The sequence below is a fragment of the Indicator indicator genome, chromosome 13, assembly GCF_027791375.1.
Source record: "Indicator indicator isolate 239-I01 chromosome 13, UM_Iind_1.1, whole genome shotgun sequence".
NCBI classification, from domain to species: Eukaryota; Metazoa; Chordata; class Aves; order Piciformes; family Indicatoridae; genus Indicator; species Indicator indicator.
In genome coordinates, this window is record NC_072022.1 from 28,928,672 (window position 1) to 29,065,338 (window position 136,667).

Sequence of the window (136,667 nt, forward strand, 5' to 3'; positions counted from 1 at the left end):
CTTCAGGCTGAAATACAATTGCACCCCCCTGGGGCTGTTGCAGCTGGGATGCTTCCTGAGCTGGAAACACAGAAGTGATTTGCCAGTGAGAAACTCAGACCTCAGGTGCACTCTGGGTGCCCAAGCTAACTCCACCACCCTGAGGGAGCAGAGTGGACAACCAGAAAGCCACAGGGACTGGGCATTGGGTGCCTGGCAGCTGAACTAACCAAGGAACCACCAAGGACATCCCAAAGGAGCCTCTGGGGAAGCTCTCCTCACCAGCACAGCTTAATAAGCACACAGCTGGGTCCTGCCAAGATGCCCAGATCCCAGTTTCCTTTGGCATGAGGGGCACTGGGGTGAAAACCTACCTGGTCCCTGCTGGGAGCTCAGGAGCCCTGCAAAGAGCCCAGCCAAAGGCAGTAGGCTGCAGAGGGCTGAGAGAGGACCTGAGCCTCTCTCTGCCCTATCACCTGTGTGGGTGTCTGATTCCACTCACCCCCTGGCATCCAGGGAAGCCAGCTGGAGGAGCAGGAAGCTGAGGAGCTCGGGCTAGCACTAATTTGCTTTGATAATCACAGTGGGCATGGCCTGGCAAAGAGAGGAACCACAGAGACCAGCTGGGTCCTGCTGGTCACAACCAGGCTGGGGGCAGAGTGGCTGGGAGCTGCCCAGCACAGAAAGCCCTGGGGGTGCTGGGTGTCAGCAGCTGAACATGGGCCGGGGGTGCCCAGGTGGGTAAGAAAGGCAGCAGCAGCCTGACCTGGAGCAGCAATGGTGTGGGCAGCAGGAGCAGGGCAGGGATTGTGCCCCTGGGCTCAGCACTGTGGAGGCCAAACCTTGAGTGCTGGGGGCAGCTTTGGGCTCCTCCCTACAAGAACTTTGTAGTGCTGGAGAGTGTCCAGGGAAGGGCAACAAAGCTGGAGAGGGGCAGCTGAGGGAGCTGGGGGTGTGCAGCCTGGAGAAGAGAAGGCTGAGGGAGACCTCATTGCTCTCTAGATGACGGAGAATGGCCTCAAGCTGCAGCAGGGGAGGCTTAAGTTGGACATTAGGAAAAGTTTATTTGCTGCCAGAGTGGTCAGGGACTGGCGGACTCACCTTGGACATGCTCAAAAAGCCTGTGGGCCATGGTGGGGTTGGATTGCAGGTTGGACTGGATGACCTTAGGGAGCTTTTCCTACCTGAATTATTCTGTGCTCTGCCACAGAGCCCTGGCACAGCTGTGCTGGAGCCCTCTCCTCTTGCCTTAAGTGTTCCCCTCTAAAAGGGACAGTGGCCCTGCCTGGCTTCCAGGGACCCCAGGAGGAAGGGGAGAACACCCTGGAGCCAGGGAGCTGGCAGGCACTGCTCACTGGAGCCAGGCAGAGCCAGGGCAGCAGCAGGATTCTCACCCAAGCACCACATCAAATATGAAAGAGAAGCTCCCCACGGACGGTAGTGCAGAGCCCCAGGATTGATTCCCCCCTCCGGGGGCAGGCTGATGTGACAACATTAATTAAACGTGTTCCTGACCCTGCTGAGCTGCTTTAAATATTTGCCATCCTCCACAAGCACTGTTTGGTTAACGAAACGAAGTTAATGAGCTTGTAGAGCCTGCTCTAATCCTTCAGATGCCAGCCTGCTGCTCGGAATCGTCCTGCCCTGCCCTGCCCTCCCCTGCCCTTTCTCTGCTCTCCCAGCTGGATTGGCAGCACTCAGCTCCAGCAGCAGCAGCTGAGCAGGGCAGACATCACCTGAGGGGACACCAGGCAGCAGAAGGGGAAGGAGGGAAGGCCAAGGCCAAGGGGACTCAGCTCCTTAACTTCCCCAGGGGGCTGACCCTGCAGAGCTCAGGATGGGCACTGGCACACAGCTGTGTGCAGAGAGAGAGCAGCCAGGGCAGTCTGGCCTGGCAGGACCTGGACCCATGGCTACATCCACTCTGATGTGTGTGTGAGAGCCTGGCAGGAGCTGCTTGGCTTTCAGACCCCCAGACCTGTCCCTGCCAGCATCCCCTGGAACAGGCTGGCACAGAAGGGCCTCACTCAAGAGCAGTGGAGGCCACAGTGTTGTCCTCCCTGTGAGGACACTCAAAGCACTGTGAGCTCTAAATCTCTTTCCTCAAGCCCCTGAGCAAGGCAAGCACACGTGGCCCACCCCCCTAATTCCCACCACCCTCAGGCAGCCAACCTTCCCCACAGCTTCCTCCTGCCTGAGCAGAGCTCACAGCTTGGTGTCCACCGGTGGCAGAGCACCAGGGGAGCAGTGGGAGTCTCTCTGCCCCGAGGCTGCACCACCCTGCCAAGGGAGCAGCGTTCCCAGCTCTGTTGAGCTGCTGCCCAAAGCCAGGCTCAGTTCTGCTGCTGTCCTGGGGAGCTTCATCACAGAATTAGCTCAGATCAAAGAGCCTCTAAAGCAACACAAAATCCTCTGATGGGGGGGGGAGGGGAGGAGGAGGGTGCTGGGGTGGGCAATGCCACGACGAACACTGCAGTAAATCTCTTTGCAAGGCAGCAGGGAGGTGATTGCTGCATGCAGAGCAGCCCCCAGCCCAGGGCCTCTGAGCTATGGTGACTCTGGGGAGCAGCAGAGGAATCCCGGGTGGGAAATGCCTGCAAATGGGATTCTCTAAAGGCTGTGCTCAGCAACAGCTCACATCTCAAAGCTTCACCCAAGCTCTCTGGCCCTGCCTGGGCCTTCTAAAATGTGCCTTTGTAGCCCACAAGTGCCAGGATGGGGAACTGGGGCTGCTGGGGTGATGAGCACAGGCAGGGGCAGGGGGGTGGTGAGGGAGAGGCATTCACACAGCGAGGCACTGACAACATTAAAGGCAAGAGCAAAAGGGACTCTCCAGATCCCCACAAAGCCTCAGAGAAAGCAAGGCCACAGCCCCAGCAGAGCGCATGAGAGAAACCAGCCCAGCACCTTCCCACTCCCAGCTGGCAGGAGGGAAGCTGGAAAGCCCCCAGCAGCTCTGCTCCCACACCCAGCCAAGGCACAGCCTCCTGCTTGCTCAGGACGACCTCAGAGGGCTCCTGAGCCATGGCCCCTCTGTGCCTCAGGACCATCACAGGTTAGCTGAGAAAGGGCAGCATCAGCTCTGCCCCCAGCTCTGACAGCTGAAGCTACAGCAGCCACAGTGCCTGGGGAGCAGCAAGCAAAGTGTGGCCAGCAGGGCTGGGGAGGGTCTCCTGCCCCTCTGCTCTGCCCTGCTGAGACCACAGCTGAGAGACACAGACCTGCTGGAGAGAGTCCAGGGGAGGCTGTGAGGATGATGAAAGGACTGGAACAGCTCTGCTGTGAGGAGAGGCTGAGAGCCCTGGGGGTGTTCAGCCTGCAGAGGAGAAGGCTGAGAGGGATCTGATCAATGTCTATCAATAGCTGAGGGGTGGGGGTCAGGAGGAAGGGGCCAGGCTCTGTTTGGTGGTGCCCAGAGATAGGCCAAGGGGCAGTGGACACAAACTGGAACACAAGAAATTTCCTCTAATGTCCAACCTAAACCTCCCCTGCTTGCAACTTGAGGGCATTTCCTCTCATCACTTGATGGAAGGGAGAAGAGACCAACCTCCTCTCCTGGTCCCAGTCTCCTCTGAGGGAGTTGTAGAGAGTGAGAAGATCTCCCCTGAAGCCTCCTTTTCTCCAGCCAGCTCCCTCAGCCTCTCCTCACAAGGAAAGGGTTCCCTGAGGTGAAGCCATCCTCCATGAGCCTGCCCCAGCCCCTCACACCTCTCCCTAGCCTGTGGTGCCAAGGGCACAGAGCAACCCTGACCCAGCCACATCTTCATTCCAGCTCAATCCCAGCTCCAGCAGGCACAAGCAAGGCTGCTGCCATGCTGTGCTGGATTTGCTCTGGGTGAAGGATCTTGTGCAAGTCAAATCAAAGCTCACAAAAAGCAGCTTGGTCACACTGGTCACAAATCCATCAGACACCCACAGCAGAGCTCCCAAAGCCTGGCACAGGCTGCCCAGGGGGGTGGCTGAGTCCCCACCCCTGGGGGTGCTTCAAAGAGGCAGAGCTGTGGTGCTGAGGGCCACAGCTGAGCACCAGCACCATTAGAGAGTGGCTAGACTGGATGCTCTTGAAGGGCTTCTCCAACCCAGCCCATCCTAGTGGTACTCAGAACAACTTCACCCTGAGCTAGGTGCCAGCTGGTGTGGAAGCAAAGACCTCAGCACAGGCTCTGCAAGCCTGCTGCAGACTGCCCTGGGAACACCCAGTCCTGGGAACACCCAGTCCTGCTCCACCACCCCTGAGCAGAATCCCAGAGAGCACTGGGGTGGAAGGGACCCACCAAGGGCATCTTGCCCAGTCCCCTGCACTGAACAGGGACATCTCCAGCTCGAGCAGAGTACTCAGGGCCACATCAAGTTTAACCTTGAATGTCTCCAGGGATGGAGCCTCCACCAGATCTCTGGGCAGCCTGTTGAGAGAATGACTCTGACCTGAGGTGCCACCAGACACTCACTACAGCATCCAGTTGCCCAGAGTGGCTGTGGCTGCCTCCTCCCTGGAGGTGTTCCAGGCCAGGCTGGATGAGGCCCTGAGCAAGCTGGGCTGGTGGGAGGTGCCCCTGCCTGTGGATGGGGTGGGAACTGGATGAGTTTTCAGGTCCCTCCCAGCCCATTCTGCACTTCTATGACCTGTGGTTCAGCTGCTCCCAACAGCTGGCATTTACCTGGGCAGGGAGATGCTTCCCACCCCTTGAACCTTCCAGAGAGCAAATAAAGCCCCAGGCCCTGAGGATGTCTCTTGGCAGATGGCTTTGCCCTCACACCTTATCCTTGGGGGTTTTTTGTCCTCTAGGTATGTGCACCTCAAGGAGGAGCTGCAGGAAGGGGCTGGCAGCCCCTGCAGGAGGAGTCTTGGTGGCAGCTGCCAAGGGAGCCAGGAGGCTGCTGTGGCACAGCTCCTTACAGATGCCACTGCATCTCCAAAGTGTATTTCTGCCTTATCTGGGGCTGTTCAGCCCCGTGTTCAATAAATCATCATTCATTATCTGATCAGGGGCTGGCACAGAATTCCTAAGCCATGCTCACAGGCTGGGACACACTGGGAATACAAATGGGAACACAAAGAGAGCAGCTGGCTCGGGAGGGGCTGCCCTGCTGCCCGGGGGCTCTGCTGGCTTCGGCAGCCAGGGGACCAAAGCCTGGGTCAGCAGCACACAACAGCCTCGTGTCCTGCCGAGCAGCCTCTGGAGGTAATGACAGGTCTGAGATCCCTCCCCATGGCACCACCGAGCCAGCCAAGCCTCCTCCCTCCTGCACTGCATTCGTCTCTGCCCTGCCCACACCCAAGCACAAACAGTCTCTGCCCTCAGTGCCCACAGGGCCCCCACAAACTCCTCACTTTGGAAGGTTTAAAGGAGCTGAGGCCTGAACCCTGCAGCTTGAACAGACAGCTTGAGCTGTGCTGGCTGCAGCCCAGGCAGGGAATGGGCTGGCTTGGAAGGGACCTTTAAGAGTATCCATCCCTGCCATGGCCTCATCCAGCCTGGCCTTGAACACCTCCAGGAGGGAGGCAGCCGCAGCCTCCCTGAGCAACCTGTTCCAGTGTCTCTCCACCCTCCAGAATTTCTTCCTCCTCTCCAATCTTAATTTCCCCTCTCCCAGCTCAAAGCCATTGCCTCTTGTCCTTGTAAAACCAGAGTGGTAATGCAAATCCAAAGTCCTCTCTGACCTTGTCCTCTCCTTTTGCCTGTTTCAGCATGAAGTGGGAGAGATGAGAAGTACCTAGAGATGAAAAGAGGCTGCAGTGAGGTGGGGGTTGGGCTCTGCTCCCTAGTCTCAGGTGATGGAATGAGAGGCAATGACTTGAATTTTGTCCTCTTCTCCAACCTAAGCCTCCCCTTAGGCTTAGGTTGGAGAGGAGGAAAAACATTTTTGCTGCAAGAGTGGTCAGGGATTGGCACAGGCTGCCCAGGGAGGTGGTGGAGTCCCCATCCCTGGAGGGGTTCCAGAGACCTGTGGCCATGGCACGTGGGGCCATGGTGGGGTTGGGTTGGTGTTGGACTGGATGCTCTTGGGGATCTCCTCCAGCCTTCATGGCTCTGTGACACCTCAGGGTGCATTCCAATCCTTCCTCTTTCCCCTTTGATGCTGCCTCCAACACCAGGAGCCAAAACTGGCTCCATGCAGGCCTGGCAGAGTTTTACCCTGCCTTTCACTACAGCCATGCTCCCTCCTGATTCCAGGAATAGCTGCACCAGACAGGGATTTCCACAGGGAACAAGGGGAGGAAGGTAGAAGGAGGAGGATGGGGAGTGAAGCTCAAGTCGAGTGAAAAGTGGCTGCAGCACATCCCCAAAGCAGGCTAGAGGGAGGTGTGACATCCAAGGGCTCGGGGAGGGGAGGCAGAGCAGTAATTAAATTCTCAACTCTCCTTAGGCAATTTCTGCAGTCGGTGCCCCCGAGCTGCAGCAGGGGGGAGCAGAGGGGAGATGCCTGCCTCGGCCCCGCCGCCGCCAGGGAAATGAGCTGGTCACGCTTTATTGGCTTAGTTCCGCTTCTCCCTCTCTCTAATTCATTTGTCTGAACGGCCGAGAAGTTCCTCCTCTTTCTCTTCCGCTTTTTTAATTAGAAATTTGCAATGTTGGAAGACGAAAAACTTCGGCAAGGGGCAGGGAGAGGGGAGGGAACTACAACAATACAACCCAAACCTGCTCCCCTCCCGAACTCTCCGCAGCACAAGAGGCTGCGAAGAGCTCTCATTAGAGCTGCGAAGAGCCCTCGGATGCCTTTGCAAAAGAAAAACAACCACCACAATACCAATTCACTTTGTTCCAGCTTAAAAACAAAGCAACAACAACAAAAAGGCAGAGGAGCATTTGCATCCCTGCCGGGGCTTGCTGGATGGGGCTAGGGAGGCTGCGGGCTGGGTTTTAATTTTCTTTTCAGGCTACCAAAGTAGTTGAAGGAGCACTGCCTACACTGTCTCCAGAGGCAGCCTCACTGACCCTCCTCCCTCCGATAACTTTCCAAACAGAAAGGGAATCACAGGCTGGAGAAGCCCTTTCAGACCTCCCACTCCAACCATCCTCTGACTCTGCCAAGGCTGGGGCTAAGCCCTGGCCCTCAGCACCACAGCTCTGCCTCTGGGGAACACCTCCAGGGATGGTGAGTCAGCCACCCCCCCGGGCAGCCTGTGCCAGAGCTTCACAACCCTTTCTGGGAAGAAATTTTTCTTCATGTCCAACCTAAACCCCCCCTGAGGAGTCCAAAATGTGCACCTCAGCAGCATCCAGGGAAGTTAGCTGTGTGATGATTCCCAGCCTCCTGCTGGGTGGTTTCCTAGGAATGCCACCAAAAAGGGACCTTTTGGTTAAGCTTTCTGACCTGGGGACAGGAGGGAAGCTGAGTGCAGCCCACATCGTGGCCAGGGCTTCCTACATGGAAACTCTCAGGAAGCAGCCCTCCCGAGAAGGCCACCAAGATGATGATCAGATGCTGGAGAACCTCCCCCAGGGGGCCAGGCTGAGGGAGCCTTGTCCTGTCCCTGGGCAGTCTGCTCCAGGTTCTGCATCTGCTGCAGACTGTAGCCTTTGTCCTGTCCCTGGGCAGCCTGCTCCAGGCTCTGCATCTGCTACAGCCTGTAGACCTTGTCCTGTCCCTGGGCAGCCTGCTCCAGGCTCTGCATCTGCTACAGCCTCTGCCCCTTGTCCTGTCCCTGGGCAGCCTGCTCCAGGCTCTGCATCTGCTGCAGCCTCTGCCCCTTGTCCTGTCCCTGGGCAGCCTGCTCCAGGCTCTGCATCTGCTGCAGCCTCTGCCCCTTGTCCTGTCCCTGGGCAGCCTGCTCCAGGCTCTGCATCTGCTGCAGCCTCTGCCCCTTGTCCTGTCCCTGGGCAGCCTGCTCCAGGCTCTGCATCTGCTGCAGCCTCTGCCCCTTGTCCTGTCCCTGGGCAGCCTGCTCCAGGCTCTGCATCTGCTGCAGCCTCTGCCCCTTGTCCTGTCCCTGGGCAGCCTGCTGCAGCCTCTGCATCTGCTGCAGCCTCTGCCCCTTGTCCTGTCCCTGGGCAGCCTGCTGCAGCCTCTGCATCTGCTGCAGCCTCTGCATCTGCTGCAGCCTCTGCATCTGCTGCAGCCTCTGCATCTGCTGCAGCCTCTGCATCTGCTGCAGCCTGTAGCCCTTGTCCTGTCCCTGGGCACCACTGAGGAGAGCCCAGCCTCATCCTCTTGACCTCCAACCTTTAGCTATTGGTCAGCTTTGTTCAGATGCCCTCCCAGGCTGCTCTCCTCCAGGCTGAAGAGCCCCAGGGCTCAGCACCACAGCAGCACCACTCAGCCTGGAACTTGCCAGAGCCTGAGAGCCTGCCCTGCAGAAAGCAAACCTCCAAAGAGCCACAAGCCCCTGGAAGTGCAAAATGCAAAGAGAGCTGGGGCTGCCCTCCAGCCTGTGTGAGGCCTGCAGTGGTGGCCCAGGAAGAGAGTCCTGGCCCTGCCAGCCCCTCCACAGCAGCAAAGGCTGCAGCTCAGTGAGCAGGAGGAGCCTCAGCCTCTGCAGCAAGTCAGCCTCCCCAGGACACTTAGCTAATGCTGGGCACCACTCCTCTGTGCCAGGAGATTAACACCAGCAGATTGCTTTGTGGACTGACTGCTTACTGAGCTCCCCAGGCAGATGTTCCTCTGCCTGCTCTGGAGGAGGAGGGCTCAGGATGTGGCCCTGCCCTTAGCAGGCAGCCCAAGCTGCACTGTGAGGCCTCTGCTGCTTTCCCCATCTGAGAACCTGGCAAGTCACAGCCTGTCCCAGGGAGTCTGTCTGATCATCTGCTCCCTTTGGGACCAGGAGAGGCTCAGGGCTTTGTGTCTCAGGAGGTTCAGCTGAGGTTCAACAAGACCCAGTGCAAGGTCCTGCAGCTGGGTCAGGGCAAGCCTTAATACCTCAGGGTGCTGGTAGCACCTCAGGGGCTCAGAAGAGCTGAGGACAGAGCTGGTAGCACCTCAGGGGCTCAGAAGAGCTGAGGACAGAGCTGGTAGCACCTCAGGGGCTCAGAAGAGCTGAGGACAGAGCTGGTAGCACCTCAGGGGCTCAGAAGTGCTGAGGACAGAGCTGGTAGCACCTCAGAGGGCCCAGAGCTGGAGGGGCTGTGGGCAGGGGGAGCCCTTCTGAGCATCCTGCTGCTGTGTTTGCACAGGTGGTCCCTACCTGCTGCTGTAGCACTGCTGCAGGGCAAGGCCAGAGGGTCTTGCAGGAGGTATTCATTCCTCTCTCAGGCTCCAAGCAGAGGTTTCAAACACTCAAGTGCACACTTGAGACAGCACCTGGGGACGCCTCATCTGCTGGGAGGGGGGAGGAAAGTCAAATTCTGCCAAGATCCAGCTGCTGCTGCTGCTCATGAGGAGCAATGCAATCAGGTCAGTCTGTGAGGGCTGCTAGGAGAGGAGGAGGAGGAGAGAGCCATGGCTGGGGCAGAGCCAAGGGCATTAAGGTGATGCTCTGCCAGGCTGGGAGCAGGCTCTGACCCCCCAACCTTTACAAGGCAACAGTGACCTGCAGACAGAGCTCCCACCCCAGCAGTCCCCACATGCCAGTCCTGGATTTCCAACAAGGAAATCTCAAGCCCTAGGCACTGAGTCCCTCACAGAAGGATCAGGAAGGTTCAGGAGTCACACAGTGGGAATGCAGATCAGTGTCCTGCATCCCATCCCTCCCTCCATCCCAGCATGGATCTCCCAGGACACAGAAACCACCCACTAGGAGCACAGGGCAGCCCCCAGGTCTCTCCAGGGAGGGGACCTGAAGGTTGCTCTGATGCTAGAGAGCAGTCTGCAGCTCTTGAGGAGCTGGTGTGGGAACACCTCAGGGTGTGGAGACTTCTGTTGCAGAGGCACTGGGCAAGGATGGGCCATGGCTGACCTGAACACCCAGCTCTGTGCTTACCCCTGCTGCTCTCAGAGCATTGTAGGGAGCAAGATAGGGTCAGGCACAGCTACACACACCCCTGAGGAGCCACTGGGAGTCACACAAGGCTGTGCTAGACTAAAACTGAACCATTGTGGCTCTGAGTCCCACCAAAACCAAAGGTCTCAAGCATCAGACATGTCCTAGGCAGCCAAGACCTTGTCTGACATGAGCCCTGTCCAGCACTAGGACTTCAAGCATGGTGCAAGCACGCAGGAGGAGCCATCCTTTTGTGGAACAAGGCTCTGGCTCACAGGACAGAAGAGAAAAAGGCAAAGACTGGATCACAGAACTGTCAGGGCTGGAAGGGACCTCAGGGCTCAGCCAGTCCCAACCCCCCTGCCACGGGCAGGGACACCTCACACTACAGCAGGTTGCTCACAGACACCTCCAGCCTGGCTTTAAAATCCTCCAGGGATGAGGCTTCCACCACCTCCCTGGGCAACCTGTGCCAATCTCTCACCACCCTAATATCCAACCTGAGTCTCCCCATTTCTAGTTTTGCTCCATCCCTCCCAGTCCTATCACTCCCTGACACCCTCAAAAGTCCCTCCCCAGCTTTCTTGTAGCCCCCTTCAGACACTGGCAGGCCACAAGAAGGTCTCTTGGGAGCCTTCTCCTCTCCAGCCTGCACAACCCCAACTCTCTGTCTCCAGAGCAGAGCAGCTCCAGCCCTCTGCTCATCCTCATGGCCCTTCTCTGGACACCTTCCAGCCCCTCCAGAGCCTTCCTGTAGCAGAGGCTCCAGAGCTGGACACAGCGCTCCAGGTGTGGTCTCAGCAGAGTGGAGCAGAGGGGCAGAATCCCCTCCCTGCCCTGCTGGCCACACTTCTCCTGCTGCAGCCCAGGCTCTGCTTGGCTCTCTGGGCTCAAGTGCTCACTGCTGGCTCCTGTTGAGCTTCTCATCCCCCAGCACCCCCAAGGCCTTTTCCTCAGGGCTGCTCTCCAGCCAGTCCCTGCCCAGCCAGGCCAGGCTGGAGGTGGCTGTGAGCAACCTGCTGTGGTGTGAGGTGTCCCTGCCCATGGCAGGGGGTTGGGACTGGGTGATCCTTGAGGTCCCTTCCTGCCCTGCCAGTTCTGTGAGTCTGTGTTGGTGCCTGGGATGAGCCCAGCCCAGCTGCAGGACCCTGCTCTGGGTCTTGCTGGCTGAGCTGCCAGGGGAGCCTGAAGAGCTGCACCCCCAGAGCCCACAGCAGGTCAGACAGTGCTGCTCAGGCACTTAACATCTGCCTGGCTGCAGTGGGACCAGCAGGGGCTGGGCAGAACTGGGGGCCACTGCCTGTTGTGAGGAGCAAAGCCTCGATTCAGAGGTGCCCTTGGGGCCCTGCTCTCTGTGATTAATGAGGCAGGGTGCAAACACTTAGTTAAACCTGATCAGATCAATAGGACTGCAGGAATCACTTCCAGAGAGCTGCAGCCCATCCAGGTATGGGAGGAGCCATCAGCAAGACTGCAAAATCAGCTACCCAGAAATGTGTTTGAAGCAAGCAAGCACTTCTTGTACTCCATTAGACAAAGGGAAATGGACTTTTTAGTTCTCTCTTAGAGCTGAACCTCCTGGGGGAGGCCTCAGGGAGCAGCACACTGCCAAACAAACATTTTGAGACCATGCTGCTGCCTCTCTTACCCCCAAGGCTACAAGAATCCAGGGATTCACAGAATGGCTTGGAAGGGACCTCAAGGCTCAGCCAGCTCCATCCCCCTGCCATGGGCAGGGACACCTCACACTACAGCAGATTGCTCAGAGCCACCTCCAGCCTGGCTACAAAAACCTCCAGGGATGAGGCTTCCACCACCTCCCTGGGCAACCTGTGCCAGGCTCTGGCCACCCTCATGGGGAAGAATTTCTTCCTCACATCCAATCTGAATCTCTCCATTTCTAGTTTTGCTCCATTCCCCCCAGTCCTATCACTCCCTGACACCCTCAAAAGTCCCTCCCCACCTTTCTTGGAGCCCCCTTCAGATCTTGGCAGGCCACAAGAAGGTCTCCTGGGAGCCGCCTTCTCTCCAGACAGAGAAGAGACTCCCCCTCAGGCCTCTCCACCCTGGAGGTTGCTCTTGCTCCAGGGCTGACTGTTGGTAGGACACAAGCAGGAGTCAACAGAGACAGGGGCAGGCAGGCTGCTCCCACCCTGCTTGGGTGCTGACCATCAGCATTCCCATGGCTGAGCTCGTGCTGGGTCTCAGGAGCTCCTGTGGCACTAAATCAAGGCAGGGGAATTTACATCACATTAATGAAACTAATTTTGTGACTGGAATCATCAGCTGTGAATTATCATGTCTCTATTCATTAAATAAATTATCTGTGGCTTCCAAGACATTAACAACACATCATCAATTACAGCCCTGCAGAAGGAAGCTCTTTGGGCTGGTTCTGTGCTTCTCTCTTTCCTTGGCTTTTTAGATTCTCTTTCTTTTTTTTTTCACCTGGGCTTAAAAGCAGAGAGAAAATAAAGCAAGAGGAAGAAAGAAACACAAGAGAGGAGGGAAGCAAAGAGGCAAACACCTCCCTGGGAGGCCAGGCTGAGGGAGCAGAGGAGCCTGAGGGTTGCCCTCCTGGCTGGGGATAAAGATGTGCAGGGCTGGAGCCAGGCTCTGCTCAGGGATGCCCAAGGACAGCACAAGGGGCACTGCGGGCAAGCTGGAGCAGAGGAGGTGCCAGGGGAACAGAAGGGAAAACTTTGTCCCTGTGAGGCTGCTGGAAGCCTGGAGCAGGCTGCCCAGAGAGGTTGTGGAGTCTCCTCTGGAGCCTTTCCAACCCCACCTGGCTGTGTTCTGTGTGCTCTGCCCTGGGTGCCCTGCTCTGGCAGGGGGTTGGGCTGGATGATCTCTGGAGGTCCCTTCCAACCCCTAACATTCTGTGATGGGAAGAGTGTGAAATGGAGAGGGAAACAGCAGAGGAGAGAAAGTAGGCTATGAAAAATCACAGAGTGGGTTGGGTTGGAAGGGACCCTGGAGCTCATCCAGCTCCAACCCCCTGCCATGGGCTGGGACACCTCCCACCAGCCCAGGCTGCTCAAGGCCATGAAATGGAGCCATGGGAAACATCCAGCTCAGAAGGGAAGGAAATGAGGAAAGAGAAAGGAAGCTCCTGAGCTCAGCACCACGGAGCTGCAGCTGCAGTGGCTCTCTCTGGCCAGCTCACATCTGCCTTCATCACCTCTCATGGGCACTGCCTTGTGAGCCTCTCCAGCCAGCTGTGGCTTACCCTTGCTTGGCAGCCTTGGCCAGCACAGGGTTTGGCTGTGTCAGCACCTGAAGGGCAGTGCAGGGTGACAGCAGCTGCCCAGCTGCAGCCTCCCAGCTCACACAGGGCTGGGTCTGCAGCAGGCTGGAGGGGGGCCAGCTCCAGGGGCTCTTGGAGAAGGAACACAATGCAGCTGCTTCCTGTTTGGAACTGGAGAGGCTCTGATCTCAGCCCCTGAGAGTCACTAGTCAGGACCAGAGGAAGACTTCTCCTCTACTCCTTCATAATCAGAACCTGAGCCAGGGTGCAGGCAGGCTCAGAGAGTTTGCTCTGCCACCATAAAAGCCACTGCTGAGCAGAGACCAGCAACACACAGCAAGAGCAAACGAGGAGGCAGAGCAGAGCAGCTCTCAGGAAGTACAACATCAGTTCAAGCAAACACAGAACCACAGCAACATTTGGTTGGAAAAGAGCTCTGAGCTCATCCAGTCCCACAGCAACCCAGCACCACCATGGCCACCAAACCCTGGCACCAAGTGCCATGGCCACACAGTTCTGGAACCCCTCCAGGGGTGGGGACTCCACCACCTCCCTGGGCAGCCTCTGCCAGTCCCTGACCACTCTTGCAGCAAAGAAATTTTCCTTCTCTCCAACCTAACCCTCCCCTAGCACAGTTTCAGGACATTTCCTCTCCTTCTGTCACCTGAGACTAGGGAGCAGAGCCCAAGCCCTGCTCTCCAGACCCTTCCCCAGCTTTGTTGCCCTCCTCTGGACCTGCTCCAGCTCCTCAATGTCCCTCTGGCAGTGAGGGCCCCAGAACTGAACCCAGAACTCCAGGTGTGGCCTCATCCAGTGCTGAGCCCAGAGGGCCAATCCCTGCCCTGGCCCTGCTGGCCACAGCATTGCTGCTCCAGCTGCATGGGAAGGGCAGCTCCATACAGCTGGGCTGTGGTCCCTGGGGCAAGAAGACCTCCTGGCTGTGAACAGCAGAGCTGATGCACAACATCTGTACAACCTCCCTGGCACCAGCCAGCTGCCTGCTGGCTCAGGCACAGTTTTGCAGAGCCCTGGAAGTGCTGGGTTCTGTGTCCTCAGCTTGAACCACTTCCCCACAGCTCAGGTTTACCAATGTGAAGCTGGAAGAGTTTCCCCACAGCTAACTCCACCCTCAGCCCAGCAGCTGCCAAGAGGCATCAGGGCCAGTGCCAGGCTCACTGCCTCCAAGCCCTAGCTGGGAATCCTCAACACTAAATCAAACCTTCTGGTGTTCAGCAAGTTCCTGAGCACAGCATCCAGGAAACAGGAGGCAGAGGAAAGGACAACAGAAACCTTCCCTGGCAGGAAAGGGGAGAGAACAGAGCTTCCTCTCCTCTGGGATGAGTTTAGCTGGTGAGTGACTCCCACCTGCTCCCACTGCACCCCCACCACGGCTGCTGGGCAGAGCTGCAGCTCCCCTGCAGCACCCCAGACCTTTTCTCCTGTCTCCAGCCAGCCCCCTGCAGCAGGGCTTGGCCATGCAGCACCACACAGACCCTTCCCAGCCTTTCTTTGCTCCAGCCAGGGCTGCCGTGGGTGAGAAGGTCACAGCCTGCAGGCTTTTCACACCTCTTGCACAACTCCCTCCTGCTTTCAGCTTAGCTGCTCCTTAGAGAAGTGACCCCAAACATCATCCAGGTCTCAGGATAACCCAACCCTGCCTTTTCCATCCTGGTCACCCCTACTCCAGCAGAATACCCCCACTCCAGCTGCTCTTCCCAAGCTCCCACGCCCTGCTTGCCCACCCTGCCCTGGCTGGTGACTCTGCTCTCAGCCAAACTCCTGAGGGAGGTCAACCTTTCACCCACTCAAATAGCTCAGGTCATGGAAAAGCCTTTCCCAAAACAACCTCCATCTGATTTTGGACAGTCACAGCAGCCAGGCTGGATCTTGCCACCCCCACACTGCCAGCATCACCTCTCTCTTTCCCTTGGGTGGGCATGTCTCTTGGTTCTGGTTTCCACCTGCAGCCAGAGGTGCCTGCAGGTGCTGCTTCCCCCAGCCCACCTGGAAACCCAGCTCAGGGAACACCAAAGAAGGGAATTGCCACCAGTCCTGAGGTACCAAGGGAGTGCAGCCCAGTGGCAAGCAGGTCACCCTGCTCCTTCACAGCTTTTTGCACCATGTGTTGTGCATCAAAGGTGTGACAAGAGCTGGCCCATGGGGACCTTCAGAGGAGGCAGCTGCTGCTCACCCACAGCCTCTCTGCCAGCCCCAGCTCCCTTCCCTCCAGCTCCCTTTCCCCCAGCCCCTTTCCCTCCAGAACCAGCTCTCTTCCCAGCCCCTTCCCTTCAGCCCCAGCTCCCTTCCCAGCCCCTTTCCCTCCAGCCCCTTTCCCTCCAGCCCCAGCTCTCTTCCCAGCCCCTTTCCCTCCAGCCCCAGCTCTCTTCCCAGCCCCTTTCCCTCCAGCCCCAGCTCTCTTCCCAGCCCCTTTCCCTCCAGCCCCAGCTCTCTTCCCAGCCCCTTTCCCTCCAGCCCCAGCTCTCTTCCCAGCCCCTTTCCCTCCAGCCCCAGCTCTCTTCCCAGCCCCTTTCCCTCCAGCCCCAGCTCTCTTCCCAGCCCCTTTCCCTCCAGCCCCAGCTCTCTTCCCAGCCCCTTTCCCTCCAGCCCCAGCTCTCTTCCCAGCCCCTTTCCCTCCAGCCCCAGCTCTCTTCCCAGCCCCTTTCCCTCCAGCCCCAGCTCTCTTCCCAGCCCCTTTCCCTCCAGCCCCAGCTCCCTTTGGGACTGGATGATCACAGAATGGCTCAGGGTAGAGAGGACCTCAGTGATCATCCAACTCCAACCCCTGCCCTGGGCAGGGACACCTCCCACCAGCCCAGGTTGTCCAAGGCCTCATCCTGCCTGGCTTTGAACACCTCCAGGCAGGAGGCAGCCACAATCTCCCTGGGCAACCAGTCCAGGCTCCTCCCACCCTCACTGTCAGGAATTTCCTCCTCCTCTCCAGTCTCAGTCTCCCCTCTCCCAGCTCAACGCTTTCAGCTCCCTTCCAACCCAACCCATTCTGTGAATCTCTGAGCCTTTTCAGCAGGACTTGGTGCAGCATGGCCACAGGAGCCATCCACTGCCACAGGGCACAGCAGTGCACAAGGCACTTGAAAGCCCAGCCACAAGTGTTGGCTGGAACAGACTCCAGGCCAAACCCCTTAGTGAGGGTCTCACCACTGAGGTCAGCTCCAGCTGTTAAGGCCAGAGGATGCTGGTGCTGCTCTCTGGCCTCTTTAACCCACAGCTGGCCACACAGCCTGTGTGCAAAGCAATGGCTCCTGTTGGAGCAGCTCTGACCCATGGGTACCCAAGCAGCACCTGAGGAATTCCCAGCAAGGGAGAGCTGATTGCATCTGCTGGGATTCTGTTCCAGCAGCCAGAGCCTTTTTTTTCACCAAGAGGAAACACATCAAGGAAGGAGAGAAGTTGTTTGGCTCCCACACAGGTCTCTTCTCTTCAACTCCAACAGGTGGATCCCATCCTGGCACTAGCTGGGAAGGAGCCCTCAGGTGTCACTTTCTTCTCTCACAGCCAGGAAAGCACTGAGCACTCTGTAAAGCAGCACCCCAGGAATGCTCTCAGGTTTCACAGGAGTGCAGAGTTTCCTTCCCCAAGCTCTACCTTGAGCAGTGACAAGAACTGAAACGGCAGCAGAAGTGCCAGGGCTGGGACCCAGCTCTGTGACTGCCCCAAGCTCGGCTCCTACATGGCCGGTGCAGAGCTGCTAGCTCCCAGCCCCCTGAGGAGATCTTCTTCTTCCCTAACAAATATCCTCCCCCCTGCCCCTTCCTTCCCATTTCCTCCACCCCACCACCACAGAGCCCGGACCAGGGGAGCAGGCAGGCAGCAGCAGGCCCATGGCCATCGTGCCCAGTCTGAGGCAGTGCCAGGCTGGAGTGGAAGGCTCCTCCCGACAGCCTCCTTCTGCCAGCCTCCAACAGCCCCAAACCCATTTGACTCCTCAAACACAGAGAGCAAAACCTCTTTACAAAACCCCTGCTAACATTCCACAAATCCTGGCTGCCCTTGCGATGCAGACAGTGCCCAGCGCCCTCTTGCCAGCTTCTCGATTTCACCTTCAGCATCCCAACCAGCGGCGCCCTGCGGCAGGGAGAGGCTCAAAGCTTTCCTTCGGCGCTGATTAACTTAACAAGCGATCCCCTCCCCTCTCTTGTTTCCTCTCCTGCTCCTTTTCAACCTGGTCAGTAGTTGGAGGCATCTGAGGTGGCCACGAAGAGCCAAGGAGGCAGTAAAGACCCCGCGCCGCTGCCGCAATTAGCCGTGCGGGGCGGGGCTCCGCTAATGAGATGCTGTACCGGAGGGATCCTGCGCTCGGATCAGAAGAACCCAATCAAAGCCTCGGCAAATTTCTGATTAAACCAGACAAAGGGAGGGAGGAAAAGCAGCGACTCAGATGCTGAATAGAAGATAAAAATCCTCTTCCACTTTTGCAGCTCAGAAAATAGGGAATCTAGGAGGCATGAGCAAGCAGCTGGCAGGGAAGGCAGGAGCACGTTTGGGAGCCGAGGGTTCAGCTCATTTTCCCCTCCTGCAATCACATTAGGATTTAAAGGCCACCTCGCCCCCAGTGGCAAGGGGGTGAGAAGAATTCGATTCTGCATACTAAAGAGGATGGCAGGAGGAGAGAGCCAGGAGGCAGGAGCAGCACAGACACAGCCCTTTGGCCCTGGGACAGGTCTGTTGCTGGTTCCAACTCTTCCAGGCACAGGGAGAGAGGGGGGAAGGAAGCTGATAATGGCAGGGTGGCTTCTGCTGTCTGAGTTTGTCCCTGGGCAGACCTTCACCACTGGGGACCCAAGCCAGAACAAATCTTGATTCCACCAGCACCAACCTCAGGAGACCCAGGACCACCTTGAGACTCCCCTGGAAACCAAAGGGCAGCCCTGCCCTGTTCCACAAGCTGTCACCAGCCCCTGCTCAGCAAACACAGTCCTGCCCCTGCTGCCTCACACCTCCCTCCTTCCTTGGCAGCATTAACCTCACAGCACTCAGGGACAGCAGCCAGGTCATTCCTTGAGGGAACAGGAAAGGATTATCCCAAAGGCTGGAGAGACCAGAAGGAAAGCAGCACACAGGACTGCCCAGGCATGCCCTGCCTGCCCCTCTGTTCCTGGGTGCATCCCTTCTGTCAAGACAGTGCCCAGTTCCAAGGAAGGCTTTGTGTGAGGCCATGGTGGTATGGGATGACAAGAAGGGAGACACAAATGGAAGGGGGAGCTCACTCCAAGAAGGACATTCAGGGCTGGATAGGTCCAGAGAAGGGAAAAGCTGGGGAACGGTATGGAGAACAGGGCTGGGAAGGAGCAGCTGAGGGACCTGAGGGCGTTCAGCCTGGAGGAGACTGAGGGGAGACCTTATTGCTCTCTACAACTCCCTGAGAGGAGACTGCAAGCAGGTAGGGGTTGGTCTCTTCTCTCAAGGAACAAATAATAGGAAGAGAGAAAAGGGCCTCAAGCTGCCCCAGGGGAGGTTTAGGTTGGACATGAGAAGAAACTTCTTCCCTGAAAGGGTTCTCAAAGCCTGGCACAGGTTGCCCAGGGGGGTGACTGAATCCCCATCCCTGGAGGGGTTTCAAAGAGGCAGAGCTGTGGTGCTGAGTGACACAGAGAATTCATTTTGCTTGACTCCACTGTTCCCTCCTCTCCTGTGATGAATTTGTCTTATCAGTGGCATGGCCCAAGGGAGGGAACCTCTCCCTGCCCAAGCACAGCCTGGGTTCATAGATTGAGTTGAAAGGGATCTCAAAGCTCATCCAGCTCCAAGCCCCTGCCATGGGCAGGGACACCTCTACCAGCTCAGCTTGCTCAAGGACTCATCCAGCCTTGAACACCTCCAGGGAGGAGGCAGCCACAGCCTCCCTGGGCAACCTGTGCCAGTGCCTCTCCAACCTGTCCAGCTGTGCAAGGATCAGTGCCACCACCCTGCTGAGCCTTCCTCCAAGGGATGCTGTGAGAAGCCATCAAGAGAGCAATGCCAGCAGCCATGCTTGGGAGCCAGCACCTCCCCCTGCCAGGCTCCCCACAGCTGTCTGCCCCAGCTCAATAAAATGTCATAAAAGCAGAGAAATTCCACACTGAACACAAATAGATCAATAACAGCAGAGCTCCTCTTAATAGCTGCCTCAGGCTTTCCATCCTGCACCCTCCAACATGTCCAGCAGCGAGTAATTAACGACCACACCAAGTAATTACTTTCTTGATTTTGCACAAAACTGGAATTCACCACAAGAACTTTGAGCTCTGCCAGTGCCACCTCACAGATTAATTCACTAAGTGCTGATATCACAAGTCCTGGCTGCCTGTTGGAGCCAACTGCTGCTGACCTGCCTGTCCTTGTGCCTGCTGCAACCCTCCCCAGCTGCTGCTGACTGCAAAAAAGGGAAGGAGAGAAGCACAGGGGAGGGGGACCTGGGGGTGCTTGTGGCCAGCAGGATGGCCATGAGCCAGCAATGTGCCCTGGTGGCCAAGAAGGCCAAGGGCTTCCTGGGGTACATCAGAAGGGCTGTGGTCAGGAGGTCAGAGAGGTTCTCCTGCCCCTCTGCTCTGCCCTGTTGAGGACACAGTTGGGATCTTGTGTCCAGTTCTGGGCCCCTCAGCTCAAGAAGGACCTGAGGGAACTATTTAAGAGAGTCCAGCCCAGAGGCACAGAGCTGCTGCAGGCAGTGAACATCTCCTGGGAGGCCAGGCTGAGGGAGCTGGGGCTTGGAGCTGGGAGCAGAGGAGCCTGAAGGCTGCCCTCCTGGCTGGGGATAAAGATGTGCAGGGCTGGAGCCAGGCTCTGCTCAGGGATGCCCAAGGACAGCACAAGGGGCACCGGGGGCAAACTGGAGCAGAGGAGGTGCCAGGGGAACAGAAGGGAAAACTTTGTCCCTGTGAGGGTGCTGGAGGCCTGGAGCAGGCTGCCCAGAGAGGTTGTGGAGTCTCCTCTGGAGCCTTTCCAACCTCACCTGGATGTGTTCCTGGGTGATGATGCTCTGGCAGGGGGCTTGGGCTGGAAACGTGTGGCCACAGCACTTTGGGATGTGGTTTAGTGGCCACTGTGGCCTTAGAAGGTTGGACTCATTGATCTTAGAAGGCTTTTCCAACCAACACAACTCTGATTCTGGATTCCATCCCCTGCAGCACGAGGTGCTACTAAAAGCAGCCTTGCAGCCCTGCTTGTCCCTACAAGCAGCAGGAGGAGGGATCCAAGTCAACAAGCAAATTATTGGAGTAATCCTTCCTCCCCACCAGGAATGAATTATTGTTTCCCTGCTCCCAGGAGCATGCCAGTAGCTTGGGAGTTTAGCATTTAATCTGACACGGGCCTCCAGCCTGCGTTTTTAATCCCTCTAAGCACAGCGACAGCTCCCCACAATCCCCTCAGGCAGAGGCAGCGCCGCGCCCGCCGCCGTCCCCGCATTACCATGGTTTTAATTGGCCGGGAATATCCTCTGCTTTTGTCAAAACAAATTCTGCTAAAGCGCTGCTGCGGCCAGGAACCAGGAGAGGGAAGCCAAGAAAATCCCCCTGCAAGGGAAGATCTCTGCTGGGGGAGGCCTGGCAGGGAGGGGCAGGAGCAGCAGCTGCTCCCCGGCTCTGCGCAGCTCTGGCTGGGCAAGCAGGTCCTAGCTGCAGCTCGGGAGGCTTCCATGCAGGGCAGGTGATGGAAAGGCAGCAGTGCAGATGGAGCTACTGACTTGGTCAGAGGCAGCTTGAGAGAGAAGCAGAAGTGACTGTGATAAGAAAGCTGTTAAAAGAAAAGACCTCGGCAGGAGCCCAGTGAGAGGTTCAGAGGCCAGCAGCTGAGCGAGATGGAGCTCGGAGCACGAGGAGCAGACAGGCAGTGCCACGGGAAAATGCATCTGCAGAGCATGGGAAGCAGGAGGCACTGGAAGGGCACTGTCAGGAGCAGTGTGGTGAGAAGAGGAGGAAGAGGAGAAGCAAAAGGAAATAGCAAACATTATGCTCCTGCAGGCAAGTACCTGAAGAGCCAGAAGCCTTCCCCTCACTGCCTTCTTCCTTCTCTCCCCCTTTGCACAGGAAGAGAGCCTAAACTTCATGGGAACGGTTCCAGTTCTCCATTGCTTCTTGCTTTAAAGAAAATGCTTCCCTCTTTGAGAACAGCCAACCTCTTTCCACCCAAGCAAAACCTTGTGCAAAAGGATGTGATGGAAAACAAAGCTGGAGCTGCTGGAGGGGCTGCCCAGCACCATCTTCCCTACATCCTGCTTCTCTCAGGCTGACTTCTCAGCATGTCCAGCAGAAAGTGCAAATCCAGCCCTGAGCAATCTCTTTTCAGCCACTTTCACAGCTGAAGGTTAAGAAGGAAAAAAATAATAGCAAAATCTGCTTCCTCTTGCAGGGAGGGAAGCTGGGGCTGGAGGAGAAGGGCTTTAAATACTCTGCAAGCTGTAAGCACAAAGCAAACCCCACAGCAGCAAGACAAGGAGCACATGGAAGCCTCTGCCATGCCTGAACACCCCACAGAGTGCTTGCCCTTGGGATGAGGGCAAGGAAAAGAGGCACTCCCCAAGCTGCCAGGAGCCTGTTCCAAGGAAGCGCCACACAGGAGAGGTCAGAGCTCCCCACATGCACCCCAGGAGCTCAGAATCACAGAACTGCAGGGGCTGGAAGGGACCTCCAGAGATCATCCAGTCCAAGCCCTTGCCAGAGCAGGGCACCCAGGGCAGGGCACACAGAACATAGCCAGGTGGGGCTGGAAAGGCTCCAGAGAAGGAATCTTGGTTTGGTTTCCATCTTCAAAGCATCAACTACAAAAATCTCTTTTTCCTCCAAAAAAGGCGCAGGGACAAGGTGGGGGGGGAGGAGGTTACAGCCCCTAATTTGTTGCCTGCTCTGCCAGAGACTCCCTGGTGAAGCAGAGGCTGTTAGATCAGGTTGCAGCCACTGCTGTGGTGAGTCTCAGGCAGGCAAAGCAACCCTGACTGCAGTCACACAGGTGACTGGGGGAGGGGGCAAGACCCAAAGCACACAGAGCCTGACAGCACAAGGAAGGATCAGCAGCAGGCAGAGGCTTCCAGAAGTTTCAGCATAGCAGCTGAACCCCCAGGGAGGGTTGTGGTGCTGAAGTGGCCTTTTCTCTTCTGCCCTTGCTTTGTTTGGTCTAAAATGATCTGTACCTAAGGCAGCAGTGCAGAGGGTGAGTGGAGCAGCACAGCTCTGCAGAGCAGTGAAGGGCTCCATCTGCCCAGGGAGGTGCCAAGCAAGCTGCCTGCTCAACCAGCTCAATTCCTCTGCCCTTTTAGGTCAGGGGCAAGCCCCCAGGCTCATTTGTGGCATCCTCCAGCAAGGGCTGCACTCAATAACCTGGGCCTGGAGAGCACTCAACAGCCCTGCCCTGGAAGCAGGCAGCCTCATGCCAGCAGTCTGGGAAAGAGCTCTGGCTACGACCTGCAGCCCAGCAGAGTCCCCACGCCACAAGGCACAGCCTAGCAGCTGAGGGGCACCAAAGTGTGCTCCAGAGGGCTGCAAGGTGTGAAGGTAATTTTCCTAATGGCTCCAGCAGTTAAAGGCTGAGCAGTGCTGCTTCCAGCACAGCCAGACCAGGGACTGAAGTGGGTCAAGGCAGCTGGCCCAGAACTGAAGTCAAAGGAGATAGGTCCAGCCCAGAGCCAGAGCTCCATCCTTCTACCTCTGCTCTTGGCTTCAGCCATAAGCCACCAGCAGGCCAAGGGGCAAGAAGCACACCAGAGACAAATTCTGCCCCTGCAGATCAGCTGCTGCCTCCTCCCATGCTGAGCCAAGACTGTTTTGCATCAGGGCAAATTGTACAGCCAGAGATGTGAGCTGGGTAGACCTCACCTGCAGGGCTGCCTCCAGCTCTGCAGCCTCAACACAAGAGGGACATGGAGCTGATGGAGAGGGCCCAGGGGAGAGCCATGAAGATAATCAGGGGGCTGGAGAACCTCCCCTGTGAGGACAGCCTGGGAGAGCTGGGGCTGTTCAGCCTGGAGAAGAGAAGGCTCCAGGGAGACCTCAGAGCAGCCTTCCAGTACCTGAAGGGGCTCCAGGAGAGCTGGGGAGGGACTTTGGTGACAAGACAAGGGACAATGGTTTGAAACTGGAGCAGGACAGAGCTAGGTAGGACACGAGGAAGAAGTGCTTTGCCCTGAGGGTGGTGGGACACGGAACAGGCTGCCCACATCCAGGGAGGTGGTGGAGGCCCCAGCCCTGGAGACATTCAGGGTCAGGTCTAAAGGGGCTCTGAGCAGCCTGATCTAGTTGGGGATGTCCCTGCTCACTGCAGGAGGGCTGGACTGGATGATCTCTGGAGGTCCCTTCCAACCCAGTGCATTCTGTGAGTCTATGGCTCCCTGGAGCAAGGATATGACTTCAACAGCAGCTGCAGCACAAAGTGGAGAGCATTTGTCCTGCAGCAAAAAATAAAACCCCTAAGTCTCCGTCACCAGAACTGCAGACTTCTCTTTGGAGAGTCTCTCTGTCCTGGAAATCCATGTGCTGGAGGCTGACAGCTTCCCACCCCACACCTGCCCAAACACACATCTGCTCCCCATCAGAGCAGTGCACAGCTCCAGCAGGTGGATTTGGTTTGGATCTCAGTGACTGCCTGGGGAGAATTTCCCCCTCAGAAGCCCCCTAAGCCTGTGGAGCTGATAAAGCTGGGCTAGGTGCACTTCTTGGAGTGCTCCCTGTGTGGAACATGAGCTCAGGGCTTCCTGGACAAGACCCAGGGCTCAGCTGCTGATGCTGAGAGTTCAGTTCTTGGAGATTCAATTCCCTGGTTGAAGCTGAACACAGAATAAATGCAGCCAAACCCTCCAGCCCAAATCTGCAGAGTAGGGGAAACAAATCCTTCCCCACCCCTAACTGGGCCCTATCCTGGTGCTGCACAAGTGGTGAGCACAGCTCTGCTTTGACCACCAGCACCAAGGACCCAGTCTGCCTGCTCACCACCAGCCTCATCCTCTGCCACAGCCAGAGCCTTGCTGCTTTCAAACACTTCCCACTCTGATGGAATCCTTCTCTGGATCCCATCTCTAGCTGCCAAAGCTGGTGGAAGCCACTCCCTGGCACCACTGCCCAGCAGGAGCTTGCATCAAGCCATCACTTTCAGCACACCAAGGAAAGCTCTGTGGTGGGCACAGCCCAAGTGCTCTGCCCCTCAGGAGGGCAGGGAGCTGTCCTTTCCCAGGCTTTTCTTCCAGCTACCCTATGATAGGACCCAGGGGTTCTGCACCATGAGGGTGGGGAGACACTGGCACAGGCTGCCCAGGGAGGTGGTGGAGGTTCCACCCCTGCAGACATCCAAGCTCAGCCTGGATGTGTCCCTGGGCAGCCTGCTCTGGCTGGAGGGGCCTGCAGGGGCTGGACAAGATGCCCTCAGAGTGCCTCTCAACCCAGTGATGTGGGGAGGTTTGAACTGGACATGGGGAAGCATTTCTTCACCAAGAAAGTGGCCAAGCTCTGCACAGGCTCCCTGGAGAGGTGGGCAATGCCCCTGCTCCAGAGAAATGGGCATTGCCAGGGAGGCCAAGGGAGGGCTAGTGAGCTGCTAGGGAAGGGCCTGGAGCATCTCTTAGGGGGACAGGCTGAGAGCCCTGGGGCTGTCTAGACTGGAGAAGAGCAGCCCCAGAGGGGACCTGAGCAGTGCTGATCAATAGCTAAGGGGTGGAGGTCAAGAAAACAAGGCTGGGCTCTGCAGTGGTGCCCAGGGATAGGGCAAAGGGGCAACAGGCACAGCTCTGCCTCAGCTCCAAACCATTCCCCCTTGGCCTGTCTCAGACAGCCTCATACAAAGTCTCTCTGCAGCCTTCCTGCAGGATCCCTTCAGGTCCTGGCAGGCAGCTCTGAGGTCTCCCTGGAGCCTTCTCCTCTTCAGGCTGCAGACCCCCAGCACCCTCAGCCTGGCCTCACAGCAGAGGTCCAAGAGCAAAGGAAGCTCTCTGCCAGCCCAGCACACATTGGCTTAGCTCCACTGCAGAGACCCAGGTGCCAGAGGGAGAACCCTGGTGCCCAGATGGAGTTTGGGATCCCAGCTGAGATGGCAGGAGAGGAAAGGTGACAAATGCTACACAGCAAAGCTCTTCCCCTACCTGCTCACTGCATCCCCCAGGGCTCAGCTCTGCCCTCTCTTGCTGCTGCAGGTTCTTCTTCCTCATCTGTTTTCTGCCTTCTGCTGCTCAGGGAGTTGGCTCCAAACCACAGGCACCTCCTGCCTTGATTTCATCTTCCCAGGCCCTTGGAGCCTCCCCTGGCACCAGCACTCTTGCCTCCTTTGCTTTCCTGACCCTACCTTTGAGCCATCTTCCTGGGAATCAAATTCTTTCCTTTTCTTCTTCCTTCTCTCACCACTACTCCAGAGCACTTCAGAGACTATGCCCAACCCTTCTGCTCAGCAATCACAGCACCCTCAGGTGCCAGCAGCTCCCCTGAGGAGACCCTTGCAGCTCTCCAGGCCTGGCACCCTGTGAAGCCAGGGCAGTCATCAGGTCCATGTCTCCCCTGCCCAGAGCAGCAAGCCAAAGGCTTCCTGTATATAGCTGATGGGGATGGGCAGCACCTGCCCCCAGCCCAGTCCCCACACCTCAATCACTGCAGCTGGAGCACCCTGGGCCATTGCCTCCTCATTGCAGGAGCTGCCAGGGGGCCCAAGGGATGGAGTCTGTGGGCAGCAGGACCTCTGTGTCCTGCTCTGTGCTCAAGCCCCAGAGGACCTGACCCACTCCTCCTCCATAAAGCCAACATTGCCTCCCCAGCTACAGCCACTTCCTACCTTCAGCTCAAGGTTCAGTGCCCAGCTGGTGATCAGGTGGCAGCTGCCACCACCATGTTCACAGCACCATGGAGTGCTGGGGGTTGGGAAGGACCCCCAGAGGTCACCCAGCCTGCTGCCCCCCTTGCTAAGGCAGGTTTGTGCAGAGCAGATGGCACAGGGATGTCTCCAGGCAGGTTTGGAAAGGCTCCAGAGGAGACTCCACAACCTCTCTGGCCAGCCTGCTCCAGGCCCCCAGCACCCTCACACCAAACAACTTTCTCCTTAAGTTCAAGTGAAACCTCCTGGGCTCCAGTTTGTGCCCCTTGTCCCTTGTCCTGGCACTGGGCACCACTGGCAAGAGCCCAGCCCCAGCCTCTTGCCCTCCACCCTTTAGCTATTGCTCAGCCTTGAGAAGATCCCTGCTCAGCCTGCTCAGGCTTCCCTCAGCATCACCCTCAGGGCCCTCCTCTGGGCTCTCTCCAGCCCTTCCCTCTCTTTCTTGACCTGGGGAGCCCAGAACTGGGCACAGTAGTCACAGAAGCACAGAATGCCAGGGCCTGGAAGGGACCTTGAGAGCTGATCCAGTCCAACTCTATGCCAGAGCAGGAGCACCCAGAGCAGGTCACCCAGGGACACATCCAGATGGGTCCTGAATATCTCCAGAGAGGGAGACTCCACACCTCCTGGGCAGCCTGTTCCAGGGCTCTGTCACCCTCACAGTGAATTAATTCCTCCTCCTGCTTGCATGGAACTGCCTCAGCTCCCAGCCAGTGCTCCTCGTGCTGGCATTGGGCATCACTCAGCAGATCCTGTCTCCAGCCTTTGGGCACTCCCCCTGCATATCTTTATCAACAGAAATGAGGTCCAGGTGTGGCTTCACCAGGACAGAGCAGAGGGGCAGGAGAGCCTCCCTCAACCTGCTGGCCACACTCTTCTTCATGCAGCCCGGGAGCCTCTTGGGCCTGAGGGCACATTGCTGGCTCCTGGCTCCTTGGTGTCCCCCAGCACTCCCAGCTCCTTCCCTGCCCAGCTGCTCTCCAGCAGGTCACTCCTCACCCATCCTGGTGCAGGAGGTTGCTCCTCCCTGGGGGCAGGACCCTGCACTTTCCCTGGCTGGGCTTCATGAGGTTCAGCTTTGCCCAGCTCTGCACTGCTAGGTTCAATCCACAGCCCCAGCAGCAAGGTGGCAGCTGCCAGCCCCTTGCTGCTGCCAGCCAAAGGGAACAGAGGTAGGGAGTGGGTGGCAGGGATGCAGGGCTGGGATCCACAGCTCTGCAGACTGAGACAGATTTCCCCTTCCTCCCCAGAGTGCTGAGTGCTCAATCCTGCCCTGTCTGCCAGGTCCATCAGGCAGCTGGAGATCTGTCCCCTATAAATTTTCTGCACACTGCCTCCAACAGTTGTAGCCTCTCTAAAATAATGATTGGAGGGAAGGATGGGGGAGAACAAACAGCTCAGTTGAGCAGTTTATCTGAGGAATTTAGCCTCTCCTCCTGCTGCTGCAGGATCAGGTGAACAAATCCAATTTCCTCGACTGCATTTCTTGTGTGAGGTTATTTGACAAACACTTCCCCAAACAATTGCCTCCACATTCACTCAGCAAATATTTAAAATATGAGCTGGGCTCTTTAGTGAGTCCCCTGGCACTGCACCAGACCCCCCTGGAGCAGAGCAAGTTTGCTTTTTCCACCCCCCTCAGTAGCAGTGATTGCTGCCTTGCAGACTGGATTGGTTTTGCTTTGCCAGCTCTCAATCCTTGGCTGATAGCCTTGGGGCTGCTGGTAAGGTAAGGAGCAGCTCAGTTGTCTGCTGGTGAGATCAGGCTGTGCTGGGCAGCAAGAAGCCACTGGGGCAGGAACATCTCACCCCAGAGACCTCCAGCAACTAAAGTTGCCTGGGAGAAGTCAGCTCCCAGAGATCCCTGAGGTTGTTTCCATAGGATCATGGATTCATGGAATGGGTTAGGTTGGAAGGGACATCAAAGCTCATCCAGCTCCAACCCCCTGCCATGGGCAGGGACATCTCCCACCAGCCCAGCTTGCCCAGGGCCTCATCCAGCCTGGCCCTGAACACCTCCAGGCAGGAGGCAGCCACAGCCTCCCTGGGCAGCCTGTGCCAGTCTCTCCCCAGCCTCACTGGAAAGAATTTCTTCCTCCTCTCCACTTTCAGTCTCCCCTCTCCCAGCTCAAAGCCATTGTCCCTCATCCTGGCACTCCCAGTCCTTGTCCCAAGTCCCTCCTCAGCTCTCCTGGAGCCCCTTCAGCTACTGGAAGCTGCTCTGAGGTCCCCCTGGAGCCTTCTCTTCTCCAGGCTAAACAGCCCCACCTCTCCCAGTCCCCACAGCAGAGCTTCTCCAGCCTCTACTGATCTTGGTGGCCTCCTCTGGGCCCTCTCCATCAGCTCCAGGTCCTAGTGCTGGGGTCCCAGAGCTGGAGGCAGTGCTACAGGTGGGGTCTGAGCAGAGCAGAGCAGGCTATGGCCATGCATGTGTCAGGCTGAGCAGTTCCATATCTCCTGGTCTGGTGGTGTCTGAAAACCTGCTCTGAGCAGGATGTTGGGCTAAGGCTCCCTGAGTCCCTCCCCAGCTGAATGATTGCAGCCTTGAGCAGCAGAGATGAAGGTAAGAGGCAGGATGGTCACCCAGAGTGGCAGCAGAGCCTCAAGACTGCAACTCAGGCTGGGGCCAATGGTTGTTTCTGTAATTGCTGGTTCACAGCAAAATCTGGGGGGGGAAAGAACAAAGCAATCCATTTTTAGTCCAGACTGGACCCAAATCAGCATCTGAAGGAATGGTGAGGGACAAACATCTGCATTTCAGCAAACTCAGCTCCAAAGATGCATCATCATTGCAGACCCAGGGACAAGCAGTGTCTGGGCCCCACGGCTGCAAAGGAAAACTTCAGAGTTCAGGCTGAAGGCAAATAAAAAGAAATCACAATTCATTATTCATCACAAACCTTCCCCAGGCTGCTTAAGGCCAGGGCAGAGCATTTTAGCTCTGCAGGTATCACTTGTGGTAAAAAAAAAAAAAAAACACAAACCAACAACCCTGCAAATGTGGCTTTGAAATTTGCTTTTCAAAACTTCACTTTTTTCTTTCTTTATTTAATTTTACTTTTTTTTTTTTTTTCCCCTCGTGGCTTGAATGCTCCTGGAGAGATACCAGGGGAAAGGTTGGGAATTTCACCCAAGCAGAGTCACTTCAGAATCCAAACAAACACATCAGGACACAATTCTGCTTTTGTCACCCAGCTCTGCAGAAAAGCTGAGCAGTTAAAAAGAGGGCAGCAAAAGGGCAGCATTGAAGCTGTTCTCAGGCAGGAGAGCAAGAGGCAGCCTGCTCCTGAAACCCCCTTCCTGCTCTCCAGTCAGCCAACAGCCTTTGTATCCAACGTTGAGCTGGACAGTTCTGGGCTCCTCAGCTCAAGAAGGACCTCAGGAAACTACTGGAGAGAGTCCATCCCAGAGGCACAGAGCTGCTGCAGGCAGTGAACATCTCCTGGGAGGCCAGGCTGAGGGAGCTGGGGCTGGGAGCTGGGAGCAGAGGAGCCTGAGGGCTGCCCTCCTGGCTGGGGATAAAGATGTGCAGGGCTGGAGCCAGGCTCTGCTCAGGGATGCCCAAGGACAGCACAAGGGGCACTGCAGGCAAGCTGGAGCAGAAGAGGTGCCAGGGGAAGAGAAAGGAAAACTTTGTCCCTGTGAGGCTGCTGGAAGCCTGGAGCAGGCTGCCCAGAGAGTTTGTGGAGTCTCCTCTGGAGCCTTTCCAGCCCCATCTGGCTGTGTTCTGTGTGCCCTGCCCTGGGTGCCCTGCTCTGGCAGGGGGCTTGGACAGGATGATCTCTGGAGGTCCCTTCCAACCCCTAATGTTCTGTGAGTCTCTGACAGCAGCAGCTCACGTCCCCATGATTTAGTTTGTGACGTGCAGGGACACAGCCAGGCCAAACATCCTTCCAAGATGTGTAGCCACACAGGGGGAGGGAGAAATCTCAGAGCCTCACTCCATCGACTCCCACCCAAGAGCAGCAAACAATACACAGCACAGCAGGCAGACAAAAGGAATAAAGCAGCTGAGACACACTGAATTCCTTCCCTGAGCACTATTCCAGGGAAGGAGGGAAGGAGGGAAGGAGGGAAGGAGGGGAAAAAAAAGCGATCAAGAAAAAGAAAAGGAGAGGGAAAAAAAGAAGAAGAAAAGAGGGAAAAAAAAAAGAAAAAAAAATTAAAAACCCTCCAGAGGTGGCTGGCCTGGGCTGGGCTGCCCAGAGGCTTTCCTGCAGTACCCCAGTTGGCAGCTGGACATGAAGCAGCTCTGTGCCTGCAGCAGGGACCTCTCCAGCTGAGGGTCCTTCCATTCAGGAATATGGTGATTCCAGAACACCTCTCACCAGCCCACTTCTGGGTCTCACTGAGTGCAAGAAGGAGGACCTGGAGTTCTGAGAAGAGATTTTGCCTCTGCCCTGTCTCTGGGCAAGGCTTTTGCCAGGTGTCTCAGAGGAGCCTTGCTGCAAGTGCTCCTGGCCCTCCTCTGATCCCTGGCTCCATCTCTGACTCATCCAGCTCTAAAGAGATCTCCTTAGTAGACTGGCTCACTCCAGCTCCATGCTTTATGTCTCTTTACCTCCATGAGCAGCTGGAGTCAAGGGACAGCAGGATTTATGTTTCTTGCTTGAGCTGCAGCTTGGTTGGGTGGAAATAAAACCTGAGACAGAGCAAGGAAATGGCATCCTGACAGCAGCTACCTCTGGGCTGGGAGCCTCTCTTCCACCTGGGCAGCCTCTGATGCTATTAGCCTCATGCCTTCCTCCCCAGGGGAAGAGGAGGAGGCCCAGAGGAGTGGTTTTCCTCTCCTGACCATCTGGTGGATGGCAGAGAGCTTCCAGAAGCATGGTGGAGAACTCAGCTGGCAAAGCCTGGACTTCAGAGCCCATTTACACCTGCAGAGGATCTGGCCCAGACCATTTCCTTCAGGGCAGGCAAAGGAAAGCCAGGAAATGCCTCTGAGCTCTGGGGACAGATGTATGAAAGCAGGTCAGGAGATCAGCAAGAGCTCAGGGAAGAGCAGCACAAGAGGCTCCCAGGCTCCACACCTTGCTCTGCGTTTGGTGCAAGCAGAGGGGAAGAGGCAAAGCAGGAGGGGGAGGGGATGCTAATGAAGGTGAGAGCTTCCCCGCTCACTAATTACCCTTTGATTGCCTGCAAAGGAGGCTGGAAACACCCAGGTCTGCTCCACTTGGAAGCCAATCCTGGCACTTGCTCCGAGCAATCCCTGCCAGCGCTGGGAGAATTGATCCGAGCCGGGACAGATCCTGCTGCACCGCCCCGGGAGCGGGAGGGCAGTTTCTGCTTGGCTTTGGCCCTGCTCCCCGAGGAGACATCTGAAACCCAGCGTGGCAGGAGCGGCTCCTGGATGGGAGCAGAGGCATTGTTCTGCTGTGGAAACAATCCTGCTGCTGGGGCCAGCCAGGAGGGAGCGTTCCGGATGCTGCACTCAGCAGCTCCCTGGATATCCTGTGGGGCAGGATGGCCTCTGGAGGACACAGACTGATGGAATGGGCTGGGTTGGAAGGGACCTCAAAGATCATCCAGCTCCAACCCCCTGCCATGGGCAGGGACACCTCCCACCAGCACAGCTTGCTCAGGGCCTCATCCAGCCTGGCACTAAACACGTCCAGGCAGGAGGCAGCCACAGCCTCCCTGGGCAGCCTGTTCCAGTCTCTCCCCTCCCTCACTCTCAATTTCTTCCTCATCTCCAGTCTCAGTCTCCCTCTCCCAGCTCAAAGCCATTGTCCCTCATCCTGGCACTCCCAGCCCTTGTTCAAAGTCCCCCCCCCAGCTCTCCTGGAGCCCCTTCAGGTACTGGAAGGTTGCTCTGAGGTCTCCCTGGAGCCTTCCCTTCTCCAGACTGAACAGCCCCAACTCTCCCAGCCTGTCCCACAGGGGAGGTTCTCCAGCCTCTGCTCATCCTCATGGCCTCCTCTGGACCCTCTCCAGGAGTTCAAGCCTTGTCTCAGCAGCACTCAGAGAGCTGAACTGGCTCTGACTGAAGGAGGTGAGCTCAGGCTGCCCCCTGGGATGTCTTGAGGATCAGAGAGAGGCTCCCCACTGGCACAGGCATCCTCAGCATTGCCCAGTGCCTGATGGGACACCTCTGGGAGCAGGGAGGTAGCCCAGGGTCCATCACAGCACACCCAAGAGCTGAGCACCTCCAGCCAAGCCTCTCCAGTGCCACATCCAGGCCAGTGCCAACAGCAGAGCCTTCTCCTTTACACCCTGCCAGTGCATGGCCAGGGTTGGGAGCAGCTCTCTGGGAGAAGATCAGCCTGGCTCTGGGTGCCTCTCCTTCAGCTCAGCACCCCTAGAGATGAGCTGCAGTGCTCTGGCTGTTTGCAGCTCTAATAAACTTCTTGTCACCCCATCCAGCAGGACTCCTCCTGGCCAGCCATCATCACTGCCTGGGGTGAGCTATTTCACCCTCACACCTCCTTCCCTGCTCTCCCTGTCTGCTGCACTGCCACACACCCAGCAGGCTGGGAGCTCTCCTCTGTGCTGCTCCAACTGCACACAGCACAAAGCCTTCCTCAGCTGCCTGGGGGGTTCACAGCCCCCTTCATGCCATGCTCTTCATGCCCCTTTGCTGTCATCTGTGGAGCACTAAAGGTTCCCTGGGGAGGATGGGGGATGGTGTCCATTACCTGTCTGAGACCCTTTGCTCTGTGCTGGTTTCAGTACCCTCCAGGACGGGACCTGCATGAGATCAGAGCTCCCCTGCAGGGAATCTCAGCCCAGATCCCAGGATCCCATTTGCATTAGTTTAGCAGAAACAATTCTTCCCTCTGCTGACATCCAAACCTTCCTGGCACAGAGGAGCTGCTGACATTTACCCCTGGGCTGCAGGGGTGTTGGCCAGGGCTGGTGTTACAGAGGGGCAGAGGAGGGACCTTGGTGGAGATCTCTCTCCTCCAGTCCCTCAGTCTGGATCAGACTTGGGCCACTTCCTTTCCCCAGAGGATTTTTGAAGGCTCCTTCACAGGAGCCCTTGAGCTCAGTGCAGTGCTCTTGACTGCAACCAGAACCAGCTGGGAAAAGCTGAACTAATTGAAAGACATTTTCTGTCTCATTCCTGCCTCAAATCATTTCGAGGCGTTGAAGAACCTGTGGCCATGGCACCTGGGGCCATGGTTTGGTGGTCATGGTGGGCTTGGGTTGAAGGTTGGACTGGATGATCCTGGAGATGTTTTCCATCCAGAGCAATTCCATGATTCTCTAATTCCCTGATCTCAAACAAGAAGCAAAACCCCCACCCAGCCAAGATGCTGAGGGGGGAAGATTTCCTCCTTGCTCCTCTTCTTCCCTGTCACATTAATGCAAGCTAAACCATCTCCTCCTTTCCCCATGCATTTTCCTGCAGGCAGCTCCCCTCCTCTTCCTTTCTTTTCCATCCCAGCTCCCTGCAGCAGAAGGCCCTCAGAGGCAGCAGAGACTTCAAAGGTTCTGGGTGCAAAGTGTGATAAAAACCCTCCCCAGGGGGTGCTGGGCACAGCAGTGTCCCCCTGAGAGTCCCCAGCTCCTGCCCGCAGCAGGGCAATGAGATGAGGGGAGGGGGAGCTGGGTGCAGGAGGGGAGCTGTGTTTAATGTATGCAAATTGCCTGGCATGCAAAGTGCTGCTCAGGTAGAAAGGTAGCTCCTGTGCCAGCCCAGCCCAGCTCCTGTGTTAGCCCACCTCAGCCCCTGTGCCAGCCCAGCCCAGCTCCTGAACCAGCAGGGCACACAGAACACAGCCAGGTGGGGTCTTGGAAGTCTCCAGTGATGGAGAGTCCACAACCTCCCTGGGCGTCCTGCTCCAGGGTCTGAGAACCCTTTCAGCAAAGAGGTTTCTTCTTTTATCCAACCTAAGCCTCCCCTGAGCCTGGTTCCTCTCCTCCTGTCACCACAAACCGCCATAAAAAGTCTCTCTCCAGACCTCCTGTAGCAGGAAGGCTGCTCTGAGGTCTCCCTGGAGCCTTCTCTTCTCCAGGCTGAACAGCCCCAGCTCTCCCAGCCTGGCCCCACAGCAGAGCTTCTCCAGCCTCTGAGCATCTTCCTGGCCTCCTCTGCACCCTCTCCAGCACTTAACACCTTGCAGTCTGCAGACTTACAACACCCTGGAGACAAAGCTGGGGGCACAGCCATGGTACTCCTGGGGGCACAGCCATGGCAGCCACAAGGCTCCAGCAGTCAGCCAGTGGTGCAGATGAGGACCAGCAGCCAGGCAGAAGCTGGAGCCACCTGCAAGCAGGAGCACAATGCAGACAGAAGCTGGCTCAGCTCTCACAGATGGGCCAGGGGCAGAGCTCCCATGGCTGAACTGCTGTCAGGTCCCAGAGGAACACGTCCTGGGCTGCCTGTTTTGATCTTTTATTATGAATCAGTCAAAGCCTGACAAAGTTACAGCCCCAGTGCAGCCCTCCAGCACCTGCCAGTGAGCAGCAGATTTATTGCTGCTCCAGGCAGCTCTGCCCCTCTTGGGAACTTTGATCTTCTGTCCTCTGCATGGCCAGAGCTGTACAAAGCCTATGGCTTGGCCTGGAAAACAAACTTGTCAGATCCTTCAACCCAATCATTATCTGATGCCACCAGGGCTGGGGCTGACCCTGGCCCTCAGCACCACAGCTCTGCCTCTTGCAAACACCTCCAGGCTTGGGCATTCAGCCACCTCCCTGGGCAGCCTGTGCCAGGCTTGGAGAACCCTTCCAGGGAGGAAGTTTCTTCTCATGTCCAACTTAAACCTTCCCTGCTGCAACCTGAGGCCATTTCCTCTCCTCCCTATCCCTTATTACTGGTGAGAAGAGCCCAACCCCCACCTGGCTCCAGCCTCCTCTCAGGGAGCTGCAGAGAGCAATGAGGTCTCCCTCAGCCTCCTCGTCTCCAGGCTGCACACCCCCATCTCCCGCAGCTGCTCCTCCCCAGCCCTGTTCTCCAGACCCTTCCCCAGCTTGGTTGCTGCTTTGTGCCCCTGGGTTTCTGCAGGAGCCCCAGGGCACCCCCATCCCATCACAGAGCTCAGCTCATGCCCAGGGCTCTGCCATGCACTTTGTGGCTGCTGCACCAAACTGCTTTGTTGAGCCAACAGCTGCAGGCTGCCAGCAGGAGCTGCTGCCAGCCTCTTGTGTGAAGCCCACTCAGAGTTGCTAAGCAATCTGCTTCCCCATGAACCCAGTGTCCTATGGCAGCTAAGTCCTGCTCCAGTTCCTTGGCCCAACACCCAGGAGCCAGCTGGCCCAGGCCAAGGCCAGGCTGAGCTCTCCACCCTCAGGTGAATGCTCTCTGCTCCCCAGCTGGCTGGTGCTGATGGTTGCAGCAGGGGCTGCAGCCTGCAGGCTGAATGGTCAGAGCCTGTCTGCTGGTGAGGCTGGGCCCAGCCCAGAGCAGGGTGAAACACAGCAGGAGGAACATAAACAAAACCCAAACCCAAACCCAAACCAAACACAAACCACAAACCAAGCAAAAACACAAACCCAAATCCAAACCCACCCCAACCCAACCCCTAACCCTGCTGTGTGTGCCCTCAGGCTGCAGCAGAGCTCAGGAGGGGCTGTGCTGGGCTGCAGTGCTGGAGGAGCTGTGCCTGCTGATACAGCTGCTGGGTCCTGACCTGCTGACATTCCTGAGAGCCCAGGATGGCTTCCTGGGGATTCCCACTCTCCGTGGGAGCTGCCACTCTCCGTGGGAGCTGCCTGGGCTGTGTCTGCCAGCAGCCTGCTCTGTGTTTGCCTATGCAGCAGCAGTGTTGACAAATCTCAGCTGTGCCAGCAGAGCCCTTCTGTTCCACAGCCCCTGGGGCTTCCCTCACTTGGTTTTCTTCTGCTTTTCAACTGTTTCAGAAATCATTGCCCAACACTTTAATTGCTGTTATTAACCCAATGACACAGGAAAGAGAGAGATGGGTGAGGGGAGGGACCACCAAAGCTCACTGCCAATGGTCAGGGGTTTGCAGGGAGGTGTTGGAAGGTGGCTCAGAACACAGTAACAGTGTCCAGGCAAGGACAGGTCATAGAGCAGCAGAACTCTTTGGGTTGGAAGAGACCTCTAAGATCCCCCAGTCCAAGCAGCAGCCCAACCCCACCATGGCCACCAAATCCTGCCCCAAGTGCCACAGCCACACAGTTCTGGAACCTCTGCAGGGATGGGGAACCCCTGCAGGGATGGGGACTCCACCACCTCCCTGGGCAGCCTGTGCCAATCCCTGACCGTGTTGGCAGCAAAACAAAAAATTTCCTCCTCTCCAACCGAACCCTCCCCTGGCACAATTTCAGGTCATTGCCTCTCCTTCCATCACCTGAGACTGGGGAGCAGAGCCCAACCCCCACATGACTGCAGCTGTAGAGAGCAGGGGTCCCAGCCCATAGGAAATGGTTCCCTGGAACTAAGAGAGTCCAAAAGGTCAGGCAAGAACAGGGGGGGGCTGAGAGCACACTGAAAACAAGACATGGTCAAGGCAAACACCCAAAGGATGCTGCAGCAAACCCCTCCCCAGCCAGGGGAGCTGACTCCATGCTCCCCAAACCTCTCCCCAGCCAGGGGAGCTGACTCCATGCTCCCCAAACCTCTCCCCAGCCAGGGGAGCTGACTCCATGCTCCTCAGACACTTGGAGGGCTGGGAACAAAGCCAAGAGCCAAGCCAGTGGAGGAGCAGGCAGCTCAGAAGCTAACAAGTGTTTGTCATCCCTAAGCTCCTGACAAGCCACAGGCATGCAGCCTCAGCTCCAGCTGGGATGTTCCTGGTTGGATGTAAGGAGGGGCAGCCAGCCAAGGCCAGGGCAGGCACCTGGCTGAGCACAAGCTGCCAGCAGCAGGCTGAGCCTGTGCTGACTCTCTCTGGCTGGTACAGAGCTGTACATTGGTGCCTGGTGCCAGCAGCAGCCCCGTACCCAGGCTTTGCATTCACACTTGCCAAGAACAGTGTCAGAACAGGAGGGCTCTGTGAGAGCTGCAGTAATGATGCAAGGTGTGAAGAAACAGTTTTAAGGTGCGAACTTGCAGGAATTCACTCAGTTTAGTCTCCTAAGGAGAAGGTTAAAAAGCAACTTGAGTCTGGTCCCTGCATCTGTGCCCAGAGTAGGTTCTGCTGTTAGTGCCTCTTGGATCTTGCTGGGCCACAGCCTGAGGCTGGGGCTGGAAAGAGCCAAACCCAGACCTTAGGTGATGGTGGTTGGCATATGGGGCCATGAGCTTGGGATGTCCTTCCAGGAGAGATGCTCCCACTCAGTCACCAATGGTTGTCCAGGTGACCAAAATCCAGGTCACATCCTCCTGCCTGAGCCATGCTGAAGCCAGAGCAGCTCTCCCTGATTTCCCCAAACCTTATCCCTCACCCATGCCAGCTCCAGAGGTGATGGTGGAGACCACTTCAGATCCTACAGGAGTAACACAAAGCAGGGTCAGAAGGTCACAGAATGGGTTGGGTTGGAAGAGACCTCAAAGCTCATCCAGCTCCAAGCCCCTGCCATGGGCAGGGACACCTCCCACCAGCCCAGCTTGCTCAGGGCCTCATCCAGCCTGGCACTGAACACGTCCAGGGAGGAGGCAGCCACAGCCTCCTGTGCCAGTCTCTCCCCACCCTCACTCTCAAGAATTTCTTCCTCCTCTCCAGTCTCAGTCTCCCCACTCCCAGCTCAAAGCCATTGTCCCTCACCCTGTCACTCCCAGACCTTGTCCAAAGTCCCTCCCCAGCTTTCTTGTCCCACATTCTGCCTGCCTGGGGGCATCCTGCTGTGGGAGTCTCTGCTCTCTGGGTTCTTGCTGCAGAAGCACAACTGGCAAGTGAGGGCACAGCCTGAGCTGCTGTGGGGCAGAAAAGGGAGAGGAGATCTCCAGGAGATTCACTTCACAGCCAGTGCCAGAAGGGAGCAGGCAGAAGGGAGCAGGCAGAAGGGAGCAGGCAGAAGGGGCAAGCTGGCAGCTGGCATGGACAGAGAGCTAGAGGGAGCAGGCTGAGAGCAGCCAGGGGAGTGCTGGAGGCAGAGGGTGCATTGCATGCCCCACACAATGTAAAGCTGCTCCACTCTGTTAGGCAGATGGATGGCAGAATTTCAGAGGAGAAAGAGAGGTTCTTGCTAAGCTAATTAGCTAAAGAGGCTTGTCTGGAACCACAGCCCCACTGAGTCTGAAGCCTGCTGACACACAGCTCAGAGCAGCATTTCTCATCCCTGTTATTGCTCTGCCTCCCAGAGCATCCCTCACAGCCACAGGGGGAGATGCACACCTCTGTGCCACAGGATGTGCCCAGCCAGCATGGGCATAGCTGTGCTGCTGTGGGCTTAGGACAAGAAGAAATGCCTGGGTCCTGCTCTTGGGGCACAGCAACCCCAGGGGGGCTCCAGGTTTGGGGCACAGAGGCTGGGAACTGGCCAGCAGGGAAAGCCCTGGGGACAGCAGCTGGAGCTGAGCCAGCGAGTGCCCAGGTGGGCAAGAAGGGCAGCAGCAGCCTGGGCGGAGCAGCAATGGTGTGGGCAGCAGGAGCAGGGCAGGGATTGTGCCCCTGGGTCAGCACTGGGGAGGCACAGCTTGAGTGCTGGGGGCAGTTCTGGACCCCCACTGCAAGAAGGACACTGAGGAGATGGAGCAGGTCCAGAGAAGGGCAACAGAGCTGGGGAAGGGTCTGGAGAACAGGGCTGGGGAGGAGCAGCTGAGGGAGCTGGGGGTGTTCAGCCTGGAGAAGAGGAGGTTGAGGGAGACCTCATTGCTCTCTACAGCTCCTGAGGGGAGGCTGCAGCCAGGTGGGGCTTGGGCTCTGCTCCCTAGGAACAACTTTTGGAGGAGAGCAAATGGCCTCAGGCTGCTCCAGCAGAGGTTTAGGTTGGACATGAAAAGAAACTTCTTCCCTGGAAGGGTTCTCCAAGCCTGGCACAGGCTACCCAGGGAGGTGACTGAATCCCCATCCCTGGAGGTGTTTGCAAGAGGCAGAGCTGTGGTGCTGGGGGCCAGGGTTTAGCCCCAGCTGTGGCAGAGGTAGGGACTGGTTGGGGTGGTGCTTTTCAAGGCCTGTTCCACCCAAAACAATTCTCAGATTCTGCATATAAAAACAAAACAAAAACCAAACCAAACCAAACACAAAACCAAACCAAACCAAACCAAAACCTAAAAGCCAAGAAAGAGCAAAAAGTTTGCATCCAAAACAGGTCTGCAGCTTCCCAAGCAGCAGCACAGAGAGCACTTGGTGGAAGAGAGAGGCTGCAGGTCTGAGAGCAGTAAGAGAAGGGCAGGACCTGAGCCAGCAGAGGCACTTGTGGAACACAGGAGCCCAGGCAGAGGCTCACAAAGGCTCAGAGGCTCTCCAGACTTGGGTCACTTTCTGAGCATTAATAACATTTGCAGCCATGGAAGCTCACCCAGCCTCACGAGGGTGATCAAACTCCATGGCCCAGCCTGCAAGCTGAGCAGCTGAGAGCACAGGGAGAGAATTTCCTCCCCAGAGCTACTGTGTGGAGCAAGGGGGGGCCTGGGTAAGAAATAAAGAGAATTTGAAAGAAATTATATAAAAACCCCAAAACCCTCAGTGTCCCTGCTGCTGTCACCAGTGCCCCTGCTGCTGCCCCCAGGCCTTGGGTTTAGTTTTCTGCCCCTGCAGTAGCTGGCAGCCACCCACCCAAGCTGACAGCAGCAGCGAGAGTTTTGCTGTCAGCCTCCCACAGTTTCCTGGTGCAGTTTTGGGATGGTGTCTGTGCCACAATCCAAGGATGCTCTCCCTTCCCCCTCCCAGGGCTGGTCCTCTCTGCTGCCAGCAGGCTCACACCATGCTCAGCCTGGCACTCCCGCACCACCCCCCCGCCACCTCACTGCCTCCCAGCTGCAGCAGTTGCCTCGGCCAGGGCAGTGCTGCCATCAGCATTGCTCTGGGCCCCTGGCAGAAGGGCTTCAGATGAACCTCAGGCACAGAGGTGCTCAGCTTGGAAGGGACCTCAGAGATCATCTTCTCCAACTCCCTGCCATGAGCAGGGACACCTCCCACCAGCACAGGCTGCCCAAGGCCTCATCCAGCCTGGCCCTGAACACCCCCAGGCAGGAGGCAGCCACAGCCTCCCTGGGCAGCCTGTGCCAGACTCTCACCACCCTCACACTCAAGAACTTCTTCCTCAGCTCCACTCTAACCCTGCTCTGCCTCAGCTCCAAACCATTCCCCTTGGCCTGTCTCAGACACCCTCAGCAAAAGTCTCTCTGCAGCCTTCCTGCAGGATCCCTTCAGGTCCTGGCAGGCAGCTCTGAGGTCCCCCTGGAGCCTTCTCCTCTCCAGGCTGCACACCCCCAGCTCCCTCAGCCTGGCCTCACAGCAGAGCTGCTCCAGCCCTTTGGCTATCCCTGGCAGCTCTTGAGCTCTCTCCAGCAGTCCAGAACCACCAATATGTTATTTATAACATCTGGGAAGCAACCTTGCTGCTCCCAGTGCTGCTGGTCCAGGAAGTTAATGCCCTGCTAATTAATCACAGCACCACAGAGTGGCAGGGGTGGGAAGGGACCCCTGTAGCTACTCAGTGAGCTGACAGAACCCTCTGCAATCTGCCATCACAGGCTTGGCACAGAACATGACAGACTCTGCTCCTCTGCCTCCCCTTCTGCTCCAGGGAATCCTGGTGCACTTCAGCCAGCTGAGGAAGAGGCTGAAGGGAGGCTGGGATGCAGCAAGTGTCCAAATAATCCTTCCACTCAAAAATAACCAAGGGCCAGAGGGCTGGAGAGGACTGCAGAGTGCTGCAAGGCACTTGGTGGGGAAAAAACAGACAGCTGCTGGCAACCAGGCAAGAGAGCTGCTCAGGCTCCAGAGCCTTCCTCCCGCTGAGCCAAGGTGCTGCAGCTCCCTGACAGAAGCTCTGCTGCAGTCTCTGCCCTGCACTGCTCCCTGCAGTGTGGTGCTGGGGAAGGCAGGAGCAGAGGTGGTGCTGCAGCCCTGCCTCCCCCCATCCAGCACAGCTAACCCCCATGCTCAGCACCATGGCAACCAACCCCAGCCTGGCTCCTCTCTGCAGCCTGTGCCTGCCCAGCCCTGGCCTCCCTGCCCCTGTCCCTCCTGCCCTCAGGAGCACCTTGCCCCAGTTCCAAGGGCCAGGGCTCTGCCCAGCTGGTGCTGGAAGAGGCAAGACTCAGTCCTGGGGCAGGAGGGAGAATCTGGGTGCTGGGTGCAAGAGGCACAGCACTTACCACCTGGGGGGTTATGTCCATTTGAGCAGGATGAGTGCTCCAGGGAGAGCCATCAAGATCCAGCAACCAGCCTGGCTGTGCATGATTCTGGGTTTCTGTTTCCTCTCCCTTGTCCTTAGAGCAGCAGTAGCTGAGGGGGGCTAAAGACCATGGACCAGGCAATGAGGAGAGCTCTGAGCTCTGCCACCATGGACCAGGCAATGAGGAGAGCTCTGAGCTCTGCCACCATGGACCAGGCAATGAGGAGAGCTCTGAGCTCTGCCACCATGGACCTGGCAATGAGGAGAGCTCTGAGCACTGCCACCATGGACCTGGCAATGAGGAGAGCTCTGAGCTCTGCCACCATGGACCAGAGGTGACACTGTGTATGGTGGTGTCACACACATGAACCCCAGCACAGAGACAGCAGCCACAGGCCCAGAGAGATCTTCAAGTGACAGCAGATAAAACATGACCTCATGATGGCACCAGGGGAGGGGAAAGCTCAATCCCCAGCCTGGAGGCTCTCAGTTACTGCTTGGTTCTAAATCCTGTCACTGCTGGTGTGAGCAAGGAGCAGAATCAATCACCCCACAGCTCCTGATGGCCACCATCAATCTGGAGCTCTTCTGTCTCAGCCACCTTCCCCCAGCCACAGGAGTCCCTCTGTCTGCTCCCTCAAAGTCCTGGCACCACAAAGCCCTCAGGCACATTTCAGGCAGGATGGTGGCAAACCAGAGAAATTCCTGGCCAGGATGAGCTGGAGGCAGTGCTGCAGGTGGGGTCTGAGCAGAGCAGGGCAGAGGGCAGAATCCCCTCCCTGTGCTGCTGCTCTCCCTGCTCTGGCTGCAGCTCAGCACTCAGCTGGCTCTGGGCTGCCAGGGACCACTGCTGGCTCCTGGGCAGTTTGTCACCAACTGACCCCCCCAAGGCCTTCTCCCCCAGGCTGCTCTCAGCCACTCCTCCCCCAGCCTGGCTCTGTGCTTGGCACTGCCCTGATCCAGCTGCAGGACCTTGCCCTTGGCCTTGTTGCACTTCCTGAGGTTGCCTTGGGCTCGCCTCTGCAGCCTGGCCAGGGCCCTCTGGAGAAATCTAAAGCACAGAACCCAGCAGGTGCCATGGGAGGCAGTGGAGCTGAAGCAGGAGGAGGATTTGGGGATGTCTGTGAGCAGATGATTCTCATCTGGCTCCTGTGGTTCAGTCTTCACAAGACCTCAGCACTGATCAGGGAGGGATTTCTCATCAGGCTCTCGTGACAGAGGTTCCTCTCCTCTCTGCCTCCCTTTTTCCTGTGTGTATTTTACTCATTCCTGCCAGAGCAGAGAGCTATCTCCTGCCACATCAAGGTGCACCAGAGACCTCTGGTCTGTGTTATCTGCAGTTATAAGCCAGGACACCTCTGCACCTCCATGAACTGCCAGTTCCAGTTTCCTGCCCTCCATCCTGTTAGCTCAGAGCAAACTGTCTGAGCTTTACCAGACACCCTGGGAATGCAAACAGCCTTCTGCCTCTGCCACCCAGCTGCAAGGTGCAGCTCCCCACAGCAACCAAAACAGCAACCCTGCCTCCTGTCAGCAAGCCCAAGGGCCTTATCCTGCTGACTGCCCCCAGACCCCAGCCAGGAACACAGCAAGCACAAAAGGAGTCTCAAAGCCTGGTACAGGTTCCCCAGGGAGGCAGTGGCTGCCTCCTCCCTGGACATGTTCAGGGCCAGGCTGGATGAGGCCCTGAGCAAGCTGGGCTGGTGGGAGGTGTCCCTGCCCATGGCAGGGGGTTGGAGCCAGATGAGCTTTGAGTCCCTTCAACCCAACCCATTCCATGACTCTCTGCTCTTTAGGCAGCCTCCAAGGCATCATCCTGCCTGAGCTCAGCATGGCTCTTACTGAGCAGATCTGAAGGTGGCCAAAGGACCTCTGCAGCACCTCAGAGATACTGTGGAAACGCAGCTCAGAGTTAACCACTCAGAGCCTGCACAGCCACAGGGCCAGCAGGTGCTGAATTTGCTCCTGCTGTGGCTCTCCTGACAGGCATGGCAATAAATCTCATTTATACGACATGGAGTCAGCTCAACCTGCCTGCCTTTGCTTTTCTCTGGGGTGGGGGGGTTGGGTTGTTTTTTTTTTTCTCCAGAAATCCTTCCAGGAGGTCAATGTGCTCCACATGGCTCCCTTTTGAGCCTTCTCCAGGCTGGAGATCAGGCAAGACAGAGAAGCCTTCCAGCCTGCCAAGTCTCATACTTGTTAAGATTATTCTGAGTCCTCCACATTTCCTAAAGAGGGCCTCCCAGAAGGAGGTTCAGGAGGGCCTCTTGCCATTGAATGTTGGCTGAGTGCAGGCAGCACAACCTCCTCAGCTGCTGCTGCAGCCTGCTGGGGCTGGCCCAGCAGCTCCCTGCCTGCTGCAGCAACCCAGAGAGCAGAATTCCTGTGGGGAACCAAATTCAGTTTCTTTCCCTGCCTGCAAGGATTCAAACCTACCTCTCACATCATTCTGCAACGGTGCCCAGGGGCTGGGTCCAGCACTGCTGTGCTTCAGGCACTCCTTTGGTATTTGTCTCTGCAGTTTAGGGTCAGGGTTACAGAATCACAGGGTGGAAGGGGGTGGAAGGGACCTCCAGAGATCATCCAGTCCAAGCTCCTGCCAGGGCACACAGATCACAGCCAGGTGGGGCTGGAAAGTCTCCAGAGGAAGCTCCACAACCACTCTGGACAGCCTGCTCCAGGGCTCTGCCACCCTCACAGTACAGAAGTTCCCTCTCATGTTCAGGTGGAGCTTCCTATGGACAAGTTTCTGCTCATTGCCTCTTGGCCTGTCACTGAGCACCACTGAGAAGAGTCTGGACCCACTGAGTCTGGCCCCATCCTGCTGACACTCACCCTTTAGATTTTTGTAAGCATCAATGAGTTCCCCCTCAGGCTGCTCTGCCCCAGGCTGACCACCCCCAGCTCTCAGCCTCTCCTCAGATCAGAGTTGTTCCAGACCCCTCAGCAGCTCAGTGGCTCTGTGCTGGACTCTCTCCAGCAGTTCTTTGTCCTTCCTGAGCTGGAGAGCCCAGAACTGGACACAGCACTGCAGGGCAGAGAAGAGTCAGGGGAGAATAGAGAATCTTTCTGTGGAGCCTGAAGCAGAGCCTGGATGCTGCTCCTCACGCCTAGCACACTGTCACAGTCACCCCAAGCTGGGAGCAGGGCAGGCTGAGTCTTGCAGCTGTTCTGGTGCAGGGCTGCCCGTGGCCTCAGATGCAGGGTCTGAGGGACAGGGGACTGCTGCCCAAGCACACCAGCACCTCCCTCTCAAGAGGTCCTGCCTCTGGGTTCAAGGTGGTCACTTTCCTGAAAGAGATGGCTCTAAGGAAAGAGTGATGAGGTGAAGCCATTGCCTCAGGTGCCAAGGAAGGGGACTCTGTGTCAGCTGCTGCAAGCCCAGCAAGGAAAGCCACCTGTTGCCTTCCTACAACCAAGCATCAAGCTCCCCCAGAGCACAGCTCAGCCAGGATCTCCTGCAATCCATCCTCCACCCCACAAGAAGGTGGTCCCAGGCTCCAGGCTCTGCAAGCAGTAAGCAGAAAGCTCTGCCTGGGGGCGGGGGTGGGAGATGTGCAGAAGATCCCAGGAAAGGACGGCAGAAAGAGAAAGTGAAACCCATTCCTCCTCCGAAAATACTTCATAATTGCATGTCATAAAAATAATTAGGTTATGGTGGATTAGTACAAATGTTTACAAGGCAATTGCCATGCAGAACATTATGGGTAATAACGTGCTAATTGCTGGGGAAGCAGAAGCTGATTATGCTCCAGCACCATTGAAAGCTGCCAGCTCGGCGCTTCCAGCCCAGCTCCAGCCTCCCCTGGCGCTACCCGGGGATGCTGGGGACCGGCAGAGGAGCTGGCAGCTAGGCACGGAGCCGGAGAGCTGCTGAGGTTTGGAAGAGACCTCTGCGATCAGCCAGAGCTCACAGCCCCACTGCTGCTGCCACGGAGCCACCGCCGCCACGGGGCCACCGCCACAGGGCCACAACTGCCATGCAGCCACCACTGCCGCGGAGCCACCACCGCCACAGAGCCACTCCCACAGAGCCACCGCAGCCATGAAGCTTCTGAACACCTCCCGGGGTGGGGACTCCACCGCCTCCCTGGGCAGCCTGGGACAGTGCCTGCGAACCCTTGCTGGGAGGAAATTGCTCCTAATACCCAACCTGAGCCTCCCTGACACAACCTGAGGCCACTTCCTCACTTGTTGCACGTGAGACCACCCCCCACCTGCCTGCAACCTCCTTGCAGGGAGCTGCAGAGAGCAATGAGGTCTCCCTCAGCCTCTTCTTCTCCACACTAAACACCCCCAGGGCTTTCAGCTGCTCCTCCCCAGCATCTCCAGGGAGAGGGAAATGAATAAGAGCAAATCATAGTGACAGGACAAGAGGAGATGGATTGAAGCTTGGGGAGCGGAGACTGAGACTTGGAGATGGGGAAGAAATTCCTGTCAGTGAGGGTGGGGGGAGCCTGGTTGCCCAGGGAGGCTGTGGATGTCCCCTCCCTGGAGGCCAGGCTAGATGAGGCCTTGAGCAAGCTGGGCTGGTGGGAGGTGTCCCTGCCCATGGCAGGGGGTTGAAGCTGGATGAGTCCCTTCCAACCCAACCATTCCATGATTCTATGAACCTGTAAAATTTTAATATTTAAGCAATTTAAGCAAAAGACCCAAACCCCATGAAGACAAAGACCCTTTGTAGTGGGTCACGCTCCCTGTCAGTACTCCAGCTGCCTTCCAGATGCTGCCAGCCAGAATTAACCTTTAAAGCATCAACTCTGGGAGCCTTCTTGGGAGAAGCAGCTCCTCTGCTGGGACCTCTTTGCCTGGCTCAGGCAACACTTCAGCTGCTCTGTTAAAAGGTTCTCTGCACTCAAGCTGCCTCCCACAGGCAGCTCTTCCAAAAGGTCAGAGCACTGCTTTCAACCTCAGCTCTTCCCCCCTTGCACACAGCCTGGCTGGAAGGGTGTCCACACCTGCCCTCCTGCTCACACAGCTCACAGCTCCATGAGCATGGAATCATTTGCCTTGGAAAAGACCTGAAAGCTCCTCCAGTCCAACCATTCCCTAACTCTGCCAAGGCTGGGGCTAACCATGGCCTCAGCACCACAGCTCTGCCTCTTTGAAAGCCCTGCAGGGATGGGGACTCAGCCACCTCCCTGGGCAGCCTGGGCCAGGCTCTGAGGACCCTCTCAGGGAAGAAGTTTCTTCTAACAGCAACTCTCCCTTAAAAGGCTGTGCACAGCTGATGGCAGAAGATAAATCCACTTGGAACTCACCACTTCCAGGGCTGCTACATAGGAACCAAACTTCCTCCATCCCTTCCAGAGGCTCCTGAAAGGGAATTCATGGCAATTGTCAGTGGGAATGGAAGATGGAGATGGATTTATTTCTACCATGATAAACAAGAGCTGCAAACACCATCTGGATCCCTCCTTAAAGGCTTTAGACACAAAATGTTGTCCAGACCTCTCTTCCCTGGTCCAACAAGCCATCATCAGCACATACCAGAGAGGATCAGCTCCAATCTGTTCCTGGATGGGAAACTACTTCAGGGAGCAGCTCTGCAGGAGGCAGATCAGCTCTGGGTTTAAGACAGCTCTCTTTAAACTGCTTGTAAAATACTTCTCAGAAGACAATCTGCAGCTCTTTCCCTCTGACACACTACCTGCTGCTCAGCAATCATCTCCCAGCACCAAGGACTCAGCCAGACCTACTGCTTTCAAGGCCTGAGTCTCAGCTGGAGCTGCAGAAAGCTACCCACTGCATGGGACCAGCAGCCACAGCCACCTAGCCAAAGCCCCTGGAGATGCAGCTCCTCTCGATTCCTCTCCCAGCTCCTTCAGTGGTGGGATTGCTCAGAAGCAGCCCAGGAAGGAGCCAGCAGTGCTCAAGGAAGCTCCAGGGCTGGTGCATTGCAGGCTTGCCTCCTGCCTGCAGCTAACAGGGCTGGTTGCATGTCTGCCTGGCACAGAGCAGGGGGCAGCAGGCTGGTGAGCAGTGGCAGGAGTCCCAGCTGCCTGCACCCCTGCTCAGACACAGGCTGCAGAGCTGCCACCTGACCTGGCGCACCCATGGGCTCAGACTGCCTTTGCAGGTCAGCGGGGCTGGAGCTGGGCTTGCTCGGGATAGGTTTGCCATGTCCCTTCCATGGCACAGCTCAGCCAGGCTGGCCAGGAACAGCAGTGCTGTGCTGAGGGGGGAGGTTTGCCCCCAGAGGTGCACAGCTCCCCACCAAGCTGCTGACCCCATCGTGCCCTCAGCATTCCCCCTGAAGTGCTGAGCATCCCAGCTGCTCCCTGGCTGCTCTCCCAGACACCCCTGGCTGCAGTGCTGGCCCCTGCTGCCCTGATGGGTCCCATCAGGATGTCAGCTGCTGCTTAGGTTGGACATGAGAAGAAATTTCTTCCCATCAGGATGTCAGCTGCTGCTTAGGTTGGACATGAGAAGAAACTTCTTCCCTGGAAGAGTTCTCCGAGCCTGGCACAGGCTGCCCAGGGAGGTGGCTGAATCCCCATCCCTGGAGGTGTTTCCCAGAGGCAGAGCTGTGGTGCTGAGGGCCAGGGTTTAGCCCCAGCCCTGGCAGAGTCAGGGAATGCTTGGGCTGGGTGCTCCTGGAGGTCTTTCCCAACCCAAACAGCTCTGTGATTTTTCAGCACAAACTCTTGAAAACAGCAAGTTCCTCACTACAGCAATTCAGCAGTCAGCTGTCTCCAGCCCTCTTCCTCCTGACAGCCCTGACTGCAGAGGCAGAGTGAAGAGCTGTCTGCCTCATCTCTCCTCCTCCTCCACATCCCCAGGGCCTCTGTTCCAGCAGAGCTCCAGATGCTCTCTTTCTCTGCAGGGTGGTTCTGCACCAGGTTTGTTCCCTGCCCCATGTGCCACTGGGAGGGGACTGCAGAGAGAAGCTGCTCTGAGTGATCAGCACACCTGCAGGGCACAACAGCCACAGCTCACATCCTGCCCTTCACAAACCCACCCCTCATACCCACCAGGCTTAGGGAGAGGGTGGAAATCACAATCACAGAATGGGATGGGTTGGAAAAGCTCTCTAAGGTCATTCAGTCCAAGCAGCAACCCAACCCCACCATGGCCACCAAACCATGGCCCCAGGTGCCAAGGCCGCAGGTCCCTTGAACCCCTCCAGGCATGGGGACTCCACCACCTCCCTGGGCAGCTGTGCCAATCCCTGACTACTCTGGCAGCAAAGATTTTTCCTCCTCTCCAACCTAACCCTCCCCTGGCACAATTTGAGGCCATTTCCTCTCCTTCTATCACCTGAGACTATCACTGAGCAGAGCCCAACCCCCACCTGGCTCCAGCCTCCTCTCAGGGAGCTGTAGAGAGCAATGAGGTCTCCCTCAGCCTCCTCTTCTCCACACTGAACATCCCCAGCTCCCTCAGCTGCTCCTCCCCAGCCCTGTTCTCCAGACCCTTCCCCAGCTTGGTTGCCTTTCTTTGGACCTGCTGCAGCCCTCAATGTCCTTCTTGCAGTGAGGACCCAAGCTCAGCCCAGCACTCAAGATGCTGAGCAGAGAGGCACAATCCCTGCCCTGCTGCTGCCCACACCGTTGCTGATCCAATCCAGGACAACTCCTATCAGGATCCCTCTCTGCACACCCAGCACCAAGCAGGGGGCCAGGGGCTGGGGCTGCCTCACCTGCTGGGTTTATTTCTCTTGTTCCTCACCTCTGCTTTTGGTTTTGCTGTGTGCTGAAGCTCCTGGTGGGGCCCACAGCCTGGGGGACAAGGGCAGAATTCATCTCTTCCCTCCCTCTGCCTTTTTCTTTCTCCCTCTCCCAAGATTTGATGAGGGCAATTTCAAAGACTTGTTTAGTATGAGCCCCACACAGGGAGTGCTTGGGAGTGTGGATCACGTTGGAGGAGTAATTACATTCAAATCCTGAGACACAGTTGCCAGGGTTACAGCTGCTGGTGGTTCCCCAGCTTTTGTGTGCCTGCATGTTCCCACCCCCCCCCTGCACACACACACTCCCCCTCCAGCCCTCTGCTCCTTGGGCTGCTGGGGCAGGAGAGGAGGAGGAGGGTGGGCAGGTTCACAGAGTCACAGCATTGTCAGGGCTGGAAGGGACCCCAAGGATCATCCAGTTCCAAGCCCCCCACCAGGGGCAGGGACACCTCCACCAGATCAGAGTGCCCAGAGCCACAACCAGCCTGGGCAGGGCAGGTCACAGCAGCCTCCCCCCAGCCTGAGGGAGAAGGCAGCAGCACCATGCAGGGCACATGGACTGCAGGACTTCCATGCTGCCCCAGCTGGGTCGGGGCTGGAACAGAGGGAAAGCAGAGAGCTGAATGTTGATGGCCACAACCTTGTAGGAAGAACCTCAGCAGGTGCAGGAGCTCCCTGCAAGGACAGACAGAAACATCTCTCCTTCATCCCCTGAACCCCAACTCAAAATGAAAGCTGGAGAGCAAACACAGGAGCTGCCAGGGATAGAGGGGTGCATGACCCCAAGGGAGAGGGATAAGAGAGGCCAGAGCTGCTGCCATGCCAGCCTGGCACCTCCTTCCACTCTCAGGGACAACCACACAGCCCTGCCACAAGCTTCTCTACTCCAACCAAAGCAGGAGAAGCCTCCTGAGCGCACCTGATGCCCAAGGACACCTGATGCCCAAGGACACCAGCTCTGTGTGCACCAAGAGAAGGATCCAAACTTCATCCAGCAGGTTCTGGCAAGCCTGCCTGGCATCAGCCTGCCTCAGAGCTCATGCAGACCTTCTGGAGACATGGGCTGGTGTTCCTGCCTGTGCAGGAAGGGCAGAGGGCTGCCAGCTGAGGCTCCCTGCCCTCAGCTTTGCAGCAGCTCAGCCACAGCAGGGAAAACTGCCTGGAACCAGCTCTGATCAGCAGAGCTGGGACCAGCCTTGGCCCCACTCTTAGCTGATGGTGTCAAGCAACTGCAGGGCCCCCAGGTCCCTCCTGTCCTGGAAGATTTTTAGTGAGCCAGGAGGAGGAATCAAAAGCTGAGCATGTCCACTGCACACCATCCCTGCTGCACCTGCTGCTTTGGAGACCTGCAGTCAACAGCACACAGGGCATGCGTCACAGCAGGGCAGGCTGGAAGGGACCTCCAGAGATCATTCAGCCCCTGCCAGAGCAGGGCACCCAGGGCAGGGCACACAGAACACAGCCAGGTGGGGCTGGATAGGCTCCAGAGCAGACTCCACAACCTCTCTGGGCAGCCTGCTCCAGGCCTCCAGCACTCTCACACCAAAAAAGTTTCTCCTCCTGCTGAGCTGGCACCTCCTGGGTTCCAGCTTGTACCTGTTGGTCCTTGTCCTGTCCCTGGGCACCACCATAAAGATCCTGGCCCCTTCCTCCTGCCCCCCACCCCTCAGCTATTAATAGACATTGATCAGATCCCTCTCAGCCTTCTCCTCTGCAGGCTGAACACCCCCAGGACTCTCAGCCTCTCCCTATCAGAGCTGTTCCAGTCCCTTCATCATCCTCACAGCCTCCCTTGGACACTCTCCAGCACATCCCTGTCCCTCCAGAACTGGGGAACCCAGAACTGGACACAATGCTCCAAAGGTGGAGAGCAGAGTCGGGGTGGAGGAGACCCTCCTGTGAGGGACACCCACCAAGGGAAGGGCAGCCCAAGGAGAAGCCATTCAGGCACTGACACTGAGTGGAGCCTGCCCAGCCAGGGGGAACTCCCTTGGCTGCCTCAGCAAGGCAGGCAGAAGCCAGGCTCAGCTCCTGCACTCCAGCACAGGGGCAGGAAAATGTCACTGCAGGGTGAAGAGGTGCAGGGGAACTGCTTGTCCTGGCTCCAGTTTGAAATGGCAGACAAGAGGAAGGGTCTTCACTGACCCCCAAAGCCCAGCCCCAAACCAGGCAGCAGTCACCATGGGGACAACAAATCCTCTGACAAAGGATGCAGAAAAAGGAGGAGGAGGAGGGAACAAGCAGGAGTTCCCTGGCTTCTGTGAGAGGCAAACACAATTGCTGCCACTTCACAAGAAAGAAAGAAAGAAATCACAGATATTGTTCTTTAAATAAATCACAGCAAAGTCTCCACCAACAAACCCCAAACAAACCCCAAACCAGAACAAACAAACAAAAGCTCCAGCGAGCCCCAGGACAAGCAGCAGAGCCCAGCTGGATCCAAAGGCCTGGGGAGAGATTGACAAAGCTGAAGCACTGCACCAGCAATGCCAACCAGCAGCTGCCACAGGAACCTCCTGACCCAGGCAGGTCACCCAGTGTCACCCCCTGACTGCCCAGGCTGCTCAGGGCCTCATCCAGCCTGGCACTGAACACCTCCAGGGAGGAGGCAGCCACAGCATCCCTGGGCAGCCTGTGCCAGACCCTCCCCACCCTCACTACAAAGAATTTCTTCCTCATCTCCACTCTCAGTCTCCCCTCTCCCAGCTCAAAGCCATTGTCCCTTCTGGCACTCCCAGCCCTTGTCCCAGGTCCCTCCCCAGCTCTCCTGGAGCCCCTTCTGGTCCTGGAAGGCTGCTCTGAGGTCTCCCTGGAGCCTTCTCTTCTCCAGGCTGAACAGCCCTAACTCTCCCAGCCTGTGCCCACAGCAGAGCTTCTCCAGCCTCTGAGCATCTTGGTGGCCTCCTCTGGACCCTCTCCAGCAGCTCCAGGTCCTTCTTGTGCTGGGGGCCCCAGAGCTGGAGGCAGTGCTGCAGGTGAGGTCTCCCCAGAGCAGAGCAGAGGGGCAGGATCCTCTCTCTCCATCTCTGGCATTGGGCACTGGCAGCCCAGAAGGCCAAGGGCTCTCCACAGTAACCACCCCCAGGGCTCTCAGCCTCTCCTCTCAGCAGAGCTGTTCCAGTCCCTTCATCATCCTCACAGCTTCCCCTGGACTCTCTCCAGCAGGTCTCTGTCTCTCCTGAGCTGTGGAGCCCAGCACTGGGCACAGGATTGCAGCTGTGGTCTCAGCAGGGCAGAGCAGAGGGGCAGGAGACCCTCCCCAGCCCTGCTGGCCACACTTTGCTTGCTGCTTCCCCCTGACCCTCTTGCTAAAGCAATGCTAGAGGAAGGAGGAAGCCTTGAGACCTCCTTGATGGCTCAAACCTGGGCACTGCTGGGCCACTCTGGGCAGCTTTGTTATCCAAACCAACAGCAAGGCAGAGCACTGAGAGGGAAAACAGGAAGGGAGAGCAGCCACAAGACAGTTTGGAGCAGGAGATCACAGAATGCACTGAGTTGGAAGCAACCTCTCAGGGTCCTCAGGCCAAACCCCCCAGAACTCCACACACTGTGTGAAGCAGGAAGGAAAAACAACTGAGGTGTGCCAGAGGGACTCAGCACAGCAGAGCACAGCACAGCTCAGCTCAGCTCAGCTCACTTACCTGAGACAAAAGGGAGGGCAAAGCCATGCAGGAAACGCTGGAGAAGCTCTGCCCAGGGTGGAGCCTTTGAGGAGAGCTCTCAGCTGGGCACAGTGCAGGGGAAGCCTGGGGTGTGACTGTTAAAGGGACCCACACCAGAGACGTCAGAGTCCCTGGGACCTGGATACACAAAGTGCAGGTCACCAGGAGGGCCAAGGGGAGACCTGACCCTGAGTGATGGCTGGTGCCAGGCTCCTCGTGCCAGGAGGACACTGAGGGCTGCAGCAGGGCCAGAGAAGGGCAATGAGGCTGGGGAAGGGTCTGAAGAACAGGGCTGGGGAGGAGCAGCTGAGGGAGCTGGGGTTGTGCAGCCTGCAGAAGAGGGGGCTGAGGGAGAACTCATTGCTCTCTGCAGCTCCCTGAGAGGAGGCTGCAGCCAGGTGGGGGTTGGGCTCTGCTCCCTAGTCTCAGGTGATAGAAGGAGAGGAAATGACCTGAAATGTGCCAGGGGAGGATAGGTTGGAGAGGAGGAAAAACGTCTTTGCTGCAGGAGTGGCGAGGGATTGGCACAGGCTGCCCAGGGAGGCAGTGGAGTCCCCATCCCTGGAGGGGTTCCAGAAACCTGTGGCCATGGCACTTGGGGCCATGGTTTGGTGGCCATGGTGGGGTTGGGTTGATGTTGGACTTGGTCTCAGAGGTCTTTTTCAGCCTTAATGATTCTCTGATGAGGGAGGGAAGATGAAGGTCCAGAGCAGCATGAAGAATGCTGAGGGCTCACCTCCAAAGGCATTGCCCAGGGGACTGCTTATCAGAGGCAGGGAGGAGATGCAGATGAGCAGGGAGCTTGTCTGAGCAGTGACATTACAAGCAGGGCTTGTAAGGGACAGGCTGTGACATTTCAGAGCTGTGTTGGGGAGGTGCTTGACATTCAGAGGGAGGCAGCACTGCCTGCTCTGTCTCCGGGGCAGCTGTGCCTTGCCAAAGGCAGCCTGCCTTGTCCCCCCTGCTGCCCAGCTCCCTGGCAAGGGGAGGCTGGGAGCTGGGGGCTTCACCTGAGCCCCTGCAAGAGCCCTGGGACACACAGACAGCCTGAGACTGCTGGAGGAGTCCCCCCACCCCCACCTGCCTTCCCTCTGCTCCCCAGGAGATGAATCACAGTGCCAGGCTGGAAGGGACCCCAGGGCTCCCTTGGCCCAACCTTCCCAGCTGATGGTGCAGCTGAAAGGAGCTGGCCCAGGCCCCTGGCAAGCTGAGTCTGAAACCTGCCCAGTGGAGGGGACTGCACTGCTGCCCCTGGGAGATGATTCCAGTGCCTGACTGTGCCCATGGGGAACATTTCCCTCTGCAGCCCAGTGGGAACCTCCCCAGTGGCCCAAGGCTTTAGAGGGTGGAGAGGGCAGGTGAGGAGCCTGGTGAGTACTGGCACACACTAGCACTGGAGCCACAGGAGGACTGGAACTGGTTACTAGCTCAGTGCTAAGGCAGTGGCCAGGGAGCTGAAGGGACACTGCTGGTGGGGGAGAAGGAGCAAAGCCCAAGGCCCCCAGAGCACAGCTCTGATCTGCAGCCCAGCTCTGCCTTCCCCCCAGTCCACCACAGTAAGACTTTCCAGTTCCTGTTTCATTGTTAGAAAGGAGCAGGTTTAAAGCTTTTCTCCTCAAATTATGGCTCACCTGAGCAGATCATGAGCAGACTCTCAAGCAGACACATTTGGCTGTGTCACTCCTCCCACTGCTGCTGCCGGAGCAGGGCTTCAAAAATATTTGCAAAACAACTCAAAACTTTTGTTTTGTCAGAGCAATAATTGCTGCTTGTCAGGGCTACCCCTACGGCTGCCTCTGCTCAGCAAGAGCTTTGCTGCTAGGGGAAGGCAGCAGCTGGAGCTGCAGAGCAGCACAGGCACACTGCTGGCAGAACCACAGCATCACAGCAGGGCAGGGGCTGGAAGGGACCTCCAGAGATCATCCAGTCCCAGCCCCTGCCAGAGCAGGGCACCCAGGGCAGGGCACACAGAACACAGCCAGGTGGGGCTGGAAAGGCTCCAGAGGAGACTCCACAACCTCTCTGGGCAGCCTGCTCCAGGCATCCAGCAGCCTTACACCAGAGAAGTTTCTTCTCACGCTGAAGTGGAGCCTCCTGGGTTCCAGTTTGTGTTCCCCTTTGTCCTGTCACAAGACACCACTGAGAGCAGGTCAGTGTGCAGGGAGGATTGGGGTTCTGAGCAAGGCAGCAGAGGTATTTTGGGGGTGTGGGAGCCCAGTGTTACATTTGCCATGGTCCTTTGGAGCAGCTTAGTGGGGAATGGGCAGCAGCCTGTGCCAGGCATGGAATCACAGAATGGGTTGGGTTGGCTTGGAAGGGACTTGAAAGACCATCCAGTTCCAACCCCCTGCCATGGGCAGGGACACTTCCCACCAGCCCAGGCTGCCACACGTTTCCTGCACACCTCCAGGGATGGGGACTCCACCACCTCCCTGGGCAGTGCCCCTGGAGGTACAGAAAGCTCTCCAGAGCAGCTGTGAGAGCAGCCCCACAACAGCAGTGCCACTGACCTGAGAAGCAGAGGGAAGCAGAGATCTCAGGGCCATGCCAGCCCCAGCTACAGCTGTGCCAGTGGGCACCTCCCTCCCTGCAAGAGCAACCCAAAAGCAGAGAGCATGGCCAGCCCACACCCCTCACCTTGAAAGCTGTCCCAGGGAGCTCCTGTGTCTGGACCCCAAGGATCTGGGTGGTTGTTGCACATCCCTTGACCTACCCAGGTACAAAACCTGCCTGCTCCAGCCCTCACTGCTGCCTGCAGAGCTTCCTGTGCCCACACCATGCCTGCAGGGTCAGCTGCCCTCAGCACCATCACCTGGATGGGCTCCTTGCTTCCAGCTGGACCAAGTGGCCAAGTGTAGCAGATGCAAAAGGAGGAATCCATTCCCCTGCAGTCGTTTTCAGTCACCCTTGAGGCAAGCAGGTTGCAGCTGAGCATCAGCAAGACTCGGGAAGCCAGGGGCTGCAGACCACACTTTCATCCCAGCCAGCACTCCCAGTGTGGCTTCATTGAGCCACAGCACACCAGAGAAAAAACACAAAGCACACCAAAACCCCTCAGAAAAACAAAATCCCCATGCCAAGAAACTTCCTCCTCCTGGCTTTTCGCTCCAGCAGCTCCGGTACGGATCGCGGAGAACAAAGCCACTTCAGGTGCAAACAGGAGAGCCGAAGCCGGCAGGCAGCAGAGCTCTGGCAAGTGCAGGAGCCGGGGAGAGCTGCCAGCTCTTCATGAATATTCATGACAGACACTCGCCCAGCTCCTCCCCGCAGAGACTCCAGCGGCAGGGCAGGGGCAGGCAGGAGGCTCAGGCTCGTTTCGCTGCTTTTATTGAGTGCAATTTCCTCTTTAGTACAATTTCCTCCGAAAGTTACTGTTACAAACTCCGACAATTGCAACACAATCAACAACCCGGGGAAGGAGCGGGGAGGGCAAAAAAAAAAAACAGACAAAGGGTAAGATCTTTTACAGACATCTCACTGGGTATGTACAGGACAGGGCACGGCCGGCGGGCACGGGGCACGCTCCGCAGGGCACGCAGCTCCGGGGCTGCTGCGGAGACCTCCCCGCATCGGCATCTGCTGCGTGGGGGGAGAGCAGTCCCTGGGCACCAACATCAGCTCCTCTCTGGCCCCTCTGGCGCTGCTGCCCGGCTGCGGTGCTGGACTCAACATCCCTGCAAGGCAAGACGGAGGGGAAGAAGAGGAGGGTGAGACAAGCTCGGAGGCGCTCCCCAGGCTGCTCCTCTGCAGCTCAGGTCCCCCTCACAGTGGGGACTGCACCCACAAAGGCTTCTTCCAGCAGGCACAGCCCTTCGGGGACCAAAGGACAGGAAAACAGAGCAGGATTGGTGGATGTGCTGCAAGGAGGACAATGGCACCAAACCCACTCAGCTCTCCCCAAAAGCATTCCGTTTCCCTGGGGAGGGGGAATGGAAGAGACACTTCCTAAGGGAAGCAGAGATGCTTCAGGAAGCAGAGGCTGAGCCTTGGCATTACCAAGGCCAAAAAATGCCCCCCCCCCCCCCCCCCCGTTTCCCCCCTGCAATATGGAATTGCAGCATCATTTGGGTTGGGAAAGCCCTTTTTAAGGGCATTGAGTCCAACCAGTCTCTAACTCTGCCAAGGCTGGGGCTAACCCTCAGCACCACAGCTCTGCCTCTCTGAAACCCCTCCAGGGATGGGGACTCAGCCATCTGCCTGGGCAGCCATGAACCCCTCCAAGTCTGAGGCAGAGGCAAGCCAGCAGGCACTGTGAAATGCTTTTTCCAGTGTCACAAAGCCAAACCCAAATCATTTTCTCTGCTGCTAGGGGGGAGGCAGAATGTCCCCAGAGCAGAAGAGCAGCCCCAGGAGCACTCCCTTCTCACCCTGCAACCAAGCAGTGCCACGTGGCAGCAAACCCCATGGCTGAGCCTCTCTGGAGAGGCAAAGATGCTGTTAATATCCAACTGCACCTTGGGAACAGGCACCAGGTGAAATCACAAAGCACTGCTGTGCCCCTTCCCTGGCCCCCAGGCAACTGGGGCTCAGTGCTGTGCTCACTGCTGGGGCTCTCCCCTGCTGCTGCTTCCCACACCCAGCTCCAGCTGTGTCTAACATTTCTCTCCTGTTAAAATCCGTCACACCCCGGAATGAAAATCTCTTTTTGCTCCAGCAAGCCAACCACTCTGTGAATCTATGAACCCAGTGCATGAAATGACAGCTCAGGTGCTGGGTGCAGGCAGAGGGCTGCAGGGCCTCCTGCAGAAGCTGTCTCTTGGGCTGCTGAGCTGTGCTGGGCACCAGGGCCATCTCCAGCCTCCAAAATGGGAGACCCCTGGGCAGGCTGAGTTTGCATTGGGCCCGGCTGCAGCCCCTCCCTCTTCTTCCCCTGCTCGTGGGATGTTTCCCCCACCCTGGACCTGCTGTCTTCACTGCCCAGAGCCCTCCCACAGGCAGCAGCCTTGAAGCGCACAGCCCCCAGAGCCCTCCCACAGGCAGCAGCCTTGAAGCACACAACCCCCATGGATTTTTTTGTTGCAAGCCTGTTCTGGGAATGCCCTGAAGCCATTGCTCTGTGTCAAGCCCCTGGCCCAGCTCCTGCCCTCACTCAGCCCTTGTGAGGAGTCACACCTCACTCCTGTTCCCCTGGGAGGCTCCCAGAGCCCCATCCCCAAGCAGGCAGCAGTGGGGTGGGGGCTCAGCCCTGCCACCCAGGCACCAACCCCAGCCAGAAGGTCAGAGCCTGCCCCCTGCCCACCAGCAGCATCTGGCTGTGGGCACCTCCCCGAGGTACTGAGGCTGGGCGGCCTGCAGAGAGCTCACCCAGAGCATGGTGAGGAAAGCCAAAGCAGCTGATGGGCACACACTTGGTGCCCACCTGCTTCTGCAAGGCTCCAGCTCCCATTTCCAGAGCAGGGCTCACCTTGCTCATTGGGCAGTGCTTGGCATGGTCTGCACCTGCTGCTGCCAGCCCCATGGGGGGCTCAGTACCATTGATAACTGCACTGATGGTGAGCAGAATTGTGCTGCCTTCTGTGCCCTGCCTTCATGCAGGCGTCCCAGTGAGACCCTTGAGGATGATCACCAGGACAGGAGCAGGTTCACTGCCACTGCCATGCCAGCCTCTGGGCAATGTGCTGCCAGGAGGGAGAGGAAGGGAAGCCACAGCCAAGGCTGGTGGCTGGGGAAAGCTTCTCAAGCCTTGTTTACTTGAGAACACAGAGGAAAGTTGACTCCAATTAATTTGTTGGAGTGGATAGGCATTAATCCTCCTACACTCATCCAGAATTAACATGGCCTTAAGCAGATTTTTGCCTAATCTACTTCCACATCCCCCCAAAAGGGCTCCTCCGTTTTGGGAGCCAGTGGAGTTCAGTTAATCCACTTAAAACTCACGTGGCTGCCTGGCCCAGATCCACCTCCCCCACACCCACCTCCCCCACACCCACCTCCAGAGATGGGCCAGGAGACCTCAGCACCAGCCAGGGTCACCCCACCCAGCGATGCAGTTGTGTTATCCTGCCCCTGGCAGGGCCTGGGGGCACCTGGGGACAGCCCAAAGCAGCCACTGCAGCAGAGCCCTGCAGGGGGCAGGGGCAGCAGGGGGGGCACAGCCAGCAGAAGGAGAGCAGAAGCAGCAGAGATGCTCAGGCACAGATGGGGAGGGGGCAGCAGCTCTGCTCAGGCTGGAGGGGTACTCCCCATGCTGCCAGGCAGCCAGGATGGCCCTGGGACACCCTCCCAGGGTGCCAGCATCTCTGACCCGGGTGAAGGGCACTGTGGTCACCTCGGGCAGATGCCTTCCCCTGCCCAGCACTGATGTGCTTCCCCGAGGTGACCCAAGAGAGCAGACTGCCTGCCATGGACGCCAGGGGCCCCAAAGGCATCTACCTGCTTCCTGTCTCTCACCTCCCACCAGACAACACCCCCGAGCAGCCTCCCCAGTAAAAGCCAGCAGCACCCAGCAGAGGAGAGGAGATCTGCAGGGCTTGGGACTGAGCCTGTGGAGCTCCTGGAGCAGAGGTGCAGGAGAAGGGAAGGGGAATGGAGAAACCACAGCCCTGTTCTCATAGGAGCAGAATCCATGGGGTGGAAGGCACCTGCAAAGCTCATCTTCTGCAGTCAGGAGGGACATCCCAACTGGATCAGGCTGCTCAGAGCCACTTCAAGCCAGACCTTGAATGCCTCCAGGGATGGAGCCTCAACCACCTCCCTGGACAGCCTGTTCCAGTGTCTCCCCATGCTCCTGTGCAGAACTTCCTCCTGATGTCCCACCTACATCTGCCCTGCTCCAGTTTCAAACCATTGCTCCTCATCCTGGCACTCCAGCCCTTGTCCAAAGTCCCTCCCCAGCTCTCCTGGAGCCCCTTCAGGTCCTGGAAGGCTGGTCTGAGGTCTCCCTGGAGCCTTCTCTTCTCCATGATGAACAGCCACAACTCTCCCAGCCTGGCCCCACAGGGGAGGTTCTCCAGCCCTCTATCATCTTGGTGGCCTCCTCTGACTCTCTCCAGCAGCTCCAGGTCTCTCTTGTGCTGGGGGTCCCAGAGCAGGACACAGCCCTGCAGGTAAGGTCTCCCCAGAGCAGAGCAGAGCAGAGCAGAATCCCCTCCTTGATGATTCCCCTAGGGAAAGCAGCATTCCAAGCACCAGAAGCTGCCAGGCTCAGAGCTCCTGCTCTGAGCTCACTCTTATTTAAAACTCATCCTCCTGCTGCTTCCATCCTGAGCCCTGCTCTGACTTGCAGCAACATTTAAAATTAAATATACATAAGTGTGTTCAAAGAACTGTTAATTTGAAGGGCTCTAAATGCCATAAAATACATCCTCTTCCCTGCTTCTCTCTCTAGGAAGAGGCACAGAGCAAGGTTCTAGGCACAGGCTCCTCTGCCAGGCTCAGCAGCTCGCTCTGGCTTGGGGTGTGCCAGCAGCTGGGGACACAGCAGGTTTGGTGCTGGAGGATGTGGAAGAGAAAGGGCAGTTGGCAATACCCAGCCCAAACACACCAGGGAATGGCTTGGGTTGGAAAAGAGCTTTAAAGTCATTGAGTCCAACCAGCCTCTAACTCTGCCAAGGCTGGGGCTCAACCCTGGCCCTCAGCACCACAGCTCTGCCTCTTGCAAACACCCCCAGGGACGGGGATTCAGCCACCTCCCTGGGCAGCCTGTGCCAGGCTTTGAGAACCTTTCCAGGGAAGAAGTTTCTCCTAATCTCCAACCTAAACCTCCCCCTGGTGCAACTTGAGGCCATTTCCTCTCCTCCTATCAATTGTTCCTAGGGAGCAGAGCCAAACCCCCACCTCACTGCAACCTCCTCTCAGGAGCTGTAGAGAGCAATAAGGTCTCCCTCAGCCTCCTCTTCTCCAGGCTGCACACCCCCAGCTCCCTCAGCTGCTCCTCCCCACCCTGTTCTCCAGACTCTTCCCCACCCAGAAGAAGAGACCAGGAGCCACTTGGCTCCAACCTCCTTTCAGGGAGTTGTAGAGAGGGAGAAGGTCCTGGACCCCTCATGTCCCAAGCCAGGAAGATCTTGCCTGTGATGGTGACTGAGACACAGCTGAGCTCAGAGCAGGCTCTCTACCAATCCATCCTTCCTGATACAATGCCACGTGCAGAAAAAGCAAAATCACCACAGACATAGCAAAAAAACCCCAAACTAAACAGGACAGAACAGGGCTGAGATGTTTGCAGTTGCCATAGAAACGCAGAGGAGGAGCTGCCAACTGCAAAGTGTTTCTCTGATCAGCCCAAGGTGGGCTCCTGTGGAGCAATCCGGGCAAGGGGCTGCACCCAGCCCTGGCTGCTCAGTGCACAGAGGTCAGCCTGGCCCCTGCTGCCTCCCACAACACTCTCAGGTGTTCAAGGCCAGGCTGGATGAGGCCTTGAGCATCCTGGGCCAAGTTGAGAGGTGTCCCTGCCCGTGGCAGGGGGTCACAGTAGATCTCTGAGGTCCCTTCCAACCTGAGCCATTCTGTGGTCCTATGTGCTGGCATGGCCTGGTGAGGTGCAGCAGGGCAGGCACAGAGGTGGAGCTTTGGGATTTAGCCCTCCTCACTGCCAGTCCTTTCCTGCCATGCCTTCAGCTTCCCTCTGATGTGCAGAGAGGCTAAAGCCAGCCCCAGGGGCTGCCTGGCCGTCCATGAATGCCAACGTGGCGCTGCAGCGCGTTACCATGCAGGGTGCTGCTGCATCTGCTGCTGGCTGTGGCAGCAGCCTGGCATACAGAGTGGGGCTACCAGAGTCCCAAGGGACCAGCCACCTCCCACCAGCCCAGAGGAGCAGCAGCCCTGCTGCTGTAAACAAGGGGGGCTTTTCTCTGCCTCCTTTCCCAGGGGGAGCTCAGGGAGTTGAAGCCAGCTCATTGCTGCAGCTTGTTTCCTTCCTGTTCCTCAGCAGAGCTGCAGCTCAGCCTCCTTCCCATCACCATTCCTTAAGAAAATAAAAACAGAGCACCCCAGCACGCCTCCAGCTGCTGGTGGTGTCATAGAGTCATGGACTGGGTTGAGTGGGAAGGGAACTGAAAGCTCATCCAGCTCCAACCCCTGCCATGGGCAGGGACACCTCCCACCAGCACAGCTTGCTCAGGGCCTCATCCAGCCTGGCCCTGAACACCTCCAGGCAGGAGGCAGCCACAGCCTCCCTGGGCAACCTCTGCCAGTCTCTCCCCACCCTCGCTCAAGAATTTCTTCCTCGTCTCCAGTCTCAATCTACCCTCTCCCAGCTCAAAGCCATTGTCCCTCATCCTGGCACTCCCAGCCCTTGTCCAGAGTCCCTCCCCAGCTCTCCTGGAGCTCCTTCAGGCACTGAAGGTAGCTCTGAGGTCTCCCTGGAGCCTTCTCTTCTCCAGGCTGAACAGCCCCAACTCTCCCAGCCTGTCACACAGGGGAAGTTCTCCAGCCTCTGATCATCTTGGTGGCCTCCACTCCAGCAGCTCCAGGTCCTTCTTGTGCTGGGGGCACAAGAGCTGGAGGAAGTGCTGCAGGCTGTGGCTGCCTCCTCCCTGGAGGTGTTCAGGGCCAGGCTGGAGGCCTTGAGCAAGCTGGGCTGGTGGGAGGTGTCCCTGCCCATGGCAGGGGTTGGAACTGGATGACCTTTAAGGTCCCTTCCAACCCAACCCATTCTATGAACTTAGGGGTAGGGACTGGTGGCCCTTCAGGGTGCCTCTTGATGACTGCAGCTGGCACACAGCCACCCCAGAGCCTCATCCAGAGCTCATCCATTCCATCAGCTCCCAGCACGAGGCACCGAGGGGCAGGAGCTGGGCCAGGCTCCCAGGATGCAAACACTGGCACACATCTGGCAATGTGGTCCCACCAGGACCATCTGCAAAGCAGACAAGGGCAGGGAAAACACCAGAGAACTGGTGCAAGGGAGAACCTTCCCTGGGAGAGGCTTTAAGGAGGCAAGCAGCAGCACAGTCAGGAGGACAGACAGACAGCTGGACAGAGGCACACAGCACCTACCTCTGGAGCCATGAATCCTAGGACTGAGAATCAAGATCAAAATCCTTAGGTCCACAAGACAGGGAGGGGGAGAAGGGAAAAAGTCCTCCATAGCCATCTTCCAGGCACCTCCCAGGGTCTGGGGGCCTTAGCAGTCTGTTCCCAGAGCAGCCACCCCTCCTTCTCCAACAGCCAGCAGCCCAGTCCCAGCCACGGGGCAGCTCCTCTGGGCCCTCTGCTCCCCTCGACGGCCCTCAGTGTCCTCCTCCCCACGTGCAGGGTGCTCAGTGCTGGCTGGGGCAGCTCCCTGCTGCTCCTGGGGGCTGCAGCAACCACCTTGGCTCTGGGTGATCAGAGTCAGGGACAAGGAGGGAGCCCACGGTAGGGGGAGAGGGTAGGGAGGCTCGGGGAGTGCACACACAGAGGGGACACCTCCACGGCCAGGGTGGCCTTCCAAGGGGGAGGGGCTTGGGGTTCATTTTGTAATCCTTTTGTTTCCTTTTTGCAAAAAAAATGCAAGCAAAAGAGAAGAGGCAGCAGCCAAGGCTCTCCAGGGAGGCCAAGGCTCTCTGGGGAAGGTACATCTCTGCTTCAATATGAAGACATTAACTGGGTCCAGTCGCATCCCCCAGGCACTGCTCACAGAAGTCCTTCCGTGGTCGCTGGAGCGGCAGCTGGGAGCCGTGGAGACCTCTGAGGACACTTCCACCTGGTCCACGAGCAAGGTGAGCAGGGAAGGATGGCTGAAGAAGAGGAGGAAGGTGGTTCCTCCAGACAAGGACGCTCCATCTCCTGCCTGCCCCTTCCTCCTCCTCAGCTCTGAGCGCTGCTCGTGGGCAGTGGGATCAGAGTCTGCTCTGCAGGGCTGGGGTCTGTCCCCCCCCGCACACTGCTTTGTCTTCACTGTTCTCTCTGGGTTTGTGTTTAAATATCTGCTCTGTACATATGTATAGGAGTTCCCAGGCTGCTCCCAGGACACTGCCAAGTGTGCTTCTCCTGGAGAGGGACCCAAGTCAGCAGCCACAGCTGAGTCCCAGGAACAGCCTTCACCTGCAGTCGCAGTCCCCGGGCAGCGGCGGAACCTTGGTCCCTCCCCTCCCAGCTGTGCCCTCCCCATGCCCTGTGGGTGGCAGGAGGGCAGTCAGGCCATGGAGCTGGGAGACTGACTCATCTGTACCCGCATGGACTGCACGCTGTTCAGCAGCTTCTTCTGGTGCCCAGCCAAAGTCACTCCTATCCGCAGGAGGTCTCTGAAAGGCAGGCAGAAAGAGGACAATCAGCAGGCAGCCCAGGGCTGGTTTCTCTGTGTCTAAGTGAGGGGAGGGATGCAAGCTCAGCTGGCCCACACCTTTCAGCAGAGGAACAGCCCCAGAGCCCAGGAGCAGCCCCATGAGCATCACTGGAGGCAAGCTGGGACCCAGAGCAGGGAGAGAACTGCAGCTGATGCCCAGACAGTGAACATGGGCACCTCCAGACTCGGGGTGTGATGGATGTTAGGACAAGGGGCAAGGGATACAAACTCCAGCACAGGAGGTTCCACCTCAACGTGAGGAGGCACTTCTTCACTGTGAGGGTCACAGAGCACTGGAACAGGCTGCCCAGGGAGGTTGTGGAGTCTCCTTCTCTGGAGACTTTCAAGACCCATCTGGCTGTGTTCCTGTGTGACCTGTGCTGGATTCTGTGGTCCTGTTCTGGCAGAAGACTTGGACTCAATGAACTCTGGAGGTCCTTTCCAGCCCCTAACATCCCATGAACCTGTGATGTTCACACCTTTCCTTTGCAGGGGGCCTTGAACTGACCTTCCCACCTCCTCCCTACCCCCCTGTGCCCTGGGCAGCACCCAGCTTTTGGGCAGCCCTGGTGCAGCAGCCAACTCACTCAGAGGTGATCTGGGCGACGAGCTGCAGGGAGGTGAAGCCAGCGGCCAGGAAGCTGTCCCGGTACTGGCTCATCTTCACAGCACTCAGCCAGTCGTCTACTGAGGTAAAGGCAGTGAAGTCGGGGATGGAGCGGTCGAGGAGGGGCTGAGAAGGCCTGCAAGAGGCAAGACACAGCGCTGGGACGTGCCCAGGTGGCACCACGGCACTGCCAGGCATGAACCCAAATCCACCTCCCTGCGCCCTGGTGCTGTCCCCAACGCTGCTCTGCTCCCAGCACGAGCCCGAGGCAAGGGAGGCCATGGGGAAGGCCTCAGCCATGGGAATAGCAACACTCTGCCAACAGCACTCTGTAGCCCCCAGGCTGTATCCTGGCTGTGGCAGCTATGGGCACAGCTGCACCAGCAGAGCAGATCCCACATCCCCCCAACCACTGCTCCCTGGGCACCTCACTGAGGGGTGGGCAGGTGGCACTCGATGGGATGAGCCAAAAACACCTCCTTGAGTTTCTCTTGGGCCTGCACAAAAGGGCTCACTCAGATGTCACCCCCCAGGTGACACCTCCCCGTGCCAGCTGCCCTGCAGAACCCAGCACATGGATGGCCTGGCCCCAGGGCCCTTCCTGAGGAGACACCAGGAAGGCACCACACTGGTGACCATCTTGAGTAAGGAGCCCCAGGCACCACCTTGGCACTGCCACAGCCAGGAGCAGTGACTGCCCTGCAAATCACAGGTTCCTCTGCTCCCCCTGTGCCCAGCAGAGGGTATGTGCCCCCCACTTGCTGCAGCCACTGGCAGCTGCTGCCTGCATGCAGAGTGCAGGATTCCTTAGCTGACTAATTCCTTCGCTGCCTAGAGCAAAACAACCGCATCCTATGGGTGCCAGGGACAACAGCCTCATGTTGGCACCCTTGGGATGGAACACGCTGCAGAAGCCACCTCCTGGACATGCTGGCACCTCTCACTGGGAACTGATTTTAGCTCATCCATGTGGTTGGGTTTCACTGGTCAAGAACAGCCACTCTGAGCAAGACTCACTGCAGTCAGGGACTTGGGTCAGGGATCTCGGGTTAGGGCTGCCAGGGACTTCTGGGAGGGCTTCCTGAGCTTCTCTGCCCTCTGCATTTCTGGGATCTCGTTGCTACACAGCAAGGGGGTTGGTGCCTGCTTTCCTCACCCGGCGGCAGCCCGCAACGGGAAACAGGACAAAGAAGCCCGACTCACACAGCGGTGACGGCAGCCAGGGCCTTGAGGCTGGCCGGGTTGCGAATCATCTTGTCCAGGGTGCTGACGATGTCCCCGAAGCGCGGCCGCGCGTTGCGCTCCTTCTGCCAGCAGTCCAGCATCAGCTGGTGCAGCGCCGCAGGGCACTCCATGGGCGGCGGCAGGCGGTAGTCCTGCTCGATGGCGTTGATCACCTGCAGCGAGGGGGCACCGCCCCGGGGAAGCACTCAGCCAGGGCCCCCCCAGCGAGCTCGCAGAGGACACCGACCCCAGGGGCAGGGCGGAGCTGCGGGGCGGGCAGGGAGGCTCTGCAGACGGGCCTGGCCAGGCTGCATCGAAGGGCCGAGGCAAATCGTATGAGATGCAGCAGAGAATCACAGAACTGTCAGGGCTGGAAGGGACCTCAAGGCTCAGCCAGCTCCAACCCCCCTGCCATAGGCAGGGACACCTCACACCACAGCAGGTTGCTCACAGCCACATCCAGCCTGACTGCAAAAACCTCCAGGGATGAGTCTTCTACCACCTCCCTGGGCAACCTGTGCCAGTGTCTCACCACCCTCATGGGGAAGAATTTCTTCCTCACATCCAACCTGAATCTCCCCATTTCTAGTTTTGTTCCATTCCCCTTGGTCCTATTATTACCAAAGGGCTGGGTCCTGCACTTGGGGCACCACAACCCCAAGCAACACAACAGCCTTGGGACAGAGTGGCTGAAAAGCAGCCCAGTGGAAAAGGGTCTGGAGGTGCTTCTTGACAGCAGCTGAACATGAGCCAGGGGGTGCCTGGGTAGCTAAGAAGGCCACCAGCAGCCTGGCCTGGATCAGGAACAGTGTGGGCAGCAGGAACAGGGCAGGGATTGTGCCCTGTACTGGGCACTGGTGAGGCCACAGCTTCAGCACTGGGGTCAGTTCTGGGTGCCACAGAATAGGAAAGGTGCTGGAGGGTGTCCAGAGAAGGGCACTGAGGCTGGTGAGGGGTTTGAAGGGCATGGAGTACAAAGAGCAGCTGAGGGAGCTGGGGGTGTTCAGTGTGGAAAAGAGGAGGCTGAGGGGAGACCTCATTGCTCTCTACAGCTCCCTGAAAGGAGGCTGCAGCCAGGTAGGGGTTGGGCTCTGCTCCCCAGTCTCAGGTGACAGAAGGAGATGAAATGTCCTGAAATTGTTCCAGGGGACAGTTAGGTTGGAGAGGAGAAAGAATTTCTTTGCTGTAAGAGTGGTCAGGGATCGGCACAAGCTGCCCAGGGAGGTGGAGGAGTCCCCATCCCTGGAGGGGTTCAAGAAGCAGTTTGGTGGCCATGGCAGTTAGGTTATGGGTGGACTCTGATCTTAAAGTCTTTTCCAACCTGAATGATTCGACGAAGGCAAAACCTCAGCCGCAGCAGAGGGTGAGCCCCCTCCAGCCCCTCCTCTCTGCAGGCACAGCTGCCTGGCTGGGCAGAGGTGGCAGAGGCTGGCAGGCAGCTGCCAGCCCACCTGATGAGCAACAAAGGAGCAGGAGGAGCTGCTGCAGCCCCAGGGCTCTCCGAGGTCACTCTGTGCTCTGCTGCCGCTGGCGCTGCGGTCCTGCCGCCGCAGCCTGACACTCATTAGTGCCGTGCATTGCAGTTCTGCAGTCAACTACCAGAGCTCCTTCCCCACTCCTAAACCCTCTGAAGGTTTTCAAAGGCCCTGCTGCTTCCTGCACTCCAATTACCAGCCACTGCCTCTGCCTCCCCACTACCCTCCTCCCACCCTCTGCCTCCCCAGCCTGTTTCATCTCCCAGTGAGGCTGCCGGCAGCAGCAGACACCCTGCAGGGCTCTCTTTCAGCAGCCAGTGGCCTCCCGCCCCCCAGAGCTGTGGGGCAACCCCCTGTGCTTACATCCTGGTTGGACATGTCCCAGTAGGGTCTCTCCCCAAACGACATCACCTCCCACATGACGATGCCATAGCTCCAGACGTCGCTGGCCGAGGTGAATTTGCGGTAGGCGATGGCCTCTGGCGCTGTCCACCGGACTGGGATCTTCCCCCCCTGGGGAAAAAGGGAAAGCAGGTGGGGAATGGCTGCCCAGGCTCAGGTGACAGAAGGAAATGGCCTCAAATTGTGCCAGGGGAGGGTTAGGTTGGAGAGGAGGAAAAACATCTTTGCTGCCAGAGTGGTCAGGGATTGGCACAGGCTGCCCAGGGAGGTGGTAGAGCCCCCATTCCTAGAGGGGTTCCAGAACCCTGTGGCCATGGCACTTGGGGCCATGGTTTGGAGGCTCTGGTGGTGCCAGGTTGCTGGTTGCACTGGATGATCTTAGAGGCCTTTTCCAACCCAAACAAGTTCTCAAGCCAGGACAGGTCCAAGCTCCTGGCTGGATTGGGAAGTGCTGGAAGCCACGTCAAGGGGACAGACGTGCTGTGGAGGGGGCAGCATGCAGAGAAGGGACTGCTCCTTGGGCAAGGACCACTGAAATAAGAGGGAAAGAAACCACCAGAAGAGCCAAGATCTGGGGGAGGAGCAGAGCCAGAGCTGCACTGCCCATGTTAGTGCCACCATTGCTGTGGCCTCTGCAGCATGGTGCTGGCTGCCTTTGGAGGAGGAATGGCAAAAAGATTTGATTTGAGTAAGCAGCAAATGGAGGAATTAACTGCTGCGTTGTTTTCCCTGCCTCTCCCCAGAGCTAAACCCCTGCTGTGGGAGGCAGAGTGATGTAATGGCAGGCACAGCATCACTTTCCAGCTGCCAGGGAGATCTATTACAGCCCAAATTAAATAAAAGCACAGATGAGATAATCTGGTTTAGCTCCAAAGGTGGGGAAGGGCTGCTCCGTGCCTCAGCCCAGAGCTACTGCTGCAGGCTTGCCACAAAAAATCCATGGGGGCTGTGTGCTTAACGGCTGCTGCCTTTAAGGGAGCCTACTGGCAGGATGATGTGGTGGGGAGCTGGGGTCCCCCAGGGCAGCAGGAAGCAAGGAGAGAGCAGGGCTGCCACTGCCCATGAACGAGTTCATTATGGAGGAGAAGTGCAGCTGGGGAAGGGCAGAGCTCCTGTCAGGCTTCTCTCTCTTTAATCCATGCTTGGAACAAGTGCCCAGCAGGGAAAGGCAGATCAGACCTGAAGCTGCCACTGCTGTGCCACTCAGAGATGCTGCCATCTCCCTGCCTCCCCTTCCCATCTCTCCACGGACCCCCTTGGGCACCTTCCCTCCACAGAGCAGGAAGAAGAAGCTGACCTGGAAACCGCCCAGGGCAGGAAGGTGCTTGAGGGGAAGAGGGAGGCAGAAAACTCATAAAAGGGAGGAAGAGACAGGAGTGGAAAGAGTTGGAAATCACAGCCATGGTTTATGGGCCCCGAGCCTGTGTGGTGGGAACCCTCCTGAGCTGCTCCTTGCCATGGCAGAACCTCCAGGGCATAGGGGCAGCCCCTGCTGACAGCCTCAGTGGGCAGTGGGTGCAGGCAGGGCAGCAGGGGGCAGGGCAGGGGGCAAGACAGGAGTGAGGAGGGCAGCGGTGAGGAGGGCAGCAGGGGGCAGGGCAGAAGGGGGCAGGGCAGAAGGGGGCAGGTAGGTACCAGGGAGCTGGTGTAGGTGGGGTCGGAAGTGTCGTCCTGCAGGTAGCGCGAGAGGCCGAAGTCGGACACCTTGCAGACCAGGTTGCTGTTCACCAGGATGTTCCTGGCAGCCAGGTCCCGGTGCACGTAGTTCATCTCTGCCAGGTACTTCATGCCCGCCGCGATGCCCCGCAGCATGCCAACCAGCTGGATTACCGTGAACTGACCATCGTTTTGCTGCCACCAGGAAGAGCAGGCACTGGGGTGAGGGTGTGGAGCCCACCCTGCCACCAGGGCTGCCCACCCCCAACCCTGGCAGGATGCTGCACCCCTCCAGGGCACTGCCCAGCTGCCCTGCCCTGCCCTGCCTGGTTAAAGCAGGAAGGCAGCACAGAACACCTGTGGGGCAGCTGGCACTCGGCAATCAGCTCCTGGGCTAAGGAAACAGAATCACCAGGAAGCAGGGATCCACCAGGAAGCAGGGAATCACCAGGAAGCAGGGAATCACCAGAAGACAGGGATCCACCAGGAATTGGGGATTCACAGGAGGAGATACCAACATCTAGTTCCCAGATCCCCCAGCTGAGGGCAGGAAGGTGCTTGGGGCAGGAGGGAGGCAGCAAACTCATGAACGGGAGGAGGTGAGAGGAGTGCCTGGCAGGTGCCCAGGGCCTGCCCAGCGCGTACCTGGCACATGCCCAGCACCTGCCCAGTCTGTGCCCGGTGCCCGCCCCGCGCCTGCCCACCCGGTGCCTGCCCGCCCCACACGCAGTGCCCGCCCCACCGCCCCTCACCCGCAGGAAGGAGTCGAGGGCGCCGTTCTCCATGAACTCGGTGACGATCATGACCGGGCGGCTCTTGGTGACCACGCCCTCCAGGCGGATGATGTTGGGGTGGTCGAACTGCCCCATGATGCTGGCCTCGCTCAGGAAGTCGCGCCGCTGCCGCTCCGAGTACCCAGCCTTCAGCGTCTTGATGGCCACTGCCAGCTCCCGCTTGCCAGGCAGCCGCAGGCGCCCCTTGTACACCTCCCCGAACTCCCCTGCAAGGCAACACAGAGGCTACTACCTTCTCCTCCTCCTCACCCAGCGCCACCCAGGGCAGTGGTCTCCAAAGCAAGCAGCTGGGCGGTGCCAGCCAACGCCGTAGCCGTGCCCTGCACTGCCGAGTGCCTGCCCGGAGTCCTCTGCAAGGCAGAGTCTGCTGCTCAGGAGCTGCTTGGGCTTCCAACCTCCCCCAGAGTGACAGAGCCTTGGTGAGTTCCTGTGTGATCTGCTCTAGGTGACCCTGCTCTGGCAGGGGGGTTGGACTGGATGAACGCTGCAGGTCCCTTCCAGCCCCCAACACTGTGGCTCTGTGACAGAGCCCAGCACTGAGAGCAGCCAAGCCTGGGGCTGCTCCTGCAAACTCCCACAGGAAGGATTTGCAGAGCAAGACAAGGAGCAGTGAGCACAGGTTACTGCTGGGGGGATTGCCACTGGGCTGCAGAGGGAAATGTTCCCCATGGGCACAGTCAGGCACTGGAATCATCTCCCAGGGGCAGCAGTGCAGTCCCCTCCACTGGGCAGGTTTCGGACTCAGCTTGCCAGGGGCCTGGGCCAGCTCCTTTCAGCTGCATCATCAGCTGGGAAGGTTGGGCCAGGGGAGCCCTGGGGTCCCTTCCAGCCTGGCACTCTGGGACTCTGTGATCAGAACATCAATGCTGAAGGACTGCCTCAAACACAAAGTGCTGGCATTGACAATCTGGGTGGCCTTGGAGGATAACTAGGGTGCTCTCATTGCTGCCTCCTCACTCGGAACACGGAGAAAGCATCCTCTCATCTGCAGTGGGGGAGCTTTGCCTTCACCCAGGCAAAATCAGAGCTGCTGATCCATGGCTGAACATGGTCCTGACCAAAGCAGATCCTTGGAGGAAGCTCTGCACAGTGAGGGTAGGGAGACACTGGCACAGGCTGCCCAAGGATGTGGCTGAGGACCCATCCCTGGAGACATTCAAGATCAGCCTGGATGTGTCCCTGGGCAGCCTGGAGGTGTCCCTGTGACTGCAGAGGGGTTGGACAAGATGCCCTTGGAGGGTCCCTCCCAACCCAGTGCCATCTGTGAAGCTGGGAATCTGTTGCCTCTTTGCAGCTTCCCCCTCAGCTTCTCAGTTTCTCCTCTCCAAGAGGGACTGAGGCATGGCAGGGGAAGCAGCACAGCTGACACAGCTCTGAGTCTCCACATCCATATGCATGGCACACGGCCCAGGCTGCAGCACGAGCTGGCTTCCCTGCCTGTCTCCTGGAAAAGTCAGGTAGGGAACCCCAGGAGGCTCCACAGCCAGCCAGCAAAGGCATTCATGGAGCCTCTTCCACCTCAGAGCAGCTGTGAGCAGGCACCAAGCTCCTGTCTGCCCTAACCCACCACAACCTGCGTGCCTGGAGGATTACTCGAGGGCTTCCTGCGGAAGGAGCACATCTGCCCCCCCGGGAAATTGCTCCAGGTGGGTGTCTGGGCACGCAGGAGCAGCAGAGAGGACAGGGAGGGGGCAGTGGCAAGGGCTGGCCAGACCCACCTGCTCCAATGACCTCCTCGATCTTCACAAAGGAGACATCAATCTCCTTGGCGAACTCCCGCACCGCCTCGTTGGGGTCCTCATAGGTGAAGGGGTCGATGTAGATCTTCATGCCTGGAGACCCTTGGGTCAGGAAATGTGGCAGAGAAACCAAAAGCAGTTGTGCCAGGGCCTGGAACTGGAGCCCCCATGCCCTCTGTATGCCCACCAAGATGGCTGTGCTCACCTCTGCCACCTCCACCAACCATTATCATCCTCCTTGGTCTACCTGCTCCACCTGACCCTTCTCCCTCCCTGCCCTCTGTTCTTTCACTGCTTTCCCTCCTCTTCCTCCTGCCCCGTGCTGGGGAGCAGTTCCAGACCTGAACTCCAATTGTTGCCTTTCTGCTGAGAGCTCTGCAAGGCTCCAGTGCTGGAGAAGAAAGAATCTGCCCAAGAAAGGTCTGAGAGCTTCATGGAGGCTGCTCAACAGACAGAGTGCAGCACCTCTAACACCCACCTGTGTGGAGCCACAGGGCACAGCCTGGTCAGCCCTGGGGACCAGGGACTGCTCCCTTGCATGGGGACAATGCATGGCACAGGACCTGGCTGTGCTGCAGGCAGATGCAGCGAGTGGGCTCCTGCCCTCTTTGAAGGCACCAGAACAGGCCCCAGAGTCCCCAAAAGGGGCTGCAGACACCCTGGGGCTTGCAGAGCTGCCCAGGAGCATGGCCTCAGGGCAGAGTGCAGACACTGCCACCCCTGGGGCACAGCAGGGGACCCAGAATGGGCTGTGGCCTCCCTGTGGGGTTTGTCCTCCTGTGCCATTCCTTACCCTCAGATTACCAAGCAGGGTGCAGCAGTCAAGGTCATCTCTGACCAAGAGGGACATGGAGAACAGGGCTGGGGAGGAGCAGCTGAGGGAGCTGGGAGGGGTTCAGTGCAGAGAAGAGGAGGCTGAGGGAGACCTCACTGCTCTCTACAGCTCTCTGAGAGGAGGCTGGAGCAAGGTGGAGTTGAGTGGGGGTTGGTCTCTTCTTCCTAGCAACAAGTGACAGGAGGAGAAGAAATGGCCTCAAGTTGCCTCAAGGGAGGTTTAGGTTGGACTTGAGAAGAAAATTCCTCTCTGGAAGGGTTCTCCAAGCCTGGCACAGGCTGCCCAGGGAGGTGGCTGAATGCCCATCCCTGGAGGTGTTTTCAGAGAGGCAGAGCTGTGGTGCTGAGGGCCATGGTCAGCCCCAGCCTTGGCAGAGTATCTGGACTGGATGATCTGGTTTGGCTTTCGCAACCCAAACCATTCCATGATTCCATAGCATTGCTCCTCCTCCCCAGAGCAGCTCTCCCTAATGCTGATTAGCAGCATTTGGTTCACTGCTGAGGACCCTGCCCATGGCCACAATCCCCTTGTGCCCTTCCCAAAGCCTTTCCAGACCACTGCCCACAGCCTGCCTGTGGCTCTGCTCTGGGAATCTGAGACCAGCTCCTGGCTGCTTTGTGCATTTGCTGCCAGAGCAGCTCAGGAGGGGGCTTGAAAGCCTCGTGGTGGGGCACTGCTGGTGCCAGCCCAAGGGACAGCTGTTTGCAGGGCCCCCAGGCCTTAGGAGGGAGCAGACTGGGAGCCTTCCCCTCCTCAAAAGCAGCCTCTGGGGCCAAGGCTCTGCGGCTGGGAGGTGAGCAGGGAAGGCTGCAATGAAGCCATCTGGGCATCTCCCACTTCATAAATCCCTTTACAGCTCTGTCCATAGCCTTTAACTGCCCCATAAATTCCTGCAGAGGAGCAGCTGATGCTCCAGCCAGGATTACAAAGGGATTTACAGGATCGTAACCAAGACTGACTCACTGCTCCCAGTGCTGCAGGAAGAAAGAAAGAGACCACAACAGCAAAGCCTCCTCTGGCTGCCACGCAGGCTGCTGCCAGACTCCTCTGCCCTGCCTTCAGCTCTGCCCTGGGCTCTGGGCACACAGGCTCCAGCTGCCCCCGAGCCCCATCCCACCCAGATCAGTGGGGTCAGGACAGACATTTACTCATCTCTGCAAACCTCAGCCCTCACCTCAGCACCACCACAGCTCAGCACCACCATGGTGGAGCACCATGGCTCACCAGCACCACAGCTCATCATCACCTCACCATCACCATGGCTGGTCCCCACAGTTCACCATCCCCAGGGCTGATCCCCACAGTCCACTGGGCGCTGGCAGAGGCAGGCTGTGCTGTCTGCTCTTCCAACCACCCTGAGGCTCCCAAGGAAGCAGCCCAGGCCGTGTGTCAGTGCTGCAGCAGGCAGCCAATCCTTCCTGCCCCTGGCAGAGCTGAAGCTCTGTGCTGTGCCCCTGACTGCAGCCTCAGGTCCCTCCTGACAGCATTTTTACCTTCAGAGTAAATATTGTCAGGACAGAACCCCTCTGCCTGCCCCAACCAGCACCACCTCACAGAGCTTTCCCTGGTTCCCCTATCTCAGGGCTCCTGCTGAACCAGTGGCAGAGACAAAACCAGGAGAATTCCAGCTGGTCTGAGCCCCTCCCCACCCTCAGACCCTCCCTGGGCAGCAGGCAGGGAGGCTGCAGCAGTGGTGCTGCTGAACACAGGGCTGGTTTGCTCCACAAATCTCCACCTGCTCTGCTCCAGCAGCTGCAGTAACCAAGTGCCTGGAGGCTCCCTGACCTTGGCAGGGCTTTGCTGCACGACCAGAGCCCCCCAGCAGCCCTGGCTTTTGGACACAGATCCCTGCACCACCCAGTGTTAAACCCACACACATCACCCACTCCACTGCCGGGAAGGGGCTGGGCTGGGTGACCCCAGAGGCCTCTTGGAGCCCCTGCCCTGCTGTGATTCTGGGACACACAGCTGCAGACTCTTCTGCTCCCAGCCTAAGGTCCTCCCCACCTCCACCCTGGGGCTTTTCTCCCTCCTCCATGACCATGAGAAGGTGCAGGGGTGGGGCAGGGGTGGGGCAGAGGGTGGGCAAGAGTGGTGCAGAGGGTGGGGCTGGAGTGGGGCAGAGGTAGGGCGGAGGGTGGAGCAGGTGTGGGGCAGGGGTGGTACAGAGGGTGGTGCAGGGGTGGGGCATAGGGTGCAGGGCTGGAACAGAGGGTGGGGCAGGGGTTGCAGAGGTGGGGCAGATGTGGTGCAGATCCTGGTGCAGGGCAGGGCTGTGCAGGGCTGGCTGTGCAGGGCTGGCTGTGCAGGGCTGGGGTGTGCAGGGCGGGGGTGTGCAGGGCTGTGCAGGGCGGGCTGTGCAGGGCTGGGGTGTGCAGGGCTGGGGTGTGCAGGGCTGTGCAGGGCAGGGCTGTGCAGGGCTGGCTGTGCAGGGCTGGGTGTGCAGGGCGGGGGTGTGCAGGGCGGGGGTGTGCAGGGCTGGGGTGTGCAGGGCTGTGCAGGGCGGGCTGTGCAGGGCTGGGGTGTGCAGGGCTGGGTGTGCAGGGCTGGGGTGGTGCAGGGCTGGGGTGGTGCAGGGCTGGGTGTGCAGGGCTGAGTGTGCAGGGCTGGGGTGGTGCAGGGCTGGGTGCTCACCTCTGCCAGTGCTGTAGTGCTGCAGCTTGTCACTGTACACAGCCTCCTTGCTGTAGGCACGCTTCCTGCAGGCACAGGGCAGACAGGGCTCAGGGGCTGCCACGGCCACACACTGCCCTGCCAGCAGCACTCATCCTGCTGCCAGCTCCAGGGGGTCCCTCATTCTCCCACCCAAAATGACCTGGATAGTCTGGAGAGCTGGGTGGGGAGAACCCAACGAAGCCCACCCAGGGCAAGGGCAGAGTCCTGCAGCTGGGGAAGGCAGCCCCTGCCCCATGACAGATGGGGGCTGGCTGCTGGAGAGCAGCTCTGGGGGAAAGGGCCAGGGAGTGCTGGTGCACACCAGGCTGACCATGAGCCAGCAAGAAGGCCAAGGACATCCTGGGGTGCATGAGGAGAAGTGTGGCCAGCAGGTTGAGGGAGGTTCTGCTCCCCCTCACCTGGAATACTGTGCCCAAAGTATTCCAGGTGGGCTGGAATATTCAGTATTCAGAGCTGGGCTCACCAGCTGAAGAAGGACAAAGAACAACTGGAGGGAGTCCAGTGGAGAGCCCCCAAGCTGCTGAGGGGACTGGAACAGCTACCTGAGGAGGAGAGGCTGAGAGAGCTGGGGCTGATAACACCTGAAGGGTGAGGGGCAGGAGGATGGAGCCAGACTCTTCTCAGAGGTGTCCAGGACAAGGGGCAGTGGACACAGAGTGGAGCACAGGAGGCTCCATGTAAACATCAGGAAAAAGTTCTTCCCTTTGAGGGTGGCAGAGCCCTGGAACAGGCTCCAGAGAGGTTTGGAGTCTCCTTGTCTGGAGGTTTTCCAAACCCAACTGGATGCATTCCTGGCTGATCCTGCTCTGGCACAGGGGTTGGACTGGATGATCTTCAGAGGTTCCTTCTACCTCCTACCACTCTGAGAAGTCTCTCCCAGCTGTGCCTAACCAGCTCCACCTTGCAGGGACACAGCAGCCCATGGGGACCCACCTGCTGCAGACGATGGAGATGGCCACCAGTGAGACAATGAAGACCACCCCAGCTGCTGCAGACCCTGCAATCAAAGGCAGCTGCTCTCTCAGCTCTGACTTGTAGTCATCTGCAAGAGAAGTGGGAGAGGATGAATTTGCCCTCACACACTCATGGAGTCAGAGCAGCCTCCTGGGAGAGGGTCCCATAACACTCCTGATTCCTTGGCTGCTGCTCCCATGGAAGGGTGCTGGGACAAAAGGGATCCAGGGGGAAGTGTTGGTTGGTGGTGAGAGTCACAGTGGCACAGCGAGGATTGGACATGTGTGGGGAAGAGCCACGAAAGCCACTTGTCACCTCTGTGGAGAAGAGAAGGCTCCAGGGAGACCTTAGAGCAGCTTCCAGTACCTGAAGGGGCTCCAGGAGAGCTGGGGAGGGACTTGGGACAAGGGCTGGGAGTGCCAGGATGAGGGACAATGGCTTTGAGCTGGGAGAGGGGAGAGTAAGGTGGAGATGAGGAAGAAATTCTTGAGAGTGAGGGTGGGAGACTGGCACAGGTTGCCCAGGGAGGCTGTGGCTGCCTCCTGCCTGGAGGTGTTCAAGGCCAGGGTGGATGAGGCCCTGAGCAAGCAGTGCTGGTGGGAGGTGTCCCTGCCCCAGCAGGGGTTGGAGCTGGATGAGCTTTGAGGTCCCTTCCAGCCCAACCCATTCCATGAATCCATCAATCTCTGCTGCCTGCCTCCATTCTCCCCCTCCCCTGCCCTGCCCCGCCCCACCAGCACTGTGGCTACCTGCAGTGGGTTGTGTCCAGCAGACCCCACGCTCCTGGGAGCTTCTGCTGCCCTCCAGAAACCTTCCCACGTGTCTCCAGGAAGGTCTGCAGGCTGTGCTGGCAGCCACAGTAAGGGTTAAATGAATATTCACCAAAAGCAAGCATTTAGCACCCTTTTATCTGTGGCTTTCAGCCCAGCAGTTAATTACCAGCAGCCAGACTCCCCTCTCTTGCAGGCTGCTGAAATCCAGAAAATTTCTCATCTAACAATCAATTATTATTTAATAATCCACACTCTCCAGCCTTATTAAATTGCAATTAATTGCTTCTTTGAGGCAGGAATTTTCTTTTTGCTTCCCTAATCCTGAACATTGGAGGCACTGAGGGGGTTCAGCACCATTTCCTCCCCTTTAGCTGCCCTGCCTGGGTCTCCTCTCCCTGCCCTGGCAGGCAGCAGGGAGGAGAACAAGCGTGGGGCAACGTGGTCCTAGGGAAGGGGAAAGGTTTTAGGTGAGAAGAAAAGTTTTAAGCAGGAAGAAAAGCTTTAGGCCTGACAGCCTAAAAGTGTTTGGGCTGGCAGAGCTCAGGGGATGGAGCAGGCAGAGCTCAGGGACCAGAGCAGGCAGAGCTCAGGGGATGGAGCAGGCAGAGCTCAGGGGATGGAGCAGGCAGAGCTCAGGGGTCAGAGCAGGCAGAGCTCAGGGGTCGGAGCAGGCAGAGCTCAGGGGTCGGAGCAGGCAGAGCTCAGGGGTCGGAGCAGGCAGAGCTCAGGGATCGGAGCAGGCAGAGCTCAGGGATCGGAGCAGGCAGAGCTCAGGGGATGGAGCAGGCAGAGATCAGGGGATGGAGCAGGCAGAGCTCAGGGATCGGAGCAGGCAGAGCTCAGGGGATGGAGCAGGCAGAGCTCAGGGATCGGAGCAGGCAGAGCTCAGGGATCGGAGCAGGCAGAGCTCAGGGTCGGAGCAGGAAGAGCTCAGGGTCGGAGCAGGAAGAGCTCAGGGTCGGAGCAGGCAGAGCTCAGGGGTCGGAGCATGCAGAGCTCAGGGGTCGGAGCAGGCTCAGCTTAGGGCTCTGGAGCAGGCTCTCACCATGCTGCCCTTGGCAGACAGCTTGGTGGGCACTAGCACCTGGAAGGCAGGCAGCCCCCCTGTGCCCAGCTGCCCCCTGTGCCCAGCAGCCCCCCTGTGCCCAGCTGTCCCTTGTGCCAGGCAGTCCCCCGTGCCCAGCAACCCCCTGTGCCCAGCCCCAGGGGCACTCACCGTCGGTGAGGGTCTGGAAGCACATCTTGCCGCTGTACTTGCCATAGCCAGCCACGGTCCGTGCCCGCACCTGCACCACGTACACCATGCCAGGCCGCAGCCCCTCCAGCCGCGCCGTGTTGGTCTGGCTGCGTGCCAGGGACGAGTTGTACTCATTGTGGTCCTGCTGGGCACAGAGGTGGTCAGCAGGGATGGGCAACAGCAAGGGGGAGGCAAAGCCCCGCGGCCCACCCACCCCTCTTGCTGGCAGGGGTGAGGCTCATCTGCAGGGGCACGAAGCGGTGGCCCTGGTTCTGCCCCAGGGGCACAAGTGTCACAGCCTGGGCAAGGTGGTTTGGATGCTCCCAGTTGCACTCAGCCCCTGATGTGGAATGTGCCAGAGGGAGGAGACCCTGAGCTCTGCCCGGGAGCTGAGGGGGCCCCTGCAGCAACCCCCTGGTGCCACCACAGTGAGGGGCACGGAGCAGCAGCAGGGAAACAACAAGAGCACAGAATCACAGCCTGGCAGGGGCTGGAAGGACCTCCAGAGATCATAGAACCCAACCCCCACCTGCCACAGCAGGGGCACCCAGGTCAGGGCACAGAGGAACACAACCATCTGGGCCTTGAAAACCTCCAGAGAAGGAGAGAAGCATCCAGAGCAAAACCACTCCTGAGCGGCAAGCTCCTCCTCGCCCAACCTGGGGTGTCCCCGCACATTTCAGAGGCATCATGCTGCCATGGAACCACCAAACCCCCCTGGGAGACCCTGCTCGAACAGCTTTAAGGGCAGCTTGCCCCTTCCCACAGCCTCCCTGGTCCCTGCTCTGCTGTGCTAACCCTTGGTGGCAGCCTCACACGTCCCAGCTCTCCCTTTTTGCAAGGCTCCCCCCGGTGATGTGCTGTGAGGGGGCTGCTGGAGAGGTCAGCTTAGGTCCTCTCCCTGCTCACACCTAGAGCGGGCTGGGGAGAGGCAGGGCTGGAGCAGCTTGGGCTCGCCAGGGCTCACTGCCAGGCGGAGAGCAGGTCCCCGGCTGGCAAGGACATGGCAGGAGGCAGTGCCCCGGGGCAGGGACAACCCTGACAACCTTTGCTGCTCCTCACTGCCCCTCTCCTCCTGACACCTGGTAGTCAGTGGCCATGGTGGTGCCAGGCTGAAGGACGGATGGCATGACCTTGAAAGGCTTTTCCACCCCACACAATGATTCTGTGTCCTCACCCTCCAGCTCCCTGCTCCCCCAGCAGCTACCAGAGGAAAGGGAGGGCAGCAGCGAGGGAGAATCCTGCCCCAGGGGAGAAGCTGGGATGTACATCCCCAGCTCACTGCCCTTCCTCTGCCTGAACCTTCTGCCACCCTCTGGTGCCCACATGGGTGACCACCTCTGCCACCACCTCTGCCACCACCCAGACCCTTCCCAGTGAAAAGATGTTGCTCCTCTCGCAGCAAGCTCCAGACCCGAGGCCCCTCCCCAGCAGTGAGCCAGCCAGGTGCCCCCAGCCCCGCCGTGTCCCAGGCTGCCAGCCCAGCTCACCGCTGCGGGCCGGGAGCCCACGGGGCTGGCACCGTCGGGCGTGCAGATGCGACTCAGCTTCTCGTAGTAGCGCAGCTCATAGTCCAGGATGATGCCATTGGGCTGCTCGGGCTGGGGCCAGGACAGGGTGATGCTCCTCATGGTGGCACTCACCTGGTGCATGATGGGCACAGTGGAGGGGGCTGCCCGGGAAGCAGGAAGGGAGGGCAATTAACACAGAGCAGTGGGACCAAGGGCCCTGGGGAGAGGGACAAATAAGGGTCCTGGGGAGAGGGACAAATAAGGGTCCTGGGGAGAGGGACAAATCTCCTGGGCACATGGAGCACCTCCCATGCCTGTGGCTGTCCCCCTCCACCCGGTGGCATGAGCTCACATCTTAGGGGTGGGGAAGAGAAGCATCCCAGCAGCTTGTCTGGAGCCAGAGCAGCAGGCTGCAGAGGGAATTCTGGTACTTAAACCAATTACTCTTTTTAATTAGGGGCTGAGAAATCCTCAGTGCTCCTTCTCCCTGGGACTGTTTGGCCCAAGGCTGTCTCCCAGCGTGGGACACACAGAGAGAAGCTCTCCCCAGAGGAGACAACCCAGGCTCAGTGGTGGTCTCCAGCTCTGCTTGCCAGCTTTTGCTGTAACAGTCTGGGGGAGCCAGCACCCAGAACCCAGCGCTGCCAGAGCCTGTGCCATGGCTGCCACCCCACAGGCTGGCAGCAAGAGGAGCAAAAGTCATCTCCCACCCTGAGCACGATGACAGCAAACACCCCAGCCCAGGAAGAGGACCCCAGGGTGCTGCAGCTTGAGCACAGTTTGGCTCAGCCCTGTCCCAGAGGAAATGCTGGCTGTACACTAGAGGCTCTCAGGGGATGCTCATCCTCAGCTCCCAAACGTGCCTCTCCCAGGAGCTCTACTTCCACGACCTGCAGAACAGCCTCAAACCCTCCTGCAGCTCCTAGCCCACCCCCAGGCCGTGGTGCAAGGCTGAAAGGCAGCCAAGGTGTCCCAGAGAGCAAACCACAGGGGCCCTGAGCATCTTCTTGGAGCAAGCAAGGTGCTCAGCACTGGCCAAGCATGCAGACATTTGTCCATCTGTCCCACCCCCTCCCCTCCCTGACAGTGTTTCCAATCAGTCCCTCCCAGCCATGCACCACCACCCTGCACCCATTCATGAAGCACACCAGAGGTAAGCCAGCAGGTTCCCTGACACAGCTGCCAGGCACCTAACCCCCACTGCTGCTGCTCCCTGCCCCACTCTCCACATGCTCTGGAGCAATCTCAGGGCTGGGCACCTGCTGGGCACCAGAGTACCCTTGGAGCTGAGTGTGCCTGGAGCCATGCATGCCTGGCAGCAGCAAGGCCTTCCTCCCACCACCAAGAATCACAGAATAGCCTTGGTTGGAGGAGACCTCCAAGCTCCTGCAGTCCAACCCTCACCCCAGCACTGCAGGGTCACCACCAGATCAGGTCCCTCAGCACCAGCTCCACACACTGCTGAACACCCCTGGGGATGGGGACTCCAGCACTGCCCTGGGCAGCCTGTACCAGTGTCTGAGAACCCTTCCAGTGCAGAAATCTTTCCTGACATCCAGGCTGAAGCTGCCCTGCTGCAGCTTGAATCCATACACTCTAAGACACCAAACCACTGAATGACCCAAAGGCCACTTTGCCAAAGGCTTTTTGCCCTCCAAGTTATGCTTGAGAGGGCCAGAGCCAGCCAGCAGCACCTCGATCCTGCACCCCATCCCACCAGAGGCCTCCAAGAGAGCCCTGGCAAGGCTCTCCCCAGCTCAGGTGGCACTGGCATGACCTGCCAGTAGGGTCAGGTCTCTATCCAGCCTTCTTCTCTGTCCTCCTCCTCATCTTCCTTGCTGTGCAGGCAGTGCTGGGCAGGGAAAATGCCTCCCTCTGCATAGGTCTGGGACATAGCTGAGCCTGGCATGGTCAACTGGGGGCACAGCATTGTGCCAGGGGGAATCTGGCAGCAGCAGGAGCTCTCTCCACGTGGCTGCAGTGGGAGATGTTGACAGCTCAGCACCACCTTTGTTTACCCAACATATTTAATCCTGTTGGTGTTTTACTGGGCTCTGATCTCTCCACATCCACTCCAGGAAGATGCCCGTGGGCTGGAATTAAGCACTCAGCTGATTGCTCTTTGTTGATTGCTGCATTGTCTGCCTGCTTAGCACAGGGAAGGGGCTGGCAGCAGCCCCCAGGGCCAGGTGCACTGAACCAGCCCAGATTCAGCACCCTGTGGGGACACTGGGTGCAAATCCAAAGGGATCTGAGGTGGCAATCCCACTGCAAAGCCAAAGGGATTCTAGAAGCACAGCCCTGCTCCTGCCCTTGACACACCTGCTGCATTTCCACCAGGGTAGCCCCCAGGCACTGGGAACATCTCCACATCAAGACTCAGCCTTTGCAAGACAAAGCAGGGAGCAGTGGGGTACAGCCTGATGGCCCTGGCTGCTCCCAGCTCCTAGGCAGTCTCAGGGGGACGAGGGAATGAGCAAATAAACACATTACCACTCCCTGTCTGTGCCCAGCACAGCAGATGGGTTTCCATACCCTCTTCTCCCTGTGCTCCTCACTACAGCCTGGGACCAGGTCCCCCCTTGCCATCTGCACATCCACCCTGCCAGCATCCCAGCTTGGCTCAGAGCTGCCTGTTCAGCTCCTGAGGCCTGATCAGGAAGAGGGAGGGAAAGGAAGAGGGGAGCCTGGGAAAGGGAACAAGAGGAAAGCGATGGGAGAGGGAAGTACTGAAAGAGAGGGAGCCAGAGCTCAGCCCTGGGGTGCTGCTCCCTCTGTGCTGCAAGGCAGCCAGGCTGCATTTCAAGGCTGGCCTCCCCCCATCTGCCTGCTCCCACCTGGGCAAAGCAGGGCAATGGCAATGCTGTCCCATCCCCAGGGAACCCAGAGGGGCATAAAAACCTCACACCAGTCTTCACCCTGGGCCCTCCCACAGCTCAGCTCTCCCTTTGCCCAGCATGCAGACATCCAGCCCTGTCCCTCCCTCTGGTCCTGCCTCTCTGCCCACTTCCTGCTTTCCAGCCCATGAGGACTAACTGCAGGCTTCCTGCAGCCACCACTCACACCTGGAAGCTCTTTTAAAATAGACTCAGACTCCTAGAATGGGTTGGGTTGGAAGGGACCTTAGAGACCATCCAGCACCACCCCCCTGCCATGGGCAGGTACACTTCCCACCAGCCCAGGTTGCTCAAAGGTTTAACACCTCCAGGGAGGAGGCATCCAGAGCCTCCCTGGGCAACCTGTGCCAGTGTCTCCCCACCTTCACCATCAGGAATTTCTTCCTCATCCCCAGTCTCAATGGAGTTGGAGCTTCCTTCCACATGCAGCTGGCAGGACACAGCTAAACTTCCCCCTGGCAGAGCACAGTTAAAACCTCCCAGCAGGGCACAGCTAACCCCCCCTGGCACTGCCAGGACTCACCAGCTTGGTTGGTGGTGATGTTGACGGAGACGTGCTGCGGGGGGAAGGGGCTCTTGCTGGAGACGCCGTTGACAGCCTGGATCTCGAAGGTGTAGGGGGTGTGTGCCCAGAGGCTACTGATGAGGACGCGGGTGCCGGTGAGCCCCAGCTGGCGCGGCACAAAGGCGACGTTGTCGTCGCAGCGGGCACAGGCGCGGCCGTCGGCGCCGCACTTCCTGCAGACGATGTTGTAGCGCAGGTCGTCGCGGCCGCCCGTGTCCCGCGGCGGGTGCCACTCCAGGATGATGGACGTCTCGTTCACCAGCGAGATCACGTTCCGGGGGCCCGAGGGGACGCCTGCGGGGGTGGGGACAGCGCTTGGGACGAACCCCTGCACAGCACCTTGTGCCCAGCGCGCCTGGGGACCGCGGGGACGCCTGCCGGGGCGGGGGGACGGCACTTCAGAGGGGTCCCTGCACAGCAGCTTGGGCTGGGGCTCGGCAGGAGACCAAGGGGACACCTACCAGGAGGGAAAGAGTGCTTGAGATGGGTCCCTGCACAACTCCTTGTGCTGGGGCTCGGCAGGAGCCAAGGGGGCACACAGAGGAACACTCTATGCCTCTGTCCATCAGACTACTCTGCACCTCCTGCCTCAGCCTTGTTCCCAAAGGGCTGCAGGGACAGGACCAGGGGCAATGGTTTGAAATGAGAGCAGAGCAGATTGAGATTGGATGTGAGGAACAAGTTCTGCACCAGGGGGCTGATGGAACACTGCAACAGGTTGCCCAGGGAGGTGGTTGAGGCCCCAGCCCTGGAGATGTTCAAGGTGAGGCTGGACAGGGCTGTGAGCAACCTGCTCTAGTGCAGGATGTCCCTGCTGAGTGCAGGGGGTTGGGCTGGATGACCTTTGGAGGACCCTTCTGGCCTGGACCATTCTGTGATTTGGTCTCCACAGTTTTCCTGTGCCCAGAGCCAGGCTCTGGTTGTTGGCAGTGCTGAGCACCCAACACTGCCAGCCACAGAGGGCAGTCCCACAGCTGGAGACGAAGACTCCCATGGCACAAATGCACTTTGTGTGCAAAAGAAACCCCCCCTGCAGCACACAGGCAGATCCACCTGCAAAGAGGGAGCCCCTGTAGTGCTGAGGTGATGCTGAGGCAGCTGCAGTGCTCCCCTGGAGCAGGTCTCACACAGATTAGCACAGCAAGAGCAAGGCCATGGAGCTGCTGCGGAGGAGGGAGGCAGGGAGGGAAAGCAGTCATGAAGGGATCGAGGTGTGGAGCTGGGAACTCAGGTATTTAACAGCATGGAGCAGAGCCTGTGCTGCCTGCTGTCTCCTGAGCAGCTCTGAGGCTGGAGGACATCAAAACTGCATGGATTAAATGCACCAAGAGCCAGCACAGAGGCTTTGGAGGGCAGGAGCTGAGGGCAGCTCCCACCGCAAGCACTGCTGGAATGGGGCAGGAGGCCACAGGGAGCCACTTAGGCTGGGAGAGTTGTGGCTGTTCAGCCTCTATGGAGAAAAGAGGCTCCAGGGAGATCTTAGAGCAGCCTTCTAGTACCTGGAAGCTGTAGGCTGACTTCCTGCTCTGGTGGTCCAGAGGAGGCCACCTCTGCCCAGCACCCTGCCTGAGCTACCTTCTGCCCCTGCCCCCTTAACTGCACCCAGGCAGGCACTTTGGGAGCCTGTGTGAGCTGTTGCCATGGATACCATGGATGGAAGCTTTGTGCTAAAGTGCTGAGAGAAATTGCAGCCTTTGGAACCAAAAGATTAAACAAAACAAGATTAAAAAATCCATTCCCTTCACATTTCCTTCCCTGTAATGCAGTACCTGTGCCTGTCTGGGGGCAGATGCCAGTGCAGTGTCCTCCCTGGACCCAAGGTACCAGAGACATCCCACCTTGGGCTTCCCCCACAGTGCCTGCAGCTCAGTGGAGATGTCCAAAGGGGTTCAGAGAAGGGATGTGGGGCTCACATCAGGGGCAGAAGTGGGGGGAAGGACAGAGAGGTTGCCCAGAGAGGTTGTGGAGTGTCCTGCCTGGAGACTTTCAAGACCCATCTGGATGCCTTCCTGTGTGACCTGACTGGATGATCTCTGGAGGTCCCTTCCAACCCCTGGGGGCTGTTCAGCCTGAAGAAGAGAAGGCTCCAGGGAGACCTCAGAGCAGCTTCCAGTACCTGAAGGGGCTCCAGGAGAGCTGGGGAGGGACTTGGGACAAGGCCTGGGAGTGCCAGGATGAGGGACAATGGCTTTGAGCTGGGAGAGGGGAGAGTAAGACTGGAGATGAGGAAGAAATTGTTGAGAGTGAGGGTGGGGAGAGCTTGGCACAGGTTGCCCAGGGAGGCTGTGGCTGCCTCCTGCCTGGAGGTGTTTCAGGCCAGGCTGGATGAGGCCCTGAGCAAGCTGGGCTGGTGGGAGGTGTCCCTGCCCATGGCAGGGGGTTGGGACTAGAGGATCCTTAAGTTCCCTTCCAGCCCAACCCACTCTGTGAATCTGATGCTATGACATCAATTCACCAGATGGCCACAGAGCAGAGCAGGGAGGTACCCCCAGCAGTTGCCACCTCTCAGGAACCTTAACCTATCCACTCTCCATACCTGAGCAGCCTCTTTTCTTTTCTGCAAGAACAAAAGGGACCAAACCATCTTCGTTCCCTAGCCCAGGGGCCAGCTGCTGAATCCCCCCTTAACTGCAACCCCTTCCCTCCCTTGCCTGGGGCAGAGGGTAGGAACCACTCTCACAGGCATCATCCTCAGGAAGGGCTCTGGTCCACGGCAGTGCCTGCAGCTCCACACTGGCATTTACTCCTCTGACATGGAGAAACTCTGCCAGGCAGCTCAGACCAGAGCCTGGTAAAGTCAAGTAGGGATGAGAAAAATTAGAAACCAGCCAAGAGGACTTTCCTGTGAGCACTGCACTGCTATAGCTCTGCCAGACTGTGAGGCAGCTCCACAAGCAGGCATGAGAAAGAGAAAGATGCTCTGCAGCTGTGCTGCCTGCTGCCTGCCTCTGCTCTGGCACTCAAGGCAGCCAGCAGAGCAGGCAGAGCACAGAGCTGCAGGGGCTGGGAGGGACCTCCAGACACCAGAGGGTCACAGATCCAGGGAATGGGTTGTGGAGCTTAGAGATCAGCAGTTCCAACCCTCCTGCCATGGGCTGCCACCTCTGCTTCCTGCCAGCACTTGCACCTAAGGCATTCTCAGCCACAGCTCAAACACAGCTTTAAAGGTGGCAGCTACAAAAAGGCTCCTTGGCAGTGCCCTGCAGGCAGCCTGGGCACCTGGGTGAAGAAGGTGCCCACTGGAATTCTGCACAGGTGTAGATGGGCACAGGCCATGCAGTGCACTGGTCCAGCACAACGTGACCCAGGGGCAGGTGTGCTGGTCAAGGTGCACACTGGGGCCACAGGTGCCAACAAGGGCCACGTGGTGCCAGGGAGGCTCAGCCCTGCTCTGAGCGAGGCAGAACGAAGGCCTGCTGCTGGGCACGGGCAGGGGGCTGTGGGGGGTGACCACCCAGCAGCTCTGTCGCTCCCCTCAGCAGCAGGGTGGGGGCAGGAAAGGAGCCCCAGAGGCTGATGGCTCTGACCCTGCAGTCTCCCTGCAGCAGGAAGAGGCCCTGCAGCTCCCAGCCCTGCCCTGGTACTCACTGGTGCAGGCAGCTGCCGGGGGGTCCAGGTCTGCCCGGTAGAAGCCATTGCGGCAGCTGCAGAGTGGCGCAGCCTCGGCGGCGGAGCGGCTGTTGGGGGGGCAGGAGGCACACAGCCCTGTGCCCTGCCTGGCCTTGAACGTCCCCACGGGGCAGGCTGCAAGACAAGGAGAGCACAGCTGTGGGCTGCCAGGCCACCACAGGTGCCAGTCCCTTCCCAGCTGCCGGACCTTCTCAGGTACCAGTCCCTCCCAGGTGCAGTGTCTCATTCTCACCCTCCCCATCAGTCCCACCCAGCTTAGCACTGGTGAACAGTTGGCATCTGCCATAACCCTCAGGTGGCCCCCACAAGCCAAAGGCTGGGCAAGGGCACAGGTGCCCAAAGGGACCAGGCTTCCACCCAGCTCCACCACCTGGCTGGCAGCAGGGAGCTGCTCCTGGCTTCACAGCCAGGGTGGTCACAGCTCCGTCTGGCTGCTGGCTGTGTCCTGTGGTGCTGCCACCTCCGAGGCATGGCAGTGCAGAGGGACCCCTAAGTGCCTGATAAGCAGAGGAATGATTGAGATAATGGAAGTGCCTCTTAGCCCCTGCCTGCTGCAGCAGGATATGAGGCAGCTCCAGCAGGCAGGAGAGGAAATGAATGGGAGAGAGCAGGAGGAAGCACTTTGATGCAATTTCCTTAGCAGATAGTGGAGCAGCTAATCTTTATTGGAACCCTTTAACCTGTCACTGCCAGCCCCCCAAGGCCTCCTGCTCACACACTCCTGCCAGATATTAAAAGATGATAAAAAGAAAAAAAAAAAAAGATAAATCCCAACAATATTTTACAGTTTCATTATTCATGTCAGGTCTCTTTCTGCACTCAGCTGCCTGCAACCAAACCCTGCCTTCCAGCAGCACCCGCAGGACCAGCTGAGTGGGGATGGGACACCCAGAGGGACCAGACACCCTCTCACACTGCCCTTCCTCCTGCCCTCTCCATCAGTTCCAAGTCTCTCTTGTGCTGGGAGCCCCACAGCTGGGCACAGCCCTGCAGGTGAGGTCTCCCCAGAGCAGAACAGAGGGGCAGGATCCTCTCTCTCCAGCTCTAGCAATGGGCACTGGCAGCCCAGAAGGCCAAGGGGTTGCCCTTGGCCTTCTGGGCTGCCAGTGCCCATTGCTGTCTCCTGTCCAGCTCCCCACCAGCACCCCCAGGTCCTGAGCACAGCACACCCTGCAGCCCATGGCCTCAGCTTCCTTCCATCACTTCTCCCACCCATACATCCCTGCCAGCTGCAAGCACATGGCTCTTAATTGTGATTATTACCAATTAGCTTTCCTCTCCTGTAATTACAGACACTGTGCCTGCCCTAAGCCTCCTGCAGCTCCAGGGGAGGCTGATGTGATGCCTTCTCTCCCCTCTTGCTGAGGGAGCTGAACCACAAGCCTCACACTGAGCAAAGCCAAAACCATTCACCACAGAAGGGTTGGAAGGGACCTCTGGAGATCATCCAGTCCAGGCCTCCTGCTAGACGAGGATGACCCAGAGCCAATCACACACCCAGGTGGGGTTGGGAAGTCTCCAGAGAAGACTCCACAACCTCTCTGGGCAGCCTGCTCCAGGGCTCCAGCACCCACACACCAAAGAAGTTTTCTCCTCCTGTTCAAGTGGAACCTGCTGGGTTCTGGTTTGTGGCTGTTGCCTCTCATCCTGTCCCTGCCACCTCTGACAAGAGCCCAGCCCTGTTCTCTTGACCTCCACCTTTTAGGTGCTGCTCAGCATTGATCAGATCCCCTCTGGGGCTGCTCTGCCCCAGGCTGACCACCCCCAGCTCTCAGCCTCTCCTCAGCTCAGAGATGTTCCAGGCCCCTCAGCAGCTCAGTGGCTCTGTGCTGGACTCTCTCCAGCAGTTCTTTGTCCTTCCTGAGCTGGGGAGCCCAGAACTGGACCCAGCACTGCAGGTGAGGCCTCAGCAGGGCAGAGCAGAGGAGAACATCTTTCAACCACACTCTTCTTGCTGTACCCCAGGATGCCCTTGGCCTTCTTGGCCAGGAGGGCACATTTCTGGCTCATGGGCAGCCTGGTGCCTACAAGGACTCCCAGGCCCTTTTCCCCAGAGCTGCTCTCCAGCTGCTCAGCCGCAGCCTGTCCTGCTCCATGGGGTTGTTCTTCCCCAGCTGCAGGACTCCCCACTTGCCCTGGTTGGACCTCACTGTTTCTCTCCAGCCAGCTGCCCAGGTCATGCTGGGTGGCAGCACAGCCTGACAGGGACCCACAGAGCATGGGATCCACCCTCCTGATGGCCAACCCCAGCCTGGCTGCAAGGTTCAGGCAGAGATCTCCAGCCCAGAGGGTACCAGTCACTGCCTCTGCCCATGGAGGGCAAGCTCAGCCTTGGCCTGGACTTCAGTTTCCCAGAGCCAGCAAGGTCTGGAGCTGCAGCAGGAAGGTTTCCCAGAGCCAGCAAGGTCTGGAGCTGCAGCAGGAAGGTTTCCCAGAGCCAGCAAGGTCTGGAGCTGCAGCAGGAAGGTTTCCCAGAGCCAGCAAGGTCTGGAGCTGCAGCAGGAAGGTTTCCCAGAGCCAGCAAGGTCTGGAGCTGCAGCAGGAAGGTTTCCCAGAGCCAGCAAGGTCTGGAGCTGCAGCAGGAAGGTTTCCCAGAGCCAGCAAGGTCTGGAGCTGCAGCAGGAAGGTTTCCCAGAGCCAGCAAGGTCTGGAGCTGCAGCAGGAAGGTTTCCCAGAGCCAGCAAGGTCTGGAGCTGCAGCAGGAAGGTTTCCCAGAGCCAGCAAGGTCTGGAGCTGCAGCAGGAAGGTTTCTCAGAGCCAGCAAGGTCTGGAGCTGCAGCAGGAAGGTTTCCCAGAGCCAGCAAGGTCTGGAGCTGCAGCAGGATGGTTTCCCAGAGCCAGCAAGGTCTGGAGCTGCAGCAGGAAGGTTTCCCAGAGCCAGCAAGGTCTGGAGCTGCAGCAGGGCTGGGGTGAGCAGGGGACCAGGCTTGGCCTCAGCTCTCCTTTCTGCGGGGCTGTGTGGAGAGCTGCATCACCTCAGGCTGCAGCAGGAGGAATTGATTGTTGATTAGGTGGGCAGGGGAAGATTAATGATGTGCTTAACGATCTGTTTCCAGTTGTTTAAGCACCAGGGGTGTGTTTGTAAATGATGAGGCATAAAACCTGGCAGTGATGCTTGATGGCTTCGCTGCTTGCTGGGGCTGAGTGCTCAGCACTCAGTCACCCTAAACCTGTCTCTGGACTGCTCACCCTGCCCCAGCACAAGGGACACAGCACAGCAGGGGGCACAGCACAGCTGCTGGCAAGGGTTTGCAGCAGGACCCCTTTCCTAGGGTGACACAGATGTTGAAGGGTGGGAGGGAGCATCTTTAGGGGGCTGCTGAAACCCAGCAGTAAGAGGTCACTGCCAGAGGTCTGGGGACCTGAGGGGTGATGGTAGGGCTGGCAACCAGCTTGCAGTGCCCCACAGGGCTGGAGCAGGCTGCCCAGAGAGGTGGTGGAGTCTCCTTTTCTGGAGACCTTCAAGGCCTGCCTGGATGTGCTCTGTGTGCCCTGTCCTGGGTGCCCCTGCTCTGGCAGGGGCTTGGACTGGATGACCTTCAGAGGTCCCTTCCAACCCCTGCCCTGCTGTGATGCTGTGACTGCAGGCCAGAGCTGTCCCTCTTACCCCCAAAAGGCTTGGGGTGCTGATGCTGTGCTGATGGGTGATATCCTGCTGCCAAGACAAGCCATCACCACCAGTCTGACACCAGAGAACCCACGGACAGGCTGGGAGCCTGGTGGGCTCCAAGCATTCCACTCTCCAGGATAAATCTTCCTGGTTAGCACCAACTTGCACTTTTTAATTGCTCTCTCAGGGAAGCTTTAGTCAGAGAAGAGAGAGAAGAGGAGAAGGAGAGGAGAGAAGGAGTTTGAGGATGCCACAGCCTGCAAGAACTGCAGCTTCTTGCACTTGCAGCCCACTGCAAAAGGATTTGAGGCCATTCCCACCACCACCCCTTTCTGCAAACAATTTTATCATTAAGAAAACAACCTGGTTCCTGAACCAAAACTTCCTGCAGGAGGCTCAGCACCTCTCCATGAAACCCCCACAAAAGGGAGGAGAATCCCCTTGCTAGAATCCCCTTGCAGGTGTTCCAGACACCTTTGATGTAAAATGGATTTACCTTTAAGCACACCAAAGAAAAAAAGAACGAGATACAAAAAAAAAAAATCCCAACCAAAAGCAGCTCATCAGTTTTTCAGCCTTCAGGTGGCCTCTCCCCGGTGGCAGGCAGGCAGCTCTGCCCTCCCCGCCCTGCAGGCAGGCAGAAGCCCTGCTAGCTGCTCTCCGTGCAGGCAGGCAAGTGCCCAGCACACTGCACGCTGCGGGAAGCCGACGGCCGAGGCTGCGGCGAGCACAGTGGGAGGCACCCAGCAGGCAGCGCCGGGAGGGCTGCACCGCCTGGAGGGCTGCACCGCCCAGAGACACAGACATGGCCCCAGGGCTGCACGGCCCCAGCACCACCACAGCCTGCGAAACGCATCGGGGCTGCAATTCCCTCGGATGCAGGCTGCAGGCTGGGGGCAAGAGCAGCAGAACCAGGCAGGCACACCCAGCACAGGCTGCCTGGCTTCAAAGTGCTGCCTTCCCACCCTGCTCTCAGCTCTTCCCATCCTCCCCACAAGCAGGAGCAGTGTGCCCACTCCTCAGGGCCTGTGTGAGCCATCAAGGACCAGCAGCAAAGGGAGCTGCACAAAAACTCACCGTGGGTCCCAGAGAGCTCCCAGGCACAGAGGTGCTGCCAGGGGCTGTGCTTAGAAGTTCCCAATCAGAAAGCTGCATCTCTGCCCTGCAACCTGCAGAGCCCTGCTGGGCACTTCAGTGATGGCCAAGAAGGACATGGAGCTGATGGGGTGGGTCCAGAGGAGGACCATGAAGATTATCAGAGGGCTGGAGCAGCTCTGCTGTGGGGACAGGCTGAGGGAGCTGGGGGTGTTCAGCCTGGAGAGGAGAATGCTCCAGGGGGACCTTAGAGCTGCCTCCAGTACCTGAATGGGGCTACAAGAAACTTCTTCCTTGAAAGGGTTCTCAAAGCCTGGCACAGGCTGGCCAGGGAGGAGGCAGAATCCCCATCCCTGGAGGTGTTTCAAGAGGCAGAACTGCGGTGCTGAGGGCCATGGTTAGCCCCAGCCCTGGCAGTCAGAGAAGGGTTGGACTGGGTGCCCTGAAGGGGCTTTCCCAGCTGCTGTGACCCTGGCTCAGCTCATGGCCATGCTGTGCTGGCTGAAGATGGATGGATCCTCCCAGGGCTCCTCCAAACCTCACTGAAGAGCACGAATGATGCTTTGATTTAATCCCTGCACTCCTACTCTCAGCCATCTCTGACACACAGGGGTGACAAATGCCCTCCTCCAGCAGCCTGGCAGCTACCAGCCAGGGCTCCACTTGGCACCGTCCAGCTGCCCAACAACCCCAGCTGGAGGGTTTGGCAGGGGGTACAAAATTCACCTCTCAGGAATCTCTGCTCACTGCTCTGCCTTTTTCCTCACCCTGGGCAGCTCCATCCTTCCTCTGCACCTACTCACAGTGCCCCAGGACCTGGCTGGTGAGTCCAACCCATGCCAAGCTCCCTGACAGCCAGGGGAAAGCAGGACAAGGTGCAGCAGCCTGGACAAAGCAATGAAGTCAAACCAGGGCAAGTGCAGAGTCCTGCCCCTGGGGAGGAACCATCCCTGCAGCAGTACAGCCTGGGGCTGACCTGCTGGAAAGCCCCAACTGCAGGGAAGGATCTGGCACCACTGGTGGCCAGCAGGATGCCCAGGAGCCACTAATGTGCCCTTGTGGGCATCCTGGGGTGCAGCAAGAAGAGTGTGGCCAGCAGGTTGGGGGAGGTTCTCCTCCCCCTTTACTCTGTCCTGGTGAGGCCTCACCTGCAGTACACTATCCAGCTGGGGGCTCCCCAGCTCACGAAGGACAAAGAACTCACAGAATCAACCAGGTTGGAAAAGACCTCAGAGATCATCAAGTCCAACCTATCACCACTGCTGGAGAGAGTCCAGCACAGAGCCACTGAGCTGCTGAGGGGCCTGGAACAGCTCTGAGCTGAGGAGAGGCTGAGAGCTGGGGGTGGTCAGCCTGGGGCAGAGCAGCCCCAGAGGGGATCTGATCAATGCTGATCAGCACCTAAAAGGTAGAGGTCAAGAGAACAGGGCTGGGCTTTTGTCAGAGGTGGCAGTGACAGGATGAGAGGCAACAGCCACAAACCAGAACCCAGCAGGTTCCACTTGAACAGGAGGAAAAAACTTCTTTGGTGTGTGGGTGCTGGAGCCCTAGAGCAGACTGCCCAGAGAGGTTGTGGAGTCTCCTTCTGTGGAGGCTTTCAAGACCCTCCTGGCCACTGCATTCCTGTGCAGCCTGATCTAGGTGCCCCTGCTCTGGCAGGGGGCCTGGACTGGATGATCTCCAGACGTCCCTTCCAGCCCCTACCAGTCTGTGCTTAGTAGCCAGCTGGAGTTAAAAAACCACCTCCTACTGTTAAAAAGTTATTAGTCCCCAGCTGGGCTAAACCCCAACCTTTCTGCTAGGCTGCTGGGAGAGCTGCTGCCTCCTGAAGAGCTGCTCCAGAGCTGCCCATCCCTGGAGCTGGGTGAGAGCCTCCCCCCTTGGCAGGCAGAGCGCAGCCAAGAGGCGCCGCGGCCAGGGGAGAGCTCGCGTGACTTGGGGAGAGAAACAACACAGAGCCAAGAGCAGCCAACAAAACCCAAAGCACAGCACACAAGGGACACACTTCCAGAAGGGCTTCCAGGCGCCCTGGGCTGACTCAGAGGCTTTGCCAGGTGCAGGCTGCTTGCAAACCAGGGAGGGAACAATGGAGCTACCGGACACGGGCCGGATCCGGCGCTTCCTCGCGGCTCTCCCATTGTCCAGAGAACAATCCCTGCTCTGGCCAGAGAGCAAAGGGCCCCTGACATGATGGCTCTGAGCTGAGGGCTGGGTCCCCCAGGCTGAGGTTAGAAATGCTTCCAGAATGACACACAACGTGGCAGGGGTTGGAAGGGACCTCTGGAGATCATCCAGCCCGAGCCCCCTGCCAGAGCAGGAGCATCTGGGGTAGATCACACAGCATCATGCAGGTTGGAAAAGACCTTCATGGTCCTCGAGTCCAACCATGACCCAACTGCCATGGCCACGGAACTGCACCCTGAAGAGCCACATCTACAGCTTCTTGCACACCTCCAGGCATGGAGACTCCACCACCTCCCTGGGCAGCCTGTGCCAGCACCTGACCACTCTCTCATGGAGCTGTGCCCACAGCATCCCCTGCAAGGTCACATGGAGCTCTGCACTCTGGTAGCTCCCCCCAAAAATGAGGTTTTTCCAAGCATTTCAGCTACTGTAAAAGCCTTCCTGGATGGGCCATTAACCAGCCAAGGCTTTGGAATCAGATTTATGCTCCTGTTTGTAAACAGGCTCATGAAAAGACCCTTGGGGAAGGAAAAGTATTAGAAAAAACATCAAGGAGGGCATTTTTCTTCCTCTTTTAAGACTGGAATCAATAGGAGACTCAAAAGTTCTCATTATGGGGAGGGGAAACACATAAATGGTCCAAGGTACAAGATGAAGAGCAGAAAAAAAGTGGCAGACAGAAAAATAAAAGCACACATCAGAGCTCTGGGGCCAGCCCCCAGTCCCTCTGAGGCCACAGAGGTCTGGTCAGAGCAGCCCAGCCCCCACTTATGCCTTGCCCAGGGAATTTTCCAGGTTACTCCTGAAATTGAACCAGGGGAGGTTGAGGTTGGAGATGAGGAAAAATGTCTTTGCTGCCAGACTGGTCAGGGATTGGCACAGGCTACCCAGGGAGATGGTAGAGTGCCCATGCCTGGAGGTGTTCCAGAAACCTGTGGCCATGGCACTTGGGGCTGTGGTTTGGTGCCAAGGTGGTGCTGGGTTGAAGGTTGACCTTAGATGATCTTAGACCCTTAATGGCTTTTTGCACCAAACCAATTCTGTGATTCCTCCTTTGGAGGGGTCTGGATGCCAGGGATGACCCAGAGCCCACTCAGGCTGTGGGGCCAGAGGCACAGAGCCATGGCTGCAGGGCTGGTCCCCATCCCTGTGCTGGGGACAGAGAAGGGCCTGAGGCCACCGCAGCAACATTCTGTCTAATGAAGCCTAATTAGGACATCCATTAAAAGCCATCACACTCATTAAACCAACTCTTAACAAGGCTTTCCTGGACATGTTCCTTGCTGAACTGTTACAGAGGGGAAGGGATGCAGAATGAAACCCACGCTCTTGCTCCTCTCCTTTCTCTCCTCTTTGGAGGCTCTCTGGTTGGAACAGCTGCTCCCCAGCAGCACGGTGCTGGTAAAACTGGGCTGCCTGTTCCACCCAGCGGTGGAAGCTGGGAGGCTGCTGCCAGGCAAAGGCAAAGGCCCTGCAAACAAAGGGCAGCATCCTAACACCCCTCCAGCACCACCACCTGAAGAGGTGGGGGAGAGAGGTGGGGGAGAGAGGTGGGGGAGAGAGGTGGGGGAGAGAGGTGGGGGAGAGAGGTGGGGGAGAGAGGTGGGGGAGAGAGGTGGGGGAGAGAGGTGGGGGAGAGAGGTGGGGGAGAGAGGTGGGGGAGAGAGGTGGGGGAGAGAGGTGGGGGAGAGAGGTGGGGGAGAGAGGTGGGGGAGAGAGGTGGGGGAGAGAGCCAGGGGAGATGGGGGAGCTGCTGCCTTCCAGTGCAGCCCAGCTGGGGGAAGCAGCATAGGCTGATGAAGGAGGGAGAAGGAGACAGGAGCCTGGTCACAGGATCATAGAAGTCTTTGGGTTGCAAAAGCCCTTTCAGAACATCCAATCCAACCATTCCCTAACTCTGCCAAGGCTGGGGCACAACCATGGCCCTCAGCACCACAGCTCTGCCTCTGGGAAACACCTCCAGGCATGGGCATTCAGCCACCTCCCTGGGCAGCCTGTGCCAGGCTTGGAGAACCCTCTCAGTCAAGAAGTTTCTTCTCATGTCCAACCTAAACCTCCCCTGCTGCAACCTGAGGCCATTTCCTCTCCTCCTATCCCTGGTTCCTAGTGAGAGGAGACAGCTTCACAGGAGACTGCATCAGGTTGGAAGGGACCCTCCCAAGGTCCAGCTCCCTGCAGTCACAGGGACACCTCCAACTCGAGCAGGCTGCCCAGGGCCACATCCAGCCTGACCTTGAATGTCTGCAGGGATGGGGCCTCCCCTACCTCCCTGGGCAGCCTGCTCCAGTCTGTGACACCCACGGAGCTCTGGCAAATGCTGGGCACAGCCTGGGGCATCGCTCAGCAGCTGCAGGGCACCTGGACAGGGGTGAGGTGGGGGTCAGCTGCCTTGTGGCAAGCCAGGGATGCCCAGGAGCTGGGGGAGCAGCCTCTGCATGGCACCAGGGCAGCCCAGCTCTGTGCTCACTTTGTGCTGTGTGGTGGTGGGTTTGTCCTGTTGTCCCCCTGCTAGCTCAGCTCTCCAGCTGCTGGGAGCAAGCAGAGAGGTTCATCATCCAGAGCCATGGCAGCTAGGAGGCTCCTGCCCACCCCAGGCCAAGAGTTTTGCCAGGAGAGGGAAATGGAAAGCCAGCCCAGCCCAGGAAGCAGCAGGGCTGCTCCCTCACCCCTCCTACCTGGATTTAGAAACACAAAGTGAAAACCCAGCACAAAGCTGATCTCCATCATTAGGCTTCACACACCAGCAGAGAAAGGGTTTAATGATCTCCCTGGAGGAGAGCAAGCAAAATCCACCCACCCTGCTCCTCCAAGGTCTCCAAGCATTTCCTCACCCTCCCAGTGAGCCCTGCTCCTGCCTCTCCTCCCCACCAGCACGATGATGCATTGCACCTTGACCAGGCATGGAAACCACAAAGCAAGGCTGAGGGATGGGGCAGAGCAAGACAAATGGATTTAATATCAACCTGAATGGAGCCCAGGCTGCCCCACCACATGAATTATTCATTTTGCATTCAATAACAGCCTCAGCCCACACTGACCCATGGTTCCAGCAGGCACAAGGTGCCAAAGGGGACAGAGGAGGCAGTGCCATGGGGCTTGTGAGCACAGTGTGCCACCACTCAGCTGAGAGCAGCACCACCTCACAGCAGCAGGGAGGCCTGCAGCAGCAAGCCGCAGCCAGAAACACAGCAGCACGAAAGAAACTCTCACACAACAGACTCAGAATCCTTAAGTTGGAAAAGACCTCCAAGATCATCAAGTCCAACACGGTGCCAGGCCCTGCACTTGGGTCACAACCACCCCATCAGCACTGCAGGCTTGGGGCAGAGTGCCTGCAGAGCTGCCCAGAAGAAAAGGACATGGAGGTGCTGGGTGGCAGCAGCTGAACACGAGCCAGGGAGTGCCCAGAAGGCCAAGAAGGGCACCAGCAGCCTGGCCTGGAGCAGCAATGGTATGGGCAGCAGGAGCAGGGCAGGGAGTGTGCCCCTGGACTAGGCACTGCTGAGGCCACAGCTTGAGCCCAGGGTTCTATGAATCTCCTACCCAACACTTCCATGACCCTCAGTGCCAGACAGATCCTTTCCTCCCAACCCCAGTCTCAGCCTGGTGGTGGCAATGTGCCCCCATGCCCCTGACCCCAGACCACACCAACCCCCTTCAGGGCTGGGGAAGGCTGTGCCCTGCCCGTGCTGCCAGCAGGCAGCCAGGTGCCACTGCTCCAAGCTGGCCTCAAGGAAGCCCTTGGCAGCCTCCAGCTCTGCTGGCAGCACGAAACTGCTCTGCTCTGACCCCCCCTGCCAGGCACAGCCCCAGCCCGGGGGTTGGGGGGATGGGAGAAGGCTGGGAGCTCAACCACTCCTCTCTTTCCATCCCCACAAAGCCATTTTCTCAGCCTGCAAATACCAAAGGGAGTTTTGTGCTCTTCCAGCTCTATTTTATTCTCTCCTTGGTGACAATTCCCTCAGGCTTGTTAAGTGGCTCAGATCAGGTTGATGAAGGCTTTGAACAGATGTCAGGAGCACATTTGCCTCCCAGGAGCCTCCTGGCAGCATCCCTAGGAGGTGAACCCAGCAGGTGGGTGAGGCACAGGCACACAGCCCCTCCAAGGAGGCAGAAGTCAAACAGAGAACCAGGAAAGTGCTAAACCTTACAACCTGCAGCCTCCTGCTCTCTGACCCTTGGCAAGGGCAGTGTCCTGGAGAAGAGAAGGCTCCAGGGAGACCTCAAAGCAGCCTTCCAGGACCTGAAGAGGCTCCAGGAGAGCTGAGGAGGGACTCTGGACAAGGGCTGGGAGTGCCAAGATGAGGGACAATGGTTTTGAGCTGGGAGAGGGCAGATTGAGAATGGAGATGAGGAAGAAATTCTTGATAATGAGGGTGGGGAGAGACTGGCACAGGTTGCCCAGGGAGGCTGTGGCTGCCTCCTGCCTGGAGGTGTTTCAGGCCAGACTGGATGAGGCCTTGAGCAAGCTGTGCTGGTGGGAGGTGTCCCTGCCCATGGCAGGGATCCTAGAGGATCCTCAAGGTCCCTTCCAGCCCAACCCATGCTGTGCATCTATGGACTGAGGAATCCCTGCCCAGTCCCCAAGGGAAAACCACTTCAGGACAGCTGCAGGGTGCGGAGCAGATCTCCCCCCAGAGGCTGCCCCAAGGACCTTGTGCAGGGCCACACGTTTTGCCCAGAAGGCTCAAGGCGCTGGCAGCAGGCGGTGCCCAGGGCAGGCTTACCTCTGCAGGCCAGGTTGTTCTCAGGCTCGTAGCCAGGCTTGCAGGTGCAGCGGCCGATGGGCACCATCCACTCCCCATCCCCGTTGCAGTAGAGCTTGATGGGCACGTCCACCTCCTCGGCATGGGCGATGCAGGTGCCGCGGGCGGTCACCAGAGAGGTGCTCTCCGCCCCCGTCATAGTCTCCGGGAAGATGGCAAAGTTCTGCACCACGCTGGGGCACTTCTTGAAGAAGACCCTGACGGAGAGCAGCGACATGCAGGCGCCATAGTCCTGGAAGGCCAGGTAGAAGCCGCTGCGGGTCAGGGGCCCGAAGCTCCTCACTTCCGTGTTCACCTTCATCAGCCTGCCCCCGAAGTCCACCTGGGAGAAGCTCTCGTCAGCAGCAATGGTGTCCACCTTCAGGTAGGGAGCCTCCGTCCAGAAGGCAGCCTGCTTGGTGGCAATGACGGCGTCGGTCTCGTAGTAGTAGAGGTTGAAGGTCTCCTTGCAGGAGCCGGGCACGTTGGGCAGGCTGCTGCAGTCGCGCACGGTGAAGCGCAGCTCGGCATAGACACGGTGAGCGCCGCGCCGCCCGATGAAGGTGGTCAGCAGCCAGTTGTTCTGGTTGGGCTCGAAGACGTTGCACACCTGGTAGGTGCGGATGGTGTTCAGGTTCTCGTCGTAGCCACTCACCTCTTCCCACTGCGGGGAGCAGGAAGGAGGAGAGTCACAGGGGCACAGGGACACGGGGGCAGGGGGGCACAGGGGCACAGGGGCACAGGGGACACTGGGGCACAGGTGACATGGGGGCATAGGGGCACACGGGACACGGGGACAACCGTATTGGAAAAGATGTCCAAGACCATCAAGTGCAACCTATCACCCAACCCTAACTGATAACCAGACCATGGCACTAAGTGCCTCAGCCAGGCTTAAACACCTCCAGGGACATCAATCCCACCACCTCCCTGGGCAGCCCATCCCAAGGCCAATCTCTCTTTCTGCGAAGAACTTCTTTCTAAGACCAAGCCTAAACTTCCCCCTACACAGAATCAACCAGGTTGGAAGAGACCTCCAAGATCATCAAGTCCAACCAATCATCCAGCCCTAACTAATCAACCAGACCATGGCACTAAGTGCCTCATTCAGGCTCTTCTTAAACAACTCCAGGTGTCAACCCCACCTCCCTGGGCAGCCCATCCCAAGGGCAATCTCTCTTTCTGTGAAGAACTTCTTTCTAAGATCAAGCCTAAACTTCCCCCTGAACAGCTTGAGACTGTGTCCTCTTCTTCTGTCACTGGTTGTCTTGGAGAAGAGACCAACCCCCACCTGGCTGCAACCTCCCATCAGGTAGCTGTAGAGAGCAAAGAGGTCTCCCCTGAGTCTCCTCTTCTCCAGGATTAACAACCTCAGCCTCTCATCACACGGCTGTGCTCCAGACCCCTCCCCAGCTTTGTTGCCCTTCTCTGGACACATTCCAGCATCTCAACATCTTTCTTGACCTGAGGAGCCCAGAAGTGGACACAGCACTCAAGGTGTGACCTAATCAGTGCTGAGCACAGCGTAGGATGACTGCCCTGCTCCTGCTGGCCACACTGTCCCTGATCCAGGCCAGGATGCCATTGGCCTTCTTGGCCCCCTGGGCACACTGCTGGCTCCTGTTCAGCTGCTGTGAACCAGTACCCTCACAAAAATCACACAACACATCCTGCTGGGAGAGACCTCCAAGCTCATCCAGGCCAACCTTCCACCCAGTTTAGGCTCATCACCAAACCATGTCCCTAAGCACCAGCTCCACAGCCTGCTGGGACACCCCCAGGGATGGTGACTCCAGCACTGCCCTGGGCAGCCTGTGCCAGTGTCTTAGAACCCTTCCAGCGCAGAAATATTTCCTAGCATCCAGCCTGGACCTGCCCTGGTACAGACTGAAACCTTTTCCTCTGCTCCTGTCGCTTGAAACCAAGGAGAAGGAAGCGGAGGAACTGGTGGTGGCCCACGAGCCATGGAGGTGCTGCTCAGGCTGCACAGGGCAGGGCTGAAGAAGAATCCCAGTGCTCCAGAGGGGCCCAGGAATGTGGTCATGGATGCATGATGCGAGGCACATGCAGAACAACCACACAGGCCAAGGTCAGAGGAAACCATCACCTGCTGCCCCTGCATGCCTCTCTGTGATGGTTTGAAACTGTCTTTTTAATTTTTCCTTGCAAAGTTCAAAACAGAGAAAGTGAAAGAATGTAAATAAGTCACTATTGGGTGTAAGAAAGCAAAATACTGATTGTTCTAAACACTTCCATTGGACAGATAGAAATGTTTAAGAACTATTACCCAAAACAAAGTGGGCACTCTGCACATTCTGCGTTCGGCAGTGGGGGCAGTTGCTGGGCTGTCTGGCTGCTGTTTCCTCTTCTCTTCTGGCTGAAGATAACACGTACTGACCTTGGCAGCTAAGTTAACAACTTTCTGCTTAACTAACTCTGCTTCTCTGTCCAGGGGGGTCAGGGGGGAAGCTCCTGGGAGAGAGAGGCCCCTTTGGGAGGGTCCCCTTGGGGGGAAGCAAAGGGAGATCGGTTGTGCTTTTCTGTTGATTGTATATATTTGTGAATGTTGTGAATTTTGTATATTTGTACATATTCATTGCATTTCATCGTAGATTTTAGACTCTGCTTGTAAATACAGCTTTTCATTTGCTTCCAGACTGAGCTAGCCTGGTTATTGTTGGTGGGGGGGGAATTTCAGCTCACACCGACACACTCTCACCACCACTGCCAGATGATGCTAAAACCTCTTTCCACAGAATCACAGAATGGTAGGGGTTGGAAGGGACTTCTGGAGGTCATCCAGTCCAACCTGCCAAGGCAAGGTCACCTAGAGAAGGTCACACAGGAACCTGGCCAAGTGGGTTCTGAATGTCTCCAGAGATGGAGACTCCACCACCTCTCTGGGCAGCCTGCTCCAGGGCTCTGCCACCCTTCAATCAAAGAAGTTCCTCCTCATGCTCAGATGCACTTCTGATGTTCAGGTTTGTGCTCATTGCCCCTTGTCCTGTCCCTGGGCACCACTGAGCAAAGCCTGGTCCCATCCTCCTGACATCTACCCTTGAAGTATTGATCAGCATTGATGAGATCCCCCTCAGGCTGCTCTTCTCCAGACTAAAGCCCAAATTCTCTCAGCCTTTCCCCCTCAGAGACATTCCAAAGCCCTCAGCATCTTTGTAGTCACTGTCCATGTCCCTGCCTAAGATGCCCAACAGCCCTGGCCCCAGGGCAGACACAGATGCTCTGCCTCCACCCAGAGCAGGTCCTGGTGCTGCACAGGAGAGCCCAGCAGGAGCAAGGGGACTGCACAGTGCAGGTCACACTCCAGACCTGCCCCAGGTCACACTCCCACACTCCACACACATGCCCAGACCAGCTCCACAGCTCTGAACCTGGGAGTCTAAAGTATTTTGTGGAAGACCTCAGAGATGCTCCTGTAAAGGAGAAGGCTCACCAGTAGCTGTCAGAGGATGAGACTTGGCTGTGCACAGAGGGGTGCAGGGATGTGTGCTGCAGAGCCTTTGCAGGAGCTCCTCACCTGCCTCCTGTGAGCTACCAGAGGCAGCAGCTGCAGGCAGCTCTTTATGCCTCATCTCCACCACCTGCCTGTGAGCCTCCTGCATTTTGCCAGCAGTTCACCTGGGCCCAGGTTTCTTCCAAAGCAATTCAGTGGCTGAGTCCAGGTGTGAAGGGCCTCTGGCATGCCTGCATAGGATCTCGTGCCCACTGCGTGTGTGGTTCAGCTGTTGTGGTGATGTGAGGACATGACCAAGCCAGTCACACCCCAACAAAGACACAAGCTGGCATTCTTTAGTGCCACATCCTTGAGGCCCCAGGGACAGCCCTTGCTGCTGTACCCATCCTTTCCCCCCCAGCTGCCTGTCCCACCATGCTGTCCATCCATCAGCTGGCATCTCCTCCCACCAGCGCTCCTCTCCTCCCTGGCTTGTCTCTCACTTTATCTGCCAGGGGAATGTGAGTCAGGTTATTTTATGCTTCCATTCCTCAAAGGCTGGTATGATATAAAAAAGATGTTTTAAGTGTCTCAGGGTGTTTTGTTCCTCATTACTTCATAAAAGTGACATTAATAGCCAGGGAAGAGCACTGCCGAGTGCAATTATGGATGATGTTCCAGGTATGAAAGCTGCTTGGAGCCTGCTAATGCTGCCTAATTACAAGGCTTTTGGCACAGGGAGAGGCAAGGCACAAGCTGGGGACAGACCCTTCACCTGGGAGGAGGACAGGCAGAGGAGGAGACATCACAGAATCACAGAAACCTTCAGGTTGGAAAAGACCCTCAGGGTCACCAAGTCCAACCCAGAACCCTACTCTACAAAGGTCACCCCTGAACCATAGGCCCAAGCACCACATCCAAACCACCTTGCAACACAGCCAGGCTTGGGGACTCCACCACCTCTCTGGGCAGCACATTCCAATCCCTGACCACTCTTGGTGGGAAAAAAGGTTTCCTACTGTCCAGTCTAAACCTACTCAGTGGCAGCTTGAGGCCATTCCCTCTTTTCTGTCACTAATTAGCTGTGAGAAGAGACCAGCACCAGCCTCTCCACAATGTCCTTTCAGGTAGTTGTAGAGAGCATGCGGGGAGCCAGGAGAGCTCCACCTTGAATGAGACCCTGGGACCAACTCAGGGAAGGGACACAGCCCTGGAGCAGCCACACGTCTCAGCACGGCGGTGGCCTGGCCACCTCATGGGGCACTGCTGCTCCCACTGGGGCTTCCTCAGATGCCCACCAGTGGTTTAAGGCAAAGAGGTGAAGCTCCAGGGCTGGCCCAAGGCTCAGCTGGACAAGGGGCACTTACCCCTGAAGGAGGGTTGGCAGTCCAGCCCAGTTCGGCCGTCGCCGTCCTCGTGTCCATCAAAGTCTCTGAGGAAAGACAAGAAAAGCAAATTGGTTACTGCCAAAGGCTTCCACAACATTGTGAGCACAAAGCCACAGGGCAGCCCCACAGCTGCCTTCACAGAGCAGCCTTGGAGCTGCTCAGAAAGAGCCTCTGCCTCTGAACAGTGGAGTCTCCATCTCTGGAGGCATTCCAAACTCTGGATGTGTTCCCGTGTCACCTTGCTTTAGGTGACCCTGCCTTGGCAGGGGATTGGACTGGATGAGCCTGGAATGGCTCAGCTGGGAAGGAACCTCAGAGATCATCTGCTCCAACCCCCCTGCCATGGGCAGCGACACCTCTCAGCTGGACTTGGCTGCTCAAGGTCTCATCACCCCAGGCAGGAGGCAGCCACAGCCTCCCTGGGCAGCCTGTGCCAGACTCTCACCACCCTCACACTGCAGAACTTCTTCCTCAGCTCCACTCTAACCCTGCTCTGCCTCAGCTCCAAACCATTCCCCCTTGGCCTGTCTCAGACACCCTCAGGAGAAATCCCTCTGCAGAGGGATGTGCAGAGTGATCTGCAGAGGTCCCTTCCAACCTCAGCACTCTGTGATCGTGTGGCACACAGCTGACAATCCTCTGGGTTTAAAAAAAAAAAACAAAAAACAAAAAAACAAAAACAAAGACAAAACAAAACAAAAAACCCAAACACCGACCAACAAAACACAACAAGCAGAACAGTGAGAGCAACAACAACAGACAGAGACAGATGGGCAGCCCCCTCCAGGTTGCATTTGTTAGTTCGCAGCAGGCAGGCTCGCAGATTGATGTCCTCCCCTCCTCTGGCTCTGCCGGGCGGCAGCAGGAGATGCACGGCCACCGGCTGGCAGAGCCGAGCGGCCCCGGTGTCCTCCCTGCTGCCCGCACCCCGGGCAGCACCAGCACAAGGGGTGTGACCAAAGGAACCAAAGTCAGCAAATCAAAGCCAGCCCTGGAACTGGAGCTGCTGCCCGTGAGCCCCCGCAGCTGCTGCGGCGATCCCCGAAGGGAAATGCGGCTCCGGTTCCCCTTCCCGGCACGCCCTGTGCTCGCTGCCCTGGCACGGGAAGCGTCACCGGGAGCTCCCCACCCTGCCAGTACCGATAAACATCCCCAGCTCCCCAGACCCCTGCCCCGGCTGCTGACCAGGCTCGCAGAGAACCGCAGGGGCAGCGCAGGGGCAGCGCAGTACCTTTCAGAACGTGAGGAGGTGCCTGAGGAGCTTGCACAGCTCCCAGCATCCCGAGATAAACTTCCCCAGCTCCACAGATCCCTGCCCAAGCTGCTGACCAGGCTCTTAGAGCAGAGCAGAGAAGGCAAGGCAGGGGGAGGGCAAGGCAAGGGGGAGGGCAGGGCAGGAGAAGGGCAGGGCAGGGGGAAGGGAGGGCAGGACAGGGCAGGGAGAGGGGAGGGCAGGACAGGGCAGGGAGAGGGGAGGGCAGGACAGGGCAGGGGGAGAGCAGGGCAGCCTCCACGGCATGAGAAGGTGCCTGTGGGGCTTGCAGAGCTCCCAGCATCCCCAGGCTCCTGGGATGCTTCAAAGCCCACTGCACCCAGCTTTGCATGTGTCTTGCATGGTGTCAGCCTGCTCCTGCTCACAGTGCTCCCTGCAGAGCAGATGTCTCGCCCTCAGTCCCCACAGGGAGCAGAAGGGCAGGGTGGCCTGCATGCTGCCACAGCACATTGTCACTGGGTACAGTTTCAGTCCCTTTCTGTTGAGATTCACAGTCATCTGGGCTGGAAAGCCGTTTAAGATCAACTCCAACCAGTATCCAACTCTGCCAAGGCTGGGGCTAACCCATGGCCTTGGCATCTCTGCCTCTTTCATACACCTCCAGGGATGGGGACTCAGCCACCTCCCTGGGCAGCCCGTGCCAGGCTTTGAGACCCCTTTCAGTCAAGAAGTTTCTTCTCATGTCCAACCCAATCCTGCCCTGGTACAGCTTGAGGCCATTTCCTCTCATTCTGTCACTGGTTACTTGAGTGAGGAGATCAACACCAACCTTGCTCCAGCCTCCTCTCAGGGAGCTGTAAAGACCTCCTCTTCTCCACACTAAACATCCCCAGGTCCCTCAGCTGCTCCTCACCGGCCCTGTTCTCCAGACCCCTCACCACCTTCCTTTCCCCTCTCTTACTGTGGTCTCTTCAGAAGGCAGCTCAAAACAAATCCCATCTGCAGCTCCTCCCTAGACTCACAGCTGGGGGCTTGTGCTCCAGAGCTCCAGCAAGCTTCTACTTCCACCCCCCTCTATCACCACCAAGCCTTCCTTCCCTTGCAAGCAGCCCTGCTCCTGGTGAAGCAGCCACTGAGCCTCACCAGCACTTCACACACTCAGGCTGAGGTGCCCAGGCAGCAGGGGTTGCCCTGGTGGAAGCAGAAGGCCAGGCAAGCACCTACCACTGCCAGGCTGCGTGGGGAGAGCTGCTCCGAGAGCTCCTCAATGCTTGGTAGTTCTGCCTGCAGGGGAAACTGAGGCAGCAGAGCAAAGGGTGATGCAGGGACTGCAGCTGGGCTGGAACCCAGACCTGGCTCACCCGCATGACATGCTTGGTGCCAGGAAAGGCACTTATCTTGCAAGGGATTTTCACCACCATCTCCCTTCCTGTTCCACACACTTGCAGCTTGCAGCCTCAGGCAGGTTTTGGTTTGCAGCAGGGCACTGACAGAGGGATGCAGCTCTGATGAAGAACAGCCACAGTGTGGGGCAGCAGCACACAAGGACCAGCTCTGTGTGAGCTGACACCCACCAGGGTCTATCCTGGCAGCATCCTCCCAAATTCTCAGTCCTTCCCTGCTGTTCTGTTACACCCCAAAAGCTCCAGTTTGGGGAGAAAGCAGCAACACAGCAGCACAGCACCAACACTGAAGAGGGAAGATTCAAAATAATGAAATCAAGAGAGAGAGGAAGACAGACATGGACAAGAGCCACAAGAAAGTAGTGGTGGGCAGTGCCCTCCTGTAGTCCAGCAGGCAGCTGTGTGCTGGGCTGCAGCCAGAGGAGTGTGGGCAGCAGGGCAGGAGAGGGGATTCTGCCCCTGAGCTCTGCTCAGACCTCACCTCCAAACCTGCCTCCAGCTCTGGTGTCCCCAGCAGGAGGAGGACACAGAGCTGCTGGAGAGAGTCCAGAGGAGGCCACAGAGATGCTCCAAGGGCTGGAGCAGCTCTGCTGTGAAGCCAGGCTGAGGGGTGTGCAGCCTGGAGAGGAGAAGGCTCCAGGGGGACCTCAGAGCTGCCTGCCAGTGCCTGAAGGGATCCTGCAGGAAGGCTGCAGAGAGACTTTTGCTGAGGGTGTCTGAGACAGGCCAAGGGGCAATGGTTTGGAGCTGAGGCAGAGCAGGGTTAGAGTGGAGCTGAGGAAGAAGTTCTGCAGTGTGAGGGTGGTGAGAGTCTGGCACAGGCTGCCCAGGGAGGTGGTGGAGGCTCCATCCCTGGAGACATCCAGCCTCAGCCTGGATGTGTCCCTGGGCAGCCTGCTCTAGCTGGAGGTGTCCCTGTGTCTGCAGGGGGTGGGTCAGGACACCCTTGGAGGGTCCCTTCCAACTTGATGCAGTTGTGACTGTGTGAGGGAGCCTGACGCTTGGAGAAGTCTTCAGGACCTGAGGCACCACTGAAGGCAGCTGCCCAGGCTGCAGTGGCTGGAGCCCTGGTGAGGAGAGCAGCAATGCCGTGGGGAGCAGAGCTCTGGGAGGAAGAACCTTCAGCTGCATGCTGTAGATTTTCTTTAATGGACACATTACTTTAAACTAAGCCTTCGCCATCTGTTCCACTCCCTAATTATCAATACAAACCCAAACGGCTCCTCACAATTACACCCCTAACGAGGAGAGATGCCAGCAATTAGAATGCAGCAGCAGCCTTGCCACCGAGCAGGGCAGCCATCTGGGGTGGCACTTTGCACGCCGGGCAGGGAACACTGACTGCCACCCCAGGCTCCACACAGCCTCCCAGGGCACTGCTGAGAGCTGTCCAGGGTTCAGAGGCACAGGGAATGGTTGGGTTGGAAGGGACCTCAAAGCTCTTCCAGCTCCAACCCCTGCCATGGGCAGGGACACCTCCCACCAGCACAGGTTGCTCAAGGCCTCATCCAGCCTGGCCTGAAACACCTCCAGGCAGGAGGCAGCCACAGCCTCCCTGGGCAACCTCTGCCAATCTCTCCCCAGCCTCACTCTCAACAATTTCTTCCTCATCTCCAGTCTCAGTCTCCCTTCTCCCAGCTCAAAGCATTTGGTCCTCATCCTGGCACTCCCAGCCCTTGTCCAAAGTCCCTCCCCAGCTCTCCTGGAGCCCTTTCAGGTCCTGGAAGGCTGCTCTGAGGTCTCCCTGGAGCCTTCTCTTCTCCAGGCTGAACAGCCCCAACTCTCCCAGCCTGGACCTACAGGGGAGGTTCTCCAGCCTTTGATCATCTTCAGGGCTTCCTCAGGACCCACAGCAGAAGACACTGCAGTACAGAGGAGCAAAGGCCAGGCTGGTTCCATTTGAGCAGTGAGGCTCAGCTCAGATATTTAGGGTGAGAGCAGCCAGGCATGGAACAGGCACTTGATGCCAACTTGCCAACAACCCTTCCCAACAGGATTTAAGCCTCTTCCCAACAAACTCTTCAAAACTGTTGGGGCTGGATGAGGCCTTGGGCAACCTGGGCTAGTGGGAGGTGTCCCTGCCCATGGCAGGAGGCTGGAGCTGGGTGTGGTTTAAGGTTCCTTCCAACCTGATCCATTCTATGGACCTGTGACTAAACCATCCCAAACTGAAGCTGAGCCTATTCCTGAAACCCCCCTCCTGAAACTTACTTCAGATGTCCCCAACATGGAAGTCTCCAGCCAAGTCCCACCAGAAGGTTTGAGCTCTGCCTGGCCAGGGGCAGGGTCTGCCTATGGGCAGAGAAAGACGAAGGCAAGGAGCCCAACCCAACCTCCCACCTTTTGCCATTGCCAGGAAAGAAAGAGTTGTGACAATAAACCTTCTGCCCAGGGAGGCCACCAGGAAACTTCTTAGTGCTGCACTCCTCAATAGATGCCTGGGAATGTGGATCCTCTCCCCAGGCAAGAAGCTCTCACTCCTGCGAGGAGATAACAGCAAGAGGCAGCCTGAGGCACTCGAAAGCAAATGCCTGGGCATATGCAGAGAGATGCAGGCAGGGCTGAGGCAGCCAAGAGGAAAAAGATAGAAATTAAGCAAAATAAGGAGAGAGGAGGCTTGATAACAACAGATGGGGAGAGAGAGATTTGGAAAGGATGCCAGCTGCTAGAAACGAGCCCCCCAAGCTGTGTGGGGAGTGGAGGGGTGCTGTGGATAACGGCACCTCGGGAGGGAGAGGGCAGCCCCCACGAGGGGCAGGGCCAGGGTGGCCACACAGGGCTCAGTCCCAGCTCTGAAGGGGCAGAGGATGCCCCACGGGGGGCATCTTCAGAGACTCCTCCTGATGGGCCCTGGCAGAGCACAACACAAGCCTGAGCAAGTGCCCAGGGGTCAGTGCGTGGTGCAGCCCCAGGGCAGTCCCAGCCCCACACCATAACTTGCTGCGGAGGAAGCACAAGAAGCCTTTTCCCTCAGCACAGCACCATCTTTCCCCTCTCTTTCATGCTCCCCACTGCCAAGCTTTCTCCCTGCCCCCTCTTTCTCTCCCCAGAGCTTCAGCAGAAGCAGCCCAAGGCGAGCGCACAGCTTGGGAAGCTTCCGGCCAAGCCTGCTGACATTCCCAGAGAAAGGGAACAACGGAGAGGCAGAGCCAAGCTGCTTCCTTACCACTAGCACTAAGTGACATTAACTGCTGGGGTGCCACCAGCTCTGCCTTCCTGTGCTTGCCCTGGCCCCGTGGCTCTCATCAGCACCGCCTACCCCCAGTGCTCTGCACCACCTCTCTCCATGGCAGTGGCTGAAAGGTCCCACAGGTGCTGGGGCAGTAACTCCAATGTACTCCTCAGGATTCCCCACGGATGAAGCAGTTCAAGCACTCTCCAGGTGGCTGCCCAAGGAGCTCCAGGTTGCTCTCCATGACCACATCACCCTACAGACATGGCCCAGTCCTGTCCATGCAAGGCTTCAGTACATCCTGAATGTCAGACTTCCAACCCAGTGCCTTCTGTGGCTCTGTGAGAGCAGTCCTGGTGCACAGCAGGCTGACCATGAGCCAGCAAGGTGTCCCTGTGGCCAAGAAGGCCAAGGACATCCTGGGGTGCAGCAAGAAGAGTGCAGTCAGCAGGGTTGGGAGCTTCTCCTTCCCTTCTGTTCTGCCCTGCTGAAGCCTCACCTGCAGTGTTGGGTCCAGTTCTGGGCTCTACAGCTCAGGAAGGACAAAGAACTGCTGGAGAGAGTCCAGCACAGAGCCACTGAGCTGCTGAGGGGCCTGGAACAGCTCTGAGCTGAGGAGAGGCTGACAGCTGGGGGTGGTTAGCATCCTCAGCTCCCTCAGCCCCTCCTCATAGCCCAGGTACTCCAGGCCCTTCTCCTGCCTTGTTGCCCTTCTCTGGACAGGCTCCAGTCCCTCCATGTCCTTCCTGTAGTGAGGGACCCAGAGCTGAACACAACTCTCATGGTGTGGCCTCAGCAGTGCTGAGCACAGGGGAATGATCCCCTCCTGTCCCTGCTGCCCAGCCAGGAGGCCATTGGCTTTCCTGGCCCCCTGGGCACTGCTGGCTCATGGTCAGTGACTGCCAACCAACACCCCCAGGTATCTCTCAGAGTTGCAGCTTTCCAACCACACATCCCCAAGTCTGTAGCTCTCCATGGGGTTGTTGTGACCCAGGTCACATCATCCAACAAGGAGAGATCCAGTAAATCAAAGACACAACCTGCCTGCAAATAAATCACAGAGGGAAGGGAAAGGCAGAGAGGAACAGTTAAGAGAAGAGAGAGAACTGCAAGAGAGAGAAGGAAGGAAATGACTAAGAATTGCCAAAAAAAAAAAAAAAAGCTTGCACGCCAGGGAAAGGCAGACAAAGGGAATCACATGGAACCTGAGATAAGGGAGGAGATAGGTTCTGAATGCCTTTTGTTTCCAAACTGCAAACCTATTTTAGAAAATCTGGGAACACAGATCCATGGAATGCTTTAGGTTAGAAGGGACCTCAAAGCTCACTCAGCTCCAAGCCCCTGCCATGGGCAGGGACACCTCCCACCAGCCCAGCTTGCTCAAGGCCTCATCCAGCCTGGCCCTGAACACCTCCAGGGAGGGTGGTGAGACACTGGAAGAGGTTTTCCAGGGAGGCTGTGGATTCCCCCAGTGAACTGGTGTCAGTCAGCTGGGATTCCCTTGGAAATTACAGCCTCCAGCCAGGGAATGAGTCAGCTGAGAAGACAGACCAGTCATAAACGTCACTGGCATCTGCAGCCAGACGTGCCAGGATAAACTCCAAGGGCACCCAGGCTCCATGGCTGGGCAGATGGGACACTGCCATGGGACTGCAGGGGGATCTCACACATCCTGCAGCTGCACCATGCTTGGCTGCAAAGCCAACTCCAAGGCCCCCAGCACACAGAGGCAGCTCTGGAGCAGGAGCATTCAGCTTTGCTGAACCAAGGCCCCAGCCCTGTGCTCCTCCTCACCCTGGGGCTGCCCTTCCCCGGGCTGTGCTGTGCCTTGCTGCAGGATGGCAGTGCCAGTGAGGAGAGTCTGAGCAATCAAAGCACTTACCCTGTGCTGCCCTACCCAGCAGCAGTGCTGCAGGCAGCTGAGTCAGGGCTGAGCCTTGCTCCCAGCAAGGCTGTGCCCAGTGCCAGGCAGCACCCAGCCCCAGCGGCAGCCAGGGCACCCCCAGGGCACCTGGCATCACCCAGCTCCTGCCCACTGCATCAATCTGAACGTGTCAAAGAGACTCTGCACCAGAGTGCAGAGGCTTGGAAGGGACCTCTGAAGATCATGGAGTTCAGCCCTGCTGCTAGAGCAGGGGCACACAGGAGCCAAGCCCTGCAGACCTGCCCTGTCCACGCAGGTCTGGAAGGTCTCCAGAGACTCCACAGCCTCTCTGGGAAGCCTGCTGCAGGGCTGCAGCACCCTGGCAGGAAAAACGTCTTTCCTGCTGTTGAAATGAAGGGGAAGGCTCTGCCTGGATCCTCTGGAGGTACTCTGGCACAGTGCCCTGTTGCCTGCCAGGCCCTCCCACTCGTGGGCTGGAAGGGGCTGTGACAATGCCAACAGGTTCTGCAGTAAGGGCAAAGCAGCCTGTGGGAAGCCCCTGATGGGCTTTGTTCTGCTCTGGCCCCAGCTCAAAATGCAGCCTCCTGGAATGCCCTTCAGCCAGCCCAGCCTTGGGCTCCAGGCCCCCTCTCTGCAAGCTTCTGGCAAACTGCTGCCTGATACACGAAGAGGCAACACAGGTCCTGGGTCCCACCACGTCCCCCTGTGCCAGGGGCCCTGGAACTCACCTTCTGGGAGAAGACAAACCAGAGGTGCTCTCAGCCAGCCCTAACTCCCCACCCTCTGCTCAGGGCTCTGCTTATGCTGAGCAGGCAGCAAGCTGCTGAGCAGCCACAGCTCCCACCAGCCCTGGGGGGAAAGCAAAAGGAGGAGGAGGAGGAGGAGGAGGAAGAGGAGGATGCTGGCAGGAGGCTCAGCTTGGCAGCCAGCCTTGCCAGCATGACCCTGCCTCCAGCCCCAGCACGGGTACAAGCTGGGCAAAGGCTGCAGCATGGAGACAGGCATCTGTGCAGCAGAGCTGTGCCAGGCCACCTCTGGGCACTCTTCTCCTCTCCTCACCAGGATGTCCCCTTCAGGCCAGCTCTGGGGACTCCTCCCCAGACCAGGATGTCCCCTTCCCCAGAGTGCAGGGACAGCAGGCTTGGTGTGGGCAACACCTCACCAATGCACGTGGAGCATGGCACTGCAGGGAGGCAGGCAAGGAGAGCTCCACCAGAAGCAGCTCCAGGCTGGCAGCCTGGACACCACTCAACCCCCAGGAGGAAAGCAAGGAGAGCTCCACCAGAAGCAGCTCCAGCCTGGCAGCCTGGGCACCACTCAGACCCCAGGAGGTGCCTGTGAGCTCCAGTAGGGCTGAGGGATGATGCTGGCAGGAGTGGCTCAGCTCTGCTCGTTTCTCACATGGCCCCAGGTGATGAGGACCTTCCCCCTGAGCTCAGCTCCACAGCCACCTCTGGTGCTGCTGACAGGGCTCCATGCTCCCTGGTTGTGCTTCCCTCACTGAAATCAATCACCTGGAGTGCAGGCTGTGCTCGGGGCCTCATTCCCCTTCATCATCTCCTGCACCACACAGCTGGCACAGCCTCACAAACCCTGCCACCCCCAGCAGCCATTCAGGAGGGCAGGCAGGTGGGGAGAAGGCAGCCACAGCTCAGCAGAGCGTGGGGAGCTGCACAGCCATCTCCTGCACAGCTTCTGCAGGGCAGCTCTGCACCACCCCAGCACCCTGCTCGTGGCACAGCAGCTCAGGAGGGCAGCAGCAAGGAGCAAGGGGAGGTTGCTGCAAGCAAGTACCCAGAAGATGCAGGGATGGCAGCAGGTATGGCAGAGGCCAAGAGGGTGTCCTTCAGCCAGGTGTGCCACAGCAAGGAAACCTCCTTCAGAAGAGGTGGCAGAAACTCCTCCCCAGCCTTAGAGCAGAAACACCTAAAGGAGGGAAGGAGGAAGAGCTGGGCACAGGGACAGCAAGAAGGTCACCAAAGCCTTTCTGGGGTAGCTCCCAGGCAGCATCATGTTTACAGCATGCTGGAATGGTTGGGCTGGAATGGACCTGACAGCTCATCCAGCTCCAACCCCTGCCATGGGCAGGGACACCTCCCACCAGCCCAGCTTGCTCAGGGCCTCATCCAGCCTGGCCCTGAACACCTCCAGGCAGGAGGCAGCCACAGCCTCCCTGGGCAACCTGTGCCAGTCTCTCCCCACCCTCACTCTCAACAATTTCTTCCTCCTCTCCAGTCTCAGTCTCCCCTCTCCCAGCTCAAAGCCATTGGCCCTCATCCTGGCACTCCCAGCTCTTGTCACAGGTCCCTCCCCAGCTCTCCTTGTTCAACTCCTCAGCACAGCTTGGTGCTCCCAGCCCCACAGGCTTAACTCCAGATCATTCCAGAGGAGAAAGTCACTGTCACACTGCACAGTCACCAAAAGCTCTGTGCCACAGCCTCAGGAGGACCCTTCAGGCAACAGCCACACCAAGGCACCAGCTGCTGGCACATCACTGCCAGGAGCCAAACAGAAGGCAAGAAAGGGAGCACCCAAGGATGCCCCTGGCCATGGAGTGCCCACCATGGTTGGTCTGTTGGGGGGAGGGACTGTAAGTGCCACCAGCTTCCAGGTGGTCAGTGGCCCTGCAGGGAGTTGGGACCTGCCTGCTGTGACACTCCCCCAGCACCCATGGCTCAGGGACCTGCCTGGGTGACACTCCCCCAGCACCCATGGCTCAGGGACCTGCCTGGGTGACACTCCCCCAGCACCCATGGCTCAGGGACTTGCCTGGGTGACACTCCCCCAGCACCCATGGCTCAGGGACCTGCCTGGGTGACACTCCCCCCACACCCATGGCTGCTGTGGCATCCTTGCCCTCCAGCCTGGCTCCCTCAGGACAGGACCTGTTTCCTGACACAGTACTTGGGAGGGTGCAAGGCTTTGGGTTTCCTGCTGTGCACACAACAGCTCCGCCAGCCCTGAGTGTGGCCATGGAGAGAGGATGCCTCCAGTGCATGGCAGGGGCTGGAAGGGACCTCCAGAGGTCATCCAACCCAACCCCTCTGCCAGAGCAGGGGCACCCAGGGCAGGGCACACAGGACACATCCGGGTGAGGTTGGAAAGACCCCAGAGAAGGCGCAGGAGGTCAGCTTCTAGAGGGTCACCACTCATGCTGGTCTCTCAAACTCCTCCTCTCCCCCATCCCCATGGGGAAACACCCTCAGAGCCCTTGAGAGCACAGCAGAAGGGAACCCTTGGAGACAGAGGAAACCTTCGGAGCCTCAGGAGGAGAAAACCCTGGGAGATGCATCTGCACCAGGACATCCATCACTGTCAGGAGGGTGGCCCCAGAGGCTTTGCTCAGCTCTCCTAGAATCCCAACCCCAAAAAGCAGCCCAGCCTGGGGGTGCCCTGTGCCCCTGCTGCCCTGGCACATGTGCCCAGGGGCCAGCGAGGAGCTGGCACGCAGCAGTAGGGCAGCACACAAACAAAAGGGAACAAGCCATTAATCTGGGGGAGCTGGAGGAAATGAAATCATTATGTCTGCAGCTACAACATCCCAAAGAACAAATTTCCTGCCTGGATAATAAATGGATTCTTTTGTTTCACGTTGGCCCCAGCCACGTGAAGCTCTTGGCCTATTCCTCATCCAAAACATCTTTGCTGTATAAACACCCAGACAGGCTCCAGCTTCAGCTGCTAAAAATATGTTTTAATTATAATAATATGTAATAATATCCCCCCCCAAAAAAAATTAATAAATCTGGATCTACAGGCTCCCAAACAACCCCTGAAGGTTTCCCAGCAGGCAGGCAAGCAAACCAGGAAGGCCAAAAGTAGCCAATTCTGGCTGGAGAGCACAAAATGCAGCCTTGGAGAGGCAGCCCTGAGTTAGAGCCTGCAAGGAAAAAGCCCTGACAGAAAAAGTCAGGATGGGGAGATGTGCCCTGGTGGGCAAGAGGGCCAACGGCATCCTGGGGTGCAGCAAGCAAACTGTGGCCAGCAGGGCTGGGGAGGGTCTCCTGCCCCTCTGCTCTGCCCTGCTGAGACCACAGCTGCAATCCTGTGCCCAGTGCTGGGCTCCACAGCTCAGGAGAGACAGAGACCTGCTGGAGAGAGTCCAGGGGAGGCTGTGAGGATGATGAAGGGACTGGAACAGCTCTGCTGTGAGGAGAGGCTGAGAGCTCTGGTGGTGGTTAGTGTGGAGAGGAGAAGGCTGAAAGGGATCTGATCAATGTCTCTCAATAGCTGAGGGCTGGGGGTCAGCAGGAAGGGGCCAGGCTCTGCTTGGTGGTGCCCAGGGACAGGACAAGGGGCAGTGGACACAAACTGGAACCCAGGAGGTGCCAGCTCAGTACGAGGACAAACTTCCTTTGGTGTGAGGGTGCTGGAGGCCTGGAGCAGGCTGCCCAGAGAGGTTGTGGAGTCTCCTGCTCTGGAGCCTTTCCAGCCCCACCTGGCTGTGTTCTGTGTGCCCTGCTCTGGCAAGGGCTTGGACTGGATCATAGAATCACAGAGTTGTTTGGGTTGGAAAAGACCTCTAAAGTCTCTAAAAGTCCCTTCCAACCCTTACCACTCTAGGACTCTGAGCATTTCAAGCACCAACAGCCCAAATGCACCTTACAGGTTCTCTCCCTGCAGCAGGATGGAGTCCAAGGCCCTGCAGCATACCTCTGCCAGCTCCTGACCTGCCAGCTCTGGAGCTCTGTCTGTTCTCTGGGCAGCCAGAGGATTTCTTCTGCTGGCTTTCGGATGCCTCTCTAGGGCCTGGGACTTCTTAAACAGATGGAGAATGCAGGCTCCAGCCTCCCCTGGCTTCCAAGGCTGTTTGTTGGCTGCAGGAACAGCTCTGGGGCTGCAGACCTTCAGGAAAGCTGCAGGAACTGCTGGCTTCAGCCACCCCTTCAGCCTGCAGCTGCCCCAGGCTGCTGTGTTAGAAACCATCTCTGCATCTGGCTACAGCTCCCACATTCAGCTTCTCTGTGCTCACCTTGCCAGCTCCACAAACACACAGCAAACACTGCCACAGGTTTCAAAACAAGACATGGTCTGGAATCCAAACATGCAAGAGCCTTGGTGCAAACAAGTCTAAGTGGCTTGGATGCTAAGGAGAGAGCTTCCTGAGTGGAAAGCAGCTCCAAACCCACCCTGAGTCAGCAGGCAGCTGGAGGAAGGAGTGCCAGCCCAGCCCACCCTGCTTCACTCCAAGGGAAAGACCTCCTTGATGCAGCCCAGCAGAAGCCAATCCCACCTCAGCCTTGGAAATGGCCTCCCACCTGCCTTCCCTTCTTCCTTGGTTCTGGGGAAAGCATTTTGGGCATGAACCCACCAGCAGCTCCCCCTCCTCAGGGAGGCAAAGCCTGGAGGGACTCCTTCTTGCCATGCATGAGCAGCAACCCAAGTGAGCAGGGGACAGTAAGGAGGCTTCTTCCAAGAGTTTCCTCACAAAGGTCACACTCCCTGGAGGTGTTCAGGGCCAGGCTGGATGAGGTGCCCCTTGAGCAACCTGGGCTGGAGGGAGGTGTCCCTGCCCATAACAGGGCTCAGAACTGGATGGTCTCTAAGATCCCTTCCAGCCCAACCCATTCTGTTGCTTTCTGAAGGAGCATTTCCCACCACAAGACTGAAGGGAATTCTGTTTCTCCCCACAGTATTCCTCCAGCTGAAAATACTAAAGGGCATTAGCAAAAGCAAGCCCCAAGCCCAGCTCCTCAAAGCCCTGCTCTCAGCCCACCACCACATCCTCTTACTGACCCAGAGCAGCCCAGAGCCACAACCTCTTCCGTTGGGACACCTGTCCCATGAGGAAGGGCTGAGAGCCCTGGGGCTGGAGAAGAGCAGCTCCAGAGGGGATCTGATCAATGTCTATCAATACCTGTGGGGTGGGGTCAGGAGGAAGGGGCCAGGCTCTGTTTGGTGGTGCCCAGTGACAGGACAAGGACCAACAGGTACAAGCTGGAATCCAGGAGGCTCCACCTCAGCAGGAGTAGAAACTTCTTTGGTGTGAGGGTGGCAGAGCCCTGGAGCAGGCTGCCCAGAGAGATTGTGGAGTCTCCTGCCCTGGAGCCTTTCCAACTCCACCTGGCTGTGTTCTGTGTGCTCTGCCCTGGGTGCCCTGCTCTGGCAGGGGCTGGGACTGGATGATCTCTGGAGGTTTCCAGCCACCACCATTCTATGATTTCCAAGGTCCACAACACTGATTAACTAATTAGCAAGAGCCACTGCAGTGCTGAGGGCAGGGGCTGAGGTGCCAGCCTGGGTGAGGGGCTGGCTCCCAGGCATGCTGCAGAGCACTGGGGCAGGTGGTGGCAGGCTGGCACTGCTGCTGCCAGCCATTAGTGCAGTGTTCAGGTAATAAAGAGCAAGACCTGAGGAGCAGCCTGGGAGTTCAGATTTACAACTTGTATCCAATCCAGGTGCTGTAAAGCTTCCCCTCCTTGGTGAGTTCCAACTTCATAAAGCAGCCTGGATGATTATTGTTTTTTGACTCTCCTGCCCCTGCCTGAGTGGGTGCTGCACCATAAACATTGGCACTTTGATTCATTCAAGACTGGAGAAAGCTTTCAAGGTAACCTATTAGGAATACTCTAAATGCTTCCAAGACAGCCCAGCTTCCCCTTAACATCATGCTTGAAAGAAAGCAAGAGAAATGTGCCTTGCCTTGCAGCACCACCTCCAAACACTGCCTGGGCTGCTGGCATGGGGGAAGGGCTGTGCCTGGCACAGGGCTCTTGGGCAGTCACCTGCCCATTGCTCTCCCCAGTGTCCCACTGCTTGGAGGCAGAGAAACCACTTCCTCCCAAGTTATGGACACAGAGCCAGGCTTGGTGAGGAGTGGCTGAGAGCAGCCTGGGGAAGAAGGCCTTGGGGGTGTCAGTTGGTGACAAACTGCCCAGGAGCCAGCAGTGGTCCCTGGCAGCCCAGAGCCAGCTGAGTGCTGAGCTGCAGCCAGAGCAGGGAGAGCAGCAGCACAGGGAGGGGATTCTGCCCTCTGCTCTGCTCTGACCCCACCTGCAGCACTGCCTCCAGCTCTGGGGCCCCAGCACAAGAAGGACCTGGGGCTGCTGCAGAGGGTCCAGAGGAGACCACAGAGATGATCAGAGGCTGGAGAACCGCCCCTGTGGGGATAGGCTGGAACAGCTAGGGGCTGGAAGGAGATCTCTTCTAGGTCCCTCCCAACCCACTCTGTGGTTCCATGCCCTGACCAGGTGGAAGCAGAAGCTCCCCTGGCCCCGGGCAGCCCCAGCAACAAAGCCCAGCACTGGCACACAAAGGCAGAGCTGGAGGCTGCTGTAAGCAGCATCCTCCTCAAAGCAGTCCCTTTGCTCCGGGCTCGGCCACAGCCTGCTGCAGTTAATGAGCAGCTCTTTGCAGCTTTCAGCAGGCTCTGGAAGGAGCCTTTCAGCTCAGCAGCCTCCTGTGTGTGCGAGACGCTGCCAGGCGCTGCAGCAATCAGCGCTCGGCACGAGCAGCCAGCACAAAGCTGCTCTGGGGCAGGATACTGAACATGATTAGCTCAGTACCTGGCAGCTCCCACCAGCCTCCACCCACCCCAGCTCCTCTGCAAGGTCAACCCCAGCAGCCACGGCTCAGGGCAGCCATTGCCAGCCAAGGGCTGGAGTTCAGCAGAGCCCTACCCAGGATGGGTCCTCCTGTGGGCAGCAGGAGCAGGGCAGGGATGGTGCCCCTGGACTCAGCATGCTGAGGCCACTCCTTGATTGCTGGGTGCAGCTTTGGGGCCCTCACTCCAAGAAGGACATGGAGGGGCTTGTCCAGAGAAGGGCAACCAAGCTGGGGAAGGGTCTGGAGAACAGGACTGGGGAAGAGCAGCTGAAGGAGCTGGGGGTGTGCAGCCTGGAGAAGAGGAAGCTGAGGGAGACCTCATTGCTCTCTACAACTTCCTGATAGGAGGCTGCAGTGAGGTTGGGTTTGGCCTCTTCTCCTAAGTATCTAGAGATAGGATGAGAGGAAATGGCCTCAAGCTGCACCAGGGGAGGGTTAGGTTGGAGATTAGGAACAATTCCTTTCCTGCAAGAGAGGTCAGGGATTGGAAGAGGCTGCCCAGGGAGGTGCTGGAGTCCCCATCCCTGGAGGGGATCAAGAAACCTGTGACTCAGTGATCTTCAAAGTCTCTTCTAACCCAAGCAGTTCTTCAAGAAGCTGCTGGTGCTGTAGGTCCTGCCCAGCTCCATTCTGCTCTCCAGCTGACTGCAGAAGGGAGATCACCTGGTGCCATGCAGGAGTCCCTGCCCAGGAAACAGCTCAGAGCTGATCCTCCTGGAATTTACTACACCAGAAACGAGCACTCCACAGCTTCCTCCCTGCTCCCACTCACATCACTGTGACCCCACAGTGCCTCTGTCAAGAGCCTGATGTGGTCAAGTGACTCCGACCCCACCAGCAATTCCATCTCCAGGGGCAAAGCCTGGACAGCAAAGGCCACACATCTCCACCTGCACTGAGCTGCAGCCCAAGCCCACAGGCTGGGGAGCAGCTCTGTGTATCTCAGGCTTGCCCACAGCCAAGCCCTGCCGTAAAAGGGGGGCATGGATGCCTTCAAAAGTAGCTCCAGCAGAAGCACAGGGCCACATGGTGAGGGCACAGGGTCATAGAACAGAAAATTAAGGTTGGAAAAGCCCTCTGAGATCATCCAGTCCAAGCAGCAACCCAACACCACCATGGCCACCAAACCATGTCCCCAAGTGCCATGGCCACAGGTTGGCACCTCCAGGGATGGCAAAGGTCCTGAACCAGTCAAAGGCATTGTAGGAAGTCCCTCTGGTGATCTTGGAAAGCCAAATGTTCTTCTTTTCAAACACCTTGGGCTCAAATGCAGAGCAGAGCTGATGTCCTGCTGAGCATGGTGACAGCATCCAGCTCCCCTTCTGCCCCTCCTGCCCACCCCGCTGCCCAGCAGCTTGGAAGGATGAAGAGAGAGAGATCAGGGGGAAAAGAAGTGATCGAAATCAGAATGCCCAGACACCTCCCAGACACCTCCCCAGCCGCTTCCGCAGGCCCTGCCAGCCTGGCCCCCAGACACTACACCAAGCCTGGCCCCCAGCCCTCCTGCCTCCTGAGGATGAGATTTCCTTCCCAGCTCTTCTGCTGGGCTCCTGGCTGTCCCAGGGAAGCTGTATCTCACAACCCTTCTCCTTCAGGCTGATTTAAGGTCTTTGAGCAAAAAGCAATTACCCTGATACCAACAGGGCCCCAACAGCACCCTCGGGAGCCAGCCCCAGCCCCCTGGCTCAGGAAGCAGCTGAAGCAAGTGGAGGCTCCCCAGTTCACTGGGGCAATCCACAACCTCCCTGGGCAACCTCTTCCAGTGTCTCACCCTCCCTGGAGGTGTTCAAGGCCAGGCTGGATGAGGCCTTGAGCAAGCTGGGCTGGTGGGAGGTGTCCCTGCCCCTGGCAGGGGTTGGAGCTGGATGAGCTTTCAGGTCCCTTCCAACCCAACCCCTTCCATGCATCTGTTCTCACCATGGGGCTGCAGGGATCAGCTGCTCTCAGGCTCTCCTCCTATTTCTATCTTGCTCATCAGGTTTAGGGTGGAAGAAGCAAAGCCAAAAGAGTCTTCCTCAGGCAGGGCTGGGCACAGAGCCCCTTCCCCTTTGAACTGCTGCCTCTGTGATTCTGCACTGCAGGGCTCCCAGCAGGAACTTATTAAAGCCAGAGCAGAGCACGTCTGCTTTAATAGTAATTAGGTCACCCTGGGTTGTGGGCTTAACAGGCAAAAAATATAATTATTTAGAAACATCAAGTTGAAATGCCAAAGAGTCTTAATGGAGCTCAGCTAATTAACCAATTTCAACTGAGAAACTGATTAGCTTAGGAAAAAAAAAAAGCAGGCAAGGAAAAAAAAAAAATCAATGATCATAGACAACAACACTTTCTTTTAACAGGTTGTTTTCTTGCAGCAATCCTCAATTGCATGAAAGGAGACCAACAACCCCCGCTAACCAAATATTATTGTAATTAAATATGCAGCAGAAAGCCTCTTCAATTATTCAAAGGACTGATAACACTTGTCTCTAATTGGGGCAGTGGGAGAAGCTTCCAGGAGCAGAGATTCTGCACATCAGCTGGCTCCAGCTGCAGAGGCAAACCCCACAGGAGTGGATGTGGCATTGGCACAGGGTGCCAGCTTTGGCACGGTTCTGGCCATCACTCTCATAGAATCATAGAACTGGTTGGCTTGGAAAAGACCTCTAAGAGTCCAACCAGCAACCCAACCCCACCATGGCCACCAAACCATGGCCCCAAGTGCCATGGCCACAGGTTTCTTGAACCCCTCCAGGGATGGGAACTCCACCACCTCCCTAGGCAGCCTGTGCCAGTCCCTGACCACTCTTGCAGCAAAGAAATGTTTCCTCATCTCTTCATCTCCAATCTAACCCTCCCCTGGCACAATTCCAGGCAATTTCCTTTCCTTCTATCACCTGAGACTAGGGAGAAGAGACCAAGCCCCACCTGGCTCCAGCCTCATCCATCCTGTAGGAAGCAAACTGGGGGCAGACAGATGCTTCCCAGCCCAGAAGCAGGAACATGACTCAGCTGGTCCCTGCTCTCTGGATGGCTGTTCCTAGCTCAGAGGAGTAGGTGACTGATGGCCAGTTGCCAGGTTTCACACCGTGTCCTGATGGCAGCCTCCTTCCCCCAGCAGAGCAGCAGTAGGGAAAGCAGCCCCTGGGTGCATCATTATAATTCACCATAGGAAATTACAAATTAGCTTTTCAGCAGAGGATCCAGGGATATTTAGATTAGCTATAGAGAAACTATAGAACCTTCCAGCCCATTTATCAAAGCTCTCCTAGCTCCCAACTTCCAGGGAAATGAAGCAATAATAAATATTGAGCCAGGAAAGTTAATCTCCACTGAACACACTTTAATAATTCAAAAGTTGTGAGGAAGAAAGGAATCAGGCAGGGAGCCCTGAGCTCCTACTAACACCAGGTCCATTTTTCTCACCACTGCTCAGGATGGGACTTTGTGGAAAACGAATGTCACAAAACAAACCAAAAACCCAAAGGGAAAAAAAAAAAATCAGCTGTGGACCGTTGTGAGTGGAGGAGGGAGAGCACATCCACACCTGCCACTGAAAGCCACAGAGCTGAGCCACAGTTTGCCCTCATTGTCACCAAGCAGAGGGCTGTGGTGCCTCTGCCTGCTGCTGGGTGCTGTCTGCACCAGCCTTGTGCCCAGTCCTGAGCAGCTCACTTTTGGAGGGGCTGCCTTTTAAGCCCCCAAAAGCTGGGCTGGTCAACAAGCAGCTCAGTGACCCAGGGCCACCCAAGCTCCCAGCTGTCTCCTGACACTGCTCTGACTTCACACCATCACTTCCTGCACGTTTCTGCTCCTTCTTCAAGCTCCACTGAGAGCTGATGCCAGGGGCTCAGCTGTAGGAATCACAGAAGCATGGAAACATTTGGGTTGGAAAAGACCTTGAAGATCTTTTAAGTCCAACCAGTATCTAACTCTGCCAAGGCTGGGACTAACCTATGGCCCTCAGCACCACAGCTCTGCCTCTCAGAAACAGCTCCAGGGATGGGGATTCAGCCACCTCCCTGGGCAGCCTGTGCCAGGCTTTAAGAACCCTCTCAGTCAAGAAGTTTCTTCTAATATTCAACCTAAACCTCCCCTGCTGCAACTTGAGGCCATTTCCTCTCATTCTGTCACTGGTTACTTGAGTGAAGAGATCAACAACAACCTGGTTCCAGCCTCCTCTCAGGGAGCTGTAGAGAGCAATGAGGTCTCCCCTCAGCCTCCTCCACACTGAACACCCCCAGCTCCCTCAGCTGCTCCTCCCCAGTCCTGTTCTCCAGATCCTTCCCCAGCTTTGTTGCCCTTCTCTGGACCTGCTCCAGTGCCTCAATGCCCTTCCTGCACTGAGGAAGCTGTGTGCCTTCACAGGTGGACCTCGAGGCACCTGAATGCCTCCTGGATTCACATTCAATTGCCATCCTCACCACCCAGAGCCACTTAGCAAGGTGCTCTCCGTCACCAGTGGACTTAAATTCCCCCCCATGGGGGTTATGTGAATCATTTCCATCCCACTGGCTCCAACAACCTCTCTGAGAGAGGCTAGGAGCACTCCAGCTTCCTACCAGCAAAGCCAAGGCCATGCCCTTGCCAGCTGCTGCCCAGGAAGTATCCAAGCTGTGCCTTGCACAAGAACCCTGCACACAGTGCTGGAGAGCTCAAAGCTTGCAGAAGAGAGCAAGGTCAAAGTGAACTGCACCTTCACGTCCTAATGAATGCTGGGGGAGAAACCTTCCTTGCCCCAGCCCCAGCTGCTTGCTCAGCCTTGCTGTGCTGCTCAATAGCTGCTTACCCTGACCATGTCCTTCCAGAGGGCACCCTCTGGGCAGTGCCAGCCTGGGGCTCCTGCAGAGAGCCACTGCCATGCCAGAGCACAGTGAGCTGGTACACATCTAGCAGAGGCAAGAAAGCCTCCTTGGGCTGCCTGCATCTCAGATGGAGCAGCTCAGCACATGCCACAGGCAGCACCCCGAGCCCCAGCCTTGCTCCAAGCATTTCTTCCATCAGCCTCCCCTCCAGCACTCTGCTGCACCAGAGACAGCATCTGCAGGGTTTTGCTGAGCTGATTACCATACTCGTTGCCCAAGGTATTCCCTTCCCCTTTTCACCAAACCTGAGGGTTTCTTTAGCTTGCAAAACCCTTCTCTGCTGGAAACATCAATTATTCAGCACTGCAGCCCAGATCCAGAGACAGATCAACACATTTGGGTTACTTCATTGACAAACACCAACATTTTCTTCAAATTCTTAAGGCCAGCTGTGTCAGGAGCTGTACCCAGGATGAGCAAGAGGCCACCTTGCAAACCTACCAGCTTACGCCACAGCAGAGCAGGCCACCAAACACAGAGAAGCAGCAGGCAGCAGCCCAACTGCCATACAGGGTGGTGAGCTTTAACCACAGGTGTTTATCACAGATCCCCCCAGCACCATGCCTGCCTCTCACAGAGCTCCTTCAGGGCCCTCTTTGCATCAACTGCTCCAAGCCCCTCTTCAGTGTCAAATAAATCCCAATGAGGCCAGCCCCACAGGCAGGCTTTGCATTCCCAGCACTGCCTTTCTGATCCCTCCACCATCTCCAGCACTCCTTCACATCTCTTCCTGAGCCCAGCCACCACAGCACTGTGAGTTATTCAACTCCAGGCTGTGCTACGTTCACGGGAAGGGAAATTCAGAGCTTAAAGCACAAAAGAAAAGCCAAACCTTCACCTTGAGAAAGGAGACCACACAAAACTGAGAAGCTGCCCACGAGATGGGTTGGAGCCGATCCGGGGTCGGCCACACCACGGCCATCTCTGCCACCAGCTGAGCTGCGTTTGCACCCCCCAGGGACAGAAGTGCTCCTCCCTCCTCAGATCTTCAGCACCTGGTCACAATGCATGGCGTGAGGAGCCCCAGGCCAGCAGGACCTTCGGAAGCACATGGACATTGCCTTCCCATCACCCCCATCCCAGAGCAGGAGGGAAACAGGAAAGCAGGAGGAAGGCTGAAGCAAGGCATAATGAGTCAGTGATAACAGCAATTAGTCAAAAGAAAGCACCACAAGCATCTGCAGCCTCAGGCCCCTTTTCCATGACTTGACAAAATGCTTTCCCTCCAGGCTGACAAGAGCTGGGCTCTCATCCTGCCAAGAAGGTTTTTCCCCTTAGGGTTTTTTTTTTTCCTTTTTTCCCCCAGACTGTACCCAAAAAAAAAAAAAAAAAAAAAAAAAAAAAAAAAAAAAAAGGTAAAAGCAAGGGCTGGTTAGATACCGGCGCTTGCCAATTCCCTCCTGAACGACTGATTTCCAGCTTCTCCTTGAAAAGCCCTGCTCTGGGTGAAGCAGCTGGGTCCAAGGTGCAAGCCCAGGCGGTGCTGGTGGTCGTGGCGACTGTAAGGGCGGCGCGGCCGCCACCAGCTCATAGCCCGCTAGGCGCAGGCACCGCTCCGCGCCGGCTACAAGCAGAGGAAGCCTAAAGGATGCCTGCAACAGATGTGCGCATCCCGAGACAGAACGGGAGGAGAGAGCACGCCCGGAGCGGGCAGCACGCAAGGAGCAGGAGGCAAGGACCAAAGCCCCATGCCCAGTCCTCTCGTGGTCTGCCAGGCAAGCAAGGGAGCAAATAAGCACGGGAAGAAAATCTGAGCCGGATCCGCCGCTTCCAAGCAAGGCTTTCCACCTCCCTCGCTGCGCTTTGCTTATCGCGGTGCTGCAAGAAGCAACACAGAGAGAAAAACCTGGGTTTGAAAGGAGCAGGGAGATGATGGATAGACAGGCAAGTAGGCAGATTAAATAGCATCTGTGGAGGAGCTGCACCAAAATGGACATCTGCCCCACCTGACCCCCCCCCACCTCCGGCTCTGACAGCTCCGGAGCTACAGGCTGTAACGGCATCCCATTACCACCCTCTCTGTATGCTAAATGTGATTATATTTGGTTCAGCTAGCACGAGAGAGCTCCTTAGTGATTGCAGGGTGTGGGAGACACGGAGTGTTTGTTCCTTCATCTTCTCCTGTCCCTCTTCCTCCTTGCGAGCCACAAAAAATAAATAAATCACTATAAGCATCCAGGTGTCAACTAAGCCACGGGAACTGGTAAAAATTAAGCAGCTACAGGAAAACTCAGAGCAGTGACTCCACCATCTCCAGATTTGCATGCCACAGGCAAAGAGTTCGCAAGGTTTTATAGAGGATAAAGAGAGGTTTGCAGGCAGCCCTGGCCCCTACCCCAGCCGCATCCTCTACCCTCTCCAACCAGGTCCAGACCCCTAAACATCTCCCCCCTGCCATCCCAGAAAATGGGCTTTTTGTCTCGATGGCTGATTTGGGATGCAAGGAGCCACCTCTCTCTTCTGCAGCCTGTGCCAGAGCAAGCTGCAGCCACGGCTTTGCCTTGCTGCTGGAGAGGGCTGGCGGCAAAACCGGTCCTGTGCAGCGGCTCCAGGCGGGGAGCCAGACCCCGGGGCAGGTCAGGCTCTAGGAGGTGCTTCAGCTTGGTTGGAGAAACCCACGCCTGAATCTAGCAGATCCACCTCCTGCACCAGAAGGCTTCATGAGGTTTGAACGAGCTCCACAAAAAGGTTGTTTTCTTTACACCAGCGGTGCCAGCAGACTGTCGCCTTAATTCCCAATCAGATCCAATCGCTCTGCCTCAAACATTCCCAGGCCAAAATCTTCCCTTAAATCTGAGAGCTCTCCCAAGATGCTACTTTACTATCCAAGCACTTTCCTCAGCAGAGCAGAAACAATACTGATCCTCAGCAGGTTCGGTCCCCCGCAGGGCCAGTGGCTCTGCCAGCCCAGCCTGTGCTCCGGAGGCGGCTGGGGCCGGACCCTGCGTGACACACGGACATGGCGGACTGACGGACACGAACCCCGGGAGCGCTGTCCTGTCAGACAGGGACCGAGCCGAGGTCTCCCACCCAGCCGTGATTTCAACAGCGCCCGAAGGAGCGAGCAGCTGACGCTGCCAGTGCCTGCTAGCGAAGTGCTGCTCACAGGTCCTGCACTTCACCAGCGGCTTTGCCACCCGGGAAACGTGCCGCTTGGCACCACCCCTGGGCAAGGCAGCAGCCTCGCCGCCTCAGCTTATCCCTGCAGAGAGGCAACGAGGCAGGAGGACAGAGAAATGCGAAAAGCAAACGCCTGGGTCCACCAAAAGGCAGTGCAAAGCACAGCCTGCAGCAAGGGGGCCTGCCCAGCACCCCCCAGCAGGCACGCCCGAGAGCGGAGGGCAACCACAGCCAGCATCTCCCCCATCCCTCTGGAGACCATCACAGCAGCGCTCCGACTGCTGAACCAGCTCCGTGCTGCCTGGAGCTGAGCCACCGAGCTCCAGCTGACTCCAGCAGCTTCCCATTCATCACAGCCATGCTCACATCAGCTGTATCCCCCCAGCAGGGGCCGAGCCCCGCGCCGGCCAGCAGCCCGGGTTGCCTACAAGACCTCAGGCATCATCTCTCCATAACTACACCTTTCCCGCTGCCCACAAGCAAGGGGCTGCACCACATTCCCTGCTCACAGCCACTGCTCAAGCACTGGGCAACCCCTGCCACAACCCTTTTTGCCTACGTTGCACCAGGAAAAAAAGAGGCAGCAGCAACATGAAGGACAAGTCCAAGAGCAACAGCAGCCCTTCCAAAAGCCATGCTAGCCACACAGCTGCCATACACCATCGAGCTGAGCATGGGCTTGACTTGGTGGTCCTGCCAGGCCCTCTGCGTGGAGCCTGGGCACTGCGGGCACTGTCCCAGTGCACAGCAAATCCACGACTGGATGGGCGACAGGGAAAAGACTTCAGCCCAACAGCACAAACCTTGCTTCAGTCCTGCATCTGCCCCACGACTCCACCAACGGACCAAGCATCTCCTGGCCCAGTCCAGCTCAAAGGAAGGAAACCCTCTACCCACGCACCTCCTGATGCATCCACCCTCCTCTTCTACAAAGCTCCCCTGAGCTACTAGGGGTGTGGGGAGGCACAGGAGGAGGAGGATGACGACCAAAGGCAGTCCTTCGCAACGGCCCCGGCAGGTGTCCAACACCGCCAGCCCGGGCAGAGCCCTGCCAGGGAGGGGATCCAGAGGGTACCTTAGAGGTGTCCCTCACCATGACACCAAGCAAAGGTCTCCCGAGGACCAGATCCAGAACAGTCTCCCGTCGCACGCACAGTCGGTCAGGTTTCCCGGCGCCGTTCCCAAGAGCCAGAACACCTTACCCCTTCCCGAGGCCAGCCCCGGACCGCGGGACGAGCCCCGGGTTGCCAGCCCCGCCTGCGGGCCAGTTCCCGCCAGAATGGGCTGCGGAGGGTGGCTGGCACAGCCCGCAGGTGCCAGGATGGATCTCCGCGGCCCCCAGAGTGAACGGGTGCTGTGCCGGGAGCCTGCTCCCGCGGGTTGGCAGCCCCCCGGTACGCTACACGGTGGCGGAGCCGGTTCCCCGGCTGGTCTCCGGTTGCAAACGCCAGCGAGAGGCGCTCCCAGCCCACGCGTACCCGCGGTGGGCGCAGGGACTCGTGGCTCAAGCATCCCACGTTCCTTCCCCCTCCTCCCGCGCTCCGCTCCCGCCTCACCTTCCACGGCGGCCGCGGCGGCGGCCAGGCAGAGCAGCACCACCAGATCCGCAGCCATCGCCTCCCCGGGCCCCGCGCGTCGCTGCTCCGCAGGCGTCAGCCGCTACCGGTGGGCGGCCGTGAGCGGGCATGGGTTTACGTCCGCGGGCCGCGCCGGGACGAAGGGAGGCAGGGCCGGGACAGGCCAGGCCGGGCCGGGACGAGGCCGCGGGACAGCACCGCGCCGCCTCCCCGCGCCGCCCGGGTCACATCGCCGCCGCGAGTGGGGAGCGCGGCCACGCCGCCGCCGGCCCCCGCCGCAGCTCGGCCCCGCCCCCGGGCCCCGCCCCACCAATCCCCGGGGCGCGCCCCGCCCCGCCAATCCCCGAGGCCCGCTCCGCCTCCGCCCCGCCCCCGCCCGCCGCCCTCTGAAGGGGGACGGCGCCCTCTGGTGGCCGAACAGGCCCACACTCTCCCACCGCAGCTTTTCCGATCAGCGAGACCCCGCCGTGAGACGGGGCGGCCCCTGAGCCCTCAGCGGGAGGGGAAGGACACCGGCTGGCCCTGCCTGCCGTTGCCCATTTTCCTGTCTTTTACCCTCAAAACGAAGCTGCAGCAAACCTTGTGTCCCCAAAACACGTCTGCTCCCACTTCAGGATCAGAGAGGGCAGCCCCACAAGTCAATGTGGGCATTTCCTCAGCCTCTCGCCTTCCCCCTTGCTGCGGGGCCCGAGGTGAGATGGGCACCCAGGCGCAGGGGAGCAGCAGGCTGCCCTCCCTTGCCCATGAGTCACCGGAGTCCCCAGCCCGCGGCATCCCTCTGCCGGCACCCCTGTCACCACCAGCCCAAGGTCACCCACACCTAGGGTGATGTCGTCCTGCCCATGAGCTCTGGCAGCACAAGGTGGATGTTCCTCCTGTCCAGCCCGGAGCCATATAAACCTACAGCTGCTGAGGAAAAGAGCCCTCCAGAAAGAGAGTCACCCTGTGCCCCTCAGCCGTGCCAAGCCAGCTCTGGTTGCCCTTCCCAGGGCTCTGCTTCCCTCCCCCCCCCCCCCCCCCCCCTTAGTTCCTCTCCCCAGACAAACAGCAACCTCCCCCGGCAAACAGCTCAGCCCACCCCTCCCTCCTTCCTCCTGCTGGGTTCGTGCCTGGCAGCACACACTGGAGAGGAAAAAAGTGAGGGCGGGGAAGGCAGTGAGAGCTCCTGCGGGTCAGGGTCACCTGCTGGCAGCCAGGTCCTGTGTCTGCTGCCGTGGTGGGACCAGCAAACCCGGCAAGAGGTATTGGGCACTGGAAAACCATCAGCTTGCAGTGGGAGAGTGCACAGAAAACACTCAGCGGTGCAACAGGAACGAGAGTTTGCTGCTGTAGTCGTGCAAAATGTATTTCAAGCAGCTCCTCTTCAGCTGAGCAAATAACAGGGGAAAAAATAAAATAAAATAAAATTGCCCAGAACCTTCTGGCTAAGTTTTGAGGCAATTCGCTTTCATCTTGACAAGGCTTCTTCATTTCCTTCCCATGAATATCTCAGCAATCCAGTTTGCTCACTCAGAGGATCACAGAAAGAAAACTGTGAAGTAAATGTCAGTATTATTTGCATCTTTATCCAGTCTGCCACAAAAGCAGCACCACATTATTTATCTGATCCAGCACAACTCACAGCTCCAGCATAGAATATTCATGATGTACAACGTGAAAAAATAAAAAATAAAATGTTAATGGTTTGAAAACACAAGAGGCAAAGAGCTGAGCCTCTGAGTTACCCACAGAACTGCCTCAGCTCTCAAGGGTTGGTTGGGTTTTTTTTTTTCCTCCTCAAATAATTGTTATCAGCTGAAAAAATGGCATTCAGAAACTAACATCTGACTGACCAAAACAAGAAAAAGCCTGAGAATGTATGAGTGGGGGGAAAGGAAACCCAAAATAATTCAGCAATATTCTTCTGATTTCTTTTCAGCTGGCTAGAGGGTTGGCTGTGCTGGATAAGAGCCAGCTGTGTTTGCTCAGAAGCTTTCTGTCAGGCCAGCCTTGCTCCCAACACCAGCACTTGCTGCTCCTGGAGAAGGTGGCTCAGAAGCAGCCTCCTCACCCTGTTGCTGCCCAGAGGGCCAGCATGGGGAGGTGGCAGCACTGTGCCACAGGCCCACTCTTCCTTGCTCACCCCGTGGCCCCCAGCTGCCCTAGAGCACCCACACAAATCATGCCCACCAGCATCTCCTTGGAGGGCACACCAGGGGCACTGAAGCCAGCTGGGGTTGTTGGCAGACTTGCACAGAATCCTAGAATGGCTCAGGTTGGAAGGGACCTCAGAGGTCACCTACTGCAACCTCCCCATGAGGGGCAGGGGCACCTCTCAACTAGACTCAGCTGCTCAAGGGCTTAGCTTTGCTCTGGTTCCTCCTCTGAGCAGGCCCTCAGTGGGAGGCTTCTCCCACAGCACCCTGCCTGTCACCAGGTCCTTATACCAGCACCAGAAGGCCAACAGCAAGGTCCCAGAACCCCAGGCCCCAGAGCTGCAGAGCAGAAGACCCTCAACCATTGGCTCTTAGCAATCACCTTGCAGCAGACAACCCCCTCAGGACACAACTCACCAGCCCTGCTCACCAGGCAGCCCTGCAAGGAAGGGCACTGGGCTGAGCCCTGCAAAGGGCACTGGCAGCCTCTGGGAAGGCTTTTGGCAGTGCCATGCCCAGTGAGCAGGGCTGGTGGCTCTGTTTCTGTGGCACACAACCAGCAGCACAGGGAGATGGTGGCAGTTGACTACCAGAATTAGCTCTGTCTTAATTAAGAGCTCTGCCTTTGTTCCTGAGGAGACTTCAGGCCATGCCAAACCCTTTCTGAAGGGCAAAGATCTGGGATCCCAGCAAAACAAAGCATCAAGGGGGGATCTCCCCACAAAATCTCCTGAAGTCACAATCAGGACTAAAGGGATCCCAGCCTGTGACTGTCCCCTTCCCACCCTGCACCAGGTGCAAAGGGAACAGCTGAAGCACAAAGGTCACAGAATGCATTGGGTTGGAAGGGACCTTAAAGATCATCCAGTCCCAGCCCCCTGCCTCATCCAGCCTGGCCTTAAACACCTCCAGGCAGGAGGCATCCACAGCCTCCCTGGGCAACCTGTGCCAGTCTCCCCACCCTCACTGGAAAGAATTTCTTCTTCCTCTTCAGTCCCAGTCTCCTCTCTCCCAGCTCAGAGCCATTCCCTGATGAATGCCACTTGGCTGCCCCTCTGCATGTGCTGGTGACAGCCACACTGCAGGCTGGGCTCTGGACCCTAAATCCTCTGGGTGCAAAGTGGCAAGCCCAAGGCCTGGGAGCCTGGCACCTGCTGCACCCTCAGCCAGAGGGTGACCAAGGCTTCTGTCCTGCACTAGAGCTCAGACTGGAGTGGCCCCTGGGAAGGTGCCCTTGGTAGCAGGGGGTCCCCAGCAAGCTGGTTGCTAACCTAGGGGTTAGCAGCTCAGAGCAGGCACCAAGGCCAAGCAAGCCTTCCCCTGCACCACCTCAGCAGAGCAGAGGAGCTCCAGAGGACACAGTAGCCTGCCCCAGCCCGAACCAGCCCAGGGGCTGAAGCAGCCATAGAGCTCCTGGTTTGCTCCCCAAGCCGAGGCCAGGCCTGCAGGGAAGGGCAGAAGGTTTCTGCACCAGGCAGGAGCCCTCCTCAGCAGTGCTCTCACATCTCTGATCCTGCCAGGACAGAGCAGCCTGCTCCCAGCAGCTTCCCTCTGCATTAATTGCAGGGAAGGTGCAGGCAGCTCCAGGAGCCTCCTCCCAGAAGTCACAGTCTGAGGAGCTGCTAAAGCCTGACAAGCAAAGCAGAGCCCTTCCCTTTCCCAGCCTGCCAGACCTGCCTAGGGTGCCATAGGACGCAGGGTGGGCGAGAGAGGTCAGCAGGGGCAGTGCTGGTGAGCGGCACCCGGCCCCTGTGGCACCTCCTGTGCCACCCAACCCCCTGCTGCAGGTCCAACCAAATGTAAGCTGAGGTGATGCCATTAATCAGCAGCAGGAAAAGCTTGGTGTGTGCTGGGCACAGCTCCAGCGCAGGCCACGCTGCTGACAGCGCTCCCAGCAGAAAGCATCGCAGGGAGACTCAAAACACCAGAGGCAAAGCCAAGGGAGGGAGGGAGGGAAGGGATGCTGCTCCCTGGGCACTCGTGGGAAGCTCAGGCAGGAGCTGTAGGGAGGGCTTCTTTGTCATCTGAACAATTTGAGGAGCAAATTGAAGCGAGGGCAGGTGAGCTGGAGGTTAATCTGGCAGCCTGGCTATGGAGGAGCCTGGTAATTCCCTGGGCAAGAGAGAGGCACAGCCAGAACTCCCTGTGCAGCAGCAAAAGATAAATTGCAGGTTCTTCCTCTGGAATATTCTGTTTGTTAAGGACAGAAATAGGAGAGACTGAGCAGCCTGGAGCCTCCCAGTGCCTGGGAATGTGTTAATCCCTCCAGAGGACTGAACAAGAGAGGAGAGCAGGATTAAGGCAAGATCTGGTGCAGCACCAGGCCCCAGACAATGGAACAGACCCCAGCCTCCTCCCCTCCACACTGCCACCAGCTATGGAGGCAGGGAGACCACAGCTGCAATCCTCTGTCCAGTGCTGGGCTCCACAGCTCGGGAGAGACAGAGACCTGCTGGAGAGAGTCCAGGGGAGGCTGTGAGGATGATGAAGGGACTGGAACAGCTCTGCTGTGAGGAGAGGCTGAGAGCCCTGGGGGTGGTTAGTGTGGAGAGAAGAAGGCTGAGAGGGATCTGATCAATGTCTATCAATAGCTGAGGGGTGGGGGTCAGGAGGAGGGGGCCAGGATCTTTATGGTGGTGCCCAGGGACAGGACAAGGAACAATGGACACAAACTGGAACCCAGGAGGTGCCACCTCAACAGGAGGAGAAACTTCTTTGGTGTGAGGCTGCTGGAGGCCTGGAACAGGCTGCCCAGAGAGGTTGTGGAGTCTCCTCTGGAGCCTTTCCAGCCCCACCTGGCTGTGTTCTGTGTGCCGTGCCCTGGGTGCCCTGCTCTGGCAGGGGCTTGGACTGGATCACCTCTGGAGGTCCCTTCCAAGACCTGCTATGGTTCCATGATAATCACAGATGATGGTTCCTAACAGAAGCAAGTGGCACAAGCCTTGTCCATCCTGACCTGGAATATTTCCAGGGATGGGACATCTCCCACCTCTTTGGGCAACCTGGGCCAGGGTCTCATCACCCTCATAACAAATTTCTTCCTTGTATCCAGTCCAAATCTCCCCTCTTTTAGTTTAAATCAACATCCTTGACCTCCCAGTCCTGCCCAGCAGCCGTGACAGCCACAGGACAACACAAGCAGGGCTTAGGCAATGCCATTTGCTCCCTGTTTTCTCTTCCATCTCTCCAGGTGGAAGGATCTCTTTGTTCCCTTTGAAGGCAGAGGATTAACAAAGGCAAATGCAAAAGAGCAAAACAAAGTCTCCTTTGTCTGAGGACAGTGACTTCTCTTTATCTGTTTCTAATATGGCTTCAACTTTTGTTTCTTCAGGACAAAGGAAACCTGAAGATTGAGTTTTCTGTCGAGGCAAAGCTCTAACAAGTGACAGAAGCAGGCTGGCTGAGGGGCTCTGCTGGCTGTGAAGTCAGAACAGTGAAGAAAGCACAACACAGGCAGACAAACAAACACTTGCAGTGGAGATTTAGAATAAAAACTCTTCTCATCTTCCAAATGCAAAACCTACAGGGAAAAAAAAAAAAGAAAAGCTGTCTCTGCTCCAAGGAAATTTCCTTCTCTTGAAGCAAAATGCAATTGATCTTTGGAAGTATTTAGAAAAGCAGGGAGGGGAACCTGCCAGGAGAGTTCCACTTTATCACAGCATTTGGCTTGTTAGGCTTTGAGCTGGGTTCCTGTCTCTGGAAGCAAACAAGATGTGAAGTTTCCAGGTGCAAAGCTATCCAAAGGTGCAGGGAGGAGGGGGGATGGTCCAGCCCACCCCAGACCTGCTGCAGGCTGTCATTCAGGCATTTTAGCAAAAGTTGTCCCTTAGAGTGCAAAAAGCTGGCTGCTGGTGCTGCTGGTGTGGAGCCCATCTCAGACACAGGGAAGTTCCTATTTTTCCCTACTACATGGTGATGAATTTGCAGTTGTCACCTTGATCAATGGCCCCATGGATGCTATCATAAGGCTAATAAGATTTTTTCCCCCTTTCCTATCACTCACAGGGTAATTACATGGATGGCTGCACTCAAGGGCAGGAGCCTGTGTCCTGCACCCCTGCACAGAGCACAGCACCCACTGCTGCTGGGCACCAGGGCACAACAGCACAGGTTCCTCCCCAGGTAAAGGCAGCAAGACCAGAAATATTCAAACCTACAAACTTCCAGTGTCTCCCCAGCCTCACTGTGCAGAACTTCCTCCTGATGTCCAACCTAACTCTGCCCTGCTCCAGTTCCACACCACTGCCCTTCACCCTATCCCCACAGCCCCTTCTGAACAGTCCCTCCCCAGCCTGCCTGCAGCTCCCCTGCAGATATTGAAATGCAGCTCTAAGGTCTCCCTGGAGCCTTCTCTTCTCCAGGCTGAACAGCCCCAACTCTCCCAGCCTGTCCCCACAGGAGAGGTGCTCCAACCCTCTGACCACCCTAGTGGGCTCCTCTGGCTCTGCTCCTCTGTATTGGGGGTTCCATAGCTGGACACAGAACCCCAGGGATGTCTCACCAGAGCTGAGTGGCAGAATCACCTCTCTCACCCTGCTGGGCACTCTGCTTTTGATTTAGCTCGGAAAAGGCCTTCAAGATCATTGAGTCCAACCACTGACCCTACTCTGCCACATCCACCACTAAGGCACATCCCCAAGCACCACCTCTGAACAGCTTTTAACACCTCCAGGGATAGCTCAGCTTCCTGCCAGCAAAAAGGACAGGAGGAAGACTTCATCTTCCTGCTGTGACAGGCAGAAGACTTCATCTTCCTGCTGTGACAGGCAGAGGTGTGCCCCTCCAACAGGGCAGGCAGGCAGAGGTGTGCCCAGAGGAAAGAAGGGAGCAGCCAGGCTGCTGCTGCCTCAGTTCACATCTGGCAGCTGTGAAGCTCTGAGACAATTCTGCCTCCATCCTCCAGAGAGCTGGGATCTGGGAGCGCTGCCAGGCACACAGCAAGCAGGAGGGGATGAAATTCCTTCACAGAATCCAAAACAGGCAGGCAAACATCACCAGATTCTCCCTCCCTTTAAAGAGTGACTCCTCGAGGCTGATGGAGGGTCTGGAATTTATCTTTTTTCATCCAAGTGGAAGGGGGAGGAGAGCAGAAAGGGAGATCCAGGTGGGGGAGGGGGAGAAGACAACAGCTGTGAGAGTTTTTATCAAAATCACTACTCTGTGATCAAAGTCTGCAAAGAAAGCTTTTGTGTGAGAGCTCTGCTGCCACTCGAAAAAAGCCAACCCAGAACCCCAGCATGGCTCAGGCTGGAAGGGACCTCAGAGACCTGCTGCAACCCCCTGCCATGGGCAGGGACACCTCTCAGCCACACTTGGCTGCTCAAGGCCTCATCCAGCCTGGGCTTGAACAGCCCCAGGGAGGCATCCCTGGAGTTTCAGGTGCTGGCTGCAAGAGCAGAGCTTTGCTTTCTTTTTGTCCAAACCCAGACTTTACTGATGGTTTCCTGTCACCAAACCTCAGCCTCTCTAAATAGAAACAGTTTGACTCTAGGGGACCTCAGGGCTGCCATCTAACAACTAAAGGGATCCTGCAGGAAGGCTGCAGAGAGATTTTTGCTGAGGGTGTCTGAGACAGGCCAAGGGGAATGGTTTGGAGCTGAGGCAGAGCAGGGTTAGAGTGGAGCTGAGGAAGAAGTTCTGCAGTGTGAGGGTGGTGAGAGGCTGCCCAGGGAGGAGGTGGCTGCCTCTTGCCTGGGGGTGTTCAAGGCCAGGCTGGATGAGGTCTTGAGCATCCAACTCTAGCTGAGAGGAGTCCCTGTCCATGGCAGGGGGTTGCAGCAGACGATCTCTGAGGTCCCTCCCAGCCTGAGCCATTCTGTGACTCTGATGGAGCACCCAAGCTGAAAGAGCTGCTCAGGGATTGATCCAGGCCAGCTCTCTGCTCTGCCCAGTCGCTCAGCAGTGAGCAGCAGTGTCAGGCTTAGTCCAGACTCCTCATTTTGCTGCTGCAACTCAGGCTGGGGCCAGCACCCCGAGCCACCTCTGGCCGTGCAGGTGACCGAGGTTTTCTCACACCAACCTCTGGAGGTCAGCAACCAGCAGCGCTGGGATCGGGCATCAGCAGGTGCCCTTGGGCAAAATACAGACAGCAACAAAAGCAAAACACAGCCCCCAAAGCAAGCAAGCAGGAAACCCAATCTGAAACACACAGCTCCCAAACCAAGTAAGCAACAAACCCAAACCAAAACACACAGCCCCAAAAACCAAGCAAGGAACAAAACCAATCCAAACACACAGCCCCCAAAGCAAGCAAGGAACAAAACCAAACACACAGCTCCCAAACCAAGTAAGCAACAAACCCAAACACACAGCCCCCAAAGCAAACAAGCAGCAAACCCCAAGAGCAGCCCAGGAGGGCAGTGCAGTGCTGGGGGGGAGCCAGCACACTGGGCACAAGCTGTGCCCTCCATACCGTGGTGAGCCCTGAAGGTGTGCAGGGCCAGGCACACATCCCTCATGCTACTCTCCTTCCCTGCAGGCATGAAGAGAGCAAGACCTTCCTCATCAAAAGGAAATGATTCATTTCTAAAGGCTGCTTTGCTGTGGGTCTCAGGGGTCAGCACTGGGACCAGGACCATTCAATCTCTTCATCAGTGATCTGCTGCACATCCCAGCTGCAACTCATTTCTTCTTAAGTGGCTTTCTTCTCAGCCAGGCTGGAGAGCAGCCCACAGGCAGTGCCCAAAACTTCTCCATCTCATTAATTCATAGAATGGTTGGGTTGGAAGGGACCTTCAAGAGCATCCAGCTCCAACCCATGCCATGGGCAGGGACACCTCCCACCA

The 136,667-nt window shown here is 57.8% G+C and overlaps 1 protein-coding gene across 1 annotated transcript; it reads right to left on the reverse strand.

The window, feature by feature from the left end:
* Positions 1-62,369: 62,369 nt before the first annotated feature.
* EPHB1 (EPH receptor B1) lies at positions 62,370-103,024 on the reverse strand. The gene is made up of 16 exons (XM_054385684.1): positions 102,968-103,024; positions 98,132-98,813; positions 86,474-86,629; positions 82,844-83,179; positions 79,451-79,584; positions 77,892-78,048; positions 75,882-75,990; positions 74,907-74,971; positions 71,417-71,530; positions 69,657-69,904; positions 68,884-69,099; positions 67,210-67,359; positions 65,351-65,544; positions 64,128-64,283; positions 63,427-63,499; positions 62,370-63,186 (listed from the first exon to the last, which is right to left on the reverse strand). The coding sequence occupies exons 1-16, from the start codon at positions 103,022-103,024 to the stop codon at positions 62,725-62,727; spliced, it is 3,309 nt and encodes a 1,102-aa protein (XP_054241659.1). The 3' UTR covers positions 62,370-62,724.
* Between the last annotated feature and the right edge of the window lie 33,643 nt (positions 103,025-136,667).

Coding starts and splice junctions, on each gene's coding strand:
- EPHB1 (XM_054385684.1), bottom strand. CDS start 103,024: ATGGACACGAGGACGGCGACGGCCGAACTGGGCTGGACTGCCAACCCT. Junction 86,630..98,131: donor GAACAACCTGGCCTGCAGAG/GTAAGCCTGCCC, acceptor CTTGTCTTGCAG/CCTGCCCCGTGGGGACGTTC. Junction 63,187..63,426: donor ACAGCGTGCAGTCCATGCGG/GTACAGATGAGT, acceptor ACATATGTACAG/AGCAGATATTTAAACACAAA.